The 117004-nt window shown below is 31.3% G+C and overlaps 9 protein-coding genes, 2 long non-coding RNA genes and 1 other non-coding gene across 19 annotated transcripts; 9 read left to right on the forward strand and 3 right to left on the reverse strand.

Annotated features, from left to right (window-relative positions):
• The first annotated feature begins 4564 nt into the window (after positions 1-4564).
• LOC126671081 (CBL-interacting serine/threonine-protein kinase 20) lies at positions 4565-6762 on the forward strand. Its single transcript, XM_050364780.2, has one exon. It carries the CDS (start codon positions 5262-5264, stop codon positions 6615-6617), a length of 1356 nt encoding a protein of 451 aa, XP_050220737.1. The 5' UTR covers positions 4565-5261; the 3' UTR covers positions 6618-6762.
• A 13391-nt stretch (positions 6763-20153) lies between these two features.
• LOC126674113 (CBL-interacting serine/threonine-protein kinase 12-like) lies at positions 20154-22468 on the reverse strand. Its single transcript, XM_050368491.2, has 2 exons — positions 20717-22468; positions 20154-20460 (listed from the first exon to the last, which is right to left on the reverse strand). Exon 1 carries the CDS (start codon positions 22245-22247, stop codon positions 20742-20744), a length of 1506 nt encoding a protein of 501 aa, XP_050224448.1. The 5' UTR covers positions 22248-22468; the 3' UTR covers positions 20154-20460; positions 20717-20741.
• A 7559-nt stretch (positions 22469-30027) lies between these two features.
• Positions 30028-31638, forward strand: LOC126671425 (anaphase-promoting complex subunit 13). Its single transcript, XM_050365195.2, has 4 exons — positions 30028-30190; positions 30363-30467; positions 31057-31110; positions 31363-31638. Exons 2-4 carry the CDS (start codon positions 30392-30394, stop codon positions 31425-31427), a joined length of 195 nt encoding a protein of 64 aa, XP_050221152.1. The 5' UTR covers positions 30028-30190; positions 30363-30391; the 3' UTR covers positions 31428-31638.
• A 4973-nt stretch (positions 31639-36611) lies between these two features.
• On the forward strand, positions 36612-40467 carry LOC126674428 (calmodulin-binding receptor kinase CaMRLK). Its single transcript, XM_050368871.2, has 2 exons — positions 36612-38146; positions 39537-40467. Exons 1-2 carry the CDS (start codon positions 36751-36753, stop codon positions 40169-40171), a joined length of 2031 nt encoding a protein of 676 aa, XP_050224828.1. The 5' UTR covers positions 36612-36750; the 3' UTR covers positions 40172-40467.
• A 5507-nt stretch (positions 40468-45974) lies between these two features.
• LOC126674917 (uncharacterized) lies at positions 45975-50052 on the forward strand. 4 transcript variants are annotated; one of them, XR_007639648.2, is made up of 9 exons: positions 45977-46531; positions 46617-46653; positions 47466-47698; positions 48116-48317; positions 48571-48702; positions 48823-48920; positions 49018-49136; positions 49359-49634; positions 49742-50052. XR_007639648.2 is itself a non-coding variant. In XM_050369463.2 (8 exons), the coding sequence occupies exons 1-8, from the start codon at positions 46139-46141 to the stop codon at positions 49423-49425; spliced, it is 1281 nt and encodes a 426-aa protein (XP_050225420.1). In that variant the 5' UTR covers positions 45977-46138; the 3' UTR covers positions 49426-49702. The 4 variants fall into 4 exon arrangements, 2 of the variants coding, with proteins under 2 accessions (XP_050225421.1, XP_050225420.1); XR_008790416.1 differs by having other exon boundaries at positions 49761-50052; XM_050369463.2 differs by lacking the exon at positions 49742-50052 and having other exon boundaries at positions 49359-49702.
• A 1668-nt stretch (positions 50053-51720) lies between these two features.
• On the reverse strand, positions 51721-51801 carry TRNAL-AAG (transfer RNA leucine (anticodon AAG)). Its single transcript has one exon. It is a non-coding gene; the product is annotated as a tRNA-Leu (tRNA).
• A 2481-nt stretch (positions 51802-54282) lies between these two features.
• Positions 54283-58397, forward strand: LOC126673547 (nucleobase-ascorbate transporter 2). The gene is made up of 13 exons (XM_050367735.2): positions 54283-54637; positions 54995-55092; positions 55185-55361; positions 55927-56027; positions 56151-56226; positions 56322-56381; positions 56553-56737; positions 56960-57056; positions 57138-57283; positions 57353-57444; positions 57520-57597; positions 57723-57883; positions 57975-58397. Exons 1-13 carry the CDS (start codon positions 54547-54549, stop codon positions 58185-58187), a joined length of 1575 nt encoding a protein of 524 aa, XP_050223692.1. The 5' UTR covers positions 54283-54546; the 3' UTR covers positions 58188-58397.
• A 143-nt stretch (positions 58398-58540) lies between these two features.
• Positions 58541-62703, reverse strand: LOC126673546 (O-fucosyltransferase 8). Of its 3 annotated transcripts, none has more exons than XM_050367733.2 (10): positions 62543-62703; positions 60914-61003; positions 60716-60815; positions 60545-60615; positions 60321-60409; positions 60067-60187; positions 59820-59963; positions 59374-59708; positions 59053-59293; positions 58541-58962 (listed from the first exon to the last, which is right to left on the reverse strand). In XM_050367733.2, the coding sequence occupies exons 1-10, from the start codon at positions 62666-62668 to the stop codon at positions 58660-58662; spliced, it is 1620 nt and encodes a 539-aa protein (XP_050223690.1). In that variant the 5' UTR covers positions 62669-62703; the 3' UTR covers positions 58541-58659. The 3 variants fall into 3 exon arrangements, with proteins under 3 accessions (XP_050223690.1, XP_055961117.1, XP_050223689.1); XM_056105142.1 differs by lacking the exon at positions 62543-62703 and adding an exon at positions 61756-61774; XM_050367732.2 differs by lacking the exon at positions 62543-62703 and having other exon boundaries at positions 60914-61748.
• A 25866-nt stretch (positions 62704-88569) lies between these two features.
• LOC126671897 (shaggy-related protein kinase eta) lies at positions 88570-92536 on the forward strand. The gene is made up of 11 exons (XM_050365720.2): positions 88570-88844; positions 89490-89582; positions 89718-90050; positions 90122-90196; positions 90303-90359; positions 90772-90912; positions 91003-91053; positions 91131-91226; positions 91433-91516; positions 91617-91718; positions 91869-92536. Exons 1-11 carry the CDS (start codon positions 88830-88832, stop codon positions 91962-91964), a joined length of 1143 nt encoding a protein of 380 aa, XP_050221677.1. The 5' UTR covers positions 88570-88829; the 3' UTR covers positions 91965-92536.
• A 103-nt stretch (positions 92537-92639) lies between these two features.
• LOC126671896 (probable LRR receptor-like serine/threonine-protein kinase At5g45780) lies at positions 92640-96360 on the forward strand. Its single transcript, XM_050365719.2, has 11 exons — positions 92640-93219; positions 93317-93449; positions 93557-93628; positions 93882-94025; positions 94125-94196; positions 94288-94347; positions 94564-94637; positions 94706-94852; positions 94938-95276; positions 95487-95878; positions 95953-96360. Exons 1-11 carry the CDS (start codon positions 93114-93116, stop codon positions 96265-96267), a joined length of 1854 nt encoding a protein of 617 aa, XP_050221676.1. The 5' UTR covers positions 92640-93113; the 3' UTR covers positions 96268-96360.
• Positions 96361-99447: 3087 nt separating this feature from the next.
• Positions 99448-102024, forward strand: LOC126671500 (uncharacterized). 2 transcript variants are annotated; one of them, XR_008790297.1, is made up of 5 exons: positions 99448-99498; positions 99579-99654; positions 99760-100041; positions 101311-101383; positions 101787-102024. It is a non-coding gene; the product is annotated as an uncharacterized LOC126671500 (long non-coding RNA). The 2 variants fall into 2 exon arrangements; XR_008790296.1 differs by lacking the exon at positions 99448-99498 and having other exon boundaries at positions 99506-99654.
• Positions 102025-106150: 4126 nt separating this feature from the next.
• LOC126671501 (uncharacterized) lies at positions 106151-109437 on the forward strand. 2 transcript variants are annotated; one of them, XR_008790286.1, is made up of 5 exons: positions 106151-106911; positions 106992-107067; positions 107173-107454; positions 108724-108796; positions 109200-109437. It is a non-coding gene; the product is annotated as an uncharacterized LOC126671501 (long non-coding RNA). The 2 variants fall into 2 exon arrangements; XR_008790285.1 differs by having other exon boundaries at positions 106151-107067.
• The last annotated feature ends 7567 nt before the right edge of the window (positions 109438-117004 follow it).

The raw sequence follows: 117004 nt of genomic DNA on the forward strand, positions 1-117004 counted from the left end.
CCTAGACAGTTTTGATCGAAAAAAATGAAAGAAACTTAAAATTAAGTAACCAATAAAAATTAAAGTTTAGTGAATGAAATGAAAAAAATTAAATTCAATTACTGTTAGGATTAATTTCCCTAATATTTATCTTTATTTTTAAATTATTAATAAATATTTGTATTAAAAAAATTAAAAAATTATGAATTACAATCAATTATAAACTACATAAATTATCATGTTTAAGTTAGAGTATCTATAATCAATAATATTTTTATCTTTGACAAAAAAAATTAAAATAAATTATAAAATTTATCAAATAAATAAATAAATATGTTTAAATTATTATTTTTTATTATATATAGTATAATTTAATTTATTTAAAATTTTATAAATAAAACTTATATCTTTTAAGGTCATTTTTTATGTATACAGTTAATCAAATTTCTCCAAATACGCATAGTCTTTCGGCTATCAACTAACCGCTAATAGCAGCAATAGCTAACAGCTATCAAAAATAGTTGAACCAAACAGGCGGATTATATTATAAATATGAGAAAAAAATTAAGATTTAGAAGTTATTTATTAAAATTTTAATAATTGTATTAATATTTATAAATTAATTATTTAAATTTAAAAAAATTATGGCTATCAAATATTATATATTTCTTGTAATTCATAAATTCTAAATTATACATATTTATGAATTATAAAATAAAAATACATTTTAATATAATTATTTAGAATTTCTATTTATATAATTTGTGAGTTTATTTATAAAACTTTAAGAATTTTAATATATTATTAATGTTTAAAAGTTATGAAATAGAAACAAACTAAATTATGTTAAATTAATGAATTAACTTAAAAATGTTTATTTTAATTCAATAAATATGTGCATAGTGTTTATTTTAATTGAATAAATATGCGCATTTTATTTTAAAATAAATCCGAACCAACTCTAATATCAACAAAATTTATAGTGCAACAAAAGAATTATGCATATATTTACTTTAGAATAATTTAAATAATAAAAATTTAAAACTTATATAATTTGATTATGTCTATATTTAAAGACGAAAGAGAAATAAATCCGATAATTATGATGAAAAAATAAAATTAAAAAGACCTACATGGCTCGAGTGGGGATTAATTTGAATGTGTAAGGTTTAAAAGTGTCGTCTCATATTTAAAACCCGTTCAGGAAACCTTATGAACCCTGTACCAAATATGCATAACATATACCAATAACTAACTAGCTAGTAATTAGGATTAAGTTTTATAAATGAGAAAAATAAGAAGTATTAAATTATAATTGTTTCTTAATTCTTAATAGACTAAAGTAACATTAATCATACACCTAGATAAATTTAATTACAATTTATAGATGAACACACCTGCAATCAAAATTTTACATATTTACTTTCATTAATTCTTTCCTAACAAAAACTTTTCATATAAATAGCTACTATATATGGATCTTGATCACTATTTTTGTAGCAAATTATGATATTAAAATTATACATATATCACATAATTAATATAGCTTTCAATTTACATGTATGCAATTAATTAAATGTTTCTAATTAAAAGTATAATTATAAATTTTATATCAACAACTAATAAATTTCCAATTAATGTTGCAAATAATATAACAATGATTTTAAAACTCTAATGAAATTTCTATTATACAAATTCAAAAACAATACCTCAAATTTTGTCAAACTCCACTAATCCCTGATTGACTCTTCATCTCTAGCTATTTTCTGAGATAGATTTTGGATGGTTGAATGATTACAAAGCACTGGCTTCTGTAAATAAGACACTAAAACGGTCTTAAAATAATACGTGTCTGGTTACTTAAGATGCTTACAACACGTGTCATAGCCACCTCAGCTTAATTGCATATTTGCATACACACAATTGCCAGCTAAGCAACAATTTCTCCATTTATGTGGTGTAAAATTAATCACATGCAATAACAACAAAATGCACATGCTATGGACTGACTTGTCCATTTTTCAAAGGATGGCTGGTTAGGCTACGTGTATTAAATATCAAAAAAAAACAAGTAATTATATAATGAAATCTTGTATTATTCCGAAACAAAAATATAATGAGATTAAATCTTATACAAATTAATAAAAGCTTCTCAATTTGAAGTACAGCAACATTTTTTAGTCATTTAGAGGAAATCAGAGAAATATGAAAATCATTATTGTTTCTGATATTATATAATTTTTTGTTATTTTAAAATTTCATTTTAAAAAAAAACTGTTTTAGGTGTATTTACGTAAAAAAAATGTTATGTAATATCTAAAAATTAAAACAAAAATAATAAGTTGAAAAAAGTTTAAAGTGGATGATAATGATTATCTCAATATATAATAAATATTTTAATTTGTGTGGTTGGTAATCTATATTATAAATTGGGGTCAATTTATATATAGATAAAGATTGTTCAAATCTTTAAATTTATTATACAATTTAATTTAAATTATTTATATATGTGGTTATAATTTCTTAAAATGATACATCTGTCTTTCCATATTTTTACAGCACATAGCATTAATCGTCAAGATTAAATAAAATATATTAATATATTAAAAGTAATATCAAATATTAAATAAATTATATATATAAAATTATATACGCTTAGAAAATATAAAATTAAAAAAGGAATAAATTTTTTTCAGACTCTCACATATGTTATAATTCACACAATCAATCTTCTTATTTAAAAATCAAACAATTTAATCGTTCATTTTTATTTCTGTTTATATTTTAGTTTATTCATTTATTTGTTTTTGTTATAGTTAACTAAGTAAAAAATTTAAATAAAACAAATTAAATTTCAATTTTATCTTTGAGCTTATTTGTCACACAAATATAGAATAAAATTTATATTTTTATGAGATTATATGGTTTAATATATCCAACTTAATTAGTTTTTACTTTTCTTATATTTAATGGTTTTTTAATTTTTCTAATGTTCTTACTTTATTTATTTTTAAAAGTAGAAAAATATAAAAAATATCATTATTTTTTTAAAAGTAAACTTTATTTAACATTAAAAAATTTAATTAAAATTAATAAATCACTAAATTTTATAAAAATATAATTTTATTTTATACATATTAAAAATATAAATTTAAGGAATAAATTAAATTTTATTTTTTTAATTAAATCATTTGCCTTAATTGACCAACAACAAAATTGATGGAACGTTAACAAAAATAAAGTTGGAAAATCATATTATTTAATATTAAAATAAGAAGGAAAAAATTACCAATTATGGCATATTTGAAAACTCTAAAAATAATTCCTATTAAAAAATTAAAATTACAAACTAAATTAATAAATTAAATTAAATTTGATTTATATAAGTCCTATCGATAAGTTCAAAGGCCTAACTAATTTTTTACTCAAATTTGGAGGGGTCATTTCTCTCTTCTACCACCATATGACCCTTTACTCAAATTATATTTGAATGGGTCATTTCTATCTTCTACTAGTTCCTAGCTACTTTTTCTCTTACCATATCAAGAATTTGTTGCTATTAATGGCCACAAATAATAAATTGGATCAATTTGGTCCCTATGGCTACATGTGGTTAACTATTGCTTAATTGGTCCCAATAGATCCACTTGGCCCTGCTCACATGACTGTGCCATATGGAACTACCACACAGTTTCGTGGTCCACAAACAATCCTTTAATTGTCACCAAAAGATAAATAATAGCCAAACATTCTACTAGTAGCCACTTTGATCCATATAAAAGACCCCATCACTCTCAAGAATGTGTGTGTGGAACTAGTTTAGTTATGGTCCCACCCGAACTAATTTTATAATTAAGAGAAGTAACCCATTTGAATAATCTAGTTACGTGATTAATATATAGTTTATTGGTATCTATTTGGCTATGACTATTGAAGCTATTTGTTAATTTAAGATTTCCATTTGCATAAGCAAGTTAGTCTATACATGTTTAATTAATGTATACAACCGCGTGCTTATCTACGAGGCATAACGTATTTTTTGATTTCGATATTTGTTCTATTTTGATTGCTCTATTTCGATTCGTATATTTTTAATTTTATAGACATTAAGCCCTTCTGAAAAAATAGATGGTAACGGCGTCAATTTAGGCCGAAATAACTTATTTAAAACTTAATATCAACAAAATAGAAGTACACAAGCTAAATTTTAACAAATCAAAACAAAAAATGAATCAAAAGTTATTTCAGTAGCATTAACAGCTTGTGAGGAACATGTGTTTTATTTTCATGATGGAAGACCTAATGTTCATAAATTAAAAATAAAATACTCAATGTTGATGAATAAAAAATATAGGAATTTAAAATTAAAAATGGACAAGTATAGGGATCTAAATTTGGAGTTTTCTTGTCCACAACTTATCATCACATGGTCTGAAGATTCTAGTGTCTCCACCTAGACAATTTGAATTTTGACCTTATTATCATCCTTAAAAAATAGTTGACTCCACGATTTTGCAAATTTAAATTAGTGGGTCGCATGTTAATTCATACCAATTCAATGGCTATGATATACAAGTTATCGATTACAAAATGGATAAGAAAAATTTTGGTGACTGTGTAAATCGTGTACTATTCATCTTCCATGAACGTATATATGTTTCGATTTTAGTCATATTTTTCTTATATCTAAATCACTTATTCTCTTGAGGCTCCAAATCTATTTGTTTTGTTTTTCTGTATACTTTGTATAATTCATTTGATTTGAACCGGAAAAAAAAAAGTCGAGTTGATCAAAATTTTAAAATTCTAAGTCGTTTTGTTAATTTTATTTTCTCAATATTTTCGAAGTAGAAAGATTTTGATTATCAAAATTATTCTTCTACTGTAGAATTAATTAGGGATATTCTTCAAAATGTAAACCGAATAGTTTGCAAAAAAAACCGTGGAATTTTAACTTGCAAATTCCAGCATATCATAAATTAGAGGTCATTAATCGTTTAACCTTACTAAACTCCAATTTACTATTTTTGTAAATTTATTGTTTTGTCTGTCATATTTTGTTTTCACCTGTAATTCTTGAACAGTCTGGTTTTTCTTACCTAGAAAATTGACTAGTTTCAATTTTTCTTATCTCCACAATTAATATTTTCTTGATTGTCTCTAATGTTATAACTTAGCCCTACCTCCAACATTTCCTTCAGTCCTTTTGGCCAAATATATTCATAAAACCATTAATCATTTTGGTCATTTATTTATAATTTAATTTTCAGGACTAAGGAAAAATGGAGAAGAAAGGTGCTATTTTAATGAACAAGTATGAACTTGGGAAACTTCTTGGCCAAGGCACGTTTGCAAAAGTATACCTAGCAACACATCTTGAATCCGGCGAAAACGTCGCCATTAAAGTAATCGACAAAGAAAAGGTTTTGAAGAGCGGTTTGATTGATCAAATCAAGCGAGAAATTTCTGTTATGCGTCTCGTAAGACACCCGAACATTGTTCAACTCTACGAGGTTATGGCTAGCAAGACGAAAATTTATTTCGCAATGGAGTACGTAAAAGGTGGTGAATTATTTGATAAAGTTGCTAAAGGAAAGCTTAAAGAAGGTGTTGCAAGAAAATATTTTCAACAATTGATGGGAGCCGTCGAGTTTTGCCATAGTCGTGGTGTTTATCATCGCGATATCAAGCCGGAAAATCTCCTCCTCGACGAAAATGGCGATTTGAAGATTACGGATTTTGGGTTGAGTGCTTTGAGTGAAACAAGAGGACAAGATGGTCTTTTGTATACAACTTGTGGAACTCCAGCTTATGTTGCTCCGGAAGTTATTAACAAGAAAGGTTACGATGGTGCTAAAGCCGATATTTGGTCATGTGGCGTCGTTTTGTTCGTTCTTTTGGCCGGTTATCTTCCGTTTAACGACGCGAATTTATTGGAGTTATACAAGAAAATTCTCCGGGGAGAATTTAAGTGTCCGAATTGGTTTCATCCTGAAGCAAAAAAACTCGTTTCAAGAATTCTTGATTCGAATCCCGGAACAAGAATTACAATAGCTAAGATTATGAACAATTATTGGTTCAAGAAAGGTTATAAACAAGTCGAACCGCCTCCATCGCCGCAAGGTTTAGCACGAAACACCATGCTTAAAGATGTTCGTGAAGCTTTTGATAATTCTCTGATCCAACAAGTGCCAGTAAATATTCATAGAAGTCCACTCAGGCCGGCGAATTACAATGCGTTCGATATAATCTCCCTGTCGAAAGGGTTTGATTTGTCAGGATTGTTTGAGACGGATAATTCTGAAAGGTCAGAGGCTACGAGGTTCACTTCGAACAAGCCAGCCTCGACGATTTTGTCGAAATTCGAAGAGATCGCCACGACGTCGGACAGTTTTAGTTTTGACAAAAAGGATGGGATTTTGAAGTTACAAGGGAGTAAAGAAGGGAGGAAAGGGCAAATCGGGATAGATGCGGAAATATTCGAAGTGACGCCGTCTTTTTTCGTGGTAGAGATGAAGAAAACTTCCGGAGATACATTGGAGTACAAGAGTTTTTATGATCAAGAATTGAAGCCGTCGCTTAAAGATATTGTATGGGCATGGCAAGGTTGTAATACGGCTCAACAGCAACAATTATAGATAAAAAATATTATGTTTGGGTTTGGGGGTTTTAATTTTTTAATTTGTTCTACATTTTTCTTTGGATTGGAGATGAATTTTCTGCAATCTGAAATGTATATGTTATATAAATTGATGTCTAATGAGTTCATTTGTGTTTTTTGAATTTTTTTTGGTTTGTTTTTTGTTTTTGTTTTTGTTTTTGTTTTCATGTTTGGTTTGTAATTGAAACACTTTGTTCAAAGAAAACGGAAGAGAAAATCCAAAAAAAGACTAACTTGCAATGGCATTGTGAACATTGGGGTAATTGATCCCAGAGATATTTAAACTATCCTAATAATATTCTTGTGATGGAATTTTGATTTGTTTTATTTTGATTTGGCAAGGATAGGTGTAACAGGACTTGGTACTTATCAAATTTGGAGGGGGTGTGTCCCTCCGGAAATCTTGAAATTTGTTTTGGCTGATCAGTCAGCTCTTTAGTTAATGAAAATTCGTATTTCTCAAAAAAAAAAAACTATAATTTTATTGCAATAGAGGTTTTCCGGCCAAAATAGTGTGGCAGCCAAATTTTGCAATGTGGCAATCGTTTTTTGCTTATATTTTTTTCAATAAAGTACACATAACAAATTTTTAGGTAAAAGGATATAATTCGTTTACCACGTGCATTTTTGGCCGGAAAATCTCCCATTTAAACAAAACTGAAGTCTAGTAATCGAATTGGAAAAAAAAATTAAGTAATCAAATTGAAACTCATTAAAGTTTGATCACTTAAATGCAAAAGATATGATAATCTGGATCAATTATCCGTGAATTTTTTGTATTAGAGATCCTTTTTAATCAAGCTACAAATTCTTAAGAGTTCACTGTTTAGACTCTTTTGGATGAAAATTATGATTTTGTTTGTTCCTTTATGTTAAGCAAGAAAAATAATTGAACTGTAGTGTTGATTGTGATTTATATTAAGATTAATATGGAATTTATACTTCTCCAGTTGATTTTCTGAATTGATACTGTTGTTAATTGGTAATACAAATTCAAACAGAAAATTATTAGCAGAAATACTTCTATAAAGTTATATGCTTAATCCATAATGGGGCCCTTCACTTTTTTTTTTTTTTACCTATCCGATTTTCAGAATTTCGCCCTGACTAATCCGGATCCGACCCGCATCGCCCACTTGGCATGGTGGGTGGGTCTGCCAGCGGGAATTTTCTGCATTCACAAGAGTCGAACCCGAAACCTTGTTTAAGCGATATCAAACTACTTACCACTATATAGGGCCCTTTACTAGACGCAAGAGTGATGTAACAATTACGGTCTTCACAAAGTAAATCTAGTAAATAAGAGGACAAAGCTTGAAATTCACCATTCCAATCTGATTAAGACACTAAGAATTTCATACTTAAATCTAAGAAAGTAAATCCAAGTATACTTGCTATACAATGGTCTTAGAATAAAATACAATTATCAACTGAAACAATAGGAAAATGTCCTGATACATCTAAAAAAAATAAGTCTGATGGACAAGTAGTAAAAAAATATTGAGTGACAGATTTAAAATATTGGATGTTGTAAAGTAGCAAGTTGATCAAACATTTCTTTGGCTCGTTGCAAATATTGAGCGACAGATTAATTGTTTTCTCTTCTCAATCATTTTTTTTTGTTTTGATTGTCTGAACTTGAACTCGCAATTGAAAGCATGAATAGTGTAAATGTTTTTCTCAAGCTTGTCTTGTTGTTGTTACACCCATCGCTTGAGGCATGGAGACTCTGGAAAACGATTGAAAAGTTGTTGCTTATGGACTATCATCAAGTTTTTATATGTAATAAATTATTTCAATACCGAAATAGTCTTAATAGATATTCTTAACCTAATTAATTGATTTTTAAAAATTAGTAGATTTTAATTTATAATTTATAATTGTATTTCGGTGACTCATTTAATGTCTAAAAAGTAGTTGTATAGCATGTTTCGTCATTTTCTTCAAAAATGACTAACTTGATGTTGTTGAAGAGTTACTTATGTCCTATTTTTGGGAAAAATTGAAAACTATCTAAAAAGCCAAAACTAATCTCAAAAACACGGATGCTTTTGGTTAATTGGGGTCAATACTTAATTAAGTTTCTAAATCTCTTTTAACACTTATATTCTCAAACCTTTCTCACCCAACACTTGATTTCGAAAAACACAAATCCTACCTAATTTCAAAATTCTCAAATCAAGCAGGAAAAATTCGTTGAGCAATCTTCTTCTTCTTCTTCAATTTTGTAATTTAACAAACCTATTTTGAAAGTTCTCAGATCTAAAAACAAGATCTGAAATAGATGTCATCTGAAATCAATTTCAGCTTGGCTGAAACTAATTTGATTAAATCGAAGCTGAATTTGATTAGAGCGGAACCGCTGCTTCATGGTCCACAACTCACAAAGAACATCTCCGAATTTGAAGAATACAGAGACTCCATTAAAGCAGAAGCAACCAAAAAATACCCTCGTTGCATAGTAGACGGCAAGAGCTTCCTAGATTCTACTCCACAAGCTTCACCTGTTCACTAGGCTAAATGGGTCATATAAATCTCTGCAATTCAATTCCACACTATATTGTATTCAGAATTATCAAAAAAATTGAGTGAAAATAGAATTTTGACCACAACAGCAAGTGGTAAAGCTCATAACAAGGCTGAAATAGTAGAGGAGGGCATTAATGGAAATTAAAATGGTAAAAGGAAATGTTGGTACGCAGAGTAATATATGGCAGAGTGACTAATAGATGGCAGAGTGAAGAAGGTAATTTGGAGGAGTATGATTATGACTTAATGGATGGTGTATACTCTAATTTGAATGTATTGTATGTTGGTATTGCAGAGCAAAGACATATAATTTTAGTTCTCCTTTTTCTTTTTTTAGTATGATGTTTATAAACTTTTAATATATTTTATTTATATTTTCGATATACTTGTTCATCTCCTTGAGTAAGTTTGAATCGCAATTTCTATTAATAAATTTTCTTATTACAATTTTTTTTAAATGTGTATACTTCAAATATGTAAATTTTTATTTTAAAATAATATGTATTTTTTATTAAAAAATATAGGGATAATGTACCAAAAGTATATAGATAGCATACAAAAAAAATACAAATAATGTACTATAAAGTATTTATTGTCTACTAAATATATCAAAACTAATTATTTTAACATTATAAAGTATATACAAAATATACATATAATATAGTTATTATTTTCTATAAAGTATACACAAAAGGTACACAAAATATATATAATATATTTATTATTTTTTATAAAATATATACAAAGTATACACCAGAAATATACAAAGTATACATAGTATATTTATTATTTTTTATAAAATATATACAAAGTATATAAAAAATACATAAAGCATACATAATATATTTATTATTTTCTATAAAATATATACAAAGTATACACAAAAATACACAAAGTATAGGAATTATTTTCTAAAAAAGATATACTTATTGTTTATCAAATGTGTACAAAACATATCAAAACTAATTTTTTTGACATTATAAAGTATACATAAAATATATAAAAAATATACCAAAAGCATACGGACAGTATAACAAAAGTATACCAAAAGTATACCAAAACTGTACAAATTATGCTATTATATGTCAATAATATAAAAACTGTATATCAAAAATATATGGATAGTATACTAAAAATATACAAATTAGTAAAAAGATACCAATTGACTTAACAAAAAAATAACACCTAAAAGGACAAAAAGATAGCATTTGATTTAGCAAAAAGATAGAACTTGAAAAGGAAAGATGGTATGTGACGGATAATATAGTTATTATTTTCTATAAAAATATATAAAAACTAATTATTTTGACATTACAATGTATACATAAAATATACCTCAAAGTATATTAATTATTTTCTATAAAATATATATAAAAAATACACAAATATACATAGAATATATTTAGTATTTCTTATAAAATATACACAAAATATACACAAAGTATACTTATAATTTTACCTAATAGTATATTAGAACTGATTATTTTGAAATCACAAATTATACGGATATTATACTAAAAGTCAAATTTATATTCATCATAAGACTAGAACTGTGAATTTTATAGAGCAACAACTAAATTACAAGAAAGAAAATAAAGTACATGAGGCAATAACTAAATTACAAGTGATGAGAGTGTGAAATGATTGGTAAACATAGAATCAGGAGAGTTGAAAATAGGAGTTGATGAAAGACGAACACGGCGTGACTTAGCCGAAGTAACAAACTGTACTTGGAGAAAAAAAGAAAGATTAGAGTAAAAAAAATCCCGATACCATTAAGAGCAGTCATAGTAGAAAGAGAAAAATAAATTTTTAAAAATCAAAATTGAAAAATAAATTTTTAAAAAAACTGAAAATAATATTTTTTACAGTGTGAATCTTATCAAAGTTCCTTGATGGGTAGAATTCCAAGGCAATGCTTTTTTTGGAAGCTTTTGACTGTCACAAGTTAGGAAATAACAATTGAGTGAAAAAGTAAAATAAATAAATAAAAAAGAAAATCATGTGCTTTGTGCAATAAAGCAAAATCCACCACGTGTTTATTTAAACCAAAAGCTCTGCCTTAATTTTGGAAGGCAGCACATAGTTTTGAGAATAATTTTGAAAATAGCGTGCTGTTCATAAGTTTTAAACATTTACCGCAAAAAAAATGCTAACCACGTATTTTTGTGATTATTTTTAAAGAATAAGTACAATGTCTAATTTCCTCCCTATTTTTTGTATTCCATTCAATAAAGTTTAAGTTTTAATAAAAAAAATCATGTTTAAATTCCAATGTATGAAATCCAGTAGTATATTGATTATGATAAATTACACTCTAATTATGTCATCTTTAAAAAAAATTCAAAAATTTGTAATTTAACTCAAACTAATAATTAAGGTTAATTTCTATAGTCGGCAGAAAATTCGAAGATGAAGACAAACTTGTCCACCTCTATTGTAAATTTCTACGATGATCACTAATTTATTATGTACCCATTTGAAAATAATGCACCTGTCTGAAAGACAACAAATGTGTCCACAAAATCTTAAAAATCTGCATCTAAATTCTAAAGTTTTTCATCCTCTTCTGCAATCAAGATGGACTAGAAATAGGAACCACTTTACAAAGAGATTGACATTGAGAAAATATGTGTCCTGTAAAGTAAGTCCCATTTACAAGTCACTCCATTTTTGATGATTAAAGCAACTTTTTCTGTTCAATTTGGTCCAAACCAACTGGCCCAACAATCGACCTGGCAAATTCATGGTATGTGGATCATATATCAATCATACCTGTCTAAATTGATGTAAATACGAACACCATATGATTAATATTCATATTTAATATATAAATTCAAAAATAATTTGATTTTAAACACAAAATATATTTATGTTAAATATAAATTGGTTAAACTTTATAAATTGATAGGTCTACCTAACAACACATTACAAATCCTAAAGAGTAGGTTTTGATTGGAAATTACGTAATTAATAAGTTAATTAGATGATCAAAAGAACAAATGAGAAATGGTTAGTTGCCTAATTACCAACTAAACGTCACTTGACTCAAAAGTATTGGTAGTAGCCTAGTAGGGACTAGGGGTGTGCATCGGTCGGTTCGGTTCGGTTCGGTAGTGGGAGTTGCAAAACCGACGGTTCCGATTAACATGGAAATGGAAAACCAAATTGCCACTTTTTTTGTCAAAAACCGAATAATTTATAACCGAAATTTAATGGTCGGTTCAATTCGGTTTCGGTTCGGTATTATGATTTGGGCCTTACATAAGGCCCATATTAAAAAAACATACAATTGCAGTAAAAGCCCATTGAATTCAAGTCTATACAAACATTTCAGAATCCCTTTAAATTTTTGCAGTAACTAAATGTTCCCAAATCCCACAATATTACAATTCAGATCACATAAAAATAGCAATCAAATGGTAACTAGTCCCTTTATAGTTTACAAAAATTGCCTATAAATATACAATTTTCTAAACCCCTGAACAGAATGTACAAAATTTATACAGATCCATTGATAAATGCAAAAAGAAGACAAATGAATCTATTCTTGAACTTTTCCACCAACGGGCATCAATGAGCAGCAGCAGCACACAAGAGATAAGATGGAGAATGGAGATGTAGTACAACTTAGAGTAAAATTAGAAGAAAGCTGTAAAGAAAAATTAAAACAAAACACAACCAAAGAGAACAAGTATAAGTTTGAAGTTTCAAAAATTCAAGTTTTAAAAGATGTTAAACTTCACAAGTTTTGAAAAATTGAAACTGAAGTTATTCAATTTGTAAAACCAAAAAAAATTTAAAAGAAAATGGGGCTCAGAATTGTGCTTATCGTTTCATTTGTAAAGCGATCAGAATATCAAATGATATGGTGGCTCAAAAAGGTGCCAAAACATCATATCAGAAAACTGAAGGCTTCACAAAATCTGAGTGTGGTGGAAGCTTCATCACAGCCCAAAAAACTAATTCAAAATACTTTAGATATAGTTATAATTTTAAAAGAACTAAAAACATTTATAAAGTAGCTTGAAAGGTTCAAACCATAACTTAAACAGTTTCAAAATAGCTTGAAACCTTTGAAAAGAAATACAAGTTTATAAAGTGAGAAAATCTTACTTGAAAAACATTTGAAAAGATGAAACAGTTTGAAAGTTAGAAAATCATACTTGCACAAAATCAGCAAATGCTTTGCTTCCACCACCATATTCTGATCAGAAGGGACAAAGTCAGGGACAAATTGATCCTTAGATCAATTTTCATTCAGCAGGGACAGGGTCACAGGGGCAAAATTGATCCTTAGATCATTAACCATTCAGAAGGGACAGAGACCATGCAAGAATTCTGCTTCCACCAGAAGGTCCAAAACACTTCATGTGTTTCCAAAAAACAAAAAAGCAACATCTGATTGATTCAAATTGCAGGTGGACCAACATTTGGCAACTCTGGAGTATCAAAGAAAAGTAAAGAAGTTCAGAATATAAATGTGAAAGAAAAGAAAAAAATTGAATATGAAAATAATAAGGAAAGAGTGCATAACCTTTCTCAAAAGAGTCCAATTCATCCAAGCATTCTTCAACAACAAGAGGGGCCTTACAAGCTCTTAGCCAATCTTGTGTGCAGATTAAAGCCTCCACCAATTTAGGAGTTAAAGAACTCCTAAAGCAATCTAGAACCCTTCCTCCAGTACTGAAAGCTGATTCTGAAGCCACAGTGGAAATGGGAACACCAAGAATATCCCTTGCAAGCTTTGATAGAATTGGAAAACGTTGAGCATTTTGCTTCCACCAGGTTAAAACCTCCAATTCATCACCATCTTCTACCAAATCCTCACTGAGATATATTTCAAGCTCACTCTTTCGAGAACTTGCAGTTCCCATTTCCAATCTATGTTTCTTGAATCTAGCCTTGCTGACAGAAGCAGCCTTTCTGTTCCTAGTACTAGTTGAACCAGGCACAATAGAGGCTAAGGCATTGCCTCCTTGAGGTTGAGCCAACTCAGACTGAGAACTCAGAGAATGTACATTGTTTCCACCACATTCATACAAACTAACATACTCATTAGACAAAACATTTAACTCATCAACCACAGATTTATACAAGCTCCCACCCTTTTCAGGACCAAACATGATTTTCAAATTATATTCCATTCCCTCCAACTTAGAGCTAGGGTCAAAAATATAAGCAAAGAAAATAAGCTTATTCATTTTTTCAGGATCCCCCCAATACTTATCAAATTTGGTTTTCATTTTTTCACCCAATATTCTGACCTCACTATCATCACTCTCAATCATATCACACAAAACTACATTTAAATCACATATTTCTTGGAAATGCATATCAGCAGTGACATACAAAGACCCAGAAATGCGTAGAGTGACAGAATAAAAGTGAGATAGACAATCAGCAAACTTTCTAACCATTACCCAGTCAGTTGAATCAGGAACACTTTGTTTCAAATCAGTTTTAAATGAAGACTCATCCTCCTCATACTTTTCAAAAGCTTTTTCAAACAAGCAAGCAGTACTTAGCATCAAAAAAGTTGAATTCCAACGAGTAGGCACATCAAGACATAAAGATTTTTTTGTTTCAATCCCAACAAACTCAGCAGCCTCTTTAAATTTTCTCAACCTAGCAGGACTGTTTCTGATATATCTAACACAATCTCTCACTTTCTTAACAGAGACATTCAAATCTTTCAAACCATCACTCACAACAAGATTTAAAATGTGCGCAATGCATCTCATATGCAAATACTCCCCCTTAGCTACCCCAGTTCCCCATTGCAGTAATTTTTTTCTAAAGGCAGAAACTGCTGTATCATTGCTACTAGCATTGTCCATAGTGATAGTAAATACATTTTTAAGACCCCAGTCAACCAAGCAATTCTCTAAGGACTTAGATATGTATTCACCCCTATGGCCAGTTACAGGCATGAAAGCTATGATACGTTTATGCAACACCCAGAAATCATCAACCCAATGGCAAGTAACACACATGTAATTAATCCTCTGAATACTAGTCCATGTGTCAGTCGTTATACTAACCCTTTGACTATGATTCTTTAAAAGAACTTTCAATTTTAACCTCTCATCTGCATACATTTTAAAGCAATCCCTAGTTACTGTCCACCTAGAGGGTATGATAAACCTTGGACATGCAGTGTTCATTAGCCTTTTAAACCCCATCCCCTCAACAAACCTAAAGGGCAGTTCATCAACAATGACCATATAGCATAAAGCATCCCTAACAGCATCTTGATTAAATTTCCAAGCTCCCACCATAACATTATCATCAACAGCATTCAAAGGACTAGAAACAGGAATCATTGTTAACAAAGTTTGCCTAGTCTGTTTACTATGTGGGTTTTTAAGGCAGGCAAGCATGTGTGCTCTCAAAGTAGAGGTACCATTCAGTTTAGAGTGACAATTATAGACTCGAGCACAATACAAACATTTAGCATTTAAGACTACACCATTTTCATCACAAACCCTTTCAAAATGATCCCAGACAGGAGACCTACTTGCCATTTGCCTCCTCTTTCTTGTTTGGGCAACACCCTCTGCAACAGGCACAGGTTGAGGGCCATTTGTGCCTTCAACCATCAACGACGCGGCAGCACTAGCAGGAGCAGGACTGGGAACAACATTGTTCTCAGTCCCATCTTCATGAACTGTGGGCATCTGCAAAGAGTAAGAAAACACAATTAGCATCAAAAGATGAAACAATTATAAACATTTAAAACTTAAAAAATAAAAGTAAAAGCATGAAGCTTACCGTTGAATTTGTTGCCATTAAGACTTCAGAGGATGCAGATCAGCAAGAAATGGTTCAAATTTCAGAGAGATCAAATGTTGCTTCCACCAGAAAAATGCAATCAGACAATGGATTTCTAATTCCTTCCGAAAGAAACTGATCAAGGCTTCCACCACTTGTTTTCTCAAAAAATCAGAAAAGAAATTTGTATCAGAAACAATCAAATACAGAAGTTTAAATGAGAAAAGAAATTTGCATCAGAAAAAATCAGACACTCACCTTTTTTAATCTGAAGTCAAGTGAATCGTTGCTCAAAGTTAGATCCATGAGAAACAGATCAAGCACCAAACATACATGAAACAGAAAGATCAATTTAGCAACACAACCCAGAAATCATCGCACGAATATATTAACAAATCACAACCCAGAGAATGAAACACTCACCAACGGTTAGTCTGATGTCCATAAAAGAAAGGAATCACCGGTCAACAGTTAGATCCATGATCCATAAGAACGAATATGTCAAAAAATCAAACAGAAGCAGTTAGAAGCAGGAACTCAACCGAATCAAGGAAGGAAAAAATGGTAAACCACTCACCGATGATGTTACTCACATAAACTTCAGTTTTTATTAACTGGATGTTAATAAAAAATGGATGCATGTTCCTTTAATGGAGATCAAAGGTCGAAGCCTTCGAAATATAACATCAGTCAAGAACTAAAAATGGTGGAATCTATCTGAATAAAAACCCCAAAACAAGAGTTTAATGGAAGTTTAAAGGATAAACCATTGTTGATTGCATAATAACAGGGTTTGAAAGGGTCGTGTTTTGAAAATCGAAGAAAAGAAGAGAATGGAGTCTGAAGTTTTCAGAGAGAAAAGAAAAGTCTGAAAGATGAAGAGAGAAGAGAGGCGGTGTGAGAAATGAAATTAGGGTTAGGGTTTTTTTTAAGAGGCATATAAATACCCTACACAAAACGCACCGGTTTGTGTAGGGTAATCTCAGCGAGCTTCACACGTACACCCCTAGTCCCACGTGCAGCACTCCTTCATCAAAACGACGTCGTCCTGCTTGTTCGGTTTTTCGGTTAAATCGGTGACTTTCTAACCAAAACCGAACCGATTATCATAAACCGATAATTTCACCCTTTTGAAACCAAACGGTGCCGTTTTATCGTTTAATACCGAATTGAATTCCAATTTTCGGTTTTATTCGATTCGGTTTTCGGTTTAATTTGATTTATGCACACCCCTAGTAGGGACAGTAGGAGCAGCAGAATGATAACCACACAACACATTTATTTTATTATTCTTGTATGCTAATATTTAAATTGACAATTAGCAATCTTACTTTACTAATTAAGTATATTAACTGAGATCTAATTACATACTCCCTCCATTCCTTATTACTTGTCGTTCTAGAGATGGGTACACATATTAAGGAGGCAATAAATACATAAAAATATTCCTAAACTACCCTTTACAATGCGTGTCAGTTACAGCTGTGTCAGTAACATTAATTACTAATTTTTCTCCATCATCCAAAATGTTAAAGCCGCCCGCCGGCAAACCTCCCTTGTCCACCGCCACCACCATAATTACTTCCATGTCCACCGCCACCATATGTACTTCCATGTCCACCAGCTATTCCTCCAAATTACTCTGCTGTAAATCACAAGCCTCGTTTACAATTAAAATGTCAACTTTCCAAACAAAGTTCCATGTCAATACTCAAATTTATCATAATTTAAACCCAATTAAACATGAACCCACAAACCAAAACAGAACAAAGATCAAAACCCATAAATCCAAATTCAAAAAGATTGAATCTTTAAGAAAAAAAAGATAAAACAACACAAACCCAGTGACTAAAAACACTAACCAACATATAAGTTTGGTTAAAAGAGCACAAATCTCATGCAGAACATGATCAGGAAGTTAAGACTTGAGTGGATAAATTAATTTTCTTCTAAGGCAGGAGCAGTTCATACTTGGAACGAGAAAGCCACCTTGGAGTATTTTCTTTTGATGAATAGAGATAAAGGTTATTTTAGGCAAAAACTAGCTTTAATGTTTAAAACGTCATTTATTTGGGAATTTTTACAAAAGTCTAGAACGACATCTATTGTGGAATGGAGGGAGTATCTATTTTCAAGTCAAACTAGATTTAGACCTGAAATTGTCATGTGGTATTTGTTTGATTTTTGTTGTCAGTGGATCAAGAGAGCTCATCAATCTTGTCCCAGCTAAGTATGTTATTAATTAAGATCAGAAGGGTCAAACAAACAAATTAATCAATTCTTTAAACTAATCGGTTAATATTCTACTACAGTCGACCCTCTAATAATTAATATTCTATAAATTAATAATTCTAATAATTAATAGAAAATTGAGAGAACCAACTTCGTTCCACGTCGGATAATTAATAATTCTATTATTTAATAATTAATAAATTTTAAAATATATTCTACATGAATATTAATTATTAGAGAGATTTTTTTAAAGAAATATATAACAATTGATGATCTATTTGAGACAATACTAATCTTAATTCATAAAGTGTAAGTTAAAATACCATCAAATTATGACTTTCTTATTCTTTTGAGAAATATTAAAAGAAGTAATTAGATAAAAAAATTAAAGTAAGTAAAATATCTCTAATATAAAAAATTATAAAAAATTATTTTACTTTATGAATACAACTTTTTAATAATTATTTTTTAGTTTGATATCAATTGATATATTTTAAATTGAATATAAAATTATTATTTTTAAATTGAATGATTGTAAAGTGTATTTAGTTAGTTTTTTATAATATAATATTAATATTAGGTCTATGAATGTAGATGCTTTAAAATATCTTTTATAATTTTTTTATTGAATTCTAATAATTAATAAATTTTTGATCCACCATGTGTATTGATTATCAGAGGGTCGACTGTATATGCAAATTTTGTCCATTCGATTAAACCAAAGATTCCAACAATTTTAATATGAATCAAACTAAATTAAATTCCAAAATTTTAGTTCAATTTAATAAGTTTAATTCTGCCAATTCTGATTTTGACTAAATATATAAGATATGTACCAACAAGCAACAAAAATGCCCTCTGTATATATTAATTGCACATTAAATAATGGGATCCAGTTGTGTCCCAATAAACTAAAGTATCCCTGAGCTTTAATCAACTACTAATTCATTATACTCTTTTATAATCTGATAATCACTATCACATTACATAAAACAAAAGTAGCTAGCTTTATTGATTCCCCAGCCCTTAAAGAAGAATCATATCTTTTGGAGTCTAATGCAAACAAAATCAAGAAATTTAACAATTAATAACAGCCCGAACTTTAAATCTTGACAATGCGAGACACAAACTATCAACTTTTTTTTACAATTAAGAACACCAAGCAATTTTTTCATAAAAAATGCTAATGTAAACACCAGAATATATACTTTTACGGCGTCTCCATCGGGATTTTTTTGTTGAAAAATTATTCAATGTTTCAAGTTGCAAAAAAATAATAGTTCAAATTTTTTACTTAAAGTCTCTGTTATAATTGCAAAAAACGTTAAAACTCTTATCTTTTATTACAGATTAAGAACATGACAGGCACCGCCAATTCGTCGGCAATCACACAAGTTAGTAAGTTGCACCCATTCTCACAAGAGAACTATAGCTCAAAGAATCAGTAGGCATGGTAGATTTTGGTGGAAACATTATTTCAGTATATAAACACTAACCTTACTGCAAGTTCAATAGTAGAAGCTAACTATCATCGTTCAGTAACTCACAAGTAGATTGTTCTCTTATTATACGTAAGCGACATGTTTCTAAGAAACTAGTTGGACCATTATCCAGGTGACTTTTACACAGTAAAACAAAAACACTCAAGTTTCATCAGTTAACAGAAAAGAGTTGTATCCAACTATTTCGTGCTGCAGAAATTACGAATTCAGGGGGGAAATAATGTACTCGTGTATTCAAGTGTGCAAACAATAGATATGTGAAATAACAAGCACCAGCAAACACGAGGTTAAGGATGAAACAAAAAGAAAAAGAAAACGACAAACCGAAGAACAACTACAAACCACTTGGATTTGCTTTAATCTAATTTCTTTTTAAATTGAACTTCCCATGGAGATTGAAAACTCAAAGGTTTCAATTATTGAATTTGCTTTTATGTAATTGGGAAATCCATCCAAGTGGTTTCAACTAATTAATCTCGCATGAACATCCATTAAATAAATAGGAAATGCACCTTAGGTAATTTATGTTTCACAAATTGCATAACAAGTTATCAACTATCAATTAATTTTGCGTCGATCATGAAGGACAGGTAGGTCAATAATTCCCTAGTTGAAAAGATGAAGCGCAACAGCTTCATCAGTAAGTCTTTTACATGTATGGATTCGAACTCCCATTATTTCAGAGCACTCTTACGGAAAAGTTGACGAAGTTCCAAAAGTTCATTTTTGTTTGTTGTTGGAGTTATATCGTATGAAACGACCACCTCAGCTGAAGAGAGGGAACTTTATTTCCTCATTTACAATGTAGAACAAACACAAAAATCAATACCAAATATATATGATCAGCCGAAAATGTGTATTTCATTCTCTTTAATCTAATCTACCCTTATCCGATACAAGAATAGAAAATGAAACATATATTAGCAGCTAATTACCTTTATAAGCACAAAATAAAATCAAAGAAGAAAAAACACGAAAAAGGGAAATATCATACAAAGGCTTAGCAGAGCAAATTAGTAAAAGCAGAGAGAAAGCATACCATTTTCTTTTCTCCCTCTCTCTCTCTATTCAGTATCCGAAGGTAAATTTGTAGGAACAAGTAGAGGGTCGATAGGTAACTCTGAAGAATCCAGAGCTAGAAGTGAAGAGTCCAACGTTACCGGTAAAGATGCTGCAATATCTGCAATATCGGAAGCTTCAGATTCTTCCTGCATTAATTTTTGCAATCCAGGTTTCAGTTCATTGTTACAAAACTCCTCATATTCACCTCTATCGCCTCCTTTCTTCTTTACCTCAACCACCACCAATTTCGGAGTTAACTCGAATATCTCAGCTGCAATAGTTAACGGGCCTTTAACACCTTCCCTGGACCCCTCCAAACTCACTCTACAATCCTTTTTCCTCACTGCAAAGCTTACAACTTTCGCAATCTCCTCCAACTTCGATATAATTTTAGACACAGGAGCTCCCGAAACAAATCTAGCTCCATCCCCACCTTCCTCAAACAACCCGGACAAATCAAACCCGGGCGAAAACGAAATAATATCAAAAGCATTTAAACTAGCAGGTCTAGGCAATGAAGTATTAACCCTTCGTCTAGTTTCCCATTCGGAATCCGATTCTGACAAAGACTGATCGGAACACGAACCAGTGTCATCTTTATCCAATTGCTGACCACCACCATTCTCAATATCATCAAAGCTAAAGAATTTATCATCCTCAATATAAAACTTAATATGCTTAAACCCTTTTTTAAACCACTTATTCTCCATAACATCAGGAATAGCTATCCTAGTTTCAGGGTTTATATCCAAAAGCTTAGTTAAAAGCCTAACTAACTCGTGAGAAAACCATCTAGGACATCTAAAATCACCCTTATAAATCTTCTTATACATAACCATAATATTCTGATCATGAAAAGGTAAATAACCAGCCATTAAAACAAACAAAATTACACCACAGGACCAAATATCAACCTTAGCAGCATCATACCCTTTTCGAGCAAGAACCTCGGGGGCAACATAAGCCGGCGTCCCGCAAAAAGTATGAAACAACCCGTCCTGTCGAATCTGATCAGACACAGCACTCAATCCAAAATCCGAAACCTTCAAGTCCCCATTCTCATCCAGCAGTAGATTCTCCGGCTTCAAATCGCGGTGAAAAACGCCCCTAGCGTGACAAAAGGAAACCGCCGATACCAATTGCTGAAAATATTTTCTCGCAACTTCTTCTTTTAATCTACCTTTAGCAACTTTGTTAAACAGCTCACCGCCCCTGACATATTCCATAACAAAGTAAATCTTGGCCTTGGTAGCCATAACTTCGAATAACTGAACTATATTCGGGTGACGAACGCGTCTCAGAATTGAAATTTCTCGCTTGATGTGGGCGATTAAACCGCCTTTTAAAATTTTTTCTTTGTCGATTACTTTGATTGCTACGCTTTCGTTTGTTTTTACATTGCGGGCGTGGTAAACTTTTGCGAAAGTTCCGTGGCCGAGAAGCTTGCCGATCTCGTAACGGCCTAAGAGAAGGGGTTGGTTTGGGGCGGTTGGATTTTTTGTTGCCATAAAGATTGAAAATTTGATGGGAATTGAGAGATTTTTGATGTGGGTTTTGGTTGAATTTTTCAGGGTGGGGATTAGAAATGAGAAAAGATGGTGATTAGGGTTTGGAAATTCTGTTTTTGTGAAGATGGAGAAGATGAAAAATGAGCTTAATTTAGAGGATTTTGGTTTTGGTTTTGTGAGTGGCGTAAAACTGTGTAAAGGGAGAAACTTTTTATTTTTTATTTTTAATGAGAAATTAAAATTGATGCTTTTGTAAGGAAAAGGTATATACTACTCCATATCAAAGCAAACTGGAACTTTTGCTTTCTGTTTTTTTAATTTTAATTTCAATATTTTTAATGAATTTTTAATTTTAATTTGGGGATCCAATTTGTTTTACTACTATTTATGTCGGTTTCTTTCTTGTGACTGTGTTATCAGCATTTTAGATTTTAGTTTAAGGAAAAAAAAATTTCTTTTGACACCAAAAAAGAAGAGTACTAACTGAAAATCTAGTATATTATGTAGATTTGACAAAACATTTTAAAGTAAATTTTTGACATCATTCACCTTTGGATAAAAGAAAAGTTTATATGGTCATTCTTAGGTAGACTAGACTCAGTTCATCACGTCATCCGTAAACTAAACCAATCATATCATAACATCTCATTAAAATGATGGTATTCTTATAATTTCGTTTGTTGTTTGCATATACTTTTAAATAATGATATTATAAGAGTACCTCAATTTAATAAGTTGTTATGATACGATTGGTTTAGTTTACAAATGACGTGGTCAACTGAGTATACCTAAGAATTTTTCCTCCATTTATGATCAATCATTGGAATGTTATTTGATAAAAAATATATTTTTCTTTGTTTTTTGCAAGTTAAATGATTGAATTTTATGATTTAGAAATATAAATTTATTTTCTAAAAATTAGTTTATAATTAAGAGTATATGTTTTATTTTAAAATATACTTCTTGCAATCTGTAGAAATAAAAGAAATAACACTTTTAAAAAAATAGTTAAGTACAATCAATTTATGATAATGTTATCAAAATATTTGTTTTAAATTTTTTACTCCCTCCGTCCCAATAGAGTTGTCCACTTTAAAAAAAAAAATTTGTCCCAAAATACTTGTCCACTTTCAAAAAGTAACTAACTTTTACACTCAATTTTCCTATATTACCCCTATTTAAAATTTACTAATTGGTAAATTGAAAGTGGACCCTATATTAAATAGGGGTATGACAAGAAAAGTAAGGAAAATTTTGCAAAACCCATGAACAATAATTGCTTTTCTTAAACTGTGTGATAAAGGTAAAGTGGACAACTCTATTGGGATGGAGGGAGTAAAATAATACTATTAATTGATGATTTGAAAGGTTTTTTTTAATGATGATGTTTTGAAAGTTAAAAGGCATATTAATGTGATATGAGAAATTTTCAAATTTATTTTAATGGTTTTGTATTTAAATACAGTAAGATTTATTTTTATGGAACAGAAAAATATAATTTATATGAAACAAATACTGCATAAATTACTGATTTAAATAAAATAATTGGTTGATAAATGTTATTCCATCCATTTTATGTTATTTGTCGCTTTGGAAAACAATTACGCTTTAAAATATTAAAAGACTATTTATTGTTATTTTTTAAAATTTTAACCAATAGTAATAATAATATAAATTAATATAAATAATTTAATAAAATATATAAATGATTATTTTTTATATAAATAATTATTTTTTTAAAATTAAATAAAATAGTCTAAAGCATAAATATCATGAATCCAAAGGAGTAGGTTACATACTGTGAAGTTGACACTTTCTTCCAGTATTGTAAGTATCGCTACTCCATAAGGCACAAAAGCTGCTAGTGTTGACATCTTTATTAATCATCTAATTACATTATTTTTATAAATTGTTTTTTATGTCCAATGCTATTTATATCTAAATATAATTAATTTTTCTTTAATTTATTAAAATTATTTATCTATTTGTTTATTAGTAAAAAAAAATTTTTGACTGTGGTAGAATCTAGTTACGTTAGTAGTTAGTGGTTAGTAGTTAAACTTTCATTTTAATTCAGCCTTAAACACTGGCTCTACTGAAATTCGAAACCGAAATCTCAGGTATGCACTGGAGCGCCTTAGAAAAATGATATCTATTATTTAGATATTTTGCTAATGTCTATATATTCATTTGAAAATAAAAATTTAAAAATATCTGTAAGTCGTTATATATAGAGAAATTTTCAGATAAAATAGTCAAACTTTGTTTCTGTAACTCGCCACGTGTAATCCAGTAGTGCGCTTATGTATTCGTGCGCCACACATAAGCAATTGTAAAGCAGCGCGTCAGTAATTGTGTACAGAAAAAGCTTAAAAATATTGATTATATAAATTAAATAACACCGTTGGATCTTCTTCTGTGGCAAGATCAAGACTGATCGACGGTATTTTCGGAGCTTATTTATGAAAAACAAGTGGGATTTTATCAGTCGGTTACTTTTTAAAATGATCCCGTGAAGCTAGGGTACACTTCATTTCTGGTAAGGGTGGCAACAAGTCAACTTAATGGACGGTGATCCTTTCATCATCAAGAAAACTTGACGGAGTAAAATAGAAAAATAAACACTAATTTAATTAATTTGTAGAATAAAATATTGAGAAAACTGTACACGTGGCCTGTGAGTTGGCACATATGAGGAGTGCAGCTGTAGACGTGTTGCCAATGTTGGTGTTGACGATCCGTCATATATACACCCAATTTGTATAACGTTTTCTTGCCTCCACATATCTATTCTATTCTAATACTCATAGTATATTATTCAAATTTAAAATATTATTGAAAAATATTTTCAAGAGTGTTTATCCCATGCAACTGTTTCGCCACGTTATTTTTACATTAAGCCAATGAGCATTTGCGATAGAGAATTTTTTAATTATTACTCACTTTTTTAAATATTTAATTTTTCACATAGTTAACGCACAATTGATTTGTTGTAAGAATGACATGGCGCAACGGCTGCGTGCAATAATTTTTTTATTTTCAATATCTTAAATATTCTTCTTGAAAATGAAACATAACCTAGGAAAATGCAGCAACTGTTGTTGCAGTTTTCATGCTAACATAAAGACATGTAATTTCAAGCCAATAAACCAACTAAAATAAGTATAACTCTTCCAACTTCATTAGGATGTCAAAATATGTTGTTGAATTTTGCTCTTATTGTATCAATCCATTTTAATGATGCGATTAGAATCAATATACATATAATAAATTTAATTAATTGTGTCAATAAATTTTAATCCTAACACGACGTAATAGAGGATATACAAGTTGTTGCCTGCATCCAAGCTAACTGCTCCATCAATGCTACCGTTGTCTAACATTTAAATCACCAAAATTCTAATTTAGTGACAGCTCTGCAGCTCCAGCTCAGTATCAGCTGGTTACACAGCAATACACTTGTTGCATGAGACAATTATTCTTGTGTGATATTAAATTTACTAAACCAATTTTAACTGTGTATAAATAGAATATTAGCTTTAAATTTAGTATTTAATTTGTAATGTTACAATACCAATTAATGTAGTTTTAGTTCTTTGTTTCTCTTCAAAACAGTTACAACATGAATATAAAATAAAAGGTTAATTATATATAAAATCACCACCTCTATATGTTTTTTTATTTTAATTACATCTTTTAAAAAATATCAAATAAAATCACCACCTTTCATTTTTTGCCAAATCTATCATCGATGAGAAAATCCGGTATCTTTTTCTTCCCATATAAATGTCCTAATTATCTGACTAATGCTCTAATTAACACAAAAAATAATCTTTCTCTTTCTTTTTCTCTTTTCTTGTTTATTCCGGTTGTCGAGTTAACAAAAATACACCGAATTTTCACATTCGTGATAGATTTGGAAAAAAATGAAAGGTGGTGATTTCATTGAATATTTTTAAAAAGACGTGATTAAAATTAAAAAACGTGTATAAGTGGTGATTTTATATAAAATTAACCTTAAAATAAATAACATATAATATGATATGATATGATTAACACATTAAGATAAACAAACAATATGATTGATATAATCCATTTAACATGAACTATTTAAGGCATATGAAATATAAATAGAAATTTATCTATCTATATTTAAATTATAAAATTTTAATATAATTAGTATAGTTCAGAAAGATATTAGAGAAATTCACAAGTCAATAAACGAATTGATATATTTTTAATACAGCCCACTAAAATTCAATACCAATTCGTCAATTTTACATATTTGGTAAATCTAATTACCATGTCATGACAATTTTGACAGCCCCAAACTTCAACAAGTGTATTTCTTTAACAATAATCATTTCGAGTATTATCATTTAAAATTGTTTTTATATCAAAATGAAAAAGAGGTTTATTTATACTTGAGTAAAGACTTTAATTAGACGAATTTTCGCACTTTTTCACAAAAAATAGTTGGAGTAAGTTAATGTTGGGCCTTGCTACATATGAAAATGGCTTATTGTAAATGTTTCAGCCCATTTCTAGATTTTTAGCCTCTGAATTGTGGGCTAGCTTAAAGCCTTTTAACGGGGAGAAAAATTGACAAATACTCTACATATATAAAAATATTGTAAATTTTACTAGAGCAAAAATCAAAATTGAATAATGCAGTTACCAAATTTCAGATTGCATAAATATCAATTTTAATATAGGAAATACGGTTTTCATGAAAATAGGAAACCAATTGTTATGGTATTTAATATCTCCTATAAATGGGCAAACTAACATATTGAGAAAATATTTTCAGGAATCTTCAAGATTCATTAATAGAAATAACGGCAAATATTAAACAAACCTCCCATATATAGCAGTAACTAAAATCTTTACAAACATATACTCATTTGAAAAAAGCAAATCAGAAACTATTGAGAAACCAAAAAAAATCAGCAAGGAAGACAACCAACAACTCATCAATTCTAAAAGGTTAGTATTTTCTGAAAATAAAAAGAAGCTAATTATGAACAGTTGATTGATATTATGTGTTATAATTGGTGAATTATATGTGAGCCAATGATTTGAAAGAACGAATGATTTTAAATAGTTGTGATTCAAAAGAAAAAAAAATAAACAATGAATAGCTGAAATTTTATTTCGTAATTGGTTAATTACATGCTTGTATCATAACAATAAAAAAAAATATTAAAGAAATTTCATGGTTTTTTTTTTATGCATTATAAAATAGATTAAAACATGCTTCTGTAAATTTTTATTCCAAAAAAAAAAAAATTTTTAAATTTGTTTTATAAATAATTGAAGTTAACGAAAGGTTAACTAATGTGATTTTTAACAAATATATATATAACGGAGTATGACAGGTAAATGATTTGATTTCCTATTTCAATCATTCTGTTTTTATAAAAAAAATTAAGTAGTTAACCTATAGTTAACTATTAGTTTACTCATAGTTAACCAACCTCAGTATTTTAATTGTACTAATCACTTGTGTTGAATCAGGTACTCCACAATGATATCAAATATTGCTAAATCTGTTAATGCAGCAATCAAATCAGCAAATTACCTATTGCAACACTTTTAGAGTATTTAGGATTTGAGTTCAAGAATGGAGCTACAGAAATAGAAACATAACTTCTTATACTTAAGTAAAGCAGAAGAAAAAATTAGGGATAATTATGCCATAATCTTCAAATGAAGATAATTATATATTTTTTTAATAGTTGTATTTGAATTATATACTATTAGATTGAGATTATTATTTGAATTAAAATACGTATTCCATTCACATGTTATTTATAAATTTAGTAATTGAAAGCTATCTTTATGTGGACATTTGGTTAACTGTTAGTTAACTAATATTATACTACTTTTCATTTAAAAAAATAGCATACTACTTATAATTTAACTAATAGTATATTACTTATCATTTAAATAAGATAATAGTATAGTACTTATAATTTAACTAATAGTATACTACTATTAGTTAACTAATAGTACACTACTTTTCATTTGGTTAACTGTAAATTAACTAATAGTTAATTATTAGTTGATTAATAGTATATTATTGTGAAAATAATAATAATAATAACAATAATAATAGTAATATATTATAATCAAATAAAATTATAACATGGGTAATATGACTAAATAGTAAACAAAATATAATATACGTTTGATAATAACAAAATATTCTGAAAACAAAATAAAAGCAAAAAAAACTTACCTACAAATCAGTTACAAAATACTAACTGTTTTCAAATTATAACTAAAAACAAAACCTAAAACTTCCAAAACTATAAAGACATCTAATTCTTCTGCCTCCCCTTCAACTTTGGTTTCGGTTCCACTTCCTCATCGCTATCAATGTTGCTCATTTGCTTCATTTTACCATATTGATAAAACATGAAAGAAATACATTCACGATGACTTTCAATGGGCAAGGCTGTTGGAATTGGAAGATTCTGGATCAAATGCTCAACAAAAGCCAATACAAAACGCTCCGCAATCACTAAATAAAAATGCAGAATTATAAGTAATAATACATTAAAAAATAAAATAAAATTATGTGTTAAAAAACTTACCTATTCTGTTCGGTTGATAGATCAAAAAACTTACAAATTTATTTTTCTGTTTAAAAAACAAACTAATTAACTATTAGTTACCACATAAAGTCAATTCAGATAAATAACAACCAATTAAACATTAAATAACTATCAGTTAACAATTAACAACATGAATATACAATATAAAAATTCACAAAAAGAAACTAACACATAAAAACATTCGACTCTTAGTTCAGCTATAATTAATCATCAGACAACTACATATTAACTCTTACACATGTAACAAACAATAAAATACATAAAAAAATTAAAACTAACACAACAAACACATAACCGATCCTACATATTTCAAAATTAGCAACGAGAACACACAAATACAGAGTTCATAAAAAGGGTTTAACACATAAATACATTCTACTCTTGATTCACCTATAGTTAACCATCAGACAACTACATATTAACCATAAAACAGATTATAAACATCTAGCATGCATTAAAAAAATTGAAAACTAACGTAACAAATGCATGATTTTAACACAGCTAAACAAAATAACCAAATAGATAACATTTAGTTATACAAACCTAAATACGTTATTGAATCACATGAAACAATTAACAAGAATCCATTAAAGGTAAAAAAAATAAAGAATTTTAAAAAAATTCTTAACAGTAATATGAGGAGGAGGAACAATTTTTTTTTCTTTTGCTTATCAGTGACTGTGAATGCTTCAAATCACTATAGCTTTATTCTTGATTAATAAGAACTCGATTCTTACTTGAAGTTGGAGCATCACTAAAATCAACCTTCCGTTTGCTAGATACCCTCTTCGATTTTTCCATTGCGGGTGTCTTTGTTGGGGATAATTTCATATCAGAAATATTTGTTGAAGACGACCTAGTTTTCGGTATTTCAGATTTTGTGTCAACTTAAAATCAAATAAATGGGAAAGATTTGAAAAGTGGGATTGTGGAGTTATTTGTGGAGATATTTCCGGCGAGATTTTTGAAGAATCTATTTGAAATGGGAACATGCAATCTCACTTTGGAAAGAGGAGGTTACCATTTCAGTTAAAGGTTTTTTTCTAATTTGAAAAGTCTATAATTGCTAACCAAAATCATTAAAATCAAATAAAAAAAAAGGCAACCGTAAATCTCAAGAATGATTTTTGGGGCCGTACTTTTCTAATTAAAAAGGCCAAAACCCGTATGTGGGCTAATTTTCTCTTTAACGGGACGAATGTTCCTCCGTGAAATTGCAACGACAAATCGTTTTCTACTTTTCTCTTCTTTTTGAATTGCCAAACGATAACTCTGGTTCCTGGTCGCGTCTGATTGCGAAAGTATCTCAAGCCTAGCAACCAGGTACTAGTCTCCTTCTTTAAGTTCAGTTCAATTCGTTCGAGCTTCACATATATCTTTGTTCTTGTCTTATCATGCCTTAAATTTTGCTGCTGTGCTAATTTGTTATTATGCCTTTAACCTGTTCGATTAAATTCCCCAATGAAAAATTAGTGTTTATTTGTTTTCTGGAAAGGTAATTCATCGAAGTAAGAATCGAAAAAGATGGCAGAAATAAGTATGGGTGTGCTCATAGACATCGTGGACGAGGATTGGATGAGAGACTCTTTGCCTGATGATGGTAAAAACTAATGGACAATGGCTCTTACATTTCATTTAAATAAGTTTTTTGGCCATACTTGCGGAACAAGCATGCTTACTTGTTGTCTGAAGATTCTCAGATAGATTACAACTTCTTATAGGATATGGGTCACTCGGATTACTGGTAGTTACAGAAACGTCGCTATGTTTTATTTTGTTATAACGGGAGATCACTGCGGAGGATTCACGATAACTGGTACACTAGAGGTGCGTCCTTCCCGGTCCTCTTGTACTAGGGAAAGGAGTTCAATTTTGTTATAAAAAGGTCATTGTACTTAATCATGAATTACAAAAAGTTAACTGAACTATGTCCCTTTTTGAAATTACGGCTTGCCATGTAAGCAAAAACAGTGTGTTTTAGTGTGAAAACGATGAGTTTTATACGGGTGACCTCGCATTGTAATTAAATGCTAAGTTTGGTGACCTTTTTATATCAAAATGAAACATAATGACCTTTTTGTAACTACCGGTAACCCCAAAGACTCGGGGTGTTTAATATCCACTTCTTGTAATATGCATTGCTAGATTATTTAAGTCTATGCTCGTTTTGTTATTTTCTGTTAATGCAGATCTCCCATTACCTCCTGTGCTCGCTGTTCGAACAGATGATGCTGAAGATTCGAGTATGTAATTTCTTGATTAGCACGCTTTAGTTCTCCACTGGCAATGCGTTATACGCAATGGCACAAACTGTTTCTACGCATAAAAACATAGTTAGCATTTTAAGGCTGGCTTGGCTAAGCTTGACTACTCAAAATAGCGAAAATTGGCATTTGATTGTCCTTTTAGTTTTTATTTGCCCTTTTCGAACATTATCGTATCTTTTTGTTGATCATTTAATTTAACTCTTGTTTGAATTTGGTTTGATCTTTCAGATCAGGAGACTCAACAAGTTGGTGGAGGAGATACTTGGCATGATCCTGCATTAGGAAATCAGTGAACAATTCTGGCAGTATTGGAGTGTAATTCTGTTCTGTTGTTAAAGAATTGGCTGTCGGACTTGCTTGTATGGTTATTGACTTATTGTGAATGTTTTTATTTTATTTAAACTGAACTGTTATGTATTATGTAATGGAGTTGAAGCGTCCTGCTGGATATCATGAACTCATAAACTTAAGCTTTGTTTGAATCAAATTATTGTCTTTGCAGTAGGACTTTCACTGTTTTTGGTAATAGATGTGTTTATTTGTGACGGACCGACTAGTCTCGGTTTATCATCAACATACCCAGTCTTCAGAGGCGGAATTAGGATTACAAGTTAGGGGAGCTAATAATACAGATTTAAATTTGAAGAAGGTTTTTTTTAAACTAAGTTTGAGATCAGAGGGCTAATTATATAAAAATTTAGAAGTGAAAAGCACATTTTGCAAAAAAACAGTTTTGGAGGGCAGTTGTCCCCTCATCCTACAAGGTATTCTGCCCCAGCCAACGCTGATCCATCATAAACCTATCGCACACAAAAATGCCGAACAATTTATAAATAGTCGAAACTCAAAACCTGTAAGATAATGGCATTTCAATTGATTGAGTTGTATTAATACTCGTATTGATTTATAAGAACCTTCGACATGACTATAGTATATAGTATATTTTTTTTTAAAATAGATATAATGTGAATATTAATTCAAAAACTCTATCTAACCAAAAATATTTCTCACACTCCCATGTCCATCTTTGCAAACAATGGATTATTTTATCTGCTATGTTGCCATGTTAAGCATTGCTAATCAAATTTTTAAGTACTATCTTAATCGAATAGATAATAAAAATCAAATTTTTGCATTCTCTAGTGGAAGTTTAGGTGGGAAGGTAGAGTTTAGATATATTTATAAAATAAAATCTTAGTTGTGATTAATTCGTTTGGAATGTTGGTTTGGGAGTATGTGGATTAGGTGATGTGCACTCAATCCAACTTATCTCCAAAACAATTCATAAACATATTTTATTAAGGAACTGAAAAAAACAAAGAAATGTACCCAAAATGCACGTGAGAGAGCAGGTGAGAAGCATTCACTGACTAGAGGTGGAGCAAGTCTGCCTGCAGCATTTCATTTAATCCATTGGGATGTGTTCTGTCCATTAAAAATATACATTTTGGTCCCTGTACTTATCAACTTTTTATAATTGAATTCCTATATTGTTAGTACCTGTCCATATTAAGTTTCTGTACTTTTTAACTTATAGACATTTTAGGTTCTTCCGTTTTGAAAATCACTTAACGTGTTGTTAGTGCGATTCAAATAAGTTTTAATATTTATAGTTATTCTTTAACTATGTTAATATTCAGTGCTTGCATTTTGAATTGGGCTATTTTTTTTAATAACAAATCATAGGTTTTGTCAGTTATAGCCAAATCTTTCAAAATCGTCAGAATTAGCCCATTTTAAAATATTCAGACCATTTTCTAGCTATTTAGGTTAATCTTGCATGTAATGACTTAGGACTAAATTTAAATAATGGCTAGAAAAGGTTCCGAATATCTTAAAATGGGCTAATCTTGACGATTTTGAAAGATTTGACTATAATTGTCAAAATTCACAAAGGTTTGGTATTAAAAAAATAGCCTTTTTTTTTAATTTTATTGCTATTAATTTCCTAAATTATAATTAACATCGTTAACTACTTTTGTAATAACAAAGGAGTTCAATGTATATAAAATTAAAAGTGCAAGAACTTAATATTGAAAATACAGAAGTATAAGAATCCAATATCTAAAACAAAATAAGTACATGGACTTAAATATATGTTATGCCAACTACGTCACTTTTGATTTTGAAATTAAAATAAAATTTGTTTCAATTTGGAACAATGATGTGAGAGTTCGATTGTGCTTGTATTGAATCACCCAAGCAGGATAGTCTGTAGTAAATTTGCACACATGCCATGTTTTGTCATGGGTGTGCATATATATTTTGACTAACACTGTTTGGAATATCGGATTAGTTAATTTCATTTCATAACTTGTTCACTTTGTTAATTGCTTCTTGGTTGATATAAATTAATGTCACACCCATTAATTCAAAATTAGGTGATTAATCATTGTTGCTAGTTAAAAATAGATTGCAAACAACCCGAGCGGAGCACGATAATGACAAACTAGAGTTTAAGATCGAGTGTATTATAGAAACTCGAGTTCCATTCATGTTCTCCGAGTCGATATAAAATGATGAGTTAACTTGAAATAACTCGTAACTAGTCCATCTCGTTTACATCCTAATAGAGTGTAGAGTTTTGGTAAAAGAGCTGTAGTTTTTGAAAGTACACAAGCATATTTTGTTTGTCAAGTGCAGCATTTTTCTGGGGATATGTTTATTTAGTTTATACTATATAGTACAATTTATATAATATTCAAACCTTCTGATACATTTTAATACAATTAAAATAATTTATGTAATTACTATACAATTCAATAATGTGGACAGCCAGATAACATAAGCAGGAAACAGTTAGTAGTGAGTTGAAGATGATGCTAGAATCTTACACCCACAATGGCCCAAAAAGAATTACTAGATAAAGTAAAAGATGATCGAATCTATATTTAACCATTACAAGACAGAAATAAACATGCTAAGAAACACATGAAAATGCAATGCAATTAACCCCATAATCTATCTCACTAACATGTTCTAATAATTCATTAGTAGTTAATTAATTACTATTATTTAGTGATTTTGTTAAGGTACAATTCAAAAGTTTATTCTATGTGAAAGATGAGTAGCTATTTGTGGAGAATACACGCCAATTCTTTTTGTTTCCAATTCCAACTATCCCTTTTTATCCTTTGAAGTTAGAATACTGTTTATTTAAAAAAAAAAAAAAACGAACTGATCAATTCAACATATTCGACTATAAATATATAGTGGCGGACTTAAAATTTTGTTTCAACTAGGGTTTAATATATAGTCCATCTCTCATCTTCCGACAGTCCGGACCTAACTTTTCTCTAGCTCTGAATCACTGCAAATCTTATTTTTTTCTCATGAAATTTTTTGACAGTAATGTTAAAGATAATCCCACATTGCTTAGAAAAACAAATATAAATGAGTTTATAAGTGTGAAGGTTCAACCACCTACGAACTAGTTCTAGTTATTAGGTTATGGTTGAACCTAAACACTCTCATAAGCATGTGGGTGAATTATTACATTCTCACCAATTTATAATTAATTACTCTCATCAATATTTCTAATATGGTATCAGAGCGGGTCTGGCCCGAGATCTTAATTTGCTGGTTGTCCGTCTGGATGTCCAGTCTCAGCGGCCCGGTCCGGTGTTGCCGCTGCGTATTAAATCAAAAAATTTCAGTGGGTCTGGCCTGGATTCTTAATTTCCCGGTTGTCCGTCTGTATGTTCATTCCCAGCGGCCCGGTCCGGTGTTGCCGCTGCTTGTTAAATCAAAAAGTTTCAGTTTCAGGAGTAGTCAATTTCAAGTGACAACTGGATGTACAGTCCCGGTTGCACTTGAGTGGGAGTGTTAAAGATAATCTCACATTGCTTAGGAGAACAAATATAAATGAGTTTATAAGTGTGAAGGTTCAACCACCTATGAACTAGTTCTAGTTATTAGGTTATGGTTGAACCTAAACACTCTCATAAGCATGTGGGTGAATTATTACATTCTCACCAATTTATAATTAATTACTCCCATCAATATTTCTAATAAGTAACTCGAACTAAAGTTTACCTTAGGGTTATTAGGGTTTAATGTGTTTAATTTTGGTTTCGATTTTAATTTTAAAACCCAAAAATAATCTAATGTTTGAATATTCTTAATTTTTATAGGATTTAAATTTAACCCAACCGATCAAAATTAAGTTTGGTTTCGGTTAAAGAATACTTTTGGTGGGTTTTGACTTTGCGCTTGCGGAAGTTCGATTTGGTCGGTTTGAGAGATCTCGACTAACCGAGCTGATTGAATGATCAGCTGAACTCTAAACCATATCTAGTGTTTACTGTTGGAGAGTACTGATGAAGTTAAAATCAATGGCCCAAGATCATTTTCTTTTTCTTCATCATACTACTATTTTACCATATGGTATTTAATTTTATACCAAAGTAAAATTTAAACTAAAACATAAGTGACAAGTCATGACATCTAAAACAATGTATTTATGAATAGAGTAAAAATAGTCAACCATAGCATGGCTACCTGATCCATGAAACAAATGGGTTCATCTAATCTAAGTGACCCACTTCCTACTGCACAATATCATTAATGAACTCATCTTCATTTCTATTTCTACCTAAAAACTACAATAAATATCATCTGCACAGCTAATAAATACACCAGTAAAACCGTAAGAGTAACACAAGAAAGTTCCTAACTTTTTACCCTACTCTAAATATTATACTATAAATTTGAAAAAAGAAAAAAAAACATGGAATTGACATCCCTTCAGTAATCACAGCCTCAGCAACCGGGGAGTTTAATTTTCTTATTTTAAGACTCCTTTTTCGAGTCAAGAGTCACTGTTGAAATATCAATTCTTTATTAATAGACCTAAAACTAAAACAATAAAAGAATTCCAGTACAATTTCGTTTCTTCTTTCTTTTCTTTTGTTATGTATTCTAGGGTAATGTTCATCCACGGTTCCTGAATTTACCTATTTTCAATAAAATCCTTTTACTTTAATTTATAACCAGAAAATCCCTCTCATTTCAATTGATAAAACGAAAAAAAAAAAAAGATCTTTACTGTCATTTTTGAAATGGTTCAACGAAAAATGATAATCTAGACTCCACAAATAAAAACAATTTATATAATGCATTGTCAGATTAGTGTTACACGACCAAATTCTTCTTAAAATGCTGTATCCATCTCGATGGTATTTCTTCTAAAACATTTTTATCATATTTTTTTAAGACTATGACAAATTGACATGTATTATTTTAATTAATAGTTTCCAAGTTTAACACTTCTAGATGAAAAATATGCAGAATTGACTGTAAGAACTTTTTGTTATATCCATGGAAATAATAGGGATTTTCTTGTCGCAAAATGAAGTAAAAAGACTTTAGTGGAAAATTACTAAAACTTCAGGGATTGTCATTTAACATTACCACCCATTTTTAAAAACATTTCAACACGCTTTAATTTATACTGTTTCTGTTATACTTAACGCCATTCTTTTTCTTCTCCAACTTCACTAGAAAAAAAAAAAAAAATCTTTTTCCTTTGTATTTAATCAACTTTCCCTCTCTTCTCCTCATTTCTTTGCCTTCCAGCATGGGAAATTGAACTCAAATCTTTAAACTTACAAAAAAATGAAAATGTTTTTCAAATTCGTCCTCATCTTTTCACTTCTCATACTTGCAACCAACTCAAAGTCCATCTGCAACAACACAACAGACCAAGAACTGCTCAAAAATGCCTTCAAATCCGTTTCCGGGTTCAATTTTTCTTGGCTCAAACCTTCAGATTCAAACTGTTCGAGTCCGCACATTCAAGAAATCAGACTCCCTTCAAGAAACTTGAGCGGAATTATCTCATGGAAGTTTTTCAAGAACATGACAAATTTGAATGTTATTGATCTCTCAAATAATTCAATTCAAGGTCATATTCCAGGTTGGTTTTGGTCTATAAAAAGCTTGAAACAAGTCAATTTAGCTAGAAATATGCTCGGAGGAAGCATAGGGTTTGCTCATAATCTAAATTTGTCCTCTATCAAAGCTCTTAATCTCTCAACTAACCGGTTCACAAATTTGGGCAAACTCTCTGGTTTTACCAACTTGCAAATTCTTGATCTTTCGAGTAATAATCTCGGTTCTTTATCTTCTGATTTTTCTAACCTGACAAAATTAGTGTCTCTCAATATTTCAAACTGTAAAATCTCAGGCTCTGTGAAAATTATCTCAGGGTTTGGTTTACTGAAATATTTAGATGTGTCTAATAACAGTATGACCGGTAGTTTTCCCGGCGATTTTCCGCCGTTGGGTGGTCTGAAATTCTTGAATGTTTCTTTAAACAACTTCACCGGAGTTGTCAACTCCAAGAAATTTGGAAGCTCTGCTTTTATTCAAGGTGGGAAATTTAATTTAACAAGAGCTAAAAACCCATCAAATTCTACTCATTTTAAACCAAACCCACATCAAAAAAACACCACCCAGAAACAAAATCATCACCCACCGGTTCACAGAACCAAAACCAAAAAACCCAAACCAAATATCAAAACTTTAACCATTTGGGTCGGTTCAATATCATTATTTTTCGTTGTCTCTATAGCTATTTGTATTTTTTGCATGTATAGAAAAAGAAAAACAGCTACAAGAAAAAAATGGGCAATCTCAACTCCAATTCAGTTGCCATTTAAATTGGAGAAATCAGGACCGTTCAGTTTCGAAACGGAGTCGGGTACATCATGGGTGGCTGACATTAAAGAACCAACATCAGCACCGGTAATCATGTCATCTAAGCCGTTGATGAACTTGACGTTCAAAGATTTGATAGCTGCCACGTCACACTTTGGGAAAGACTCACTCCTGTCTGAAGGCAGATGTGGACCCCTTTATAGAGCTGTCCTGCCAGGTGATCTCCACGTGGCAATCAAAGTGTTGGAGAATGCTAGAGAGATTACTGATGAAGAAGCTGTTGCCATTTTTGAAGGGTTTTCGAGGCTTAAACATCCTAATCTGTTGCCTCTATGTGGTTACTGTATTGCAGGTTAGTGAACGTTTTAATCTTTTTTATTTTTTTAAGGTTTTAAACTCGGTAGCACGGACACGGAAATAGGACACTCATATCCGGACATGGCGAAACGGTGTTATTTTAAGATTTTTACTTGAAGAATAACTTCAAGTGTTCAAAATGTTTCTGAAGCCTACGTGCTACCTAGGTTATAAATGGTTGGACCTAACAATATATTTAATGGAATCACGGGTTTTGAAATTTAATTGAATACAAAATTTGCTGCGATTTCGTACCGAGTGTGTAGAGTTTGTCATGTAGAAAATCTAAGACTAGGTAGGCATGATTACATTGCTTAGATTTTGGTGTTTTTGTAAGAATTTGAAAGGTGAAGCTGCTTTCAAAATCTGCTTTTTTGAATTTGGGAACTTGTTTTATTCTTTGTCTCTCTGATTTGTTTTTGTCAAATTATACTGCATTTCTGTTCTTATTAGGTCCAAAGATCTATGGTAATTGGTAAAGTCAAACCAAAAAAACGTAATTTTGCACTATGTATTTGAATTTGACATAAGTTAGATTTTCTTAAGGTCACTTAAAAAGTAAGTAAACCCTGAGTCTATGATTTTAACCAAAAATTTGAATAGAGTTCTTTTTGTGTGTAATATGGTCATAGTTAATTCAAGATAACCATGTTGATTTCAAACAAAACAATTTCTTACATTCCCTAATTATATTTTTATGTATTAGGTGATCAGAAAATTTATTTATTTTGCTAATGTGCAATTTTGACCATGAATATCACATAGAAAAATATAAATATATTGGCAAAATTTATATTTAAGTTTCTGTATTTGCTCACCTTTTGGTCTTGAATCCTTGCACTTTCTTTTGTCAACATTACGTTTCTACATTTTCAATTTTATAGATATTAGATCTATTTGCCGGGTAAATAAAATACATATATTTCATGGTCTTTAATGCGACTCAGATAGTTTTTTTATTTTAATTTTATCAAAATTAGTCCTTGCATTTTTGTTTTGTAGAATTAAGTAGTTAAATCGTTTTCTCCGTATCGATTGACATTGTTAACACCTTTTGCTACAGCCCACAAAAAAACTTAATGTCTACTAATTAAAAGTGTGAGGGCTAATTATTGATAACTAAAAGTGAAGGGATATAACAATAAAATTGGACTAATGTAGGGACCCAAAAATGCATTATAAATCATAATTGCCCCACAGAAGAAATTAAGAAGAACACGAATTGGCCCCATCAAATTACATAAATTTTAGTGTGAAAAGGAAATAACATAAATGCAACAATTAAAGAACACAGTCAATGTAATCATGTCTCTGTTTCAAATTTCTTTGCCCTAATTTTTTCACTGTAATTTTAACTTTTTAACGGCGTTACGTGTACATTACAGGTAAAGAGAAGCTGGTTCTGTACGAATTCATGGCCAATGGTGATCTCCACCGTTGGCTCCACGAGCTTCCCACACTCAAACCCAACGTCGAAGACTGGAGCACTGACACATGGGAACACCATAATATTTCTGGGTCCCACGTTTCTTCACCTGAAGAAAAAACCAACTGGCTCACGCGCCACCGTATTGCTGTTGGAGTGGCGCGTGGACTTGCCTACCTTCATCATGCTGGTTCCACTCATGGCCACCTTGTGTCGTCTAATATCCTCCTCTCCGATACGTTAGAGCCCCGAATAGCTGACTTCGGGCTTCGAAATATTGGCCCGGAAAATAAAGTGAACAGAGAAGAATCGGAAAATGCATTTGATGTATATCGATTCGGTGTCGTATTAATTGAAATATTGACGGGTAAAGAAGAAAGCGACGAGAATGTGGAATGGGTAAGGAGACTAGTAAAAGAAGGACGTGGAGTGGACGCCCTAGATGCACGATTACGAGTAATTGGCGACTCAGTGAGTGAAATGGTCGAGTGCCTCCGAGTGGGGTACCTATGTACGGCGGAGTTGCCTAGTAAAAGACCGACGATGCAACAAGTTTTGGGTTTGCTTAAAGACATCCACCCCGAGTTGAGCTGAGAACAGCTGAGCTAACTCGAGTAAGTCGAGTATTTCTATTCTCAGCGCGTAGATTGGACAATTTAGTTAGATTATATTTTGTTTTATCTTGTATTTTAATTATTATCTGAGTAGATAATTTTGGTCATGTATAGACAAAAAAATTAAAAGAAAAAAGTAAATTTAAAAAAAGAGACAAAGGGATGGTGGGGATGAAATGTTGTGAGAGAGGTGAACACATAGATCAGAGAATCCCACTTATTGTTTGTCTCTTCTTTCGGGATTTACCATCATCATCTTCTTCTCTAGGCTTTTAATCTTCTTTTATCTGTTTCTCTTTTTGGTTTTGCACTTTCTTTTATTAAATTAATTTTGTAATACTTTAGTAATATTGCTTAATTTTAATAAGTATTTTTTCAATTAAAATATAGTTAAAAAAGTATAAAACTTTGATTGTGACTAGTTTGCTACGATTAAGCGTAATGGTCGGTATTACACTAAAACTGATAAAATTATATTTTGCCAAAAAAAATATATTTCTAAGTGATTAGATCTAAATAAAATAAAATTTTAAAAAATTTTATATCAGTCCGGAATGTGATTGTTGGAACCAAAATACATCACAGTTCAAGACTTGGTGAAAGAAAGTTGAATGGACATATTTAAAAAGGGCAAAAGGCTCACTTTAGCCCCTAAGGTCGGACCAAAAGAATAAATAAGCCCCTAAGGTCAAGGTTGGCTCACTTCACACCCCGTACTTGTCCAAAACGGCTCAGATTACACTGCTGTTAGTTTCTTCAGTTAAATGATGACGTGGCATGTAAGGAAAAATTTTAAAAACATCCTTAATATTTAAAATACTTACCAATTTTATATTTATAATTTTTTTAACCATTTTCACCCTCTTCTTCACTTAAATATCAATAATTAAAAAAAATACTTAAAATTAAAATATTTATTAAAACAATTAAACACAATTAAATACTCCGAATCCTAATTAAACGTTTCATAATTCAATTAAATAAATCAAAATTTAATTAAATCAATTAAAATAAAATTTAAACCTAATTAAACCAAAAAAATTAAAAAAAATTAAAATTAAAAAAAAATCATCAACGAAGACGAACGGGACGAACCCGTTCGTCTTCTCCGGCTGTTCTTCCCCATGGAAGAACAGCCGGAGCTGTTTTTCCATGGGGAAGAACAGCCGACCTGGCTGTTCATTCCCAAAGGGAAGAACAGATTTGTTCTTCCCCATGGAAGAACAGATCCGTTCTTCCCCAAAGGGAAGAACATTAGGCTGGGCCTGTTCTTCCCCATGGGGAAGAACAGATCTGTTCTTCCCCATGGGGAAGAACAGATCTGTTCTTCCCCTTGGGGAAGAACAGGTCACAGCCGACCTGTTCTTCCCCAAAGGGAAGAACATTAGGCTGGGCCTGTTCTTCCCCATGGGGAAGAACAGATCTGTTCTTCCCCTTGGGGAAGAACAGGTCACAGCCGACCTGTTCTTCCCCAATGGGAAGAACAACCGACTGTTCTTCCCCAAGGAAGAACAGCCGACGTGGCTGTTCTTCCTTGGGGAAGAACAGCAGCTGTTCTTCCCCATGGAAGAACATATCTGTTCTTCCATGGGGAAGAACAGTCCGGAGAAGACGAACGTGTCTTCTCCGGCAAAATTTTTTTTAATTTTTTTTAATTTTTAGTTGAAATATTTGTTTGTCGGTGTGGTTTACGGTGGGTGTTCGGGAGAGAATGGGTGGATTAAATTTAATTATTTTTTTAGAATAAATTTTAATTAGTGTGATTTTGAAGCGTTTAATTGGATCTTGAAGCGTTTAATTTTGTTTTGAAATGTTTAATTGTGTTTCGATTGCTTTAATAAATAGTTTAATTTTAAATATTTTTTAATTATTAATATTTAAATGAAAAAGAGGGTGAAAATTGATAAAAAAAATTGTAAGTATAAAATTGGTAAGTATTTTAAACATTAAGGACTTTTTTGAATATTCTGCCTATATGCCACGTCATCATTTGACAGAAGAAATTAACGGTGTTAAGTTTTCGGTGTGATCTGAGCCGTTTTGGACAAGTACGGGGTGTGAAGTGAGCCAACCTTGACCTTAGGGGCTTATTTATTCTTTTGGTCCGACCTTAAGGGCTAAAGTGAGCCTTTTGCCTTTAAAAAGTTCAGCCAAGTTATATTTATCTTTAATTTTTATTTATTTATTTTTTAAAATAAGAGACTGAATCTCGTTAGGATGAATCTCGTTAGGACTCTTAATTAAAAAAAATTCCTATAAATAGTTAGGTTTATTGTATTATTTTTTATCAACACATTAGCATTCAAAATCAAAATTTAGACTTCTTATCTCTGATCTCCGGATTAAATCTTAGTTTAGTTGTAGAATTGATATTAATCTCGTTTGTATCTCAGGATTTCCATATTAATACTGTTTGTTAAATTGAACGGCGGTAAAGTCGTTCACAATTAGGATAACATTATTTAGATTCGGATTACGTCAGTCGAATTTGAAACACGTCATTCAAACCTTGTTTACCTCATCGAAAATCACACCAGTTAAAGCATTAGTATTTAAAGTTACCCATTTATAAACTCAAAGATTCGAGCGTCGATGAAAATCTTAGGGAAAAAAAACTAACTTCAATTATAAGTATAGATTTTCTTAATTACTCTCATCATGTGTCTTAAAGTTTTTGTAATGTATTTTTGATATAATTCTTCATTTTAACAGTAAAAATTGTAAAAATAGAGCACTTATTTTGTTGTGTATTATGCGCGTTTTTTTATATTTCTCTTAATACAACGTCTCTGAAAAATATTGTGTTTTATAGTTTGATGAGTTTGTAATCGATAAAAATTCATTTTACGTATGAATTTGACACAAAAGATCAATTATGATCAAGTTCATGATTTGAAAAAAAATATGTTGAATTTGACATTTTGGTTCGTTTTACCCCTTCGTTTTTAAATTATCCATAACTTTTGTCAACACGGCTCCAATATGTATTAAATGCTCCAATTATTTATTGACACCTCATATCATGAAGTAAAACAAATTAAAATATCTATTTTTAAATTTTTTTCAAATCCCGAATTTGATTTTAATCGATTTTTAGTGTCAAATTTAGGAGGTAAACTGAACATTTGTTGGAAATTTAATATAATGTGTGTTGAACTATTTTTCTTTCTTTCAATATGGAATTTTTTATTTATAAAAAGAAAAGGAAATGAATGACCCATGCATGTCAATTTCTTAGTTACGTGCTTGAAATGACATGGCATAGTGGAAAAGCACATAGAGCATTATGAAGCATGTTTTATTTATTGGCTGCCTAGGATTCCTTATGATAAGAGGCATTTACACATAACTAAGAGTTTATTGATAGCTAATTTGAATACTAAATATCTAATTAATATAGATTGATAGCTGATTTGAATTATCTATAGATTAATGTAGTAGTGATTTGTAGGATTAATTTTGTGGGCCTAGACGTCACTAACAAAATAAATCGCCTAAAGAAAACAAACAAGAGAAGAAAAGAAAAAGGCAAAAGGAGATTCTATCAAGAACATGATCACTTTAAGATGAAGAGCAAAAGATTTAATGACCCAAGAAAAATGTCATTTTCCATTTTTATGATCAATCATTTCCATACTTGTTCATACAAAATATAGCACGATCAATCTACATAAAACATATTCAAATTTTAAAAATATCATCAATATTAATAAAATTAATAATATGAATTTGTTTGTCTTAAATTTTCTATAAATTTATAATAATAAAATGTATTTCTCTTCATTTTATAGTTTTACTCATCTTTAGAGATATCAAAATAGATCGTCTACACAAATATGAATCGTTTAACGAAATAATAGGTTGAAATTACAGTTGAACGTATTTATGTCATATAACAGTCAAGCAATATATGACTCTACTGAAAATGTGTCGTGTCAGATTGACTTGTGACCCTGACTTGTTAATGGCACAACTTAAAACGTCTCGTAATATCGTATCATGTCAATATGATCTCACATGTCATCAATAAATATACTAAATATATCATGTTGGTATTATTCATACACGACCAATTTAAATAAATGAGTTGAAGTACATGTCGTGCTGGTATAACCTATATTAAACACATTTAAATATTGAAATTACATTTGTCGTGTTGATATGATCCATATTCAATCTATTTGTAATAAATGAATTATTGAATCATGTTGTCATGACCTATAATCGATCCACCAAATTAAATAGATAGTAGGAGTTAATCTTATGTTAACACACATAACTCAATTATTATATTGTATTGGTTAACACAATTACTAAATTATGTGTTGGCATTGATTCTAATTTTGTCAATGATATGATCCCGTCAATCTGTTTTATCAATATGCTATCGTGGTACACGATTGCTAAATGAATCATATTCATGTTGATTCTAATCGTATCAACAAAATAAATGAAGACGAACCCGTCAATCCGTTTTGACTATATTCTACTAATCTTATGTAAAACAAATTATGAATGATATACATGGTCCTAAAACATTATCATAAACTCATGAATCATCTTCTAAAGTGAAAAGAACATATAGAAAAAGTAGGATAGGGTAGAATGACACGCTAAGAAACATGCAATCAAAGTTTGGAAGTGCATACAAAAGCAAAAGAAACTTCAATGACAATTGTTATGTATCGTTATGATGATAGTGATGCATATACTTAAAACAACAATACTGCCGTGCTCTTTTGGATTTTTTGGGTTGTGATGTGACCTTAGTTAGTTTACCTATCAATTATGGAATTTTTTTAGTTCACTTTACTAATTTTTATACCATATAGCTTGTAATATGATTACAATATTTTATTATAATGGCAAGAAAAATCGAACAAATCACTCATTAATCAAATATTATACTAGTCATGAAGAACTATACTATTCAAACTGATTGCATTAGTTATAATGACCATAGACTTTTATAGTCCATGTTAGCAATATCTATCTATTAGTAATCTCTTTCAAGGGAGAAGTAAAAAAATTATTTTAGATTTATAATTTTAATTGAATTTTTTAGACTAAAATGATGATGTGAAAGTCAAATTTTAATATTTGACAACCGTTGTTTGTTTGTATTTTTCATAAAATTTTGCTAGTTATATATAAGTTCAAATTATCAACAAGAAGTTTTCTTGACTCAATATATTATGCAAAAGAAAAAACCTAAAATTCGGCTGATAGTTAAAATTTGATAACCAAGTTAAAAAGAAAATAAAATTTGATAGTCAAATAAAAAAATTATTAAAATTTAATAATTTTGACAGGTTAGATCATCAAAATGATCTACTACCCCAAAAAGTAGTAAGGACTCACTTTGTTATTTGTGATGCTAATATGTTTATGATTAATAATGTTTTTAGAATATTAAATCTCTTCTATCGCTATCTTTAAAAGTAATCTAAAGTGATTAGTGGTGATTAGAGATGCTTAAATAGGATTACAAACATCAAAATATTCGAATGTTGATCAAAGACATGGATTGTATAATATAAATATATAATTCTATTCTTCTAGTGGTCCTTCTTACGGTCAAAGAAGAGAATATTTATCTCAACTTTATGCTTATTTATTCATAAAAAAAACTGTATGCTTATTTCAATAATAATTTTAATATATTTCAATTGAAATATTTTGGGCTGAACTCTCTAAGATTTGAAATGTGAATAAATTGGGCTAAAATCCATATTCGAAGCCCAAACCAGAAAAATCCTAAAACCCGCCTGATTCCAGTGGCGAATTAGCACAGGAAAAAAAAAATCATCTGATAGCAATTTGTATAATTAGTTTATCAATCAAATTAACACACTATAAACCACACAATTCAGTCCTTGAATCGCAAAATCAGAGTATTTCTTTTGTAATTTTTGATTAAATTTCATTGAAGCCTAACCCTAATTGAATGGCGGAGTCGAGAAAAAAACCATCGGAAGGAATTGCCTTGCTGTCTATGTACAGCGACGAAGATGACGAGGATATGGAGGATCTCAACCACGAACCACCACAAGAACGAGGAGAAGAAGCTGAAGCTGAAGAAGCGGAGCAGCTAGTAGAGGGAGGAGCCGCTGCTGATAGAGTGAATGACGGTGGTGGTGATGTGATGGTTACTGATGAATTTGGTTCTAATTTTAATTTAAATCAGAATGTGAGACCTCAATCACGCCCTCCGACGCCGCAAGAACACCCTCAGGCTCCGGTGAAGCGGCAGCAGCACGCGAGGAGAAGTAGTAGGCGAGGGAGGCTTGCCATTGTAGACTATGCTCATGATGAAACTGCCATGTCTCCCGAACTTGATGTATTATGCTATTACTCTTTTAATACACTTTTTTAAAATTATTGTTAATGATGTTACTAAATTTGTCCTGTTTTTTATATTGCAGGAAGAGGAATTTGATGAGGAGCTTCAAATTGCCAATGGTGCGTTGTAATAACTTTGTTAAGATTTTATTGCTATGTTTTTCAGTTACAAATGTTTGCGGGTTGCTTGCAATATAGTCTGGGATGCAATTGTTTGGTCAGTGCAATTTAGTCAACAAGGGAATTAGCTTATGAGGGGTGCTGGAAATTCGATTAGGTCAGTTATGATTAGTCGTAAGTTATGTGTCTCGGGGAGATAGACTTGAGTTTGCATTCTTGCTTTAAGCACTAAAAACCAGCAGCAGCAGCTTTATATTTAGGTTACATCTGCTCTTTTTAAGAATTCACATGGGAACATTTTTCTTGACCGTTATGCTTGCTTAAAAAAATGTAGAACATTTAGAAACTACAGATGTGTTCCCCACTTCCCCTTGCTGAGGATTTATTTCTATTGGTGTTGCAGCATGTTGTCAATGGTTAAAATTGTATCAGAAGGAAAATCATATTAATCGGGCTATAATTACATTCCATGGCTAGGAGTAGGAGTTTGGAAATGCCATCTCCAAAGTACTGTTTGTTTTTGCAGTGAATTGGGGTATTAGAGAGCTTTTGACAGTTTTGGGAGTCTATGACTGAAGTTAAACTATATAGTTTGGATTGCATGTTGGATTATTTGGTCAAACATAATATTGTATGTTAAAGGTCTTTACTTGGGTGACCATTATCTAGCAAAATGTAATTTTCTTGGTGGATTATATTAAAGGCGACAGCATTTAGGGTCTTCGTGATTCATTAAATTTTACTAGTATATGGTAGTCATGGTACTAATTATCTTCGTCCTCTTTGTATAACTTTTTATCTTTATGTTACAGGCCAAGAAAATACTCCTCCAGGAACTGTTCAGATCTTAACTCCAAATATTCAAGCAACTCCTCAATCGTCAGAACATCTAGAAACATCACAACAATATGATGTGAATGATACTGGCATTCAATCTGAAGATGCAGAAAATGAAGCTGCTACTAATGTTTCTGCCGAAAACATTGATGCATTGGATAAATTTCTCCCCCCATCACCAAAAGAGAAGTGCCCAGAGGAGTTGCGTGTAAGTTCCTAATCCTATGTATTTATTAAACAGAGAGCCTTAAGAATATGCTCCCTTTAACGTTATTTTTATTATCACCAGTATGCTAGTCTTCTTTGACTCCAAGAGTAATTGTAGCTTGTGGTCTTATATAGTTGTCGATCTGAAATTTGAGATGGTCGTAAAAATGTGTTGTTGGAGCACTGTTTTGATATTTGAATTCTGAGATTCCTTTCATGTTTTATAAGTTTCGTTGTTCATTAAACTAGCGTTGATATTATCTGGCATACAACAATAAACTCTTTTTTTCTTCTATCTACTGCTAATTGCTATCTGTAGCTTAATGTGATTAGTTTTTGCATTTATTTTAGAACTTCGCTCTGTGATCAGTCAGCATATTTGACTCGTGTTCCTTTCTTCCTGTTGTTTTGATTGCAGAGGAAAATAGAAAAATTTATATCTTTGAAAAAAGTTGGGAGGAGTTTCAATGCAGAAGTACGCAATAGAAAGGATTATCGGAATCCTGACTTTTTGCTGCATGCTGTGAGGTACCAAGATATTGATCAGATAGGGTCATGCTTCAGTAAAGATGTATTTGACCCTCATGGATACGACAAAAGCGATTTTTTGGATGAAATAGGTAAGTTCAAAGTTTTATTTTCCGTTTTCCACTTCATTTTATCTAATTGCCGTTGAGTTACTCAATGTGATATGCTCTAGTATGTCTTTTATGTAGGTTTCTTGTATGTGTTTGACATGATCTGACCAATATACTGACTAATAGTGAATAATTAGAGTAACGGTTTCTTTTGTATAGTTCATTTTTTTGGTGTATCATTTTAATAGTTTTGTGATTCTTGTTGCAATTTGTGAACGTCTTTTTTGTCAAGCAGAAGCTGATATGCGACGTGAAAGGGAGAGAAAAGAGCAAGAGCTGAAGAGAAGTCCTAAGGTTGAATTTATTTCAGGAGGATCTCAGCCTGGACAGGTGGTGCCCACATCAAAGTTTAGCATGCCTATTTCAGGTCTAAACCTATCTTCTTTGAATTTAGTTGTTAATATTAACATTAAAATGTTCTTTGCATTTAATAGATATACCTTGTTTTATAATTGTGCTCTTAAATAGAGTCATATTTGTGTTTCAGCATCTGCTACTGCTGCCAGTGGGTTGCATTCAGCATCAACTGCAGGAGATGCTGTTGCTCGCGATAGCAGACAGAACAAGAAGTCTAAATGGGACAAGGTTTTGAATCTCTGCAATCTGCATAGAACATGTATATTTTCGGCTAAGATTTTTTTTGGAAAAGATGAATCACTAGTTTGCTTTCAATTTCTTTCAGGTGGATGGTGATGTTAGAAATTCTCTACCCACTGGTGGGCAGGATTCTTTAGCCACAGTGTCAGCCCATACCACACTTCTATCTGCAGCTAATGCTGGTGCTGGATATACAGCCTTTGTGTAAGTTTTAGTAAGCTCTTTTTAGTTATTATTCCTGTATATTATCTTACTCCCATTCTGTCAAAAGTCGTTTGGTAAGAGCTCGTCATTTACATAACAGAACACATTATATTATGATTGAATGTGTGCATGGATCTTCATTGGGTTTGATATGCTATGTGCATAATGTGTGTCTAAATTGAGGAAATTACTGATGTTTAAGATCGTTAAGTATAATTACAGGCAGCAGAAACGGCGAGAGGCAGAAGAAAAAAGATCCAATGAAAGGAAATTGGAGAGAAGATCTTGACTCCTGGCTTGAGCAGTTGAATTTAATTGCAAAATCAATAGACACCAATTAGTGGATGATGAGATTGCCTAAAGAAACCTTGCCACATTTTTTTCCTTGCACTTTTAGCTAATTCAGTGAAATGGAAATCACAATCAGTTTACCTGTAATTCTGATTTTGAGGTCCAAATGTAACATAGCTAGATGATGCTCTTCATGTAATAGTGCAGGTTAGTACATGTAATTAGTTCACAATTTTGTTTCGTATTAATGTAATTTTATGATATCATTTGTGGCATTGGGAAGTTGATAATTTATTGCTTATTGTGTAATTTAGATTTGGATTATTGGCGCAGAAGAGAAGGTTTCTAGCAGATGCTACTACTTGGTGATGGTTCAAATTTCAAAGATTATGTGCGGTGGCACACTGTTTTATGTTACAGAAAGTGGGATTTTTCTTTTCTATCTGGCCACCTTTTTTCCGTGCAGTGAGTGTTCCTTTTCCTCTCAATATAAAGCCAAATTTGTAGGAGAAAACGCCCATCTAACATAGATAGGGCCATCACTACTATTCTTGATTTGCTGATATTAGTTTAAACTAAAACATTTAAGCACCGTTTGGACTGAATAATATTAAAATTTATAAAATGGGAAAATCATAAATTTATATTTAAACAAGTGTTTTTGAAATAATTTATTGTTTTAGATAATAATAGATTTTAATTTTCTCACCAATAAAATAAAAATTCAAATGAGGAATTTTAGAAATTGAAAAATTCATATATAACATCCTACTAAATAATGAATTTTGCTTAATTCATGGATTGTGATTATTCAAATTTTTTCAACCCAAACAGTATCTTATGTGTTTTATTAATTACGATTAATTTTTTTAATTATATTTTAAATAAAGGCTAGTTGTAACTTTATTTTTTCAAATTGAGATTTTAATGTTTTTTATGTGACATTTCACATATTGTACACTTGTTAGAAAACTTGACACATTATTTTTCAGCCAGCTTGTGTGGCCTTTAAAAGTGTTACCATATAGTAACACAAAATCTTAATCCAAAAATAGATATAATTGGAGCAAATTTTTGTTTTGGAACATAATTTTAAGAAACGATTTGCCTAATATTATGTACCATCCCTTTAATTAGCAGTCAAAATCAGCCTTTATATGGTCATCCCTAAATTGAAGCCGAAAGGGTTCTTTTAAGAATGAAAATTTTAAAAGTAGCTTAAAAAAAGTTGCTTCCTTTTTGATAGGTATCTTCACTATCATTCCTCCAGTATCTTTTCACCCTCTTTCCATAACCCACATTGAGTTACTCATTACCATTTTTGAGCATTAAATCTGGACTGTCGAGAGATCAGAAATGAACGAAAAGTCAAGTCGGGAATTCGTCACTAATTGCCTCCGTTTAGAATTACTATTATTCAATTATCTCGTGATTTAGATACCAATGTGTCGATGATTAATGATTATACGTTGTTTGATTCTGTTTTTTTTTTTTATATATAATAACGATCGAGTATATTAGCTCAAATCTGAATTTGATTCTATTTGTTAGATAGGGAAAATAAGAGTTCATATTACTTCACTAAGTTTTTTTTTATAATTGGGGAGTATTACTTCACTAAGTTGGCACCTCTTTATTCTTTAGACCCATTCTCAATCAATTTATTATTGTGTCACTTTTTTATGTGATATGTGAAAGGGAAACATGATTCAATTATAATCCATTGTTATTCCTTTTTGGCAAATGGAATGTTTGAATGCCCATGCAAAGTAAGGCTGTTTTTCTTGACAGTAGGGTCGAAAATTGAACCAAATCGATTCAGATAAAAAAAAATAGATTTCGCTTTGATTTAAAAAAGAAATAGAATTAATTCATTTATAATTCAAAATTGAACCCACTAACTTGATTCGATTTGTAATATTAAAGATTCTTGTATGTTTTATCAGTTTGATTTCAAAAAATTAAATTCTAATTCAGTTCGTTTTAAAAGAATGCAAATCCTACTTGACAGTGTAAATTGACGTTGTTTGTTGTGCTAGGGCGGAACTACTCGGAGAATTGGGTATAGTCAAGCTCTGGTTGGAACCGATTCTTTTTTTTAAAAAATAGAGGTAATTTATGATAAATTCAGGCTAAATGAAGATTAAATCCAAATTATCAAAAAATTACAGGTGCACTAAAATTAAGTCATTTACTAAAAGCAACTATGTAAAAATAACATGCATACATGCTAAAAAAAATATTCTTAATAAAAAAATAACATGCTAGAATAAAATAAAATCAAAAATGTAAATGTTGAGAGTGGGATTTGAACCCACGCCCTTTCGGACCAGAACCTTAATCTGGCGCCTTAGACCAACTCGGCCATCTCAACTTTTTGCTCTGATTTTCTTAGCTGTACTATATATAGCACAACAACTGTAAAATTGTTTTGGCCATATAACTTCTTTTACAAAATAAATTTTTTTCATTGAAAAATCAATTTGATATCTCTTAGGAAGACTATAAAAAACGATATACTTTAAGCTAATTTTTTAACTTAAAATTAAAAATAAATTCACCTTTTACGCTTATGTTTTGACCTACAAAATATACATTTTTGTGTCGGAGATGACACATCTGCTATATATATTTACAATGTAGATGAAAAAAATATATATATTCAAAAATTAGGACCAACTTTAAGTCATTGTAATAATTTTTGAATTGTATTAACTCATAATGTGGATGTTATAAATTGTTTTGAGAATTTTATAATTAAACAACTAAAAAATGAGATAGTAATTTAATGCATAAACAAAATCATAGTAACAAAAACAGGCTTATGTTCTACTTATGGGAAGCAAGCACATTGACTTCTAGCAATGTGTTTACAAATTATCTTTTCTCTTCTTTTCATGTTCAATCTTTAGCTTTTGTTTTCTTTTAACAATTTCATGTTTTACCTCTTTGTTTTCATGTGTATTAAAAATTGGCCCACAAAGAGATGTAAAATTGGCATTTGACCCATCATTTTCCTTACACTAAGCTAAATAGAAGGGACAATATTTAATTTTCCATTTCAGAAATTTATTTTTGTAATAATTGTATAGATATATAGTTTTGAATTTAGGTTGGTGAGTTTGGTGGTGTTGGTTGGTTAAAATGTTTAATAAGAGTAGCATGGAAATTTGGTGCTGCCAAAAGGGTAAAATTATAAGGCTATTTATAGTGTAAGAGAGCTCTAATTTCTATAATGTTTTGTTTGTCTTTCATTGCAATAGAGACGTTGGAGATTCGTACACACACGTTGTGTTGTTTCCACCTCAGACTTTTTTTTTCTTTTTTACTTTCTTACATATAAAGGTTTTTGTACTTCATTTTATTTACTATAATTAGGTATATAAACACCTTACTAATCCGTTGAATAACAAAACATTAATATGATTAAAGAATTTCATATTCAAACTCTAATTTAGGACTTTTTAAGAATAAAAAACCACTAAACTAAAAAAGAGATACGAATTTATGTTACGAGAATATCCGCCATTGTACTTTTTTTATCATTTATTACAATTTTAAAAGAGAGATTTTGACGTTTTCGGAGAAACTCGATTGTAAAATTCTGAAAATATCCTTACTAACACATTTATATTATTTGAACTAAAGCCCACTGCTATTATATAACGCTTATTTATCAATGTTTTAAAATGTAATTTTTCTTTTCAAGTTTTGGATCAAATGAATGTATTTAATTCAATAATATTGTGTTATATCTTAATAAATAATCAAGGCATAATAAATATATTTGGATCCTCATACTTGTCTTGGATCTATTCACTTCTACTTATCAATATTGGAACTTTCTAATTTTGATTTTGCGGACAATGAATCTCTCTATCATAATATTTTGTTAACAATGTCAATTTAAATCGAACAATTAGTTTATGAATTTAATGTCAGCATAAATAAAAATTTAGTGACTAAATTTTAATAAAGTTAAATTATAAAAATGAATAAAAAAATATATTGCATTATTAGTGCGTGAAATACATACACTTCATTTTTAAGACGTAAGGACCTAATATTTATAAAATTAAAAGTGTTATGGATTTAATGTTTTTTTTTGTGACGAGAGAACTCTCGGGAGAGTCCGTCCATCTTTTTGGTGCGAAACCCTATCATCTGGGTAAATCCTTGAGAAGGCTATTCTAGTATCCCACCACCAAGACCTCCCGCTTTAAATCGGGAAATTAACAACCCGTTTAAATGCTTTCAGCAATTTCATGCGGGAGATGAGATTCGAACCAGTAACCTGGTCTTTGTCCCTGATTGTTATCCACACTTCGAACCAACTGAGCCGATCTGTAGTTTGATGTTGACAAATAAAAGTGGAGGGATTCAATATCAAAAAAATGGATAATTGCATGTATCCAAATATGCATTTTGCCAATAATCAAATATACCTTAGGTTGCCACCCAATGAATGATGTGCAAGAGAAGCATTACTAGTAAATAGTCCATGTTTTTACTCATTGTAGTGTACTTGACTTTTTGACTAGAAACTGAAAATACTAATCTCTTTCTTGTTTCACTCCTTTTAAGGTAAATTTTAGACACATAAAAACCAAACCCTCTCACAAACACAGTTTTTCTATAAATCTCTTACCCATTTTAAGGTAATAAACCTGTAAAGTGTTAAAAGATGTTGAGTTGTAAGTAAGAATATTTATTACAAGAACAGTACAGGCAGTAAGCAACGGTAACATTCAGTTTGGCAGTTCCTTAAAGGGCATTTTGGGAAAAATAACAAATTTAACGGCAACTTAATCAAAAAGCACACACATTTAAACTAAACATAAATACATAACATAACAAGTACTTAAACAACTGAGTTAGATCCTCTGTTTACATTTACAAACCCAAAAAGCTTATAGTGGGCGGCAACTACACATAAAGATCAAACTTTTTTGCTTTATTTTACTTTTTTCTCTCTTTTTAAATTTTTGGTTCTATCAAATTTCATTGCTTACACTAAGCAAACACACACCCAGTTTTTCTTTTGCTATATCTAATCCATTCTTTGATTCATTTGGTCACTACCCAGTTGAGGTTTCAGAGATTTTTATAGGGTTTTGTTATGGCAGCTCCTAAACCAGAAGAGATTAGTCACCCAGCAATGGACCAACTTCAGGGTTTAGAGTACTGTATTGACTCTAATCCATCTTGGTGTAAGTAAAAAAAATGTCCATTTTCTAATATTTTTATGTACTTTTAACTCCTTATAGCTCATTTGTTGAATTCTTGGCTTCAAAAGTTGTTTGTAAAGCTCATTTCTTGAATTCTTGGCTTCAAAAATAGTGGGCAAAGTTCATTTCTTGAGTTCATGGTTTCAAATTAGTAGACGTGCCGGGCATTTGACATTTCGGACACAAAACTTCAATTTTAACATTGGAAACCTTAAAATAACGATGTTTCGCTGTGTCCGTGTCCAAGTGTCTCGTTTTTTCGTGTCCGTATTTGTGCTAGCTTGTGTAAGAAGTTCAAATCTTGATGACTAATAAGTTCTTGTGTGTGTATTTGAGCAGGTGAAGCCATAGCTTTGGGGTTTCAGCATTACATTTTAGCATTAGGAACTGCTGTTATGATCCCATCCTTTCTTGTTCCATTAATGGGTGGAACTCATGTAAGTCGTTTCTTCTCATAAACATCTTAAAACGACATGAAAATTAATAAAATTTATGATCTTTGATGCTAATTTTAAATGCTGATGATCAGGGTGATAAAATAAGAGTGATACAGACTCTGCTATTTGTTGAAGGGATCAATACATTACTACAAACACTATTTGGAACAAGATTACCAACTGTGATTGGAGGGTCTTATGCATTTATGGTCCCTATCATTTCAATTATTCATGACCCTTCTTTAATGAACATTCCTGACGATCACATGGTTAGTCTCATTTTTTCTTTGTTCACTCTCCAAAATTCAACATTTTTCTTTATTATCATCACTCAAGTTGGATTCCATTTGTGAGAACATCGTGGTTCTTTTACTGTTTTTAGTCAATTTGCATGATACACACTGGTCCCACTGGCAACTTTTTTCCTGTTGATTAGTTAATCTAGTTGTGTAATCGAGTCGAGTTGACAAACTGCCAGGCTCGAGCCCAACTTGACTCTAAAATATGAAACTCGAAACTCGACTCGAAAGTTTCATATAGGAGTTCGAGCTCAAACCCGATAGAATAATTGAGACTCGAGTTTGTAAATATATATAAATAGAAAGGGTACAAAAGTAAATTAAATAAAGCTCGATTACACTCGCGAGTTCATCGAGGCAACTTGACTTGATAATTAACTCGACTTCGACCCGACATTAGTCGAGTCGGTTTCGAGTACTTTTCGAGTCAATCTCGAGTAGCTCACTAGTTGACTCGACTCAGTTACATCCCTAATCTAATTACTGTTACCAATGTTTTTTGTAATCTAATGAAATGTGAGTACTATATTTGTAGAGATTTCTTTATACCATGAGAGCAGTCCAAGGGGCTTTAATAGTATCATCAAGCATACAAATAATTTTGGGGTACAGTCAGCTGTGGGCCATTTGTTCCAGGTAATGATATAAATATGTCAGAAATTTAAGGCATGTACTATCAGAATCAAATAAATGCATTTCTATCTTTTAGCTATGTTGGTGATTCTTGATGAGCTCATCTGTGGTATATATATTTTACAGGTTTTTTAGTCCTCTTGGAATGGTTCCAGTCATTTCATTGGTGGGATTTGGTCTGTTTGACAGAGGCTTCCCTGTGGTATAGCTGCTACTTTCAATGTCATTGTCCCACATTAACAGTAATGATTTTTTGTTGGTTTTGACTGTATTACTTGGATTGTGAATTTGCATCAGGTTGGAAGATGTGTGGAGATTGGCATCCCCATGCTTATCATGTTCATGGCATTTTCCCAGGTTGTTACTACTTGATCGAGTTGGAGTCAAATTTTGAGTTTTGAATCTTAGAATCGAGCTTGAGCTTGATATTGTTTCGACTCGAGTCGACTTGATTACACTCTTATTTTAAAGTAGGCTGGTGTCTTCATCTTCCTAATTCAATGTGAAACTTGTGCTGTTTTTGGACAGTATTTGAAGAACTTTCAGACGAAACAATTACCAATACTAGAGCGGTTTGCTCTCATCATATCAATCACAGTGATATGGGCATATGCGCATCTTTTGACAGCCAGTGGAGCATACAAACACCGTCCAGAGCTTACTCAAGTTAACTGTCGAACCGACAAGGCCTTTCTCATTTCTTCTGCTCCATGGTTAGTTACTTCTCTTACGGAAAGGAAAATGTCAAAACGAGAAATGGTGAAATAACATTCTTTTACATGAATAATCTATAAATGCAGAGTTTCAGAAACGGAAATGAAATGCTGATACGTCGGACTCCTAAAATTTCTGTGCAACATAAGTTGCACCTTATGGCTCATCTTTCAAACCAATTTCGGTATTGGATTTAACCCTCGTTACCATTTTGTAATCAGGATAAAGATTCCATATCCGCTGCAGTGGGGTGCTCCAACTTTTGATGCTGGCCATTGTTTTGGAATGATGGCTGCTGTTTTTGTCTCAATGATTGAGGTACACACATTCACAATACTCAATCTTATTCAGTACTATTATTCATTGAAGTAAAACTGAAATTAGCGTCTTCCTTCACAGTCAACTGGAGCATACAAAGCTGCTTCACGTCTCGCTAGTGCTACACCACCTCCAGCTCATGTGCTTAGCCGCGGAATTGGCTGGCAGGGTATTGGTATCCTACTGAACGGACTCTTTGGAACATTGAGTGGCTCAACCGTCTCTATGTAAGTATTTGAGCATTAATCGTTGGTTCTTTACCAATTTACTGGACTAATACATGAGAAAAATTACAGAGAAAATGTGGGGTTGCTCGGAAGTACTCGTGTTGGTAGTCGCAGAGTTATCCAAATCTCAGCTGGTTTTATGTTATTCTTCTCGATGTTAGGTATGTAATCAAAACACAGTTAGATAGAATTATTGTTTGGCTCTATCGTCTGATAATATTTCGTAATTTTGGCAGGAAAATTCGGAGCTTTGTTTGCATCGATACCTTTTCCTATATTTGCTGCTGTCTATTGTGTTTTGTTTGGTCTTGTTGGTGAGTGTTCATAATCCATTTCCTCTCCAAACCTGATAATGAATGTTCATAATTCATTTCCTCTCCTCTCCAAACCTGATAATGAATGAAACGATCCTTACTCCGCCATGTTCTTATTTGCGCAGCTTCTGTGGGGCTATCATTCTTGCAATTCACGAATATGAACTCAATGAGGAACCTTTTCATTGTCGGTGTTGCTTTTTTTCTTGGTTTATCTGTGCCTGAGTACTTCAGAGAATACACAGCTAAAGCCTTTCATGGTCCTGCTCATACAAAAGCTGGATGGGTAATTTTTCAATTGACTTGTTTTATAAGAAACCGCTGTTGGCAGCAGTTTTTTAAATGATAACATTATGAATTTCTTGTTTGATGTGCAGTTCAATGATTTCCTGAACACAATCTTCTTCTCATCCCCAACTGTTGCGATGATTGTTGCGGTTTTCCTGGACAACACGCTGGAGTACAAGGATAGTGCCAGAGACAGAGGAATGCCATGGTGGGATAAATTCAGGACATTTAAAGGAGACAGTAGGAATGAAGAGTTCTACACTCTTCCGTTCAATCTAAATCGATTTTTCCCTCCGTCTTGAATTGCGGCAGAGACTCTGTAAGCAGAAAAACATGTTAGAGGAAAAACATCATTTCCAGTTCAGGATTTCATATGATGAATGCAGCTGAAGTGAAGAAGAAAGAGTATAAAGAATCAAATGTTCTCCTGCTTTCATTGATTCTATGTATATGACTCGGCCTATTCGGGTTCGTCAGAATAATCTATTTAATTCCATTATTTTCTCCATTTAGTTCATTTTATTCATTAGTAACTTATGTTTTATCTAGTGCAGTTAGTTAGTTAGCTTGAATGAAATTTAGTTTCTGCTTTTCCTGCTGGAAATGTGCAGATAATGTAAAATCTCAGCCTGGAAAAACATTCATGAAGTTGCAATTAGACTATTAATTGGTATATATTTTATTGAATTCAAGACATCAAATAATGAGAAAGAATGATTTTATATGTACAAATCAACTAATAAATGAAATGTTATCAGAATAGGTTGCCCGAATTTATTTACACATGCATTCTGGGCACCTTGGTTGCCGATAAATGCTTCGACCAAAACTCCGAACACGAACCCTTTGACCTTCCTCTATCATCTTCCTTACCCTATCTTCAAAATTGTTCCAAGATATGGTGCTATTATTTGACAAAATTGATGCTAGCCTCCTCTTGTTTGGCCGCAATGTGGGGGCGTGCCCATCGCCGTAATAAGTCCGAAAACCAGTCACTAAGGATGATAGTTGGCTCCCAGAATCAGTCAACGCAAAGACATCAGAAGTTGCACACGCAATAAAGTCCAAAGCCGCCATCTGCATCCAAAGAAGATCCATACAAAGTTATCCAATGCAGTCTTCGAATAACATGTCGACTAGAATCGCAAACTTAATCGCTAACATTACCTGTGAAGAGAAATTCCTAAAAGGAGCAAGTTCACTGGCTGTGAGGAGAGTTTCTTTTGTTACCAAATTTGGGTAGAGACTGGTCAAGGGATACATTCTAGATTTTCCACCATACATTTGAGACCCCGCGAGATAAATGTAAGTTCCACGCTTAAACCCGAGACCAGCAAGAACAAGTGCAGCTTCTTCTGGTGTTAATGGACATCTTCCTAACTTTCTTAACTCTGATGTAGAGATAGGCCTGTGAGCATCAATAGCATTGATTAAATCTGTTTATTTGATGGACAAATGTATAAGAAGAAAAACTGGGTGAATCCATACTTTGAGTTTTTCAACCGTTCAATGAGCAGCGGAAAATGGCTCTCTCTATAAGCTTTGAGTTCTCTTTTCTCATCTTCTCCGCCTCCAAATTCGCATAAGGAATATGCAATCATGTCTACTTCAAATCTCAAGTGCAAAGCAAGATATTTAGATGGCTCTTTTATTTGATCATTCATATTCGACGAATTGTCACGCATAAAATCTCCGAGTAATTGTTTGTCTAACATGCTGTGTGCAGAATCATATTTCCGTATTCTTGTGATCAGCAGTGATCCAACTTGTTGAATTTTCGGAACAAACTTTAATGCATGGAAGTTACATTTGCACCTTAATGTCTGCAAATTATAACATGATATAAACTAATGTCTTATGGCTCGGAAACTTTACATTTGCATCATTCTTTCAGAAAAAACGGAATAAAACAGAACGAGACAATTATACTTTACTTGAAGGTTAGAAGGTACTGGATCAAAGCCAAGACGGTTTCCAAATCCAAGTAAATGAACAACTCCATTCCGCAATAGGACAGGAAGCACTTTCTCAAGGTAATCAACGGGTTTTGCCTCCTTCTCAATATCAGCGTCGGTGATCTAACAAATGCAAAGGTAAAAAAAGGTTGTGGAGCTTAAACTAACATTCCAAGTAAACAATGTAACGATATAGAAAAAAACAGAACTCGAAAAGGTAACATACGAGGCTACCAATTGCTTCAAAATCTAAGGTTTTCAGATGAGAAGGAAGTTCCTTTACTACATCAATATCATCCTTCATGATCTGCATAAAGTGCTCCTCTTGGTAGATATCTCCAAATTGGCTGCATTTTCATTCAACATAAAAGTATATATTTTGAGCTGATAATCGTTAACTTCCCCGTGGAGCAATAGGACAGTCGATAAAACTTAGACAAGACTATTCAATAATAACAATAATCAGATATGATATCAAACCTAGGATCCTTCCATACATTGCTGTAGAGAAATCTGGGAAGAACTAGAGTTGCATTGAGTAAGGATGCCAAAGCAACAGCATTACATATCTGCAGGCAAAAGGATCGTGTTTCTCAATTACGCAATTAGTTCTACGCGGAAAGATGCATCAAAATTCTCATCTAGAATAACAGCCACTACATTATAGAAACTAAAACTTTTAACAAGTGAGATTTGATACTCACAGCTACTCTTTGTTGATTGAGACCCCCGTTGGCGCTGACCATTATATAACCGTTGCTTTTGTCAGGTTTTTCTGGTCAAAACAATATCATACTGCTTCACTTAAATAGAAAATCAGCTTTACAAGAACTTAATTTTCATGACTCAAGCATGGATAGATATTGTTTAGTTACCTGATTTTCTTAAAATCTTCTGATCTGCACAGGGTTTCCAAACAGATGCCTTCTGGTTTGGTTCCTCCCAGTAGTTTGGTTTCTCATTCTTGAGCTCTTTCTAAAGCAGAGAAAAAGTTTCAGATGCATACCATTCAATCAATGCAAACAAGTTCATCTAAAAATATCAATTTTAAATGTAAATTTTCTAAAACAAACCTCTGCCAGAGCACTAGAAGCCAAGTTTAGGAGTCGACTATACATCTGGACCGGTGCTTTTTCTTCGTTACTGAAGTCGGTCCTTTCGTCCTTTATCGAACCATTTTGAACATATATAGAATCAAAAACTGATACCATGAAAGAATCAAGCAAGAACAGAAAACCAAATAGTGCAAACATAAAAGCAATTGATCTAGCATGCTTGCGAAACCATATATGCCTTTTACTAAAATAAACTCCCTTAGAACTAAACTTTCCATAATCATTTTTAAAACCATCAAGTAATACAACTTTGGTTTTCCAAGTACTTTCTCCTCCTGAAAACCTCCTTCCAATGGAAAGATCACTGCTTGGCAAACTTTCGGAACTTCTTTTCGGATAATCTTTAGCCCCAAATGATTTATTCGGACGAGGACTTCTCGGGGATCCTTGCTTCCCCATTATCCCTCAACTCACCCTCTCAATGTAAGGAAACCAGAATTGGTAACAAGACAATGACTATCTCAAACCCAACACAATTACTGAGTTTTTGCTCAATTGTTATAAACTCTAAAATCCTGTATTAGTCTAAATATTTTCTACTTCTCTGTCACTCTCTAACACCGACTCACCAACTTATTAAGATCAAAACAAGAAAAACAAACAAGTTTGGTGTCACAAGTTTGAAATAAATCAAGAAAAAAAGGTGTAATTTGATGAGATAAGAACATCAAAGAAAGAATTTAAAGTGAAGCTAAGAAGTAGGTGACAGTGAGTTTAGTATAAATATAAATGAGTGAAATGCAAGATATGTAGTTTAAAAACTCAGCAAACATCTGCACAAAAAGAAAAAAAAAACTAACCTTGTAAACCAAGAAACATTTCTGCTATAGCTACTTGCCACCAAACACACCACAAAAACAATAACAAGAACAAATGTTTTTCTTTAACACTAATACATGCACCATTGAATTTATGTTCTTGTGAAGAGAAAAAAACATGGAATTAAGACTATGGAGAAAAAAATTTGTTCAAGAAAACCGCCATGAAAGTGAATTTGGCGGGTCCCTTGTACCTAGAGTGCAATTTGACCAAATGGGCTTGTAGGTTTTTGGATTATTTTAAACTGGCCCATAACATAATGATCTTAAATACCTAGGCCTAAACAATCTTGAAGCTCATGTACTTTTACTGTTTTGTTTCTCTGGTCGTTTTCTCAACTTTTGTTTGTATTTAATCCCTATACGAAATCTATTTTGAATTTCTAAGTTTCTGTTTTTTATTTACGGAGCGTGTACTACACTTGCCGTGAAACGCGCATGAGACCGAGCTTAAAAACAGACTAGATAACTTAACTCATTTACCCAAATTCACTTTATCATTTTTCACTCGTAATCGTAACGGTGAAAAATGCATATGAATTCCAGCCGAAAACTAATCTATGAAATCAAATTCGTGAAATAAAAAGACCTAATGAATATAAAAGTTTGGAAAAGGACGGATAAATAAAACGGTAAAAGCACCGGGGCCTCAAAATGGATTTGGCCAAAAATCAAGGTTAAGAGGATAACAGTTTTAATCATAAGACTGACAAAATTAGAGATTGAGTTAAAAATCGACAAATCTTTAAAGAAAATTTGAAAAAGTTACCTCGTTAGGAGGTTGAAAGGACGAAAACTCCCAAAAAAATGGTTTCTTCAAATGCAACCACAGTAATATAGCACCACAACTTATAACAAGAACCGAAGCCATGGCAGCTCTCACCAGTGCCACCATTTTTCCCTAGAGAAAATAATACTACGTACCCATCTTCAAAATTCTGAATCTCCGACGGTATCAATACCATTATCAAGATCCTAACTTAATTTTTTAAAATATTTAATTATTCTTCTTCTTTGTCATCACAATGAAAATTTATTAAATTACTCAGTCAATGGTCATAGCTTAGTTTTCTGATATTTTTTTGATATAGTTAACGTGAGAAACGGGGCACAATTTCAGTAAATCAGTTTTTTATGTTCTACTAAATTTATGTGCTGACATGTATATATAGGTTCTGAAGCTCTTGCAAAAATAAAAATAGAAACTATTAGATTCCATCTTAAAATCAATTGGTATCAAGGTACGCAACCAATATTTAAATTCATGTCCATTCACACACACAGCCAATGTGGGATTCCCACTTCAACACTCCCACTCACGCGTAGCGTGTCCGGGCCGAACAACCAATCTCCCCTCACGCATCTTACGTGAGCCGGACCAAATTCAACAATCTCCCCTCATGCATCTTACGTGGATCAGGCTAAATTTAAATTGTGTAAATGGACAAGGCTCTAATAGCATGTTAGAGTTCATCTTAAAACCAATTGGTATCAAGTAGAGGTGTCCAACCAATATTTAAACCCATATCCATTCACAAACACAATCAATGTAGGATTCCCACTTTAACAAAAACAACCGGACCTTCAGATTCAAGTTCTTCAGGAGCAAAAAGTTATTAACAGAGGTATACGTATTTATACTTGCAATATAGGTATTTGCTGGCATGTATATATAGGTATTGTATATTTGCAATATGCATATATGTATTACCACAAAAAGTTATTAACATTGGTTTGCAATTGAAACTGACTCAATTAGTCAACCGGTCATTCTGAAAATATAAATAAAATATGTTAAAAATATACGAATGATATTTTTGATATAATATTAATATATTTTTTATTTTAATCTTTAAATTACATTGACATATGAAAAAGAAAAAATATACTAAAATAATATGATGGTATGCAAAATTATATTACAAGTATACAAACGGTGTACTAAAAAAACAATAACAACAGATTTATCAGCGGCGAAAAACAGCCGCAACAACAGTAGCGATAGAAAACAGCAGCAATTATATACATTTGGTTGGACTTTTGTCTTTGCTTACTTCTTTATTTTGATTATGACAATCAATTATAAGTGTTATAATCATCTTTTTAAGTGTGTAAGAATATCTCCAGACACTCAATATTCAATTTGGATTCTTGTAGCGAAAACAAAAAAAATACATACTTTGGATTTTCAGAAGGTTTTTTGCTGGCGCAATTTTTGGTGAAATCCTAACTTTTTGACAGTGTCACAGGCACGACGTTAGTGACCGTTGAAGATACAACATATGTATTTTGGATATTCCAATATATGGCCAACATGTGGCAAGGAGTGTGCATCGGTCGGTTCGGTTACCGAACCGACACCATGCACCCAAACTGATCGGTTGTTCTTTCTGAAGAAAACCAAACCGAACAAAACCGAAATAAATAAATATTTTGGTTCGTTATTTCGGTAACCAATTATATAATTTGCATAATGAAAAGTATAACTGAAGCATTCGTAGGGTGGTGGAAGTGCACAAAACTAAAAAAACAAGTTATCATGAGTTCGAATCCTACTGAGATATTTTTCAATCTTTTCAAATTAAAAAGAAAAAAAAATCATAATAGCAGGAGTCAAACTCTTACTCCTATAAGTAGGTGAATGTCGCGTTGCCACTGAGCCAGTCTAATTATTAGACAAACTAGTTATAGAATATAGTATGTATAAAATATTTTCGTCGGTTCGGTCATCTTGGTTATTCCATTTTAAAAACCGAAACCGACCGAACATCTTATAAAACCGAACCAAACTCATATCCTCAGTTCGATTCGGTGTTTTGGTTTCGGTCCACCCCTACATGTGGCTCTAGCCATTGAAGATTCTCTGACAAGAAAGTAGGTCGTGGGCGCGCAAGACAGAGGGTCACGGGCGCGACCCTCTGTCTGCCAGCAAAAGTTGTTTTGATTGTTTCTTCTTTACTTGGCTTTATAAGAGGTATTTGCTATATAAATAGATACTCATTTGCATTGGTCAAGGTTAGCAATTACAACTTTAAAACTGCAACACTTTCTCAAATCTTCATTGATCTGTTTATTGTTGATAGTTTGGAATAAGCTTGTAAACTCCATATTTGTGGAGTTTTAATAAACCTTAGAAAATCGCCCCTTATAGGTTAGAGTTTTAGCTTTAAGAAAACTCATTAGTTGGTGTTTAGCTATAAAACACTAAATTTGGAGTTAGCTTATAAAACTCCTTGTGAATCTTAATTAGTGGATTCTAAATCTCAATCTTTAATTGAGTAGTAGAGTATGATCGATTTGTGATCCGAGCTACTTTAAAAGAACTTTAATTTTTCATTCATAATCACTAATGTTGCTTATTCGGGTTTTTTTTATACTCCGTTTAGGATTTTACATTCTACAATTTTACTTAAAATCTCATACAAGAACAGTCACACCCTAACCGGTTGATCATGCCCCTCCGGAACCCACTACATTCTGAAAGGTTTTTGACATAACGGTTCCTATTTGCAAAAATAAATTCCATATAATGCCCCTCCGGAAAAAATTCTCATTTAGTGCCTGGAACCCACAAATCCGCAATCTTAAATTGCGGATTGATAAGATTGCAGATTGATTACCAATCCGCAACCTAAGATTGCGGATACCAATCCGCAACCTAAGATTGCGGATTGGTGGTGTTTCGATTCCGACAGTCCAATAATGTCATTATTTTTATTTGCTATTTTAATAGCTTACATATAAACAGGGAACAAAATACGCCAACAGTGTCTCAATTTTTTTCAAATTTATTATTCACCAAATGAATTCTTATTTTTTTAACATTAATATCTCAATTTTTTAAGATATCTACATCCTCTTTATTTTGTTTGTCTATTTTTTATTTTTATATATATCAAGTTTTTAATATCAAGAATAAAAAAAACACATATTAATGATATAAAAATTACATTGTTTAGAACATTAAAAATTATAAAAAAAATAGCAAACAAAAATGGAGTATATTTTTCATCTGTTTTCGCTTAAGAAAAAACTAAAATATGTTCTATTTTTAAAATTGTACTGTTATATTAGAAAAATAATGATGCTAGTATGTATTTTTTGACAATAAATATTAAAATAATTTTAGAATTGGTATACGAAAATAGAAATAACAATTAAATTCTCGTGTGTGATAGAAATAATAAATGGGAATTCAATTTGTTATTTCTATCACACACAAGATTTTTATAATAAATGCGTCTATATGAAAATAATCCAATCGTTCAGATGATGACGTGTCATAACATCCAATTACTAATCATTTTATTATTTCAACAATAAAAGATGTTACAGGAAGAATTTAAACTATGACTAAAATTAAAAAATATACATATTTTATTAATTATTTACTCTATCCAGCTGATATATATTTTTTATATATGAATTAAAAAAATTATTAATATTATTTTTTTTTGTTTTATCTTTATTAATGATGTTTATAAATTGTATTTAGAACTATACTCATTAATTTAATTTTTTTTTGAACAATTGAAGATTTTTCACATAAAATGGAGTTAAAATTACGATATAAACTTATTATATGACATATAAAAATGAGATATATCGCTTTTCTACGAGTCAGATGATATTACTACAAAAGATCAAAAAACTATATGAACAAAAAAGGTTAGACTTAAAACAAAATCAGTTTTATATAGAAAAAAAAAGCATTGAACAATTGAAACATATGAGTGGACTGAATGGATTTTAGAAGTAGTGGGGTATGTGAAGTTTGAATAGCTTCTGAACTTCAATATTAAACAAAAATGGCGCTAATCTGCAATCTAAGATTGCAAATTGGTGTTAATCCGTTTGGTTAATAGAGAATCCACAATCCGTTTGGTTAATAGAGAATCCGCAATTGCGGATCGGTAATCAATCTGCAATCTAAGATTGCGGGTTGGTGGGTCTTGCATTAAAAGAAATTTTCATTTCAGAGGGGCATTATATGGGGACTTTTTTCGCAAATAGGAATTGTTACGTCAAAAATCCACATTCTGAATATAAAATGAGATTATAAAAAGAGATCTGAGCTCAATGATGGTCTTTAGTTTAAAGGGCAACTATTTCTCTCATAACTTAGGCTTTGTGTGCTTCAAATTGTTAATCCTCTGCGATTGTGGAAGAAAGAATGTCAATCCGGTAGTAAATAGAAAAACAATACTTCAGCTGAAATTTGTAGATGATTTCAATTTTCAAAAACAAATGATCTGAAATTTCAAATATAAGATGAGGAATCTTAAATTTGCAATTGATTTTTACTTCAAATTAACAATGAAATTTTGATTGAAAAATTAAATCTAAATCGAAAGGAAAAACATGATACTTACAAATGATTTGAGCTTTAAATCTGTTTTCCTTTGACTTGAATCTTGCTGATTGAAAACTAGAAAAGTAAAGGATTTCTCCTCTTACTTTGAGCTTTAAATCTAAAAGTAGATTGCTACAAGCAAATGATTTCTCATTACTGGTATTTTCAACAAATCAAGTTCCAATGTCTGCATAACCAACTCCATATAACTATGAAGTTGGTATGAGTTAAAATGTTGAAAATAAACATGATGTCATGTCTTCGGACGACACATACTCGGCCAATATTTTTATATTCAAATAATCAATCTCTTTTTCTAAGTCAATTTCGCCATTGTTTTTTTTGGATGTATATAAATCGAGTGAAGGTTGTGTAACGGAAGACACACACTCACCAGAGACGGAGTGGTAGCTTCCAGGAGAGACGCACTCCCCGGAAGGAAGAGATGAGGACTGATAATGGCTCTAATAAAGCTTTTAGATACATTTTCTTCTTTCAAACTCTTACCTTTAATTGTAAGAAGGGTAATTTACACAAATCCCCTAAAAATGGTCTAGTCTAATGTTTTTACCTCAGTTTTTTTATTTTGACAATAATCTCTCAATAAAACAAAAAAGTTTTCACTATTCCCTCATAACCCAAATAAACTAAAAAGTATAACAAATAGGACAATTATACCCCAGATACTTATATTCCTTTCTTTTCAAATTGAGTACTGTTGGATTGGTTGTTGCTATTTACAAAGGCCACTGACCACCAGAGATCCGGTGGTACTCCGGCGATGGTGAGGTTTTCTCAGATTTGCATTCATCTTTTTCTTTGATTTTGTCATCTTTTTCTACCCCAATCGAATTCATATTTAAAATAATACTATCCCAAAAATTTGCCACTCTCCAACCCACAGCAATATAATCACAACTGAAAATGATGTCGGCAATTCTCTTGTTTAGCTGTGTTCGTCGATATCAGAACAAGCCACTGCAAAGTCTTTTCCATCATCTCATTTTTAATTTCTGTAACAGAGGCATCTCATTTCAGATTTAGTATTCAATGTCAAAGTTCATAATCAAATCATTTATACCTCTTCTTTTACTTTGTTTCTGTAACTTAAAGTATATTCTTTGTATTTGCCCTTTCTTCTTTTGTTGAAATCTGTATTTGCCCTTTCTCTGCTACAACAAATTTGGTATAGTATACCCACATGTTGAAACGCAAGTGGTTCTCGATAAAATACCAGGAATTTCAATTTCTTTAACATATATGGACATTATCATGTATCATTTGCCTATAATTAATTTGTTAACAATTAGTTTAATTAATTTAGCGTTAGTTTATTTTTTCGTTTTTTAGTTTACTTTCAATAAAAAAATAAATAGTTTACCTTCAGTTAATTATTAGTTTATTTGCCACTTAATAAAAAAAATTCAATGGCATAAATTTTTAATAACTTAACTTGATTAGATTAAATTAATTTAAAATGTATAATAAGTTTAGTAGAGATTTATTTTAGATTAATTTACGTTAAGTTCACATTACGTTCATATTAAGTTCATATTGAGTTTATTTCACTTCTAGTCAGTATATATTTTACTTCAAATTGATTTCAAAATTACAATTATTAAATAGTATATTTTTATTTATGTTGATAAAGATAAATCATTCAATTTGTCAAACAAACAATTGGAATTAAAATGATTGCAAAGAAGGAGATCTAGAGATTGTAAAGAGTAAGACAAATTTTATTAAAATTAAATTGAATTAAGTTAGTTCAGTTGATATAGGTTCACATCCAGTTCACATCAGGTTGATTTTTGGTTTTATCGACTGTCAAATATATTTCAGTTAAAAGCGATATTCAATTTGTATATTACACTAAATCCCAAAATTCTCTCTATATAATATGTCATTTAAATTATAAAGAGTATTCAAACAAATTTTATTAAAAATTCAATCAAAATAGTTCATTTGATATAGGTTCACATCAGGTTAATTTTCGGTTTTATATACTTTCAAATATATTTCATTTAAAAGGGAATTCAATTTGTGATTAAACTAAATCTCAAAATTCTCTTTATATAAAATTGCATTTAAGATTGTAAAAAGCAGCAAAATAAATTTTATTAAAAATTGAATTAAGGTAGTTCAGTTGATTTATGTTCACATAAGGTTCATATTAGGTTGATTTTCGGTTTTATAAACTGTCGATTACATTTCATTTAAAAGAGATATTCAATCTGTACATTACACTAAATCTCAAAATTCTCTCAATATAGAATGTCATTTAAAATTGTAAAGAACAACACGACACATTTTATTAAAATTGAATTAAATTATTTCAGTTGATATAGGTTCACATCAGGTTGATTTTTAGTTATTATTAGTTAATTGTCACTCGACAAGTTCATTTTCAATAAAGTAAATGTTTAATAAATTAATTTCAACATTTCTTTATCAGTTTATTAAAAAATTATTTTAATTTATATTATATTAAATTCAAATTTAGTTTATATGAACACCAATTAGCCTTCATCTCTCTGGTGGAGTTTTAACACAACATTATATGGAAAATTTTGAAACATTATATTATTTTCATAATTTTGCTTCATCAAGAAACTGTAAAATACCTCCAATTTCTTAATTTTTTTCTATTTTGTTTTGTTTTTCAAAAGTCTCAAGATAACCGGTAATACATGCTCATTTTAAACATTTTTAAGAGTAAAAAGATTTCCTCTTTTTAAGGATGTCTTTCATCTTTCACCATGAAAAGCATATCAATTCCAGTATTTCAGTCCACCTCCACCTGCATATGGCTTATAAATTGATAATTAGTAACCACTTACCATGCTAAGCTAATGATTAGCTCCAATTGATGGGCAGTATACTCATATATGGATTTATAATAAATAAGAAATTGATTTGAAGGAAATATACATAAACATAACATAGAAATTAGAAAATCTATGAGTGAAGAATTTAAAACAGATATCTGAACAACAAAGTTCAGCTTTATTTATCAAAAATCAAAAAACCATCTCTAATGTACATGGCAAGATTTATTAGAAGAAGCCAAATCACCTATCTAATATCAAATTCACATTTTCTCCTCCCAAATCATAAATGTACAGTTACCCATTTTAATCAAATTGATGAGAAATTGAAATGTCAACTCGTTTCTTTAATCAGACTCGTTCATTATAAGAAATGCATTCTCTATGGTGCATATATGCCGGTACTTGACAATCATAGAAGAAAAGTGACGACGGAAGTTAACATCAACAAATCAATAATAAAATTAAAATCAATTTTCATTTATTATCACTCTGAGAAGAACAAAAATTCGGTTCTTATTACATAATCAATAATAGAACCACCATAGATTGCAGAACAACCACCGGCGACCATGATTATATATACAGTAGGCTTTTAGAGGAGAAGAAAAGGAATTGATTGTGTGTAATACACACACAATAGCAACATACACATGAGGGATAAAATAGGAAAAGAAAAATAAAAAGGTACGCATGCAAAGAGATTTTTAAAATTGGGTGATTATTGCAAGAAACAAAAAACCTGAGTGATTAATATAAATATTTTATTTTTTGGGTTATATGGTGTAATTTTCTCTTGTAAGAAACCACTATTTTATAAAAAAATGAAGGGTTTTTATTATATAAAATCACTATTTTTATTTCATTTTAATCACAAAGAACTCTTTTTAATATTAAAATTGTAATTTGGTAAGTTCATGTTTAAAATCAGTTAATTAATAAAAAAAATCTTATATCTATCCTTATCTATTGAAATACTATTAATTTTTATTTTTTCTTGTTGTTTGTATTTTTGTTAGACATTTCACTATAATTAATTCATGCATATTTGACAGTTATATAATAAAATGACAATTACATGCATATAGTTTGAAATAAAAACATTTAAAATAATGTTATCAATTTGTATCAAAAAATTATTATATATGCTAAAATAAAATTACATGTTTAATTATTTTTACTAATGTATTTATTCACTTTAATTTTATAACTATATCTAATACTAGCAATTTAAACTTAAAATATGTAAAAGTTGCCCCCCTTTAAAATAATAAGTACTGGCAAATTAAGTATTAACGTTTTAATTTTATAACGATTTAATCTATTGTTTAAAATATTATAAAATAAATTTCAACATTTTCTATTTTTATATTTTGTAGTCCAAATTTATTTTTCGATAATTTTGTCTCATTTTTTAGACTACATAGTGCAAAGATGCAAAAAGTTAGCATTTTGTTTGTAATATTTTTAAAATGTTTGAATTTAATATGCCAATACAATTTATTAAAAGAATATATGCCAATATTTGTGTTTAATATGCCTACCACTTATGCACAAAACTACCAAAAAATAATTAGACTATAAAATACAAAAAAATAAAAAAGTTAGAATTTATTTTATAATATTTTGAATTATAAAATTAAATTGTTATAAAATAAAAACGTTAAGATTTATTTTATGGATATTTTTGTAAAAATAATTACCGTCTCCGACTATCTTTCCCTGATTAACAGCCATATATCCAAGGGTTAAAAGATGCAAAATCAACCTAGGTGGACACGTGGCAGGATCTTGATGGCGATATGTAAATAAAACTGTACTAGCATCACAGCAGAAAAATCTGACAGTAGAACTTATCAAGTAATCAGAGTTCAGTAAGAGCTGCTCACACACTACACAAGCACCCTCAGTTTTTGACTTTGACCCCATAATTCTTACCAAAAGCCTGACCACACCCAACCACCACCGACGCAACAGCCAAGCCATTTCCCCTATTATGGTCAACACTGTAACAGTAAAAAGAATACATTAATTTATTTTTCTTTTGCCAAATCCATAACTTGCAAATCCCAATTTTTCAAACATTTGATAAAGGCAAAAATACTTAAAACCCCTCCACCTTTGAACTTTTTTTCAATTACACCACCACCTAGAAAAATTGTCAATTACACCCTATTTGGGGTTTTCAGTTTTCACCTCTACCCTAATCCATTAAATTGACCTCTTTGCCTTTGTAAAAAAGTTTAAAATGATACTTCATTTTTAACCTATATACTAATTAAACGTTAATGTTATTAATAATATAAAACGACCTTCTTTGTAAAATTCAACAATTAATAATTTTTCTAATTTATATTAATTATGAATAACTTTATAAAATTAAAACCGTAAATTTTTAATCGAAAAAAATTAAAAATCTTAAAATTTAACAAATAATATTTTTTCAAAAAAATTAAAAATCGTAAAAAAATACCTTCACGTAAAATGAGATAAAATTGACAAATTTTCAACGTCAGGGTAGGATTGAAAAGAGGATGAAAGGTCGGGGTTTTTTTAAGGCATTAAGCCTTTTTTCAATTAGAAAAAAGATTGATATAACCCTTCTGTTTAGTTGATTTTAACAATTTCATCCTTCAATTAATTAAATTTTCAATTTTTTAAATGTTGGGGTAGAGGTGAAAACTGAAAACCCCAAATAGGGTGCAATTGACAATTCTCCTAGGTGGTGGTGGAATTGAAAAAAAGTTTAAAGGTGGAGGGGTTTTCAGTATTTTTGCCTTTGATAAAATGGTTGAGTAGATGCTTTAATCGCTCTCTATAATTTATTGTTCAAGATTAAATAATTCATTTTCAATTATTTTAATTAATTAAAAATAATATTTTTAAATTATTTTTAATTAAATAAATTTAAAAACTGAAATAATCAAATTTTATTTTTAATTGATATAAAAATAAAAATATTATTTTTAGTTAACCTAAAAATTAAAAATAATAATCCTAAAAATTAAAAAAATTATCTTAAAATAATTAAAATGATTGAAAGTTAATTATTAAATATCTAGCAAAGGTTTATTTTACCCCATAAATTTAATAATAAATATAAATTAAGTTAATTTCACAATATTAAAAAAAGCACCATAACTTATCATTATGATTCATTTCACTCCTTTAACTTTAAATTGTCCAATAATCTTTCATAATCTTAGTTCTAATCATTCTCACATTATCTGAAGGAGTAAAGCAAATCAAAATTTTATATATATAGTGTTTGTTTCTCAAAACAATAAACTTATCCTTAATTTTGTCTTTTATGTCAAATTCAGAAGGTAAAATAAAATTGTATTGATTTAATTTGATATTATAAATTGAAGGACCGGATTGATACTTTGCTCAAAAGAGGTTTGCTGCGTAACTTGTGTTCATTTTTTGGAACAAATATTAGAGAAAGGAAAAGTAACCGAAAGGTTAAAAAAATGACCAATGGGCTCCTAGGAAAAAATTGACTGGAAAAAGTTGTTTTATTTTTATTTTTATGGGAGACACCTTTTGTTATAAGAGGGTAAAAATGAACGGTGTGGATGTCATTTTCACCGGAGTGCGGATAGCGATGTTTTACCTTCCGTGTAAAAGGGGTTATATATGAGCTTTCTTATGTTTTAATTTCAGCTTTTTAATATGCCATTGTGTTTTGATGTTATCCTTCTTCTCATCTATGGTTTTCATGTCATTCCCAAATCTATTTAAGTTGTCTTGTTACTCAGGCTTAATCTACTAAGGAACCATAGGCATTGCAATATTTACACTCATCGTATTCAGGGGCGGGAGAAGAGGTCGGGTAGGGGCGGAAATGGAAGGTGAAAGAGGACGGGATATTCATGATCGACGCCCTGAAATGGGCTACTGTCCTCCACGCCAGCTTAGCTGCCTCCTAAGCTCAAATTCCTCGTTCATATAGTTATAATTTTTAAGGAGGCAAAACAATATTGCCTTAATCTCTTTATGTTAGATATTTTTGAAATCAAAACAAAGTTTTTTTTTACTTTATTGGAATATATCTCCTTCTCCTATTATGATTAAAGGTTCATATCCTTAGAAGTTCTTATTCGATTAGAACTATTCTAGTTATATACATATATATATATATGCTTGTAATCAATCTATCTGTCACGACCCATTTTCATGAATCGCGACCGGCACTAGGGTATGGGTAATGTAGTACCGAAACCCGTAGCTAGCCTTTCATTTAACATATAAACACATAAACCTGCAGAAAACCAATGCTCGGGGGCAACCGAGACTTCAGCCTAAATCTAGCAGTTATAATATTCAACAGTTAATATAACATGCTTGTCGAATTCCGAGTTTAATATAGATTTATCATAAATCAATGTAAATGATATAACATGCCAAAGCAATATAACCAGTCGAACTAATCCGACAAAATATATAATAATAATAACAATAAAGACGTCTAGTTATTACTGCGGTCTAAGAATAAAACAGTTTTACAGTTTATCAAAAATAAATGGAACCTCCGAGGAAAAGTAAAATGCGGAGATCACCAGACTCTCTCAGATCATAACCCTGGGAAAAATTGGGAAAACAACGGGGTCAGATATACTGAGATGAGTCTATACCACTATCTACATTTATTAAGTGGAAAACCTTTAAAATCGTTTAAAACATTTAATAACGATATTACGAATAATAGTTGGAACCCTAATCCACAATTCTAAATAATAAACGTAATCCAATAGGTCTAGTCCCGAGAGCTGAGCTACACCGAGTTACCACTGACCACACTTATACCAGAGTCCCGAGAGCCGAACTACACCGAGTTACTCTACCTGGTCCCGAGAGCTATGCTCACACCGAGTTACCACATTTCCATATATATCTTACCCAGATCAATACTGGTGCGCACGCAGTCCTAATGATGCCCATTAGGTAGCATGTTCCAACTAAGAGCCATAATATAAAAACAGTTCGAAATATACATACAGTATATATATTTAATATTAAAATAACAATTTACTTAATAAAGCGGTAAATAGTAAGTACAAACTCACTGTTTGCTAATCCACGTGACAACCTCGCAAGCAATCTAATCATGGTTCGTCTCTGAAGTACGAACGGTCGACGGGTCTAAACAAGGTATAAATAATAATTAAAAACAAACTCTAACTCTAAAGAGTACTAGACACCACACATGACTAGCACAAACGACAAGTCAAGGTAAAGCCCATCAAAATAAACACAACACTCAATAAAATAACAAGCCAACAACAAGTCAAGTTAAGTTGAGTTCCCGATCTTTAAAACATAAACCGGAGTGGGAAAAAGTCCAAATCAACTTTATTTCAAATAAGCGATTCCAAAGTAGTGAGTCAACTGAGTCATCACTATGCTCAATTTCTTCCCACATGTCGGGCGACCAAAGTCTAACCCATCCAAAACCAATGTATAAACCAACTTTAAAAATCCGGAATATCTTTATAATAATATTAACTTGAAATAAAGGAACTCAACACTTAACATCACTAACAATCCAATTGTAACAACATGCCAACACTTAAGCCAACATTTGGCAAAAGATTACCCAAATAAACACAACGTGTTAAATCACATTAAATAGATACAACAATGATTATGAACAATTATAAACCAACCAATTCAGATTTGAAATTACCTTTTTAATCCACTATCAAAACAATGATAACTTATCTTAACTTATAAACGATTTGTCCAACAATTTCCAATGCAATCAATTAGCCCAACGTATTAGAAGTATCAAAATAACCCTTTTGAAAAGATAATTTCCAGCCACATTTATATGCCTTTAAAACATCGGATTACTTATAGAAACCTACAATTTAGTACCACACTTAAGTCTAGCCAATGATCTCAAGTCACCCAATGTAAGATTCTTAACTAGCCACCTATTACCAATTTATATACGTATTTCCATATTTTTATAGAAAGAGAAACATAATTTAATTCATAACCACATACCAAATCACATAGCCCTTAGTCTAAACAATGATTCCAAGCTAATCAAGTAAGAACATCAACAATTAACAACAACAACACCCAAAGTATGAAATCTCAGATTTCAATCAAGTCAAAACAGAATATACAACATGCTATATCACCCAAAGTAATAAAGTAAACCAATATCTAACAATCTCTACAATTCAAAGCAAAGGATTAGAACCACTAACCTCTTGAAATAGATTAATAATGATCCAATAGAGAAAACCCAGAAAAATAATAACTCAATTCAGCCTATAGCAACATATAATAGAGAACAATTAATAAGAAATCGATTGAATGAGTTTTAAGGGATTAATTGTTGAAATAGTTGATTAAAATACTTACAATTGAAGAAAATAGGTTGAGGAATCAATAGGAGATGATAATCTGAGAGTGACAGCCGCAATAGGATTTTAAGAAAAGTTCAAAATTGATTTAGGTCGAATAAGGTGGTATTTATAGAAAAACGGCGAACTGTACAGTGCAAGTTGGCGACCGCGAACTATAGTTCGCGGCCGCAAAGTAGTTGGCGACCGCTAATGTCACGACCCAATCTCAGAGCCGAGACCGGCGCTAGGGAATGGGAGTGGTTGCTCCGAAACCCGTAGCAAGCCTAAAAACGTAAAATAATTTTTTGCAAAACACAAACGTCATGCATGACATAAGCAGTCACGTGTCATGCAGAAGCACACATGCCAGGTACACATATCCTCTGGCAGTCACAATATATATAACGCAGCAAGCGTAAAACGTTTAGAACTTTAAAACGTTAAAGTTATATTTACAGAAAACTATACATACAAGCTGACTTACAAAACACTTATCTACTGCAGCTCTAAGAGTAAAGTACTGTTTCTTTACATACTCAAAAATACAGACTTCTGGAAGTAGGATAGAAGTCCGTTGCGTCAAAGCGTCTTTATCCTGAAAGGAAATCTGTGAGGGGTCAGTATATGGGAATATACTGAGTGAGTTCATACATTTACTGATAAGTATTCAAATAAAACATAAAGTCGTAATCAATCATATGCAGCCAAGTACAAGATCCGATTGAAACCCTAATCCTCAAATATGTTAACCATATATACTCAGAGGAAGACTTATCCAATAGTCCGACCCGGGAGTATTCACACTCTACCACGTCAGTCGCGACACTTCTCTTAATCCCAGTGGTGGGTTTAACCCACTAGATACGGGGCTCAGGTTACACTGTAACCGAGTTCACTCTCGTATCACAATCATACATCTACCTTCAGAATTCATGTACTTAATCATATTCACAGCTGTATCAAATCAAAACTGGTGATCACACAGTCCTATTGCCGCTCAATAGGTAGCACGTTCCATCGGATCAATACTGGTTTCAAATCAAGCATATGTGCAATTCACATAAAGATTTAATATATAAATCATGCAATTCAAATAGAAAGCAATATAAAATAGTTGCTTGAATAAATACTTCAAAAGCAAATCGTATAAACTCACAGAAAACGCTTATCCAAAAATACGTCGGGGCTTTAGAACGTCAAGCTTCCCGAGCTCCTGGTCCAGCTCCTTCTTGCCTCGCTGGATCTAACACAATTTCAAAACATTTGACTCACATCAGAATCCTATTCTAAGATTGACTCTAGACTCGAGACACGACAAGACACAAAACATAAGCCGTCGTGCTTCAAACGTAATCTTTTCCGATAAACGAATCATTCTTCTCTCATTTCTTAACACTTTTCAATTCAATTCTCAATAGAGAATATAGGTTTTCTCAATGAAACCAATTGATATCCATAAACTAACTTATCCCAAACAACTAGTCATAATTTACTCGTTTTACGTCCGAATCTCGCATTTTCGGAGTCCGGGAGTCGATATCGGGATGGGGAATCATCAAATTAGGTTTTTAGGGTCATTCCCTTCAAAAGAGGGGTGGTGCACGTCGTGCACCCCCCTTGTGCACGTCGTGCACCTTGGGTGCACGTCGTGCACCTCACTGGTGCACGTCGTGCTAACTAAAGTTGGCGACCGCTAACTTTTCTGCCCAAGAAGGAAAAATGTGAAATTTGACTTTAGGCTCAGAATCGATCCGATGACCCAAACCACACTCAAAACATCATAAAACATCATTCAAGAGGTCATGAACCTTCAAACCATGTTTTCGAGAAGTCAAACCAACTCAAACAAATCCAAGGTATATTGGAAAGTTCATCGGAACTAGCCGAAAAAACACGGGGTATTACACTATCATCATTCGATTCAATAATATACCATGTGAATAATTAGAGAAGAGAAAATATATTATTGAATCGAATGATGATAGATTGATTACAAGCATATATATATATATATATATATATGTATATAACTAGAATAGTTCTAATCGAATAAGAACTTCTAAGGATATGAACCTTTAATCATAATAGGAGAAGGAGATATATTCCAATACTCCCCCTCAAGTTGGAGCATGAGGATCGATCATGCCCAACTTGGACAATAACATAGTAACAATTCGACCATCAATAAGACTAAACTTGTGTTTAGGCCAATCGATAATTTTCAGTTTTAAGACTTGATGGTCTTCTTTAATATTTGCAGTTTAAGGACTTGCGTCGGTCCCAATTAATAATTTTCAGTTTTAAGACTTGATGGTCTCCTTCAATATTTGCAGTTTAAGGACTTGCGTCGGTCCCAATCAATAATTGGACGAAGAACATTCTTCGTAGTTTTTGCCTTTCTGAGCCACCGGGCTACTTTTAAGACCCGAGTGATTCAAAGGGTGAAGATAACATGGAGACTTGAAGTGCGGCGGCAGCGGCGAGTATGGCGGCGGCGGCAACATCTTTCTTTTCCATATAAAGTAGAAAAAAAGAAAAAAAATAGAAAACAATAATAAACTAGTAACATATAAAAAATAATCATTGGAGACTTGAAGTGTGGCGGCAGCGAGTATGGCGGCGGCGACATCTTTCTTGTCCATATAGAGTAGAAAAATTAAAAGAAGAAGAATACAAAAGAGTAATATATAATAAAAAACGAAAATTTAAAAGAGGTGTGAGGTGATTTTGGTTAAAAATAACCAAAATCACCTCCCTAAAATAGTAAGATATGTGTGGAGATCAAGGATCAATTTTGCTCTGATACCATGTGAAGAGAAAATATATTATTGAATCGAATGATGATAGATTGATTACAAGCATATATATATATATATATATATATATATATATATATATATATATATATATATATGTATATAACTAGAATAGTTCTAATCGAATAAGAACTTCTAAGGATATGAACCTTTAATCATAATAGGAGAAGGAGATATATTCCAATACTCCCCCTCAAGTTGGAGCATGAGGATCGATCATGCCCAACTTGGACAATAACATAGTAACAATTCGACCATCAATAAGACTAAACTTGTGTTTAGGCCAATCGATAATTTTCAGTTTTAAGACTTGATGGTCTTCTTTAATATTTGCAGTTTAAGGACTTGCGTCGGTCCCAATTAATAATTTTCAGTTTTAAGACTTGATGGTCTCCTTCAATATTTGCAGTTTAAGGACTTGCGTCGGTCCCAATCAATAATTGGACGAAGAACATTCTTCGTAGTTTTTGCCTTTCTGAGCCACCGGGCTAATTTTAAGACCCGAGTGATTCGAAGGGTGAAGATAACATGGAGACTTGAAGTGCGGCGGCGGCAACATCTTTCTTTTCCATATAAAGTAGAAAAAAAAGAAAAAAATAGAAAACAATAATAAACTAGTAACATATAAAAAAAATATCATTGGAGACTTGAAGTGTGGCGGCAGCGAGTATGGCGGCGGCGACATCTTTCTTGTCCATATAGAGTAGAAAAATTAAAAGAAGAAGAATACAAAACAGTAATATATAATAAAAAACAAAAATTTAAAAGAGGTGTGAGGTGATTTTGGTTAAAAATAACCAAAATCACCTCCCTAAAATAGTAAGATATGTGCGGAGATCAAGGATCAATTTTGCTCTGATACCATGTGAATAATTAGAGAAGAGAAAATATATTATTGAATCGAATGATGATAGATTGATTACAAGCATATATATATATATATATGTTTATAACTAGAATAGTTCTAATCGAATAAGAACTTCTAAGGATATGAACCTTTAATCATAAGAGGAGAAGGAGATATATTCCAATATACTTAGTCAAAACTACATCGTTTTTCCTAAGGAACGGATAAAAAAATAGATTTTTTCTATTTATTTCTGAAAAACTATAGTAACATTTGAAATTTATGTCTTTCCTTTTACCATAAAACTTAATCAAAAACAAAATCAAATTTGCAAAATCATAATAAAATTTACAACTCGATTTCTTTTAAACGAGTTGAATGGCTGTTTTTAAAATTTTGGACCCAACAAAATGCCATTTGGTATAAAAAGATTTAAAAATATATAAAAATGACATATTATTTGACCTATTTTTTTTAAAGGTCAAACAACTAAATAACATTTTATTTTTTCTGAAATAAACTTTTAATTCCATCACTGGGTGCGAGGAGAGCCGCCCTCATCTGGCAAGATCCTAGGAGATTCACCGCTCACTATTTTATTCTCTATATTCTTCCAAATATTAATCTTTTTGAGTTAATTTCATATAAAATCACAACATTTACACGGCTTTTTTTTATTTTAATCACGTTCTTTAAAAGGTGTCATATAAATTCTCCATCTTTTATTTTTTTCTCAAATCTGTCAACTATATAAAAATTCAGAGTCTTTTTGTGACGCGACAATTGGAATCAACAAAAAAAAAGAAGATAAAGGTGTTTTTTGCTTTAATTATGACATTGGATAAACTAGGACATTTATTTGGAAGGAGGAAGATACCGATTTTTTATATTGGTGATAAATTTACAAAAAGATGAAAGGTGAGATCGATGAATTTATATGACACCTTTTTAAAGACGTGATTAAAATGAAAAAAACGTATAAAAATGATGATTTTATATAAAATTAATCATTGTTTTTATTAAAATTATTCAGTTCAAAACAATTGAAAAGAGATCCCATCCCTTTGAATACCAATTATGACCACTAAATCATATATTTCTTCTTTACGTTTACTATAGTTACAAGAAACTGCAAGATTTGCTGTAACTCAAGAAAAATTGAAGCATTTTTCCGGCAATCTAATGGAAAATGGAGACAATGTTGACGAAATAAAAAGAAATGAAACAAGAAACTGAATAATTGTTAGTAAAGGATCATGCAAAATGTATGTGCATATAAAAGAAAGAAATAATATTGCTCACATGCTTCATCCTTTAAATCTCATTCATTTACGTCATTTACATCTCCTTTTTATACCATATACATGTTCTTATGTCTCTCATTCCTATTTCTAATCATAATTCACAATGTCTAATTAATCAAATTTTTCTAATTATCATCTCATTTCATTGCAACTAATAGTTCCATCATACTCGATCTCTCGTTTGAAAAGAAATAAGCTCATGACTTTAACAGAATTCTACAAAACGCATATATATACCATTCAATATTTTATTGATTAGTTATATACCAATTCAATATTTAGCCGAATTTTTTAATTGGTTTGGATTGCTTTCAGTGTTTATCTTGGTTTGAGCTTATTGACAAGTCCATAACTTTAAATCCAAAATAAAAAAAATTTAGACCATCTTTGATGGACCAATGGTGCTCTTTATTTTAGGTTTTTAATAAGCAAAGTAAAAGAAAAGCCAAAAAATTTGCATATAAAATTTTGGCCTAATCACTCAAAAACCCCTCACCTTTAAACTTTTTTTCAATTCCACCCCGACGTTGAAAATTTGTCAATTTTACCCACTTTTGAATTTTCCGTTTTCAATTGTACCCCAATATTTTAATTTTTGTTAATTTTTTTACTTAAATGATGAAATCATTCAATTAATCAAGTCTAAACATGAAACTAAATTCTTTTTTATTCAAAAAAGTACAAATAAGTCCTTTATTAAAAACTAACTAAAAACCATAATCAAATTAACACTAATTTAAATTCTTAATTAATTTAACTAAACTTAAATAAATTTTAAAAATATACAATCAATATATGCGAGACATGTAAAATGTTTTAAACAAATTTCCAAACGCAAAAGACGTTAATTTAATTTTTCAGAGTACAATTGAAACACAAAAATGCAAAATAGGGTAAAATTGACAAACTTTCAACGTTAGGGTATGATTGAAAAGGGGCTAAAAGGTCGGGGTTTTTTAAGACATTAGGCCTAAATTTTTTCATAATTTTAGAAAATTAAGTTTCTTTGGATATTTAGGTTTTATAAATTTTATAATCGAACCATTAATCGAGCTCCAAAATTCTTCAAAATGGCTATCAAATTAGACTGTTTTTAGAGGAAATTACACCCTTTACCTTCTTTTTCAAATTATTTGCAACAACACTCTATCACTTTAAGTCATATCAAGCGTGCCTTTTTTTAAAGTTCTGTTTGCAAATATACCTCATTTATTTAAATAGAACAATCAGTTGTATTAAATGCTATTTCATCAAAGAAGAAAAGCAACATATGGTATTTTTAATAGAATTGATTTTATTTGAGCTCATATTTTTAATGAAATCTCTCTGAGTTGGTGTGTCACCACTTATTCTATTAAACCTTATATTTTTTAATTCCAATTCAAAACTCTTCACTTATAATTCTTTTGTTTTTTCATTTATGTATTCTTAAAAATTACTACTCGTCTGAACTATCTCATTTCTTAGTAAGATTTTGTTTTTTTTAATTATTTATATTTGTTTGGTTTATAAATTGTGTCGTATTTTAAAATAAGCTATTTGCTATTCTACTTTACTAAACATAAATTTTATGTTAGCTTAATATATTTTTAACTGCTAACTCTATGCAATTGTTCTTTCAAAAGAAGAACTCCATACAATAGCAAATGTTAATGATTCGACGTGGCGTTTTTTCTATCATTTTTTTCTTGTTATATAAACGATAACGACATCAAAAATATTGCAGATTCAACAAATGAAATTCTATAAGATTTGAGTATATTGATCCTATTTTGATACATATTAAACTCCGATGTGACACAAATTACAATGATGATTCAAATATATATTAAATCGCTCTCTATTCCTCCACCACCATATCAATTATATAAATAAAAAAGTTTAGACAAATTAAATAAATTAAATTCATAAATTTATTTCAAAAGTAATAATTTATTAGATGTACATTAAAAAGAATGAGAAGAGATATACATGTAAATTAAATTAAATTTAATTTTAATTTTGATTTATTGCTTGTTGATCTTTTGTTGCTTATTGGTTGCTTTTTCGTTGCTCATTGGTTGCAGTTTGGTTGCTTATTGGTTACTTTTGATTGCTCGTTGGTTGCTTATTATATGATATATTGTTTACTCTCTTTTATTGGTTGATATTCCCAACTAACATCATAACAATTGAATGACAAAAGATCCTTCTAACTTTTCTACACTTGATAAATTAATTTAAAATTAAACAAGGTAGATAATTATATAATATTAGTTTAAAAGTCATGTCTGCGCTTACCATTCTCTTAAAAAAAATTACTAACACTATCGTTGCGCCATGTTATTCATACAACAAACCTATAGTGCGTTAGTCATATGGAAAATTGAATGATAAAAAAGAAATAATTAAAAGATTCCCTATCGCAAATTTTAATTGATTGTTGTAAAATGACGTGGCGCAACGTGAGATAAACACTCCTCTCTTAATTATTATCATACAATATGCTAAATAAAATTGTCACAATCTCATATTAATATGTAAAGTGAGTTTGTTATTATTTTGGATACCTTCAAATACAACAATTTGTAGTAATTAATATATTTAGTAAAATCAAGTACAACTTATCATTTGTTTTGAAATATACAAAGGAGAAAAGGTATAAAAGGATATAAAAATATCTTGTGCTCCAGTTTTAAAATGATGTTCATTACTAGGCCCCCTTTTTATGTGAATTATCGAGAAAAACATGACTACAATAATTTATGAAGAGTGAACGACACAAACAACCGTAAAACTATTAAAGAGCAACAAATTAAAAGCTAAAAAATCTTATCAAGAGGAGTTATCCCCCTTTAAAAATCAATCATAATTTTATTTAATTTTTATATTCACATGGCGCATATATATAATATAAATGAGTAGTAAACATCTTAAAACAATATTATTGGTTATGTTTTTTATTTGATAAAAAAATATTTAATTAAATAAAATAGATGATATTTAAATATAATAAAAGATAAAAGAGATTCTATTATTGATAATTGTAAAATAAAAAAAATATTGAGTGACTTTATGATATATTAATAGAGAAAAATAAAAAAATGAAATTACAATGGATATGACAAGTGTTGTCATATTATAATAAAATAAATATACAAAGATAAATAAGTGTTTTGATATTGAAAGAAAATAGGATAAATCTTTAAAAGAAAAATTAAATATTTTTATTATAATAATGACAATATTAAAAGAGTAATCAATAAACAACTATTAATTTATTTTTTATTTTTTATTTAAAATTGTTGCTTTTAAAATATAATTTATAAATTTTATTTTATTTTAATTTATCCAAATTTGTTTATAGAAAAAGATTATGTTTGAGATGAAAAATAATTTTTTTTGGTTCTCTTGATGTTAACCCTCTACAGACTAATCCGAAAAATAGCCAATCAAAATAGAAATGTCAGAGTTTAATTAATAACTTTTCCAAAACTAATATAAGATGTATAAGAGAATAGGAATATGTTTGTTACATAATTAAGAAAAAAGAACATGTGGTCAGATGGAGCAAAAGACAAAACATCAACGGCGTACGTTTGTAAATTGAAAAATAAAAAAAGCGTATAAATGCTAAAGGTTTATATTCAGGAGTGGAATTGTCATGTGAACCATTTTTTCAAGTATCTTCGAACAAAGCCCCTGTTTTTATTGAATAATTGAACCAAATGACAATTTTTGGATCCCATACAGTTTGATTTGCATGTCAGCTTTGCACAACATTAGTGGCCACCAAAATTTTACGCGGCAAGAAAACTCTTAACGTGATAAATAAACTCACCAGTCCTGTTTTAGCAAAAAATTAGCCTAAAAAAAAAGGTAGCAAAACTTAAAATATCAGTTTTTGCTTTCTATACAGCTTTGCAATTATGAAAGATAATCAAGAACGGGAGATAAAAAAATTATAGTTGTTCAAAGTGATTGCAATATATGTATAAAATAACAAGAAAGCTTTGTAAATGGTCAACTTATACTTTGAAAATTCAAGAAACAAACAGTGTTCATATACTTTTTCTTTCCAAAACAAAAGGTCCTTGTAAAATTTTCTTTTCTATTATAAAATTTTCATGATAATCATGAGGTCTTTGTTATACTTTTTTTTTTTTTTGGAGTTTTAAAGAAATTTTAACGCGCACCAATGAATTATAACTCAAATAGCACGTGCGTCGCTGTTAAAATAGCAGAACCAATTTTTTTATAAATGTTAAAAAATTATCTTTTAAATAATTTAAAAAAAACTTAATCATTGAAAAATGTCTAATATTTTTTATTTTTTATATTTATGACTCAATTTTAACTCTTCTTTTTTGTTTTTATTGTTATTATAGTTATTTATTTAAATTGGAATGGAGAACTTCAAATATTTTTTTCATTGGAAATTGAATATTGAAAAATGAGATAAAATTGACAAATTAGAAAGTTTACGCCATAAATAAATATAGTAGTTCTAAATGATTAAGCTTAAAAACACTTTGGCATGCAATGAATAATTATGTTAAGGATAATTGTAATTAAGTGAAGATTAATACTATAGAATAAGATGATTATTCACAGATATGAATAATAAGGTATTAAATGAGAAATTTAGCAGCAATTAAAAGGTCCCATAAATTGGATAGATCTTAAAACCTTATCACAAAAGGAGGCAAGCTGGCACCTATATGTAGTTGCTGTTGGACCACTGATTTGTGCTCTCATTCTCTCCCCATTAACTATTTATTAGTCTATTTTTGTTGTTTTGTAATTTTGCAACTATTTATTAATTCCTCTAATTTTATTAAATTTTTTTAAAGATGAGGAATTAAGCCATTTGGATGTGGAAAATAACCATTTTGAAATAATTTCAAAATCATTGAAAGTGACCCCCATTTTAAGTTTTGAATAAGACTTTTATGGCTATCTAAATTGTAAAAGAAGACTACAAAATTTGCCTTCAAGAGTAATTTTAGAATATTTAGTAATAACACTTAGTTGTATTTCCCACTTTGTTCTTTAATTTTAAATGTTAAATATATTTATAATAAGGGATATACTTTGATTGTGATTACATGCTATATTTGTATCAAGCTGAACATGGTCTAGTTGTCCAATTTCTTTATTGTAATAAAAAATTTAAAATTAGTTATTCTTTAAAAATTTAATCATATATTTTTAATTTATAAGATCATCATCTATTTTTTAATTAAAAAGATACAAAACTGAGTCAAATAAGACATTGAACACTATAAAATCTAAATAATCAGTCAAAATTAGTTTGGTGTTAAAATAAGTACTAGAAATTTATAAGTTAATATTCTTCCATCTTATGAAAAAAATGCATTCATATATATAAAAGTTTGATCCTTTTTTTAACAATTGAAGCATATAATTGAAAAAATAACACTCCACAATTTTGTCTCTAAATTTTGAATAGTTTACAAATCATTGTTATTTTCAGTATTGTTTTATCACTTTAAATTTTCAAGAACAATATCAATCCGTCAAGAAAAAATAATTTTACTTTAAAATGCATAAAAAAGATCAAAAGTTTTTAAAAGTGTATATACTATAATACAATTATTTTCTTAAGTTATACAAAAGATAAATCTATAACAGCAGCATCTATTTTTTAATTTTAAAAAAGAAATGAGTTAAATAAGAGCTAAATCAATCTAAATAGTACAAAATATAATCAGTCTGAAAAATAATTTGCTGTTAGAAAAGTACCAGATATTAATAACTTAATTTTCCTCCCATTATTTTATTATTATTCCATCACATGAAAAAGCAAATGCATTATTTGGGCAAAAGGTAACGGCAGTAACGGCAAGGTTAGGAAACAGTGGGGTTGGGATCAAATGTCCCCACATTAAAGTCCAATTATTATTGACGTCGCCAACTTTCAACGGCGTTCTCCTTCAATTGCTTAATATTCAAATCCTCAAATCGTAATTACGAGTAAAATGTAGGCCAATTCAGTAAAATAATTTAAATAAAAAAACGGAAAGTAGACAGAGAAAGAAAAAACAAAAGAGAAGGCTAAATCTATTATGACCCCCTCTAATTTTACCTCTTTATTTATCTGATCATTTTATAAAATTTTATGTTCATTAGATTCCTATATTTAATGTTTTTGATTTAGCAATTATTTTGTAGACGCTATTTATATTAATATATTCAAATGAATTAAGGTTTTCTTTTCAATATATTTTCAACTATTTATTTATCTGGTTCTGTAATTTAGACCCTTTTCAAATTCGCTTTTATAGTAAACACTCCGTTTCCATTCATAATAATTTATTTTTTTAAAATAAATTAAATATAAAAATTAGATTAAAATAAATTAAACAAAATATAAGCACGACTAAATACGGTTTTCTTCAAACTTCAGTTTCTAGCTAAGCCTGATTAACTTGTACTTCATCTTCCGAGCCGCTTTGTGTTTCAATTTATTGTCATATATTTTGGGGTGAAAACACTTAAGATCTAGGCTTAATTATTTAAAAACCACCCATCTTGAACTTTTTTTTCGTTTATACCCTGATTTAGGAAAAAGTTAATTTATACCCTGACGTATGTGTTTATGTTTCACCTCTACCCCGAGACACTAAATTAACCTCTTTTTATTAAAAAAAAAATTTAAAATAGTCCTTTATTTAGAGAAAAATTCATTTCTAATTAATCTCTAATTAGTTTAGGTTAAAAATGAAGAACTATTTTAAACTTTTTTATTAATGAAAAGAGGTTAATTTAGTGCCTCGGGGTAGAGGTGAAACATAAATACATACGTCAGGGTATAAATGAATTTTTTCTAGGTCATGGTATAAACGAAAAAAAAGTTCAAGGTGAGTGGTTTTTAAGTAATTACACTTAGCTTTTGCAACTCGTCCAACAGCTGACCATAACTATAAACATCGCCTTTTTCTAACCGTACACCCTTAATACCGGAAGTCATATTTTGTAAAAGTTTTCGCAAATTTATGAGAGTTTTAGAAACGTACTTATTTTCTATTCGTCTCATAATGGCTCGCCCCAATTTGAGCACTCGTCCTCAACATTTAGGCGAGTCAAAAATTTTACTAACCTATATTGCATGCCGAACTTGTTGAGTTGTTGCCCTTATTCGACCGATACCCTCTGAACTTAGGGCCTAAAACTTAAAAAAAACCAGATAAATAAAATAATAAAAATATAGGGACTTCAAGAGAAATTTAGCCAAAAACAAAAAAAAAAACAAAACTCTACCATCAAATCAACGAAAAAAAAAAGATAGCTAAAGAGAAGAGAGAGAAGGGAGAGCTGGAATCACATGGGCTTGTTCTTCATCTCCTTCTTCTTCTTCTCTTTGTTTTTCTCCAAATTCTAATCTCTCACTTATTCTTCTCTCCTTCTCCCTTCTTTCTCTCCTCTACCGCCATTACCACCATGATTGATCTCTAGCTTTACCTAATTAATCATCCTCTGCACAGCAATATATCTAATTAACCACTAAAACCAGCTCTTTTTTTCCTTCTTTTTCACCTCATCCATGGCTGATGATAAGGTACCTTCTTTTTTTTCATTCTTTTTTCTCCATTTCATGCATTTTTCCCATTCTTTTTCTGGGTTTGTTTCTATTTTTGGGTTTGAATTAGTTTGTTTCAAAAAGTTTTGATCTTTTTTATTAGCCTTAAACATGGTCGGCTTTGATTTTTTGCCCATTTTTTTTGGCTGTCTTAATGCATTTTCTGTCTGCTCCGATCTTTGTGTTGTGATTTTAAGATCTTGGTCTGGATTTTTTAATTTGGTTCTAATAATTCTGATCTGCTTTCTTAGCTCTTTGGGGAATTTAAAGCTGTTTTTTTAGTTTTTTTTCCTCAGCTTGATCTGAGATCTCTCTTTGTAAAGAGCAAAATCTTCATTTTTTTATGTTTTCATAGAGCTTTATCAAGCTGTAAGTTGGATGTTGATGTTTTTTAGTTCATTAGTCAGTTTATCTTAAATCTAGCTACTCTATTTGATTTTTGAGTTGGGTCTGAGTTTAATTCTAGAAAATTCCTACTTTTATGAAGAATCTTGAGTTCTTTTTATGAAGTTTTATTTTTTTCGTGTTTGTGATACTTTTCTTGGGTTAGATAACATATTTTCATGTTGTGAGCTTGTTGTGTTTATCATCTTTAACTGTTGTTAATCTTACTATGTTATGTAGGAAATGGCGGCTCGGGTTGTTGACGCTAACGATCCGGTTACTGGTCACATCATTTCGACTACTATTGGAGGCAAAAATGGAGAACCTAAACAGGTAGTTGTTCTTGTTATGTTTTCTGTTTTACTTGTTAATGAAGTTAAGAATCAAGAGGTTAGTTTAGCTCACTATTTGAGGAATCGTAAAACTGACCGAGTTTCATTCTGTTGTTTTCTTGGTTCTGTTTTGTAGACAATCAGTTATATGGCAGAGCGGGTTGTGGGCACTGGGTCATTTGGTATAGTTTTTCAGGCAAAATGCTTGGAAACTGGGGAGACTGTGGCTATAAAGAAGGTTTTGCAAGACAAGAGATACAAGAACAGAGAGCTGCAGTTGATGCGCGTGATGGATCATCCTAATGTGATCTCGTTGAAGCATTGCTTCTTTTCGACGACAAATAACAATGAACTTTTTTTGAACCTGGTCATGGAATACGTTCCGGAGAGCATGTATCGAGTTTTGAAGCACTACAGCAATGCAAAGCAAACTATGCCACTAATTTATGTGAAACTTTACATGTACCAGGTATAAAATTAACTTAAAGTGAATCTATTATGTTCTATTCTTCCTGATATTAATTGTTGGGCATTCTGTAGATTTTTAGGGGACTGGCTTATATCCACACTGTTCCTGGGGTTTGCCATCGAGATCTGAAGCCTCAAAACATTTTGGTATACTGCTGCAACTGTTAATTACACAAATGACTAAAGCTTTAGCTGCTTAGGCCCTTATTTTCTCTTCCTAATAACATCTGACATCACTTCCGATTATGTGCAGGTTGATCCCCTTACACATCAAGTTAAGCTGTGCGATTTTGGAAGTGCAAAAGTGCTGGTATGTTAATTTCCTGAAATTTTGTTTCTCCTTATGCTTCCTTTGTGAACCTATAACTTTGAAACTAGTTTGATAAATTGTACTCCAGTTATTTTAGGATGCCATGTTGGTTATTAGCCAAAAGGGGTTCAAACTAATTTACAATATACGTTCTAGTCATTCAGCGCTAATTTGCATAAAAAAATTTGTTGAATTAAAAAAAGGTCTGGGTGGCTTTGACCATTTGAGTAACTTACAGGACATGGTCTCTTGAGTTTTACAAGTGTCTCAGTTTGGTGTTCCTGCATAGTCACAGTTACTTCTGATTCTGGATGGTTAACATGCGTGATTGCTATTATGAATAATCATAATGTTCAAGTATTTTTCTAAGACATGAGTGACACTCACTGACTATGACTACTTTTGTGATCAGATCAAAGGTGAAGCCAACATATCATACATCTGTTCTCGGTTCTATCGAGCTCCAGAGCTTATATTTGGGGCTACAGAGTACACGACCTCTATTGATATATGGTCTGCTGGTTGTGTGCTTGCAGAGCTTCTTTTGGGCCAGGTGAACTCTTTGTGACATTTTATGATTCTCTCTACCCATGTTCTTATTAATGATTACGTTGTGTTGTTAATTATTGAAAATCTTTCACAGCCACTATTTCCTGGAGAAAATGCAGTGGACCAGCTTGTAGAGATTATTAAGGTACACTTTGGTTGTTGATGGTTGAATTGGTAGAATTTGTACAATGATGATATTTTTTCTAACGTCGTGTATTGCAGGTTCTTGGTACTCCAACGCGAGAGGAAATTCGCTGTATGAACCCAAATTATACTGATTTTAGGTTTCCACAGATTAAGGCGCATCCTTGGCACAAGGTTTGTGTTATTCCCTTCTTGTTTGTGTTACTGTTGGTGCAATGATGCCTGTCTGTAATAAGTATTTTCTTACGACACCTGAAATTTGCAATTTCCTTGCACTTAAGTTTCTTTGCTTGTTTAAGTAGCATATAAGTAAATGCTATATAAGTGTTTGACATTACTTGTTAGTTTATTCTTCTCATTCATGTCTTTGTTTGTGATAGGTTTTCCACAAAAGGATGCCTCCAGAGGCAATCGATCTTGCATCCCGACTGCTGCAATATTCACCAAGTCTACGTTGCACAGCAGTAAGTTCATATTCTTTTTTATTTATGTCTTTATTACTTTTTTTGATGTTTTATAGGATTGTTCAACCCTTGTGGCTAACAAGAATTCTCTTTGTCACAGCTTGAGGCATGTGCACACCCTTTCTTCGATGAACTCCGAGAACCCAATGCTCGTCTACCAAATGGTCGATCTTTACCGCCACTCTTCAACTTCAAGCAGGATGTATGTTTTAAAATTATCTCGTTCATTTTTTAATTTTCTGATCTGATAAGTGCACTTTATCCAAAATTGAAGTGTAGAATATCTATGAACTGCTGAAAAAGAATTACTATATCAACTCGTATGGCTCATTTTGTATTTGCTTGTCTGCAGTTAAACGGGGCATCTCCTGAGCTTGTTAACAAGCTTATCCCTGATCATGTGAAAAGGCAAATGGGACTAAACTTCTTGCACCTGGCTGGGACATGATAATATTAATATATATATATGTAATGCCAGAAGAGGGATATAATTGATAATCTGCCAGTTGTGTTCTGATACGAAGGGGTACCATCTTTTGTGTTTGATCGTCAAGCATTAAGCTCTGACCAGCAGCAACTGCACTAAAGCTTTTATCAGGAGACGTACAGGATCAAGCGGCTGGATGGCTGCACATTGTTGATGTGTTATTTCACCACGTTTTTTCCCTCATCCTATCCTCTTTTCGTTCTCGCGTTTTTTTCTTTTAATGTAAATGTTTGATAGTAAAAGATAGCATGAGATGGACTTATTAATATTAGCTGCTAGCAGAGGTAAAGAAAAGAGAAGCTTGAGAAAGTATCATCATCTGTAGCTAGGAAGAAAAAGAAGAAAGCTCCCCCAAGGAAAAGAATAGGGGGCGTCGTCATTGCTGAATGTAGTTCGGGTTTGGTGTAATCTTGCTGTGTTGTTTTTGTATTAGTTTTTTGGTGACTTGTGGTGGCTGACTTTTATAAAAAGCAAAACAATTTGTCATCACTTGCTGTTTTGTGCAAAGTAATGTTATTTGGTTCTCTTCTGCATTTTCATTCTTATGTTTCTTGGTTGTTCATTGCAACAATGGCTCCCATTTGCAAATTACTTTAGATCTATTACAGAACGGTATCGTATTTTTAGGAACTAAATTAACTGGCTCTACCCTTTGATGACTCTGAATGGACAATATAACTATACAATTTATTCAGAGATTTAATGAAATAAATATGTCAAAGAAGAGACAAGGGGACAATTTCTGTCATTACCAAATCTCGAGATGTTTGAACTTGGAAGATTAGAGCTGTTTTTGCTGTTTACTACAAATTTAAAATTATTTCTTAATATAATGCTATAAACTATTCAGTTAGAAGTAAACAATGCTACATAAAATATTGAATATAAGCTCTCAATCCAATTTCTTGCCTCCATTTTCATATTCTATTATGTATAGTTTCAACGAGTTCTTCTCGAGACAAATAAAGATTCCAAGATTAGTATTAATGCATTTTCTTTCATGTCATAATCTGAATTTTTTAGAATACAGCCAGACATTTCTTGATTTTTCTTGTCAGTCAAGTAATAACCCTGTTAAAATCTGAGTTCTTTTCTTGTTGGGTGTTTTCAATGGAAGCTGTAATGGCCATTTTAATACATTTCTTGATGTTTCGGATTGGTGTTACTCTAGCTTCTGATGGTCTGCTTCTTTCTCCTAAAGGTGTTAACTATGAAGGTGGCAACTTTTTCTCTGCTTCTGCTTAACTTTTGCTTGTGTTTCTTGAAATATTTGTGATTATTTGTTTTTGTTTGTGTTCGGGATCGAATAACAGTGGCGGCATTGATGGCTATGAAGAGAGAAATGATTGATTTGTTTAGGGTTATGGATGGTTGGGATATAAACTCAGTTGACCCTTGTACTTGGAATATGGTTGGTTGTTCTCCAGAAGGCTTTGTCATTTCTCTGTAAGGATTTTCTTGTTTGGTTCCCTCGAAAATTGCTACTAGAAAATGATAACATTACATTTTTTTGTTCTGTTCTAAGAATTACATGTTTTTGTTTATGTTCTTAGTGAAATGGCAAGTACTGGATTATCTGGGACCCTGTCGCCGAGTATTGGGAACTTGAGTGGTCTAAAGACTATGTAAGTTGCAATTCATGTAGACTTTTTCTTTTCATTTTGGTTGCTTTTTCTTGATATGAATGTAATGTAAGAAATTGTACCCGTTCAGCGGATCAGAGAGTCTAAGGTTCCTCTACAAACCATTCGAGCTAAAAGTGATTATTGTTCATATACAGTTAGAACAATTTACAGGGTATTAGTCATAAAAACTTGGACATTTGCTTGATATGAACGTAAAGATACTAAATCTCAGTTTTGGTTTGTATATTGGTAGGCTATTGCAGAATAACCGGTTAACGGGTCCCATCCCGGAAGAGATAGGAAAGCTTTCAGAACTTCAGACTCTGGACCTTTCTGGTAACCAGTTTGCTGGAAATATTCCAAGCTCGTTGGGTTTCTTGACGCATTTAAGTTACTTGTGAGCACGTCCCTTCTTATTGTGTTTAATAGCTAACATTTCTATTGTTTTTCTTTGAGCAAACATTTTTCTGACTGTTTTAAATGCCAAGTTTCTCAGGAGGCTCAGCAGAAACAAGTTGTCGGGAAAAATTCCGAAACTCGTCGCCAACCTTACAGGACTCTCATTCCTGTAAACTCCACGCACATGTCAAATATTATTTCTTTTAATTAATTCAGGCTACAATTTTTATGAATTTTAATTTCTTACCTATACCATGCAGGGATTTATCATTTAACAATCTGAGTGGTCCTACTCCAAAAATATTGGCAAAAGGTTACAGGTGAGTGAGATCTTTGGTGAAACTACCTTTTGTAGGAAAATGTAATTGTTTGATTTCTTAATCATGTCATCTCAGGGAAATGTTATTATTGCATTAGTAGTTTCCGACAATTGTCGCGTTGATTAAGACCTTGTAAAGCTTATTTCTGCCATTGTTGGTTCTATCATACCTTTGTATTTCCTTCTTTATTGTCCGTTCCAACATGTTTTCTTGCAGTATTACAGGGAATCATTTTCTTTGTTCTTCATCAACTGCACAAATTTGCATGGGTGTCCCCAAGTTTGAGAATGGTAACCACTCTTTACCTGTATATTCTGTTTAAGTATATTGTCACACTTAAATGCTGAAGTAATTGCAGAGACGGTCTCATCTCATAAAGCCGGGAATCACCATCGGTGGGTGGTTTCTGTCGCTATAGGCGTCAGTTGCGCATTTGTGATTTCTGTAATGTTGCTTGTTTGTTGGTTGCGTTGGTATAGGTCTCATCTATTGTTTACATCATACGGTACTTCCTCAATTAGTTGCTCCTTTTCTGTTTTTCGCAAACTGCGAGCTTGGGAGATATTGGTGATACGAATTCTGATATGCAGTGCAGCAAGATTTTGAGTTTGAGATTGGTCATCTGAAGAGGTTCTCATTTCGTGAATTGCAACTTGCAACCGGAAACTTCAGCGCTAAAAGCATCTTAGGTCAAGGCGGATTTGGGGTGGTTTATAAGGGATGTCTTCCGAATAAAACACTGGTGGCTGTTAAGCGGCTGAAAGATCCGAATTATACCGGAGAAGTGCAGTTCCAAACTGAAGTTGAAATGATCGGATTGGCTTTGCATCGAAACCTCTTACGTTTATATGGCTTCTGTTTGACACCTAATGAGAGGATGCTTGTGTATCCCTATATGCCAAATGGGAGCGTTGCTGATCGCTTGAGAGGTTTGTCTCTCTGTATCTATCTCGCTTTGATCCATGAAGCATTTGGAAAAACTGAATATAACCGTGTTGCGATTTGCATCCTAACATTCTCCATGTGCATACACATTTCTGAACTAGAAATCACATTGATTTCTCTTAAATAGAAACTGGTTTTACCCATTTCACAGCAGCATAACTTCACATTCTCATCTGCTGAATTATCCTTAGCAGAGACTTGTCAAGAAAAGCCATCATTGGATTGGAATCGACGAATTCGTATATCCATTGGAGCTGCGCGTGGACTTGTATACTTACACGAACAAAGTAATCCAAAAATAATACACAGGGATGTGAAAGCAGCAAATATTTTACTCGACGAAAGTTTCGAGGGTGTAGTCGGAGATTTCGGCCTAGCAAAGTTGCTAGATCGTAGAGATTCACATGTCACAACAGCAGTGCGAGGAACTGTGGGACACATTGCACCTGAGTATCTTTCAACCGGGCAATCCTCGGAAAAAACAGACGTGTTTGGATTCGGCATTCTTCTTTTGGAACTCATAACCGGGCAAAAAGCCTTAGATGCCGGAAATGGTCAGGTTCAAAAAGGGATGATTCTTGACTGGGTTAGTAATGCTCTAGCTTAGACTCAAAATACTGTTTGATGTAATGTATTAATAGTTCTTATTGAATAATGCAGGTTAGAACATTGCATGAAGAGAAGAGATTGGATGTTCTGGTAGACAGGGATTTAAAGGGATGCTTGGATGCATTAGAGCTCGAAACGATGGTGGAGTTGAGTTTACGATGTACTCTGTCGAATCCTAGTCTCCGTCCGAAGATGTCGGAGGTCTTAAAAGTATTGGAAGGACTTGTTGGGCAGTTAGGAGCAGAGGAAACACAGGGTTGTAGTAATTATGAAACAAGGGCTTGCAGTTTCTCAAGGCATTACAGTGATGTTCAACAAGAATCATCATTCATCATCGAAGCTATGGAACTTTCAGGTCCTCGATGAGCTATGTTGAAACGAAAAATGATGAAACGATAAACAGCGAAAAATTAATTTTATAAGAATATGTTATAGAAATGAAGTTTCAGAATTTTAGAAGCTTTTGTAAAGATAAAAACTAAATGAAAACTACCAAACATAGTGATAAATCACCGAGTAATTGGAGTGATCCGATGGTTAAGATATAATCCGTAATAAAAAGATAAAGAGGTCATGCTCTGAAAACCATCAAACATTAAATTGGGCATCCAAAAGACACAAAAAAACTAGTTTTCATGGTCTGCTTAAAACGAAATCAAAATAAAAATATTTAAATTAAATTTACGGGAAGCGGAATCCGGAAACTCGTCATAATCATAAACTATTGTCTTGCAACTATCTGTTGGTATACTATAAACTACAATTATAAACTTGTCTGAGCCTTCAAAAATTAGAATAATTTTGTAAATGTGGTTTAGCTCATCATACCCCAACCCAATCCCAATAATCCAACGATAACAGGTAAAGCACACATGAATTCTTTTGTACTCCATGGTAGATGGATTCCACAGTATGAGGTCGTCTCTTATGCTTACCAGTAGCAAACCATTGAATGATCCATGTACTCTAACATCGGAATCCGTCTCTCTGAAAGATCCTTCAACCTCCTCTACTACAACGTTGCCGTCCTCGGTCGCGGTTACGACGTTACGAAAGGAGAGAGATGGATGCATGGATGAGTGATTAGCTTCAACTTGAATGAGGCCGCATTTGTATGTAGAATAATTAGTTTTATTACGTCGGAGATGTTGAAGTGTAAACTCTTTGCTTGAAAGAAAAGAAAGCCATGAACTATGCACGGCTTTGAATCTTAGGATAGACTTTACAGGCAGTCTTAGCAGGATGCATGTCTACGAAAAAACTAACCAGCCGCTTATCAGAAAAAAAAGTGAAAATTAGAATTATAATACTATTACTACTCAATAACCTTAATTGGAAGGGAATTATAATACGTTTCTTAATACTTTATTTTTCAGACCTATAAAATTGTATGTTTCCCTAATTAGTCACTAATATTTATCTTGAGGAATAAATTGACCCTTTTAGTTTTTTTTTTAATCTCAATTACACCCACTTATGAGCTTAAAGAATGTAAAACAAAAAACAAAATATCTCCTCAAGAAAATTGGGGCCATTCCCCAAAAGAATTAACCAGCCTTATAAGAAGAAAACACAAATAAAACATATGTGAAAATTAGGATTTATATATATGTTTACGCATGATATTATATGAAGGCTACTGCTCTGAAAAAATCGCTCCATCTTTTAACCTCAATTTATTTGCACCATGACGTTAAAAAATCAGCAATTATATCCAATTTATAACCTTTCCGTTTCAATTGCACTCTCAAACACCAAAATCCACACCTTTTCATTTCAATTAAACTTTCAAATATCAAATTGACCTCTTTTTCAATACTTCAAATTTAAACAAATATTTTAAATAGTCCATAATCTTATAATTAAAATAAAAAAACCATCTTTCCTAAAATTTAAAAACTAATAATTATTATTTATTAAATATAATTCAAATAAATATATCATTAAATAATTAAAACTCGTTCGTCTTCCTCGAGAAGAACCCATATGTTTGTCATGAGAAAGATGAACGAGTTTCAATTATTTTATTTTTTTTTAAATAATTTTTAAATTATTTTAAGGCTTATAATTATTTTAAAATAGTTTCGAAGAAAAATTATTGGACGCAACCATTACGCCATGTCATCCGTGCAAAAAACCAATGGCGCATTAGCCATGTGGAAAATTTAATGATAAAAAATTAGCTAATAATTAAAAGATTCCCTATCGCAAATGCTCACTGGCTTGTTGTAAATATGACATGGCACAACCAATGCATGGGATAAACACTTAATTTCGAAAACTTCCGCCTCCGGAACCCCTACCGCCTGAGGACAGACCCAGCTGGGTCTGCTCATCAATAGCATCGTTGATGAACAGACTCAACTGGGTCTGTTCATTATCCACAGTGAACAGACCCAGCTAGGTCTGTTCTTCGGCGGCGGCAATTTCCGGTTTTTGTGGTGGAAATTTCCGGTATATCAAAAACGATATAAATATAATTTTGTTAATAATAATTATTTGTTGAATAAGAAATTATTATTGAGTTTTATAAGCTTTGAAAAAAAAAGAGTTTTGTTTTCTAAAATATAACATTAAACATTATTTAAAATATATATTGAAATAAAAAGTATTGATTTGAGCAATTTTCAAGTGAAAAAATATCAATTTGATGTTTGAGGATGCAATTAAAACCGAAAGGTTACAATTTAGAAAACAATTGGTGATTTTATAATATCAGGGTGCAAACTTTGCCCTACTGGCTGCTTCTCCTTCTTGTGATCCCTGTTTTCTATTATGCTTATGTGGCAACCTCTTCCGCATCTGGCGCGGTTTGTTAAAAGCGTTAGGCGTAGGGAACATTATTTTTGTACTTGTCAGATGATCTTTTATGGTTACAGAATCAGTTCCACGTGAGTGTGGATCAATGTGGTACCTCGGAGCTCGTCCTAAAGGTCTTGTTCGACCGAGCTTCGATGTTAGACATCATAGCTCAGGTGGTGTCTTTTGCTATTTATTATCTGATCTTTAGACGAGATACGTTTCTGATACTCATGGTTCGGTGACCCCCCAGGTCACTTGGTCGTACTAGATCCGACCTTTGATATCAAGCATCACAGGTGGAGGAGGTGTACTTTCAGGTTCTGAGTTCAAGGTTAGGGCGAGGTGCTACTGTAAAACCCCATAAAATTTTAAAATTTATTTTTGCGAGTTTCAGTAATATTTTGAGTCATTTACGTATTTGAAATTCGTTGGGTGGTTCGATTTGTGGCTTGGTTCGTGGCTCGGTTCGGTCTTTGGTTCTCTAGGTTTGTGGTACATGCGGAAAATCTCAGGTCTCAATCGAGACCTGAAATTTTCACGTAAAGTCTCGTTCGAGACCTTCAGTCTCGAACGAGACTTCTTCAATTTGTTGTTGGTCTCGTTCGAGACCAGCATTTTGGTTCACAGGGGTCCATTTTTTCCTTCGTTTTATAACCTAACTAACTCCTATAAATCCGTAACTTTTCAATCCTAATCTATTCACCACACGGCACACTAAACCCTAGCTGCCAATTCTTACTGATCCTTTGAGGAATCGCTGCCCTTATTTTCCTCCCAAAGTTTCCAAAATTTTTGGTAAGTTTGTTCTTAAATTTTCAGATTTAGCTTTAAAGCGATACCTCCGTAATTTGGATCGTTCTCCTTCGTTTCTGAAGCAAATTCAGTTCCGCTTCGTCGCTGAGAAAGTAGACTCATTCCTCTACAACTTTGCCTTTCGAATTTTGTCAAACGGTACGTAAACAAACCCGTATTAATCGCCGCCGTTTTATCGTTTTTAAGTTATTCGTTGTTTTGATTTTCTAAAACGATACTTTTGTTTTTCAATCCGTTTCGCAGCCGTTTGGAGATCGAAATCCGTTCCGTTCATTCCCCGTGATAGTAGGCTCGCTCCTCTACGATTCTACACTTTTCTTTTGTCAAACGGTACGTAAACGCACCCGTATCAATCGCCGTCGTTTCATCGTTTTGCGGTAGCTTAAGTTTCTACTTGCTCTGTTTATTGTCATAGGCTAAGTGTTGATTCCTGGGTGTGATTCTTATTACGTTAGGCTATTATCTTACGTCCGAATGAAGTCGTTTCATCTCTGAAATTCTTCAAAACTTCATTGATTCTCAGAGGTATGTAAAGTTCCATGAATTACTGTTTTATTTTTGAATTTGTATCCGCCATTTTTGTTGTTGTTTGGATTCGCTAAGTTTGATAATTGATAATTGATTTATAAGTGTTGGCTGTTGTAAATTATAATCCACGCTTATCATTTGAATTCCATCACGGATTGGTTCCAAGTTGTTGGCGGGGTGATTAGTTCAAATGCATATAGGCTTTGTGTTTCAGAGTAGGGATTTGCAATTGTGATCTTATCATTTGTTTGATTATATTGTTGCTTTGGATTTTTTTTTGGGTTTCACGATTGAATTGCAAATTTAAGGTTATTGGGTTAGAGCTTTAGGATGGCGGGTTTTGTCCCTGGGAATGGAATTTGAAATTTGGTTGTTTAGATTGAAGAAGATGGAGAATGTGCATGATTGGTCCTCAAGATAACTTGTTTTAAACCAATTGATTCTCAAGTTAAAAAAATTTATCTTCTTTATAATTGACTTTGATTTTTAATATATGAAATTGATTTCGACTTATTAATTAGTGATTTAAATAATACTATTATTTATAATTTAAAATTTCTCCGGGCATTAATATTTTAAGTTTAAATTAAATATTAATTTTATTATGGTTATACGTAAAATTTTATATTGACTATATTAAATAAGTATTGGGATTTTATTTTATTTAAAAGTTTGTCAAATTAATTATATTATTTTTAAGGCCTAAAAATAATATTTGAATATTTAAAAATTAAATTAATAATTGTTATTAATTATTATTTAATTGTTAAATTTATATTTTTAGCCTAGAATGCCTTTGAGATTAAATTTATATTTTAGCTTTGTTTGTTATTTAATTAATTGAGATAATTGCCGGTAATATTTAATTACTTGAGTTTCAAGCTATTGAGTTCTATTTTGATATTAATTAATATTTTATTTAATATTAATTATAAACTGTGGTTTATAAACTCTGGAATATTAGTTGGGTCGGTTTGGACTTGGGTCACCGACATGTGGGTTTAGCGTGGTAGTTTTTGAAAAAACTCGGCTAACCCACTATTTGAGGAATTGATTTTATTTATCAATTAAATATTATTTTAATAATATTTTCGGATTGGATTTAAGTGAGAACTCAATAGTCTTGAATTAATTACGGCATTACAATTTATTGAGAATTGTGTTTCTCTGTGATTTATCTGGTTATTTAATTGTGCTAGTCCTACGTGGTGTCTAGTGATCTTAGAGTTAGGGATCGTACGGATTTTAACCTATTTATTATTTTAGACCCGTCGACTGCTCGTGCTTCGGAGTCTACGCAGGGTTAGCTGTTTGCCAAGATCACGTGGATAAGCAAGCAGTGAGTTTGTAGTGCTATTTACCGCTTTATTAAGTACCGCATCGTATTTTAATATTATAAATGTTTGTGAACTGTTTTTACGGATTATGGATCTGGATTGAAACGAGCTACTCGATAGGCTTGTATCGAGACTGTGTGCACCGGTAAGTACTCTGGGAAACGGCAGACTAAAGTCTTGCTTACGCTGGTATATTTATATGACGAGGATTTGTTCCCGTCCACTCTGGGTTTATCGGTATGCTATGTCATACTTACGCTGGGATCATTTCAATACTGTTTTCCATAATCATATTATATTAGTATAAAAATGTTTTGATTTAAGGGTTTTAAACTTAATAAATGTAAATAGTATTGCGAACTCATCTCAGTATATCTGACCCCGTTGTTTTCCCAAATTTTCCAGGTTTATTATTTTGAGCGAGTCTGCAGATCTCCGAATCTTTATTCCTCGGAGGTTTATTTTCTTTTTAATAAATTGTCAAACTACTTTTATTCTTAGACCGCAGTAGTAAATTAGAAGTCTATATTATTCTAGTCTGTTTGTCGGATTTGTCTGACTGGCTTTCTTTTATGCTTTGGCATTAATATTGTTTAACTCTGGTTATATTTATTTAATGGAAGTACTTATATTTAAACTGTTAGTTTAAGTTGGAGTCTCGGTTGCCCCGAGCATTGGATTTTCTGCAGGTTTATTTGATTGGTGGTTTTCCGCAAGGCTTGCTACGGGTTTTGGTACAACCATACCCATACCCTAGCGCCGGTCGCGATCCATGAAATTGGGTCGTGACAAACTTGGTATCAGAGCTTTAGTTTCGAACTAAGGCCAAATTTTTGCATGCTATGTGTTTATCGCTTTAAGGCACGTTTAGTGCTACTGTTGTGTCATAGGATCTACTGCGGAATTAGGATTCATGTCTTGTCTTTAAAACGTCATCTTTTGATTTTAAAACTTTCTGCCTACACCGATAGGATTGCGTCCAGTCAGTCATTATTTATGCTTTGATTTGATTCTTTTGATGATATCTCACTTTGGTGATTTAATTGTTTTTGATTTCTCGGGGAATCTTATGTTGGTAATTTCCTCTATGTCATACTTGGGTATGATGTTAATTGTCTTATCTTGATGATGTTGCTTTAATTTCACCTGGGTGAAATATTTTGGTTTTCATGCTTTAATGATATTGTCGACGTTAAATTGTTTTGTGAGTACTTCTGGCTTTGGCCGTGAGCTTTGATTTATAAAAAAATAATATTTTGTCAGGCTTTAACATTGTTTTAGGTTTAAATGATTTTTGACTGAAAAATCTTTTTCACGTTTTATGAATTACGTTTTTAAATTACCTTAAGGAAATTATTTTTGCCTAACTGGTGTTGTGACGCAAAAAGTCAAATGGACAGTCTGGACGTGACACCCTAAAATATTATTTTCAGTATTTTTCCAGTAAATAAAATTCATATATTTTAAAATTTTAAATTTGACTAAGGATTGCAAAGGGTTGTTCTTTTGAAATAAAATGAATTTGTCGTATTCAAAAAAAAAAATTGAATGTTATGTCTAACTTGGTGTTTTCAAAATGACGGTTTAAAAAAAAAATTATTTTTAAAGGCGATATCGATTTGATAATATAACATTAATCTTGTAATTTTACCATATTTCGATTTCTCTAAACTTTGGTGTTGGTCGTATGCTTGATTTACTAATTTTGATTGAAGCCAGTATTTTTGAAAGATTGTTAAAGAATTATTATTTTTCCACTTGGGCGATGAGTTGATGTTATTACTTTGGATGACGTCAAGCTACCTATGTTGAAAATATTGAGATTTATTTTCAAAAGGGGTTTCTTTACGGATTTGAAAATATGTTGCATACATTTTATAAATGGATATTATGGGTTTGACTTGAGTCACCCAAATTTGTAGTAGAGTTTGGAAGTGGTAATCACTCGGCTAACTCGATGATTTTAAATTGAGGCGTTTGGGAATAATTGTCTCTATTGTTTTATAAAAGAGGTTTCCGAAAAATGATTTTCAAAACTGTGGGGCTCGACACGAACTTGAAATCTATTTTGTAAATTTTATTTTTCGAAGTGGATTTTGATAGGTACTTTTGACCAGTATCTTTATTATTTTAATTTGAGTTGGTGTGTTGAAAATATTATTGTGTAAGTAAAATTTTCCTTAGTTACGGGTAGGAACTCATTGGCCATATAAGATGTTGCATGCTTAATTATTTTTGGAATTACATTGGTTAGCTATCTAAATGAGTAATTGGTTTACTATAAGATGCTTAAGTGTTTTTCGGATGTGTGATCAATTTTTAACCTATATTATTTATTCTGGTCTATAGTATTTGATTAAGTTATGCCGTATCAGTTCCGTCCTCGTTGGCCTCACTGTGTGGAGTATCACGTGATAGTATTTCTCGCTAGTCTTTCTTTGGCCTAACCTTGACATTGATATCGATGTGAGTTTCGAACCTTTGTTTTGACCTTGTGATTATTTAGGTGTTCTAATTGGTTAGTTGGATCGAACGTTGGACTCTGGAAATCGAAGTTATTAATTTTGTCATCAAGAAATTTGAGGAGCGATCCTCAAGAGCTGTTTGCATATTCGAATTCCGAATCTGTCATGGCCAGAGGAAGGCGATTTGAGTTACTCAGCACCGGTGGAATAATTCTACTCGTGAGTGCTTACCTCGCGCGTGGAATTTGGAGCGTTATGCATTTCTAGATCGTGTTCGTTGTGATAAATTATAGTATCAAAATCTTTCGGCTTTTGGTATTCTGGAAAAGGATGTGGAAATTGTGTTCGAGGTAGATCAGTGTAGTAATACATTGGTGTTTTCATTGGGTAGATCGGTGAAACACCAAAACTGATAGTGGAGCTGTGAAGGCGTTCGTATTGTTTGATGTCTTTGGAAAATTTTCAATTTGATTTGAGGGAGAATTCATTATTAGGTAAATTTTAGTTTCCTTGTTGATGTTGGGTTATTTCGTTAATGACGATGCAAATTGGTGAACTAGGATAATGGAGATGGGCAAATATGTCAAAATGGGCGAGTGCACGTCTTACAGAGTGTGAGGTCTAGAAAATATTTCGAGGGAAAATTGATTTCAAATGTTAAATGGTTAAAGAGAATTGAAATGTTTTTATCACATAATTGTGCCCAGACATGTCATGAACATGCATTTTGGAATGCCACGAATAGAAAACTGCATTGAGCATTGAGCATGATCACTAATTAAAAGAGAAATAAATAATTGATACATGCATTTAGAACATTCATCACGACATTAAATTATTAGGGTCGAATGCAACTCTTTGGGGATGAGAGCTGTCATCACCCTGGCGCACAATTATGTAAAATAAATTTTATCAGTGAGATTTTTCAAATGTTTTGTTTAAAACTCGCGAGTTATATTGTGAAAATAGTGTTTAAAAGGTTATTAAATTTCAAACGGTTTTGAAATTTTTATTTGGTAGGAAACTAGACAAATACTCTGTGACGACGGTAGTGATTTAAGAAAAATGGCATTGTAAGGATTTATTCTATATTGATTGGAGTATCAGCGTTTGGTAAATAGGAGCTATGGTTATAAGTTGCACTCAAGGTTTAGTTGTGGTAGGTGCGGAAAAATATTGAGTTCGGATTAAAGAGTTGTGTCAGCTTAGAGTATATGGTTTGAGGAGTTTTGTTTTGAAGAACATTGGTTATGCTCTGTGTGTTTTTTTTTAAAGAACTAAAAGCAATTTTGTTTTTACAGATTTAATATCTGTTTAAAAAGTTTTGATACCGAAATGAAAATTTATTGTGAATAAAGGAACTCTTATTTGTAAAATTTTAACTTTTGAGAAGCGATGCAACTTTGCCAGTTTAGATTTAAAAGCGGATTTCAAATTGTTTTAAATGGATTTTATAAAATCATAAAAATTATTGTGAAAGTAAGGTTCAGTTATGATTTCAAATTGAGAGTATTTTATCATGTTGATGCGTTTACAAACAAAATAATTTTTCAACGGGTTAATTATTTAGATAAAAGTGAAAATTTAATTTGAGGTGCTAGTGATTTCAAATTAAAGGTGGATAGCGCTAGTATATATTTGTGTTTACGTAAAATATTTTTCTGGAGAAGTTTTGTTTTAAGCATAACCAATAATCAAATTGAGTGCGATTAGATCTTAATGATCTTCAGTAGGATTCGAGGTTTTGGTGATATAGAAATAAATGTCAAGGATGAATAATATTGTTGTCAGAAGTATAAGTTATGTATTCCTTAAAAAATTGGTGTGTTTTCTTACGTCTTAGTTCTTGAAGTTGATAGTATTGTCGAGGAGATCTTAGTTGGTTGAACCGAGACGATACTAATGGAGTTAGTTTTCATCCATTATTTTGTGACGGCACATTTGATCTGAACGATATTTTGAATTGTTGTTAAGCTTTCTCATTTGAAGTAATTGATACCATGACCATTATAAGTTCATAGTGCGTAGACGCTAAGTGATGTAAGATTATTTTCCGTAGAGAGTGCTTGTAGGTTTTCGGTTTGTAGTATTGGGGTTTGGCTTAATAAGTTTTTGATTTGAATTTTAGGTTTGAGAAATCAATGTTTAATTCGTTCACACGTGGTGTTTGAGGAGCCGTTTGAAGTACCAAATTGTTGATCTTAGAGTTTTCCGCGTTTGCGTATGGTGGTCTTTCGGGTTTTCAGATCAGTTGTAAATTCGAAGTCGTAAAATTTTCAGCGTGTTTCAGTTAGATGATGTGTCGTTTTTCTTAGCTATCCTCAGTTGAAATTATGGTAAGATTACCCTTGGGTAGGAGTTTGCTTAAACTTTTGAGATTGCGGTGATGTTTTGCTTAGACTGAATTAAACAATTTTTATTTTGTTATCCGTAGAGTTGTCCCTCGGTCGTGAGTAATCTTAGATATCACAAATTGTGGTACGTATATCTCTTTCGTTCCGTCGAGGATACGTTCTTCGTATTTTGAGTTATGTGTGAGTTTTACGTATTGGTAATTGAGTTTTTATTACTGGGCTTTTTGATAAATTCGAGGACGAATTTTTAATAAGTTGGGGATAATGTAAAACCCCATAAAATTTTAAAATTTATTTTTGCGAGTTTCAGTAATATTTTGAGTCATTTACGTATTTGAAATTCGTTGGGTGGTTCGATTTGTGGCTTGGTTCGTGGCTCGGTTCGGTCTTTGGTTCTCTAGGTTTGTGGTACATGCGGAAAATCTCAGGTCTCAATCGAGACCTGAAATTTTCACGTAAAGTCTCGTTCGAGACCTTCAGTCTCGAACGAGACTTCTTCAATTTGTTGTTGGTCTCGTTCGAGACCAGCATTTTGGTTCACAGGGGTCCATTTTTTCCTTCGTTTTATAACCTAACTAACTCCTATAAATCCGTAACTTTTCAATCCTAATCTATTCACCACACGGCACACTAAACCCTAGCTGCCAATTCTTGCTGATCCTTTGAGGAATCGCTGCCCTTATTTTCCTCCCAAAGTTTCCAAAATTTTTGGTAAGTTTGTTCTTAAATTTTCAGATTTAGCTTTAAAGCGATACCTCCGTAATTTGGATCGTTCTCCTTCGTTTCTGAAGCAAATTCAGTTCCGCTTCGTCGCTGAGAAAGTAGACTCATTCCTCTACAACTTTGCCTTTCGAATTTTGTCAAACGGTACGTAAACGAACCCGTATTAATCGCTGCCGTTTTATCGTTTTTAAGTTATTCGTTGTTTTGATTTTCTAAAACGATACTTTTGTTTTTCAATCCGTTTCGCAGCCGTTTGGAGATCGAAATCCGTTCCGTTCATTCCCCGTGATAGTAGGCTCGCTCCTCTACGATTCTACACTTTTCTTTTGTCAAACGGTACGTAAACGCACCCGTATCAATCGCCGTCGTTTCATCGTTTTGCGGTAGCTTAAGTTTCTACTTGCTCTGTTTATTGTCATAGGCTAAGTGTTGATTCCTGGGTGTGATTCTTATTACGTTAGGCTATTATCTTACGTCCGAATGAAGTCGTTTCATCTCTGAAATTCTTCAAAACTTCATTGATTCTCAGAGGTATGTAAAGTTCCATGAATTACTGTTTTATTTTTGAATTTGTATCCGCCATTTTTGTTGTTGTTTGGATTCGCTAAGTTTGATAATTGATAATTGATTTATAAGTGTTGGCTGTTGTAAATTATAATCCACGCTTATCATTTGAATTCCATCACGGATTGGTTCCAAGTTGTTGGCGGGGTGATTAGTTCAAATGCATATAGGCTTTGTGTTTCAGAGTAGGGATTTGCAATTGTGATCTTATCATTTGTTTGATTATATTGTTGCTTTGGATTTTTTTTTGGGTTTCACGATTGAATTGCAAATTTAAGGTTATTGGGTTAGAGCTTTAGGATGGCGGGTTTTGTCCCTGGGAATGGAATTTGAAATTTGGTTGTTTAGATTGAAGAAGATGGAGAATGTGCATGATTGGTCCTCAAGATAACTTGTTTTAAACCAATTGATTCTCAAGTTAAAAAAATTTATCTTCTTTATAATTGACTTTGATTTTTAATATATGAAATTGATTTCGACTTATTAATTAGTGATTTAAATAATACTATTATTTATAATTTAAAATTTCTCCGGGCATTAATATTTTAAGTTTAAATTAAATATTAATTTTATTATGGTTATACGTAAAATTTTATATTGACTATATTAAATAAGTATTGGGATTTTATTTTATTTAAAAGTTTGTCAAATTAATTATATTATTTTTAAGGCCTAAAAATAATATTTGAATATTTAAAAATTAAATTAATAATTGTTATTAATTATTATTTAATTGTTAAATTTATATTTTTAGCCTAGAATGCCTTTGAGATTAAATTTATATTTTAGCTTTATTTGTTATTTAATTAATTGAGATAATTGCCGGTAATATTTAATTACTTGAGTTTCAAGCTATTGAGTTCTATTTTGATATTAATTAATATTTTATTTAATATTAATTATAAACTGTGGTTTATAAACTCTGGAATATTAGTTGGGTCGGTTTGGACTTGGGTCACCGACATGTGGGTTTAGCGTGGTAGTTTTTGAAAAAACTCGGCTAACCCACTATTTGAGGAATTGATTTTATTTATCAATTAAATATTATTTTAATAATATTTTCGGATTGGATTTAAGTGAGAACTCAATAGTCTTGAATTAATTACGGCATTACAATTTATTGAGAATTGTGTTTCTCTGTGATTTATCTGGTTATTTAATTGTGCTAGTCCTACGTGGTGTCTAGTGATCTTAGAGTTAGGGATCGTACGGATTTTAACCTATTTATTATTTTAGACCCGTCGACTGCTCGTGCTTCGGAGTCTACGCAGGGTTAGCTGTTTGCCAAGATCACGTGGATAAGCAAGCAGTGAGTTTGTAGTGCTATTTACCGCTTTATTAAGTACCGCATCGTATTTTAATATTATAAATGTTTGTGAACTGTTTTTACGGATTATGGATCTGGATTGAAACGAGCTACTCGATAGGCTTGTATCGAGACTGTGTGCACCGGTAAGTACTCTGGGAAACGGCAGACTAAAGTCTTGCTTACGCTGGTATATTTATATGACGAGGATTTGTTCCCGTCCACTCTGGGTTTATCGGTATGCTATGTCATACTTACGCTGGGATCATTTCAATACTGTTTTCCATAATCATATTATATTAGTATAAAAATGTTTTGATTTAAGGGTTTTAAACTTAATAAATGTAAATAGTATTGCGAACTCATCTCAGTATATCTGACCCCGTTGTTTTCCCAAATTTTCCAGGTTTATTATTTTGAGCGAGTCTGCAGATCTCCGAATCTTTATTCCTCGGAGGTTTATTTTCTTTTTAATAAATTGTCAAACTACTTTTATTCTTAGACCGCAGTAGTAAATTAGAAGTCTATATTATTCTAGTCTGTTTGTCGGATTTGTCTGACTGGCTTTCTTTTATGCTTTGGCATTAATATTGTTTAACTCTGGTTATATTTATTTAATGGAAGTACTTATATTTAAACTGTTAGTTTAAGTTGGAGTCTCGGTTGCCCCGAGCATTGGATTTTCTGCAGGTTTATTTGATTGGTGGTTTTCCGCAAGGCTTGCTACGGGTTTTGGTACAACCATACCCATACCCTAGCGCCGGTCGCGATCCATGAAATTGGGTCGTGACAGCTACATCGTTTACCGTAGCTCGGTGCCTTTTATGGGTATCATGTAGGTAGTTTGCTTGACTTAGCGACATGTTTTTTGCGAGGTTTATTCGTCCCTACTAAACGTTATTACTATGTTATCACCTAGGATGAATATTCTCCATCAACTGATAAAAATTAAATTGGAGTTGCGATTTGGTATTCTCATTAGCACTCAAAAGCTACTAATTTTATGAGAAAAATGACATGATCATCTTAGTTCATCCATTGTTCTTTCATGAATAGTATTAAAAGAGCTATGTCTCTCAAACTTTATTGATGGACCCGGTCCAAGATCTCTTCTGGGTTGCTTCGTGACAAATTTGATATTTAGGTGAATTTCGAGTAGTGTCCTAAAAGACAAAGAAGGTCAAATAGGATTTTGGATCCTTTATCCGAAATCCACTCCGAAACTTAAGTTAGTATTTATCTCCATATATATAATATAGAAAAATATTATATAAAAGAGGTAATAAAGCTTCACTTGTCCTGGTAATAAGTTGGCTTGCCTTTGTTGAGTGAGCTTCTTATAAACCGGATGGGCTAACAAAAAAAACCTTATTTTCATACATGTTTTATTTGTGATTTCTTCTTATAATGCTGTTTTATTTTTTGGTGAATTGCCCTAATTTTCTTGAAGAGACATTGGTAGAGATATTTCTACGTAATTAGACGGCAACGTTGTAGTAGAGGAAAAAAAAGCTCTTGTCCTAGTAATAGGTTGGCTTGCCTTTGATGAGTGAGCTTCTTAGGGCATGGTGAGTGAGTTTGCCAGTGGGAATTTTTTGCATTCACAAGACTCGAATCCGAGACCTTATTTAAGCGACATTAAACCGCTTACCACTTGGACCAACCCCCATTGATAGGTTTTATATATATGTTTACCTGGGTTATTATTTTAAGAGCAAATTATTTTAAGACCCCTCACGTTTATCATAATTCACAGTTTGTTACCTTTTGTTTGAAAAATCAAACGATTTGATACCTCAGTTTTGATTTTTTTAAACTATAAGTCCCTTCTGTTAGTTCCGTAAATAATTTGATATGTACTTTCAAACGATTTGGTACCTCAGTTTCAATTATGTAAACAATTTGATACCTCACATTTAATTATTTTAACGATTTGGTACCTCATTTTCCAACGTTTTGCAAACGATTTGGTACCTCACGTTTCATTCCGTTAACGATTTGGTACCTATATTTAACAGATGGGCCTTATAGTTTACAAAATCAAAACTGAGGTACCAAATCGTTTGATTTTCAAACAAGAGGTATCAAACTATGAATTATGACAAACGTGAGGGGCCTTAGAGTAATTTGCTCTTATTTTAATTAGGGTTCCTATATATTTGATTTAGAGAATAATCAGGAATGTCATTGTGAGGTTATCACTAAAGCAGAGAATTAAATACAGAATTAAAAGTTTATAACTTTTTTTGATAATTAAAAGTTTATAACTTAAGAATCCTAATTAGAATAACCCTCTAGCTAGCTAATTAAAAAAGAAAAAGGGTGATAAAATACTAATCGAAATTTAACTATCCGGTTTATTTTGGTTAATCCGTCTTAAGATTTTAAGTTAATTCGGTAATTTTGTCGGTTTGGTTTGATTTATCATAAATTCCGGCTCGATTATGGTTAAGGATTTTAAAAACTTGGTTAGCCAAATTAGACAAATATTTTTATTTATTTTGTATAATTTCATCGGTTTAATGACTTATTCCGTCGGTTTGATTTTGAATGATTAAAACTTAAATAATTAGATTTCGATTAATTTGGTCACTTCTGTTAAAGTTCAAAAATAATTCGATTAATTCAAGTTGTTTTAAACCGAACCGATCAAATTTTTAAAAAATGAAAAAATTACTTAAGACTCAATTATAACTCACTCTAAAATGATCCTCATGTTTTCAAAAACTAAAATCTACACCCTCTATCTAAACGGTGTTTAATATGATTTTAAAATGCTAACATGGACTTATGGAAAAACCGTATATTACATAAACATATTACGTCGGCATTACCACTTTGCTTCTTCTTATTTCATTAAGATTTTATCACTCAATATATATCTGCATGATGAGTTTAAAAAATAAAAAATGATGGCACCAAAATTGTTTAGATAAGTTTAGTGATAATGCAGTGCATGCATGATTTCCTTTGATGCACATTCTCCAATAATTATTAAAATTATATTGGAGTTGAGATTTGTTATTCCATTTGTTGGAAAAAATTGGGCTGGCTCTATAATATTTTGTTTCTCAAAGTTTTGTTAATGGTCGAAGGACGCACTATAACTATATGTATTGAAATATTTATGCTTATCATAAATATTAGTCTGACGAGTTAGGTAGCATATATGAAAATTACTTTCACTTCATCTATTTAATTCACTCCAATATCTTAGAGTTTTGTCACAAACTTAAGCAAAAATTTAAATTTATATTCAACTAAAATGATAATAATATTTGCCTTAAAAAAATGAGAATTATAGTGTTTTAATAAGGAAAATGCATATTTTGATTTATTCCTTGTTCACCTTTTGACATCAAATTCTTACATTTTTATTTATCAATATCAAGTCCTTACACTTTTAATTTTGTAAGTATTAGGTACCATCATTATGAAAATAAATTTAATATACTTCATGAGCCATTAGTGCAACACAAATTTTATTTCCAATTTTTCACTTTAAATATTGTTATTTAATCTCTGCATTTTTATTTTTAGTTACATTAAGTTCTAGATGAGAGTTTCTTATCCTGAATTGACACTATTTTGTGATAAATGTACAATTTCTATAATATGAAGAGTATAAAGACTCAATGTTGAAAAATAAAAATACAAGGACCTAATACAAAAAATAAGACAAATGTAGGAACCAAAAGATATATGTTGCCTTTTGATAACCTAAAAGTTTTTTGCATGACTTTTTTGTTTGTGTTAACTAACGTTTTGTGTGGCTATGGCAACCTTGCAAATTCATTCGAAATGTGAATAACATGTCAACTCCAATATAATGTTTGTGATTTTTTTTTCTTGTTGAACAGAATCATGCAGGAAAAAAAAAACCTTACAGAGTTATCCTAATATATGTAAAGCATGCAGTCCAATTCTATCTAAATTCATGATAATTTTGTAGTTGTTTATACTTTTCATTTCTTATGGCAACAATTATCTGATAAGATATAAGAAAATTTCTTGCCATTTGAAAAAGTCACTTTAGCAAAGAGTTATGTATTAAAATACAACACTAAAGATCAATAGTCATATTTGATAATGGTGCGAACATAAGAAATAAAAAGAGCAAATTAACTCGGAAAAGAATTACTGATGAAAATTTAAAAGGCTTAAATGCATAAAAAATCACAAACTTTCGCGTGTTTTTGGTATTTAACACGAACTTTTAATTTTGGCGTAAAAATACATGAACTATCAAAATTTTGCATGTAAGACCAAGTTTATATTTTTTTCAGAAAATGATGTCGTTTTAAGGCAAAAACGGTGTCGTTTTAGGAGAGAAACGGTATCGTTTTATGTCTAAAATGATGTTCATGTTATTATTGCAAAAATCAGATAGTTCGTGTATTTTTATGCCAAAATTAAAAGTTTGTGTTAAATAACAAAAACACGCGAAAGTTGGTGATTTTTTATGCATTTAAGTCAATTTAAAATTTATAACCTTTTCGAATATTATTTTGTTCAAAAGTTATTTTTTAAGGAATTCAAAAATCATATTTAATTGTTAAAAAAAGACAAACTACAATTTAGACTTCAATAGACTACATGACATTATTAAAAAAACAAGGCGAAAAAAACACTTTTGAGAAGTTGACGTAGTTACTAAACAAAATAAAAATATTTGCAGTTTATACCTCAACACGGAATAGTTAAAGAAAATATCTCACGTTTTTTTTCAGATTTATGTTTTTACTCTCGATATTTTAAATAATTATAATTATAAATTAAATTTACTTTTAAATTTAATTTACATATTCCAAATTTATTAAATCACTTTCCGTGATTTAATTTAATAACCTTAAATAGTCAAACCTTACTATTATCCTTTGACTATTAAACTTAGTCTTTCCGAATATTTTTCTTAATATTCTAAATCTCAAAATATTATTTTTACTATTTTGATTACTCCAATTTGACCTCATGGCATATTTTAATTACTTAAAATTACGGGGTATTATAAATTATCAAACTTAATGCTTGTTTTAGGTTGACCACCTAAATAATAATTTGTGTTTAATTAATAAATTGAGAGATTATTAATTAAATAGATCAAATAATTAGGAATCTAAATTATAATATCGTGAGAGCGAGTTAGAATTTAGATAACCGTTGAGTTTGCTTAATAACTGCTTTTCAATTTATTAATTGTTGTTTGATGTTGTGAGAGCGGGTCAGGGGATAGTTAGTTGGTTGAATTGTGATCTTATCGTTTTTTAAGATTCGAGGAAGCGGGAATTAGTGTTTTAGAATATCTCGGTCCTTTTTAGTTTGCCATGAAATTGATGATTATACAAAAGTATCGACCTTGAGCTTTTTAATTATATTTTTATCAATCTTATTTATTATTATCGTTGACTTTAGGCTTAAATACATAAAAAAATCACTAACTTTCGCTTGTTTTTGGTATTTAACATAAACTTTTAATTTTGCTAAAAAGGCACATGAACTTTCTAATTTTTTGCAATTAAGACACCGATAATGTTTTGGATGTAAAACGAAACCATTTTGGATAAAACGGCACCATGTTGGATGTAAAACGACACCATTTTTCAAAGAAAACGCAAATATGGTCTTAATTGCAAAAATTTAAAAGTTTGTGTACGCTTTTTTTTTAAATTAAGAGTTTATGTTAAATACCAAAAACACGTGAAAGCTGGTGATTTTGATGCATTTAAGCCTTGAATTTATTCTTCTTTTTATTTTAATTGCTTGTTTGGTTTCATTACTTGTTTAATTATGTCACAAAATATTCACATTTTTATTGCTAAATGATTGAAGTAATAAAAAAAAATTCTCAATTAAGTCAATTTTTTTCTGTGGGATCGATATCCGCACTTTCAGATAATATTATTTACGAGATACCGTTACTTGCAGTTTTTGCTAACAAGTTATCTCGGCCCCAATTTAATATGCCTTCTTAAACCCTATACGGTCCACCTTTTGTAAAACTTCATCTCCATTTCTCACCTTCCCAAATGTTTTATTCTCTCGTTTGTCTTTTCGGAAATCAGTAGTGTTCTGGGGGTAGGAATGTCCCGAAGGTAAGAATTTTCTATAACAATAAAATCACGACTGTTTACCACTCTCGATGAGCGTGAATGCATTAGTATTTGCCTTACAATATGGAAAGGTCAGTCATCCTGATGTGCTCCAGCCATACAACATTGAATAAGCGGGAAAATCATTAATTGTCCACATAAGTGCTGCTCTCATCTGAAAATTCAACCACTTAAGAATATCATCTGTCCGGATTCCAAATTACCATAATTTTTCCAGCTCTGCTATTAACGGCTGGAGAAAGTAATATCCATCTTGGCTTTTGGATTTTGTGGTATAGGTACAAGTATCGTGATAAACATGAATTCATCATTCTTGCACATGCCAGGAGGCATATTATATGGCGTCACAATTACTAGCCATGAAGAATATTATTGTTCAAAGCTACCAAATTATTGGAACCCATCAGTACATAAGCTTAGTCTGATATTTTGGACTTCATTATCAAAGTCTTCATGTAAATCACTTGAGTATTTCCAAACTGTAGAGTCAGACAGATGACACATCTTACCATCGTCCATTTTATATTTGTCGTGTCACCTCATATGTTTAGATATAGCTTTTGAAGCATACAACCCATGTAGCCTCAGAGTTAAAATAAAATAAACTTCTATATGACACATTAACTCTTATTTTTACGGAATTCCTTTTGGTGATAAGTGTTCACCTAAAAAATTTGAAAACTTTCCATCCGGGTACACCCGCGCACTCCTCCCAGTAAATCATACAATTATAGAAGTAGAAATCAATTACCTCAACCGGCAACCCTAGACCATCAGTATTTGACATAAATGATCTGATGAACGTTCCGGTATTCAAACTGTTGTTGATCATATAAGCGACAATAGTATCATTTTCCATAAATATTTTGTTATTCAACTCCGGTGGAATTGGCCTCATAATGTCTACATCAACCGCTTCAATATGTGGTATTGTAAGGTGCATTATTTTGCAGCGTTGAAGATTTATTAAATTTCTAAGATTTCTTGCTGGGAAGTTTATATTAGGTCTTCACTACATATCTCAATAAGACCAACTTTCTCATTATTATATCTTCGAAGATTAATTTCTTGATTATGATTGTTATCTTGATTATAAAGATTCGCCATATTTAAAATATTTTGCCTCCAAATTTATAACAATGTAATAATAATGACAAATGATTAACAAAAAGTTAAAAACTATTAAATAAAAATACTAATTCAATCTATAAAGATAAACATTTCAAAAAACTGGGAATATTAATCAAAAAACAAGGACCAATAAAGACCCATAAAAAGATTAATCAAGAACTGTAAAAATATCACTAATTAGAGACTTTAAAAAGAGAATTTTTTGAAAAATTTTCCAAGAAATAACTCAAAGAAAAGTAAAATATTTAAGAATAAAAGTCAAGAAATAAGAACAAATATAAAACAAAAGTAAGAGATTAATTACCTTTAAAATACAAAATAAGTGAACAAAAACCAAAGAGAATGACCCTAATCTAACAAGTTTCCAGTTCATTATGATCAAACAGACTTACAATATACGAATAATCACAATTTGACATTTAAATACTTCAGTAATATATGTATAACAACTCTCATTAATGATCTATTAGTAGCTAGTAGACCTCCAAACAAAGCATCTTCAATGGCTATCTACTAGGACATTGGCGGTAATTTTAAACATCCTCTCATGAGTCTTTACCGGAGGGATGGGGCGGCCGCCGCAGTTCGCCCCACCCTCCCTCCGCCCCCTAATTTAGCATGAGATGAGTGTAATCGATTCTAAATCCCGTTTGTGAATGCATCCACAAAATTCTACACGGTAAATATACCATTCATAACTGATGGAGTCGGCCTAAAATGGGTTATGTTGACTTCCACGGTCTATGGTGGAGCAAACAGGTCTACTTTGCACAATCAAGGGTTTCCTCGGTGTCTTTCACGATATATTTCAAGATAAAAGATCGTATAACTTCGTCAATATGAGAATCCAGATTGTTCTCTTGAGGAATAAATTGAGTATTATTATCATCCCGATTTCGCATGCATAATATGAGAGAAAATATTTGAAGAAAACACCAGTATGTAAAAGAAAATAAAGAAAACAATATAC

The sequence above is a fragment of the Mercurialis annua genome, linkage group LG3, assembly GCF_937616625.2.
Source record: "Mercurialis annua linkage group LG3, ddMerAnnu1.2, whole genome shotgun sequence".
In the NCBI taxonomy this organism is placed as follows: Eukaryota; Viridiplantae; Streptophyta; class Magnoliopsida; order Malpighiales; family Euphorbiaceae; genus Mercurialis; species Mercurialis annua.

Coding starts and splice junctions, on each gene's coding strand:
- LOC126674428 (XM_050368871.2), top strand. CDS start 36,751: ATGAAAATGTTTTTCAAATTCGTCCTCATCTTTTCACTTCTCATACTT. Junction 38,147..39,536: donor ATGTGGTTACTGTATTGCAG/GTTAGTGAACGT, acceptor TGTACATTACAG/GTAAAGAGAAGCTGGTTCTG.
- LOC126674917 (XM_050369463.2), top strand. CDS start 46,139: ATGGCGGAGTCGAGAAAAAAACCATCGGAAGGAATTGCCTTGCTGTCT. Junction 46,532..46,616: donor CCATGTCTCCCGAACTTGAT/GTATTATGCTAT, acceptor TTTATATTGCAG/GAAGAGGAATTTGATGAGGA. Junction 48,318..48,570: donor CGATTTTTTGGATGAAATAG/GTAAGTTCAAAG, acceptor TTTGTCAAGCAG/AAGCTGATATGCGACGTGAA.
- LOC126673547 (XM_050367735.2), top strand. CDS start 54,547: ATGGCAGCTCCTAAACCAGAAGAGATTAGTCACCCAGCAATGGACCAA. Junction 56,028..56,150: donor CTGTGGGCCATTTGTTCCAG/GTAATGATATAA, acceptor TATATTTTACAG/GTTTTTTAGTCCTCTTGGAA. Junction 56,382..56,552: donor TGTTCATGGCATTTTCCCAG/GTTGTTACTACT, acceptor GTTTTTGGACAG/TATTTGAAGAACTTTCAGAC.
- LOC126671425 (XM_050365195.2), top strand. CDS start 30,392: ATGGCAGAAATAAGTATGGGTGTGCTCATAGACATCGTGGACGAGGAT. Junction 30,468..31,056: donor AGACTCTTTGCCTGATGATG/GTAAAAACTAAT, acceptor CTGTTAATGCAG/ATCTCCCATTACCTCCTGTG. Junction 31,111..31,362: donor AGATGATGCTGAAGATTCGA/GTATGTAATTTC, acceptor TTGATCTTTCAG/ATCAGGAGACTCAACAAGTT.
- LOC126671081 (XM_050364780.2), top strand. CDS start 5,262: ATGGAGAAGAAAGGTGCTATTTTAATGAACAAGTATGAACTTGGGAAA.
- LOC126673546 (XM_050367732.2), bottom strand. CDS start 61,354: ATGGGGAAGCAAGGATCCCCGAGAAGTCCTCGTCCGAATAAATCATTT. Junction 59,294..59,373: donor GAACGGTTGAAAAACTCAAA/GTATGGATTCAC, acceptor TGATGCTCACAG/GCCTATCTCTACATCAGAGT. Junction 58,963..59,052: donor TTAGGAATTTCTCTTCACAG/GTAATGTTAGCG, acceptor CTTTGGATGCAG/ATGGCGGCTTTGGACTTTAT.
- LOC126671896 (XM_050365719.2), top strand. CDS start 93,114: ATGGAAGCTGTAATGGCCATTTTAATACATTTCTTGATGTTTCGGATT. Junction 94,348..94,563: donor ATATTGGCAAAAGGTTACAG/GTGAGTGAGATC, acceptor GTTTTCTTGCAG/TATTACAGGGAATCATTTTC. Junction 95,277..95,486: donor CGTTGCTGATCGCTTGAGAG/GTTTGTCTCTCT, acceptor TATCCTTAGCAG/AGACTTGTCAAGAAAAGCCA.
- LOC126674113 (XM_050368491.2), bottom strand. CDS start 22,247: ATGGCAACAAAAAATCCAACCGCCCCAAACCAACCCCTTCTCTTAGGC.
- LOC126671897 (XM_050365720.2), top strand. Junction 90,360..90,771: donor TTGGAAGTGCAAAAGTGCTG/GTATGTTAATTT, acceptor TTTTGTGATCAG/ATCAAAGGTGAAGCCAACAT. Junction 90,913..91,002: donor CAGAGCTTCTTTTGGGCCAG/GTGAACTCTTTG, acceptor AATCTTTCACAG/CCACTATTTCCTGGAGAAAA.